General features: G+C 50.1%; 7 protein-coding genes across 7 annotated transcripts; 2 read left to right on the top strand and 5 right to left on the bottom strand.

The window, feature by feature from the left end:
* Positions 1-2,131: 2,131 nt before the first annotated feature.
* Positions 2,132-8,564, bottom strand: SRPRB (SRP receptor subunit beta). Its single transcript, XM_058421913.1, has 7 exons — positions 8,443-8,564; positions 8,246-8,340; positions 7,335-7,412; positions 6,126-6,208; positions 5,491-5,627; positions 4,623-4,677; positions 2,132-3,915 (listed from the first exon to the last, which is right to left on the bottom strand). Exons 1-7 carry the CDS (start codon positions 8,546-8,548, stop codon positions 3,699-3,701), a joined length of 771 nt encoding a protein of 256 aa, XP_058277896.1. The 5' UTR covers positions 8,549-8,564; the 3' UTR covers positions 2,132-3,698.
* Positions 8,565-10,672: 2,108 nt separating this feature from the next.
* TF (transferrin) lies at positions 10,673-23,040 on the bottom strand. The gene is made up of 17 exons (XM_040074346.2): positions 22,686-23,040; positions 20,490-20,653; positions 20,193-20,301; positions 18,829-19,020; positions 18,499-18,634; positions 18,169-18,224; positions 16,950-17,119; positions 16,642-16,828; positions 15,518-15,672; positions 15,316-15,409; positions 14,638-14,667; positions 13,829-13,987; positions 13,049-13,193; positions 12,506-12,570; positions 12,210-12,394; positions 11,314-11,500; positions 10,673-10,912 (listed from the first exon to the last, which is right to left on the bottom strand). The coding sequence occupies exons 1-17, from the start codon at positions 22,726-22,728 to the stop codon at positions 10,875-10,877; spliced, it is 2,115 nt and encodes a 704-aa protein (XP_039930280.2). The 5' UTR covers positions 22,729-23,040; the 3' UTR covers positions 10,673-10,874.
* Positions 23,041-44,541: 21,501 nt separating this feature from the next.
* On the top strand, positions 44,542-51,777 carry LOC120757186 (galactose-3-O-sulfotransferase 2-like). The gene is made up of 4 exons (XM_040074345.1): positions 44,542-44,558; positions 48,574-48,684; positions 49,359-50,277; positions 50,926-51,777. Exons 1-4 carry the CDS (start codon positions 44,542-44,544, stop codon positions 51,775-51,777), a joined length of 1,899 nt encoding a protein of 632 aa, XP_039930279.1.
* Positions 51,778-53,625: 1,848 nt separating this feature from the next.
* Positions 53,626-56,994, bottom strand: LOC120757277 (aquaporin-12-like). Its single transcript, XM_040074497.2, has 3 exons — positions 55,931-56,994; positions 55,392-55,508; positions 53,626-54,502 (listed from the first exon to the last, which is right to left on the bottom strand). Exons 1-3 carry the CDS (start codon positions 56,535-56,537, stop codon positions 54,321-54,323), a joined length of 906 nt encoding a protein of 301 aa, XP_039930431.1. The 5' UTR covers positions 56,538-56,994; the 3' UTR covers positions 53,626-54,320.
* A 4,292-nt stretch (positions 56,995-61,286) lies between these two features.
* On the bottom strand, positions 61,287-103,746 carry PAK2 (p21 (RAC1) activated kinase 2). The gene is made up of 15 exons (XM_040074163.2): positions 103,664-103,746; positions 83,088-83,298; positions 77,457-77,557; positions 76,827-76,977; positions 76,228-76,259; positions 75,768-75,875; positions 74,441-74,573; positions 73,922-73,985; positions 73,433-73,481; positions 71,437-71,549; positions 71,163-71,280; positions 69,191-69,290; positions 66,557-66,753; positions 65,779-65,916; positions 61,287-64,865 (listed from the first exon to the last, which is right to left on the bottom strand). Exons 2-15 carry the CDS (start codon positions 83,272-83,274, stop codon positions 64,779-64,781), a joined length of 1,578 nt encoding a protein of 525 aa, XP_039930097.1. The 5' UTR covers positions 83,275-83,298; positions 103,664-103,746; the 3' UTR covers positions 61,287-64,778.
* Positions 103,747-108,463: 4,717 nt separating this feature from the next.
* Positions 108,464-113,851, bottom strand: PIGX (phosphatidylinositol glycan anchor biosynthesis class X). The gene is made up of 6 exons (XM_040074164.1): positions 113,785-113,851; positions 113,098-113,161; positions 112,546-112,678; positions 111,562-111,775; positions 110,256-110,356; positions 108,464-109,018 (listed from the first exon to the last, which is right to left on the bottom strand). Exons 1-6 carry the CDS (start codon positions 113,849-113,851, stop codon positions 108,875-108,877), a joined length of 723 nt encoding a protein of 240 aa, XP_039930098.1. The 3' UTR covers positions 108,464-108,874.
* Positions 113,852-114,013: 162 nt separating this feature from the next.
* CEP19 (centrosomal protein 19) lies at positions 114,014-116,652 on the top strand. The gene is made up of 3 exons (XM_040074330.1): positions 114,014-114,132; positions 115,457-115,630; positions 115,898-116,652. Exons 1-3 carry the CDS (start codon positions 114,027-114,029, stop codon positions 116,257-116,259), a joined length of 642 nt encoding a protein of 213 aa, XP_039930264.1. The 5' UTR covers positions 114,014-114,026; the 3' UTR covers positions 116,260-116,652.
* Positions 116,653-117,784: the final 1,132 nt, after the last annotated feature.

Genomic DNA, 117,784 nt, shown 5'->3' with positions numbered 1-117,784 from the left:
CTCCCTGACGGGCAGGGTCTCTGGGCAGGGGGCTGCAGGCACGGGAAGGTTTGGACCTGAGGTTCTGATCCCCGACAGGTTCATTGGCACAGATCAATTTCCCTACTTGGTTGCTCGAGCTGGTGCCTCGGAGGAGGGGCCATGAATAAGAAATGCCTGGCAATTAAAAAGTTTCATGCCCCCTCCCTCACACCACAGTCCTGAGCAAGAGCCGAATCAGGGTCCGGTGTCTTTCTCACCCTTCCCTACGTTGCTGTTCTGGTTGTTTCACACCTCTGAGGTGCGTTTTGGTGAGTTCTGTTAATCCACATTGTGAAGGTGTTGTCACAGTACACAACCACAATCTGCTCCAGCATTCTAAAGCAGTATTTTAAGTGTAGCTTTGCCTATTCCATTATTAATGATCTTTACTATTATTATTGATCAGATTGTCAGCTCCAGGTTTCCCTCTGATCCATCTCTGCCTGACACAGCACAGCCTCAGGGTTCACATCAAGTTCAACCCACGGCCTCACAAGTCCAGCTACTTATGTCAAGCACTGAACTACTTTAAAACCCTGTAGTTCTTTCAATGCAGTGGGCTCTGGGCAGGGTACAGTGGGTTTCCAGGGGTTTTATGGGTTGAATGTACTCAGGCCCTGCTGTCCTTATCCCATGGCTTTTCCCTGTGCTCTTAGCGCTGCTGCATCCATGTTCACAGAGGGAGTCGAGGGAAAGGAGAGGAAAGGAGAGGACAGGAGAGGACAGGAGAGGACCTTCCCTGAATTTACTCTGGATCACCAAAGCCTTCACGCAAGAGAGATCTCTCCATGTTATCCCTATTCCTGTTCCACCTCCCCCTGGCAGATTTACCCTGAACACCCACCTAACCTTCCCTAAGTTTCTCCACTTCTTTTGCACCAGGCCAAGCCCCAAGAGGGGCTGTCCTTTCAGCAGGACAAGCCCCAGGAGGGGCCGGTCACAAAGTGCACGAGGCGGCCCAAATGGGGCCAACAGAAGCTCCTGGCCCCAAAGGTGCCTCTGTGCACAGGGAAGCTCACAGCTGGAACACCTGCTTCAGGTATCCTTGGAAATCACCCCTCGGGATGCCGACGTCCGGGCACTGCTCTTTTTGCTTTTCTTTGCCTTTCAGCAATCTCTTGTCCTCTTTCAGGTTTTCCGCTGTCCTGGTTATCACTGTGCTCATCATCCTCCTCCAAAACCATTTGTCTTTTCCAGGGAACAATTCGGAGTACAAGCCATAGGAAAAAACACCGACCAAAAGAGCTTTAGCATAGTGAGAGCCCCAGTCCCTGGGGATGTGTGAACACAGCGGGTTCCTGACTCAGGGTCAGGCAGCTGCAGCAAGAAGGGGCTGAGTTTATCACATCCCACTGTCCTGCCAAAGCCATCCCAGCACAGCCCTGCCGAGCTGCAGCCTCAGGAGCAGCACTCCCGGCCAGCAGAACCACGGGCTGGGAACAAGGTCAGAAGAGCAAAGAACAAAGCACAGAGCTGATTGGGGAATCAAGAAAAACAAGAAAACAACACTCAGACTTTCCAGTTCTGCTCTTTTTCCTCAGCCACGGGGGAAAATCAGCCCTGAATATTTAAATATTTTAAAAATCATGGAGCGAGGCCCAAAAAAAACTCCTGGAGTTCTGCTCTGTGCTCCAGCACAAGCAGCTCCGTGCACAGCCCCAGCTCAGCCGTGGCTGTGCAGCCACTCCCCAGCCTGGGACAGCTGAGGCATCTCATCTCCATCCAGCAAAGCCACAGGGTGCCAAAGCCACCTCCAGGGCAGAGCAGCACTGCTCTGTCACCACAGCCACCACAGCTGGCTGGAGCTTCCTTGTGCACATCACCAAAGTGCCTTTCAATTATGAGTTGTGGGCGTTCTTTTTGCTGTGTGATTATCAATTTCTCAATTAGTTGGACCAAGGAGTAAATATAAAACCAAATAAAACCTAACCCCAAAGCCCTCTGTGTGCAGAAAACAATGGCTTTTGACAGCACAGACCTGGCCACAGAGCTGGAAGGTTGATCCCCAGCACTGTGCTGAGCAGGAGCAGAGCCCCATCCGTGGGGATCTGACACTGTTGGGAAGAGCCAAGGAAAACACACAGACTGAAGCAAGACTTGAGTACAAACATTCAAGCAAAAAAAGAATTTACTTAAGGAATACTTTTAAAAAGAATAACTTAAAACCCACCGTGGCCTCGTGGTACCTTAGGCTGAGGCTGGTGCTTGGCTTGTGTCTTTGCAAGAACAATCACCCAAAGAAACAGCAAGTTTTTGCCCAAAATCACTTCAGCATTATGGATTCGAGGCAGGCAGCCCAAGACCTCTATCTAAAGGAGTTCAAAGCATGACAAACATGTTCCAACAGGACTCTGCCTGCAGGAAACAGAAGAATATAACATGTTTGGTAAATATAACCCTCCCCACCTCCGGCAGGGATGGTTCCCGAGGCTGGAAATGCAAGGATCAGCTTCATTACAGGCACAGGGCTTTGCTGAGGGCTGTTCCTGCTCTTCCCAACACTTGGCAATGCTGCAGGGAGGCAGGAAAAGCCCCAGAGAAGGAAAAGAACACAAGAGATGAGTTGAGCGGTGAAGGAGGCATCAAACCATAGGGGAGAGGGAGCTACAAACTACAAAAAGGGTCTGCCAGGAGCCAGCCACCCCCTCAACCCTAAAACAAGGGATGCCACAAAGGGCAAATGTCACTGCAGTGGGACTCAGCAATGTGCAGAGGAAAATCTCCCATTTCTTTCCCCTCTTCCCTGAGCATCTCTGCCAGGAGGACGAAGCACACACACGTGCTGGCAGCTCCTTGACTTTCCCTCTCACTTTGCCACAAGCGCTCATGAATTAATTACACACAAAGCAAGAGCTTCCTGCAGCCGCTGGAGCAGGAGGCAGCAGGAGACTGCACAACAAACGCCTGGCACGACAGGTCCCAGAGGCAGGTAGGATCTGAAACTCTGCCCACCTCACAGTTTGGTGCCATGAGCCCCTGTAGCTCTGCCACCCTCCTGGCTGTGGGAGGACAGCCTGGAAGGTGAAGCAGAGTAAAGCTCTCAGGACACAGCCCCCAGCTGAAGAAAAACTCCCAGGAGCTGATCGAGAGAGGAAATCACCAGAGCTGGGCCCAGGGATAAAGCAGGGCAGGCAATCTGGTTTGGGCATTTCACCCTCCTCCAGCCCCACGGAAATGGGGCTGCACCAGTTTGGGACGATGGGAAGGCAGACACAAAGAGGAAACCAGCTTTTTACACTCCCTCAATGCCTGCCCAACTTAGGGAGCTTGTGCAGCCCCAAACATAAAGTGGTCAGAGGCTCTGAGAGGCAACAGGGGTGTGATCCACGGCAGGAAACGAGAGGTACACTCCAGGCTCTGAAACTCACCTGCCAGGGCACTCCTTCCTAATTTGCTTGGCAACTACCGAATGAAAAGCCTAAAGATTAAGGAAAAAGAAAAGCCCAGAGGTTCAGCAGCCTACAGGAGGCAAGGGAAGAGGGGAGAGGATAAAAACATTGCAGCATGAAGGGACAGTCAGAGGGAAAATGTCACATTGCTCCCAAGCCCACGAGCGGCAGAGGAAGACACCACAGTGCTGACTTCCAGCTGAAGTTCCTTCTTTTTACATCAAGATGACATCTGAGTGCTCCACACCATCTTTTTCCCTTCAGCCCCTCAGCCCTGTCCATCTCTGTTCAGGCCACCTTCACCAGCCACTTCTCCAGGCCCTCCAAGTCAGCCTCTCCCTCCTCTCCCTTGCTGCCTCGAGCACTGCACTCCACGAACTCCACCTTCATGGGCAGCTGGGAGAAGTCGAAGTCCTTGCCCTTCTTCCCCAGCTGGGCAGGGCTCCCCGTGGCCGAGCCATCCAGGCTGGTGGGGGCTGCAGAGCGTGTCACCCGCAGGGTATTGCTGCAGGGAGAGAAGGGAGAGGTCAGGAACTGAGCACCAGGGGAGCATCACGGCTCTGGGGTGTTTGGGATCCAGCTGTGCCAGCAGCATGCCAGCTACAGCAAGGACACAAGGCCCAGCCCGGGCCTTTGGCCACGATTGGCAGGCACAAGTGCAGCAGCTCCAGGGAGTAGGAGGGGCACTCGAGGAGAGGTGTTCAAACAGGTTTGGTTTTGTAACAAAGGACAGCAGAAGTCAGATGTTGATGATGTCCTTATCCCAATTTGCCCACAGTAAACATGGGAATAACGGTGCCTAACAGGGCACAGTAACTACCTAGAAATCCAACACCCACTCCCAGGGGGCTGGCAAATGCTCAACATCAGAACAAGCAATCCTTATTTTCCTGGAGAATGCGAATATGTGGCAACTAACTCCTCTGCTAAAAACCAGGAGGCTGGGTGCTCAGCCTGGAACAGGCACGGCACAAACAGCCCTCTGCTGGCCAAAGGGGTGACAGACCCAGGGAATCATTTAGCTTGGAAAAGCCCTCTAGGGCCACGGAGTCCAACTGTAAACTCAGCACTGCCAAGCCACAGACTGAACAGACTGTTCCCACTTCCACAGGGAACTCGGACACGGCTCCAGGGAGCTCACTGAGCACTGAGGTAAGACAGAAAGGGCAAGAGGAAAAGCTCAGAGGGATTGATATTCCAGTCCATACTTACAGCTCTTTCTCCAGCTGCTGCTGGATGAGTTTTGCTGATTTTGCCATTGTGACATCTAGAGGGAAAAGAACATGAAATCAGCTCTTTGGCTGTCTGTCAGAATTCAGAACCTGGCTCCTCCCCCTAAAGTAAGGCACTGTGCAGTCACTGGAGTTACCAGGACAAGGACAGCCGTGCCTGCAGTAGGATCAGGGATGCTGGAGCTTTGGGATCACAGGCATGAATGGGAACAACCCAACAGTCTGATACAATGCAGGCAATTAATATCTTCCCGCTGAGCAAGAAGATTCTTCAGAGGACGGGTTTGGTGCACCAGCACTCCCTCCTGTCCTGAGCTTTCCACCGTGGGATGCAGAGCCATGAAGGCCTCCGGCAGCTCCTGAGTTAGTGCAGGAAGTAACTACAAAACCCAGATCTGATACTGCCCCAAAACATCCAACTGCTACACAGGGACCCACACTTTCACTGTACAATCTGTAGAGATCTGATCTTTTCCAGTAGCTGCATATTCAGGCTACTCCAGAGAAAACATGGAACCCTGGCAGCTGAAACATTCGTTTTAACTTTGAAGCTGCAAAGTACGTAGGGACAGCTCATTATGCTCCAGCTGATCCTATTTCCTGAGGAACAGCTCTGCACAAAGCAAGCAGAAATTTTAAAAAAAGCCACACAAAAGCCACCTGCCTTACTTACACCCACCCAAAGAGCTGCAGGCGCTCCTCCAAACACCCCTGCTGAACAGCCGAAGTTTAAACCTAAATTCCAGCCTTATTTTGCTGAAACCCCAACTCCCAAGTTCAGCAGCTGTGGCACAAGCCCTGGCCTGCAGGAGGGGCCAGCCCCAGCCCCAGCCCCAGCCCCAGGGTACCTTGCTTGTTGCAGGCGATGAGCAGCGCGGGCGCGTTCCTGAGCACGGTGCTGTCCACCAGCACCTGGTACAGGAATTCTGCCACATCCTTCACCTCCCGCTGGAAGGCCACGCTGTCCACCACGAACACGATGGCTCTGGGGCAAGAGGGAAGGACAGGTGCTGGGGTTGAAGTTCTGCAATCACCTTCTCCTGCAAGTGTTCCAGCCTGGGCTGAGATTTGCACACCTGGTCTCGGCCAGCCCAAGCGCAGGTTGGCAGCACGAGCTGGCTGAAATACAGCCCCGCGGCCAGCTGCAGCAGGAATTCTTCACCCCAGGATGTCCCACACCCCCAGACCTCCCTGCTGCAGTGGCTTTGCCTCCTGGTGCGCTACAAGCACAGGTAAGTAGGAAATTCACGGTGTGATTTTTGGGATTGTCCTGTGCAGGGTCAGGAGCTGGACTCCACGATCCCTGTGGGTCCCTTCCCACTCAGGATACTCTATGAAGGATAAAGCAAAAATGAACCCCACAGCAGAGCTCTGACTCTCAGGGCACCAGCTGCCCAGCTCACAGCATTCCCAGCACCATCACCTGGTTTATCTCTTTCCAAAGGATCACCCTCTCCTCCCCTGCTGACCCTCTCCACGTTACCTGGCTGCAGCTTTGAATCTCTCCAAGAACTGCAGCCTCAGACTCTCATGGCCTGGAAGGTCGATCAAGGTCACATTGGTGCTCTGGAACACAGGCAAGAAGGAATTAACAACACCTGATCCAGGGGTTCCTGTGGTCACAGACTGAGGAAAACCATCCTGACCCTGGACTTGTGTCCTGGAGGCACAATTCCATCTGCCCCGACACAAGATATAAACCTACAGCCTCACCTACCCCCACACACCAAAGTCTCCCTAAATACACCAAACCCTGCAGGGAATAAGACAAAAATGCCTTTTTTTAACTGAAAGCTGCAAAGGTTTCCCTTCCCAGGAAAGGAAACAGCCAAAGGCAGGAGGTGGGAGAGAACACTCAGCCCGGCAAGGCCACGTCACTGCTCCCAAGATAAGGCTGCAGCAGCCCCTTCCTGCCCACTGCTCTTGGACTGTACTGCAAACCTTGGCTGTGACTAAAAAAAGGATCAAAAGAGCAGCAAACTGCCTTGCAGCCTCACCCCTCCCAAGTACTTGTCTGCTCAATTAAAGAGACACAAAAATGGGAAAAAAAAATTTAAAAAAACCCCATCGTGCACTCCTTTTACCAAGTTTGCAGCCTTATTATCACCGCTGTTAATAATGACTGAGAAGGTGAAGCCACAACACCACCCTCTACTCTCACAATTCACCAGCAGTTCAGGTGCTGCCAGCATTCTGCTCTCCCTGCCACGTGTGCATCCAGCACAAGAAAGAGATTTCCAGAATGAAAGAATTGCCAAAAGCTGAAAATAACCAGCTCTGTGGCAGCCCAGGACCTAAAAATAACAAAATCCTCTCTGAAACCAAATAAAGTGCAGCTGGAGCCTCTGCTTAAAACCTGATAAAGCTTTTAATGTCAGGTTTTCTCGGGAGAAACAGGAATTACTGCCGAGGAAATAAGCCAATGCCACAGAACAGCGAAACCCCCAAACCTCCCTCCTGCTCCAACCCACGGGTGTGGTTTCCAGTCAGAAAAGTTTCACTATTTTACAAGCAAAAGAAAAAGAACCCGTGGAGCCCAGCAGGCTGTGATACATCCCGGTAATTCCCGACTTTGTCAGCATGGCAAAATCCCATCCTGCACTCGGACCAAGCGGGGCCTGAGCAGCACAGAAAGCTCACAGGCTTAGCAGAGGGAGCAGGAAGAGGCTGCAGGCAGGGGCTGTGCACTCACCTTGTCCTGGCTGACCCTGTACACGGCCGAGCTGTCGGTGATGGAGGTCTGCGTGTCGCGGTACCGCCCCGACAGCAGCTGGGGGAACAGGCAGAGCTTCAGAACAAACAGCCTGAGAGGCTCCACGCCCCCAAGGCAGCACCAGTAGCACGTCCAGCCTACTCAGAAACTGAAATGGGCATCAGAGATCTGATCTCGGTTTCCTGCAGGAAATTACTGCTGGGGCTGCTTTCCCCACTTAATTAAAAATGGTCAGCAGGAAAATAAGGATACATTTATATTGTGAATCTCTGCTAAAACAACAAGAGAGTGTGGCTGCAAATCCTTCGGAGATTTCCAGCTGGGGCCACGGTAAGCACGGTGGTGCCCCTCTAATTTTCAGGACAGTAACAGAATATCCAGGGCTGGAAGGGACCCACCAGGATCATCAGCCCAGCTCCCGCCCCTGCACCGATACTCCAACAATCCCACCCTGTGCACCCCCTGGGAGCATTGTCCAAAGGCTCCTGGAGCTCTGGCAGCCTTGGGGCCGTGCCCATTCCCTGGGGAGCCTGGGCAGTGCCCGGCACCCTCTGGGGAAGAATCTTTCCCGGACATCCAAGCTAACTCCCCTGGCACAGCTCCAGCCGTCCCCTGGGGTGCTGTCCCTGGTCCCGGAGAACAGAGATCGGAGCTGCCCCTCGGGAGAAGCTGCAGACTGCGGCGAGGTCAAGTATCCCTAAGCCTTTTACTACAACAAATTCAAACCAAAACGCAATTTCTTTTGACACTCCGTGGTAGACAAAACTCGTCTCCATCCCTCCTTACATCCATAAACCCCAACTTTCAAGTTCCATTAAAAGATTAAAAACCCAACTAAAGGGAACTCCTTCACCTCCGCACAAGAAGCCCCCGCGCCTCTCCCCGCTCACCCGCGCGAAAAGCAGCGTCTTCCCCGCGTCGCAGAGGCCCAGCAGCAGCACGGCCTTGCGGCTGCTCCTCCTGCCCTGCACGAACCGCCAGATCACTGCGGGAGAGAGAAGGATGAGGAGGGGAAGAGGACGCCTGAGCTTGCGGCTGCCGCTCCTCAGCGAGCGGGGCGAGGGAAAGGGAGGTTCCCGCAACTCACGGAAGGTGATTGCCACGGCGATGAGCGCGACGAGCACGGAGAGCACGGCGGGGCCGTGCAGCTCCCGCCGCAGCGCCTCCAGGTGCGGCTCCAGCCCGCCCGCCATGGCCCACACACGTGGCCACGCCACACTTCCGCTTCCGGCCCCGCGGCACGCCGGGAAGGGCGGGGCGCGTGGGCTGATGGGAGCTGTAGTTCTCCCGTGAGGAGCTGGGACGGCTGGGACTCGCTGGGGGAGCCTGGAGAAACATGGAATGGAATTTGGGTTGGAAAAGCTCTCTGACCTCAGCGCTGGCAGGGCCACCACGTAGCCATGTCCCGAAGTGTCACATACACAGGGCTTTTAAATGCCAGGCAGATGTGCCAGAGCTGGACAGGTCGTTCTGGAAAGAAATTTCCATATTTCCAACCTGAACTCGCCCTGGCACAGCTTGAGGCCATTTCTCCTTGTCCTCTCCCTGTTCCCTGGAGCAGAGCCCGACCCCCCCGGCTGCCCCCTTCTGTCCGGGAGTTGTGCAGAGCCACAAGGTTTCCCCTGAGCCCCTTTCCCAGCTCCCTCAGCCTCTCCTGGTGCTCCAGCCCCTTCCCCAGCTCCGTTCCCTTCCCTGGACACGCTCCAGCCCCTGGAGCACTTCCTGAAGTGCTGTGCCCGGAGCTGTCCCCAGGACTGGAGGTGCCTCACAGGTCCCAGCACAGAGGGACAGTCACTGCCCTGGGCCTGCTGGACACACCGTGGCTGGGACAGCCCTGGGGCCATTGGCCTCTTGCCCACCTGGGCACACCTGGGCTCGTGTCCAGCCACTGTCACCAGCACCCCCAGGGCCCTTCCCAGCTTTCCAGCCACTCTGTGCCCAGCCTGGAGCACTCCATGGGGCTGTTGTGTCCCAGGAAGGTCCAGCTGTTTGTACCACGCATCAGGAAGCAGAGGCAGGCCTCCCACAGTGGTGCAGGGTGAGGAGAACCAGGAATACATTGAAACAATACAGGTTCCTAGTGGATATGAGAAGAATGTTCTCCTTCGGGGGCTGCCAGGAGCAGGACAGCCTGCCCAAGGAGGTTATGGAGTTGCCATCATTGGAGGTCGAGCCCTGAGCACCTTGGTTGATCCCTTTCCTTGAGCAGATTGGACTGGAGACTCCCAGAGGTCCCTTCCAGCTTGAGTGATCCTCTGGTGAGGTTCCTTTTATCCCGTGCCTTCTACTTACGGGACAAGGGCTTACACGTGACACAAAATGCAGATGGTGCAGCTTTTTTGGGGGAAAGTTTTCTAACTAGCCATGCTGAGTTGTAGAAACAGCCCGTTAGAGGCACCAATTCTCTTTCTTTGCTAGTTTTGAAGAATGGGTTAAAAACCACCTGTCCAGTGTATTCTTCCTGCATAAATTGAGGGACTACATTTCATCCTTTCCTGTCACACTCTGCATTTCTGCCATCCAGGGGGATTTTCAGCCAGGCTGGCGGACTTCTCACCACGCTTACCATATGCATCCAAAAATCATCAAAATGTTCACTCCCTCAAAGGCAGGAGCTTTGTGCCTCTCAGCAGCTCCTCCATGCCTGCCTTGACAGCAGGATTGGGACACCCTGCATGAGCCCAAGCTGCTCCTCTGGAGCAGAGAGCTTCAGCAGCCCTTTTTGTCTCACCTTGTTATTTTCAGTGTGGCTCAGAATCAGGCAAAACAAACTACATTTTGTTATCAGGTCAGCAACAGACTACCAAAATAACCACATTTCTGAGCAAATCCTAGATTTTTCCGGAAAGGAAGCCTAAGCCTGGACTCCCCATCAATACATGTATGTGCTCCATGAGTCCTGCCTGGTGGAAGGGACTCAGACCCAGCCAGCTGAGATCTGAGACACAGCAGTTTCTGTTCACACCTCCCTTCTTACTCCCACTGTATTATTTTGGTCTTGAGTGGTTTTTATTCCTTCTTCAGCCTTCAGCTTCCCCGACACAAACACTCTCCCTCTTCCTGTGTCCCAACCACGCTGGGGAACCCTCACCTGCCGGGGAGACAATGGGATAATCTGGGCAAAGCAAAAGCACAGAGAGTACAGAGCATCTGTTAAAAGGCTCCAGGGTGTATTCTATCCATTTTGCTTTGGAAATTTCCCTAATCGGCAGCAGTGGATGACAACAGCCATGCTGGTATCTGTCACTGCCCTACAGTGAGAGGCACTGAGGAAGGGATGAGCTTAAGGATCATTTGGAAAAATCTCAGCACACCCGTTTAGATTTGAGATTTTATTTTTCGCTGTTCTGGCAGCAGAGAATTGTAAAGTCTCAAAGAGCTACTTTCAGAGTGATGAGGGAGGGCAGAGAAAGCAGTGAAGGCAGAGGGCCCTCTGCGGGTCAGTGTTCGGTGCTGAGGGCACGAGAGGAGTCATGGCTTGAGGTTTTCTCTCCCACTTTGAGGATCCTTCCCATCTCACTACTTGTCTTCAAGGAAGGTGCACACCTGGAGAAGATCTGGAAAGGGAAAAGACAGGGAGAAGTTCAGATCCTGCTTTTAAACACTTCTGGCCCACCAGCACACACCCAGCCATGCCAACAATGTCACATGGAAAATTTACTGTGTGCCACAAAAGAGGAGCTTTAATCACAAATCCCACACTGACGGATCTGGGGGAGTTCTCTGTGCTGTTTCTCAAAGTCCATATTTTCCAAAGGTGAGGAAAAAACTTTTATTCACATTGCTGCCAGAGCAGCAGATTTCAAGTCTGTTCCCAGTTCACTTAAGGAACTTTGAGAAAAGAATATTGTCATGTTCTTCCTTTAAAGGCATTGGGTGGACAGTTCCAGAAGAAACTGCTCATGCCTGCAAGGTAAGGACTGCAATTCAGGACTTCCTCTGGAGCTGTGCCAGTTACCTGATGGATTGCAGGTGTTGAGGCTGGCAAGTGAAGCATAGTATTTATCTCCAAGGAATTCCTTGTATGACATTCCATCAGGGAGCTTGATCAGGCACTTCGTCCGGTCTTTAAACAGAAGATCCTTGGATTCATATGCAAACATATTGAAATCTTTATTCCTGGTTCCTTTTGGTCCAAACAGCCTCTGAAATAAAAGCACAAAGAGGAGAGATGTGGGAAGCTGGCCTACTTCCTGTTCCTGGTTCTTCACCATCAGCCTGGGGAGCCCCAAGCCAGGCTCCAGAAATTTAGGATTGAACCTTCTGTCTGTGTGCTAAGGGGAGGGATTGCTCACTGGTGGCACCTTTTTTCCCCAATTTTAACATGTCCCTGCGTGCAGAGATGTTACCAGCAGGTCCTGTCACTTAACCATGAGTAGAAGCAAAAGACCCCAAGCGCCTCTCACCAGAACCTGATGGTGGAACTGATATTAATGTTTGCAGGGAGAAACAGAGATGGTTTAGGCTGGTTCTGGTCAGCCCAGTAGCTGCAGGACTGCATGTGTGCAGGGAGGCTGCTGTTGGAGCTGAGCCTGACCCAGCTGTGGCACAGACCAGGCACCACAAAAGAGTTTCTGAAACACCTCAGCAAGAGCAGAGGCCGGAAAGGAGGTGATAAACTCCTGTCACACAAGTCTGGTGTGACAGCAGCAACAGCTGCAACCCCACTGCTACCTAAAGGTGTGTTTGCTAAGGTGGCAGAGGAGAAAGAGCACTTGGGAAGGGATGGAAGAAGGGGGAGGCGAAGGGACAAGGCTGTCACCCCACAGCAGTGAGGTAAAAGTTTCCATCTTACGTTGATGGGGAAAATCAGAGCAACCCCATAATATTTCTTCTGCTCTCAGCACTACAAACCTCTTGGTTCTCCAGTACGTCACGGACTCGCTGTGCTTTCTCAGGACGTGCCATCACAGCGTGGGTAGGGACTTTGGCCAGGTTACATCTGCTGAAGTCCATGACATTTGCCCGCTGCCCATCAGTGCACAGCAACTCAAATTGGTCCATTTTCAGATCTTTGGCCCAGCTTTCTGGATTTTTGCCTTTAAAGAGGATGGGTTTGGAGATTCAGAGACCTTGTGTAGCAGGGGAACATCAGCCTCAACACCACCTAAGCAATCATGTAGATGGGGAAGTCATCCCTGAGCACGTACCATCAGTGTTCTCCTCAACGATGGTATGCTTGATAAAGGCCACATCCCCCTGCTCGACCAGACACCTGGGAAATAAAAAAGGACACCAGTGATGTAAATGCTTGAATCCTGTCCCTGTCCCACAGATTTAACTTAAACTCGAGTCTTATTCTGTACAATTAATCTCCAAGGAGATCCAGGTCTAGGAGCCCTGCCACAAATCTTTTAGACTTATCTGAAACACAGATAAATCCTTTACACTCCTTATTTATGTTAAAAGAGGAGCACTTCTGCCATTGTGGGAGGGCTTGTGCCTCTCCAGGTTTGCCTGGAGGCAACAGGACACGAGTTTTACAGAACGGGGATATTTTGCATCCATTTTCAGAAAGCAAAAAGCACGTGGCATATGTATAGTATTACAGAGATATGTACTTTCAGCGGTGTAACGGAGAAAAAGAGTAGGTCAGCAAATTAGTGTCGACATGAGGCTGTACTTCACCAGTAACCTAGCCTCTGTGACCAGCCCCAGGGCACTGAGGCAGCCTGGGTGTCCCCAGCACGTACCGTAACGCTCCGGTGTATCCGTAGTACTGCTCGTGGCTGCTGGCCACGCACTTCTCCGGAGGGACCCCCCCTGAGCCCTTGCACAGCTGGCAGAGGCGGGAGGTGGGAGGGGAGCCGGGAGCACAGCCCTCGCTGAAGTATTCATCTGGAGGAAGGAATAGGAGAAATTCACTTTTCCTGCCCTGGGCAGTTAGGTTTTATTTTAACAACGCGTTCTCGCCCTGAGTTTGCGTTAGCGCCCACTGCGGAGGTGGAAACGGGCTGGGAGAAGGAGCATGACTTAGCGGGCAGCAAATCACTTTCATCCAGCTTTGACCGTGGAACCTGGGTCCTGTTATCTAATTATCGTTATTGTTGCCCAGAGAAGCTGGGGCTGCCCCTGGATCTCTGGAAGTGTCCAAGGCCAGGTTGGAAGGAGCTTGGAGCAACCTGGTCTAGTGGAAGGTGCCTTGCCCACAGCAAGGGGTGGGATGGGATGGGCTTTAAGTTCCAATTCCACCCAAACCATTCCATGATTCTGTGATTCTGTGATGAAGCAGGGCCTAAGACTCAAGTGCAATAGGCACTCTCTTGGCTTAAAAAGTGGAATGTTTTTCCTGCAAACCATTCCCAGCTCACAGAGAGCTAGCCCAAGCCTCCACAACCTTTATGGGTCTGCAGAGATGCATTTGGCAGCAGTGTCAGAGCTCTTGGGGTAGAAGGGACAGTGGGAAAGGAAGGCAGGAGAATAGAGAAGCCAAGATTCCCAGCTCAAAGAAATGGATTCCAAACTGGACTCACCGAAGTTGCAGTTGCCTGTCCTGTTGTGGATCAGGCCCATGGGGATGTTCCAGCCAGCAGTTCTCCCCACGGCAGTGTGGCACGACTTCTTACCCTGCAGGTTGTTCCAGTTGATATCCCTGTCAGACTTCTTCACAACAGCCACAGCATAGTAGGTTGCTTTCAGAAGATAAAATAGAGAAGAATTGAAGCCTGACCCAAAGATCCCACTGTGATCCCTTAGGAGAGAGCACTGGCTTCCCTTGGAAAAGGGCACCTACAAACAGCACAGAATTACTTTGTGCTTATAAATACTTTGCCAGGCAGCAACAGTGGAAGAGTTTGTAGATGTGATGCATCTGCTTCCACCACACCCCAGGGAAATTATTATACCTGACATTTCCCTGCCCTCAAAAGCTCTGAGGTATATGAGAGGGCTATGAGAAGACAAGACACATGAGAGGATTTCGTAGCCACTCCTGATTTCCTATTCTCTCCTTAGCAAAGGACAAAACCCTCCCCCCATCTCCATTTCCATTTCTAGGAAGAACAATAATGCTGCAGCCCAGACCCTCTTTCTCTGTTCACAGCCCTGCCACTGTTACTGTGTGACAACACCAATCTCTGCCAATACCAAATGCTTCCCCTTGATCTTATTGCAGCCCCTAATTTTCCCTCCAACTGCCAAAGCTATCTCCCAAAATTCTAATATCTGCACTGGACTCTCTTTGGGTGGAGACTGGCCATTTATTCTCCACTCATGACTCATATCTACTTTTCTACTTATATCCCTCTGGACTGTTTTCTGTCCCTCTGTTAGCAGTAATTACCTGGTTCTTCTTTTGATTTGCAGTGATTTTCTGTGGAAGGGGAGAAGAAGAAGATGTAAAGTTAAAGACATCTCAAATCCAAAAGAATCGAGCTCACTAATTTCTGGAGAAATTCTCTTGTAGAAGTGACCACTTCAAGCAATACCTTGTGCATCAGCAAAACAAAGCACAGCCTCCTGCTGCTCCTCTGAGCTAAAACAAGCAGTTTTACTAAGGCTGGTGCTAAAGGACCAGGGTATTCTAATTAAAACAAAGATTTCCTGACTACCCATGCCTGCTCCACCAGGGCTGTTCTGCTTTCCATGGAAAGACAATGCATGCAATGGTGGGCAGAGTTGTCTCACAGTGTGTTAGGTTGGATATCAGGAAAAGCTTCCTTCCCCAGAGGGTGGTGGGGAAGTGACCAGGCTCCCCAGGGAAAGGGCACGACCCCAGGGCTGCCAGAGCTCCAGAAGCCTTTGGACAACGCTCCCTGGCACAGACTGGGATTGTTGAGGTTGTGTATGCAGGCCCATGAGTTGGACTGATGATCCTGGTGGGTCCCTTCCAACCCAGGATATTCTGTGATTTCTGCAGGATGCAGCACTGCAGCTGCTTTCTAAGGTTCCAGAATAAAACCGGCACTTTGGCCCCAGCCCATTCCCCACCACCGGGGCCCTGAGACAGAACTGTGCTTACCCTCATAGCTCTCTGCCACCACTGGCACCAAGCCACACATGCCAGCAGTGTAGACAAAGCCTCCATCTAAGCTGATGGCATCTGCTTCACCTTTCTGCAAGGGAAAGGTGCAGAAATGAGCCAGCGCTTTCCAGAGCTCAGATGGTAAAAGAAGCACCTGAGAAGTTCACAGTGAGAAGAAAAGGGGGAAAAAAAGCTGTACCATGATCTTTGTGATGCATTCCTTGGTGTCCTCTGCCACAACGCACTCCACATCCCCGTTGCTCATCACGCTCCAGACGTCACACTTCTTCTTCTCGTCCCTGCCGATGGCACACCACTGGATCTTGCTGGCCCTGCGGCTGGGGGTCAGGCGATCTGCAAAGGCAGCACAGGGAAAACAGGGATGAGCCCTGCGGAGCCACATCCTGGGTGTGAGGGACTCGGCCACAAACCACCTGTACGCACCAGCCAGCTGCTGCTCAGGGCAAGGAGTCCTTGTTAATTAAGCCCTGAGCTGGAAAGAATGGAAAAGGTGATTCTTGAGCTGAAGTAGGCTCAAAAATCAACTTACAGGTCGGAAAGGGGAATTGCTGCACAACACAAGCCATTCTGGCAGATTTCTGTTAGCTAAAACAGCACAACCACTACACGCCCCTGTGATAACAGTACTTGGAACTGCTGCCTGTATTATGTCCCACATTTCTGCACTCCTCACAACTCCTCTGAGACTAAGACCAGAGTGAGCTCAAAATGACAACCCAGTTATGTTTCTGTAACACAGCACTTGAATTATCTTGTTTGACCCAATTTTAAGTCCATTCACCCCCTTCCATAGATGCCACTTAACAGAAGTGAAGTACTGCTTTAAATTGTACTGGATGAATTCTAAGTGGGTATCAGAGATCATTTGAGGGGTGTTTGACTCTCAGAAAGCTATCAGAAAATGCTTGATGAGTCTAGATGGAAATCAAGGGCATTGTTTCCCTCAAGTGTCTGATCCTGGAGTCCTCCTGAGATGTTCCTTCTTTTTACATCCCAGAAAGGGCTTTTCTAAGCAGCAGTTTTGGCCATGCCCAATCTCTACCACCAGCTGAATAACTGGTGTGGAGCTTCTGTAGATTTTCCATATTTGTCAGTGTGGTGATTTGGGTTTGGATACAACAAACTCCTTTGTTGATGTAAGTGAAGTTTGTGAAGGTTCTGTGATTTCACAGGAAATATTTTGCAGATGATACAGTCTGTATCTGAGAAAATCATGTTCCTTTTGCCTGGCTGTGTTTGCCAATGCCAACTCTTCCACACAGCCCATGCAGAGCTGACCTTGGTGTTTGATGTCCTGCCTACCTTTCTGGAGGCTCTGGACAGCAGTGTAATACTCAAAGCCCAGGTAGAGTTGAGCATCCATCAGTGACGGGATTTGCTTCAGCTGTACTGCAGAGTCTTTGAAGAGCAAGTCTTTGAGGCCTGGGTCCTTCTTGCCAGGTGGCCCAAAGAGGTGGAAGGTGTTGGTTGTGCCCACGCCAAATGTTTCCTGCCGCCAAGGGAAAAATAATCAGCAAATAACCACACCAAAACTCTTGGAAAGCTGGAGAAAGCAATCAAAACCAGAGGTCAGAGGATGTTAGAGGAAGGAAAGGAGAGCTTGGTGATACCTGTGCTTTGGAGAGGAAGTTCCAGATGTCATTGACCTTGCTGTCATCTCGAGCCACAACGGCGTGAGCAGGAACCCTGGCCCAGTGACAGGCCTTGTAGTTGTCCACGGGCTGGCGGGTGCCATCCAGACACAGGAGCTCGTACTCATCCTTCTCAGCTGGGGCATTTTCTGAAGGAAAGGAGGAACCACGAGTTGCATCACCATGAAAACAGACATGAGAAAGGCCGGTTTGGGAAGCTTTGTAATTCATTTACTTCTGCTGAAGCTCTGGGGGGGAATTCTTTGCAGAAGATGGGTTGCAGGCACTCCCCTTGCACAATGGGGTCATCTTGGGCATATGCAGGCAATGCCTTTGGAAGGGAGATCACCATGGCCTCTGCCATAACTAACCCAACAGTACGAGGATTTATGCACTGAGGGATACAAATAGCTCTACAAATCCCATACAGATGGATTGAGCAGGTCAGGACCTGCTCACACCTTCACATGGTATGTGAAGGCCAGTAGGTAACTAATGTCAAGGCTTAAGGCAAAGCCCAGGGCTGAGATCACGAGGTTACAGGAGAATTCAAGTGTGAAGGGACTTTTGAAGATCCCTGGTCAAGGCAGGGACAGAGCAGGATGTTCCAGGTAGATCTTGAAACCCTTCAAGGACGGAGAATGAACAGCTGTTCTGGACAACCTGTCCCAGTACCTCACTGTGCTCAAGGGGAAAGAAATTCCACCTTGTATCCGGTTGCCAGGCTGATCAAGGCCATCCCACAGAGCACCTCCTTGCAGGACAGTTATCCCTGCCCCATGACCACCTTGGTGAGCCTCCACTGAGCTCACTGCAGGCCCTGCATGTGCCAGGCCATCCTTGGTCTCCACAGAGCTAGTGAACTCTTGCTGCAGGCTGAATTCCCTCCAAAATCCTTTCCAGAGGGATAGTGACCTGCTTAACTGCTCACATTACAGCTGGCTCTGAGATATGGCACCAAGCAGGTTTTCCAACTACAAAGAAGAACCTCAGAGAAGAAAAGGTGGATTCACCATAATCCCTTTTCTCAATAACAGGGATGAATCAGTTCACAATGTGCAAAATGTTTTTCAAGAGATGAAAGAAGTGTTTCGGCCTGGAGAGGAATAAAATCTGCACAGTGTAGACAAAATGTAGGATGGTGAAGCAGAGAGGGGTGGGACCAGAAAGAGGAGAAATAAGGGATTTGCAGGTGTACCTTGAACAGTTGTGTGTTTCACAAAAGCCACCTCTCCTTTCCCATCTCTCAGACAGCTGCAGGTGGGAGGAACAGAAGACAAGTTAGAAAAACAGACATTGTTGACTCCCTATCTCCCATTTCAACAAATTATTTTTGGCATAAACTGCAGCCATAGAGGAATGGTCTTCCCCAAAAAAGCTGTGCTGGAAGGGAAGAAACTGTAATGGCAGAGAAGCACTTCAGTCTCCTCAGGACCCCTGATTCCAACACAGCCTTCCTTGGGATAAGAAAAACTTGCATGTGCCAGGGCTAGAACGTTTCCCCAAAGGAAAAACAACTCTCACTCACTGAAAAGCTCCAGAATATCCAGAATAAGGTCCTGTGCGGGACATTTTGGTCTTGGCATCCCCCTTGCACTGACGGTACAGTTTGGGTTCAGTGGTGACACCAGGAACACAGCTGGCAGAGAAGAAATTTGCCACAGCTACGGAGGACAAGAAAGCAATAGTTGGTCAAAAATTCACTTTTAGCAGGACTGGGAAGGGAGGGGATCCACAAGAAATGTCAGTGCCCTGCCAGCTTCCTCCGGACCCCCACAGAAGACTGGGCAACACCCCTTTCACCGTGACACCAGCCCTGGCTTAACTCCCACTCCAATCTCGCCGTGCCCCAGCTCACCTTGCTCGATGGAGCCCGAGTCTTTGCCGTCCCACTCGATGTCCCCGCGGCTGGTGAGTGTCCCGATGGGGATGACCCAGCCAGCCGACCTGCCCAGCCCCGTGTGGCAGGAGGTCTTGCCCCGCAGCTCATTTATTGAGAAGCCTGTTCCTTTCTTCACAACGGCCACGGCGTAGTAGCTGGTAGTGGAGCCTGCAGTGCAGGGGTGAGGAGTAAAGCAATGAGACAAGAGGACTTAGGAACATTTCAAATCCTGCTAAACCCCCGGTTTCAGGGAACAACCTGCTGCACTTCCGAACAATCAGCGAATTTGGTTGGACGCTTGTGGTTTTCTCATTTTCCTTGGGGTTGAGCTAAGGCTGACCATATTTAACTAATGTTGCACATTATAACTTACAGTAAGTGACCTGGAAATGCTGTCACATTCAAGGTGTCATAGCTTTGTAAGGAACTTCAGTGAATCTTTTTGCAAATCTCCACTGGCAAGTCTTTTCTCAAATGCTATTGCCCACAGACACCTTGTGAGACTGAAACTCCACATTTAGTCTTTAGAATCTTACCTAGTCTGTCACATGCTACATATTGATACAATGATTGAGTTTTGGGGGTGGTAGAGACCTCAGCCTTTAAGGTTTAAGATCTTTTTTTTAGCTACCGAGTTGGGAATGACTCTGCCGCGTTGCTTTGATCCTGAACATTGCGTAGAAACAGGCTGAACTCCAGGGAAGAGGTCAAAAGAGATTGGGAGCTTTGGATGTGAGATAGCATCTGTTTGGCACCCAGGAAAAAGATGGGAGAGATGAAGGATGGTACAATGAGTGAATAGGGATGGAGTCATGGATCTCACTCCGATCAGAAGGGATCCTTGCAGAGCCCTTTTAATGCTTCTCCTTTTTTCCTGTGTTTCTTGCCTCGGTGATATCAACTGGGTGTCCCTCCCAACCACTAGTAATGCTGTTGCCTCTCCAATCATTTTTTTCTTGATGACTGTACAGGAAATCACAGAACTTATCTGTGCCTCCCAGCCCTGTGTTTTACCCACAGAGTTCAAGGCCACTGAAAGCAGGAGATCTCTGGGACCAGCACAATTTTTCTGCCATGTTTCAGGAGGACCAGGATTACTGCTCATGGGATCAGAGACCTTCACTGCAGCAAATTACAAGAAATGAGGCACTGGATCCTGTGGCTAGGGGTGATGATTCTGAACTGCTCCCCCCCAAGCCTTCCCCTCTGGGAGCTGGAAACCAGGGACAATATTTTGGACCCCCAACCAAAATATATGTGAACTCTGCATGGAAAGAATGGCCTTTGCACTCTCCGTTTGTTACCACCACTTGCCTTAAAAATATTGCATGGAAATGTACCTTCACTGTGCTCGTAGACCTCAGCAGCGATGGGCTTCAGCTTGTAGGGAGCAAGGCCTGCCTCAAAAATTTGACCTCCATCCAAGCTAATGGCATCTGCTTCGTTATTCTAAACAATAAAGAGATTTCATCAATTAACAAAGAGGAGGAAAAGCGCTTCCCAGAGTCTCTTCCAAATCCTTGTGTACAACAGGGGGATCACAGGTAACAATGAGTGACTGAAACTCCATCTCCAGTTGTAACAGGCTGCTGAAACATCCCAGCAGAGGAATTTGCTGGAGTTTGCTGCCCACTCACCGAAATGGCTTTTATGCAGTCGAGGTACGATGCTTTCTGCAGGCAACTGAAAGCGAAGTTCTCCTGTTGCATGTGGTCCCTCAGGCTATTGCATTTTTTCTCTTCTGCTGAGGATATTGTACACCACCTGACGCTTGGCTTTTGGGGAGCAGCAAAACACAGAGCTGTAGAAAGAACCAGAAATAAATCGTCGCAGAGAGGTAGAAAGGCATTGATTGGAGAGGAACAGCATCTCTGTGAACACAAGGTCAATGGTTCCCTGTGAGCACAAGGTCACTGCTTCCCTGTGGTCATGGCCTTGGGTGATGGCCGAGTGCAGGATCTCCCAAGCCATGCAGGAAGGTCCTTTCTTTCTTTCTTGCCTGCCATGTGCACCATCAGGAACATTTGGGACAATCCAGCAGCCTGGACTCACAGCAATAGGATTGGGAGAACAAATCCACACACTTCAATAGAAATCAAGCTCAAGCCTTTGCAAATTGGAGAGAAAAGTTGGAGCACTGAAGCAGTGCCTGTGCCAATAACCCAGAGGGGGAGCAGCTCTGACCTGGGCAGGCTGTGTGCAGTGCACTGCCACTCTCACCTCCTTGGCAGCTGAGTGATCTGATATACTGAACTGTCTCCATGTCTCACCTGCTCCCCTGCACACCCCATCAGAGATGCCATAGCACCACCACAGTCCTTCCATGAGTCTCCTGAGCAGTAAAGGCAGTTGAATGGCTGCTCTGGGGGACCAGAACAAAGATGCAGAGTCATGTCTCCTCCAGAAACCTGAACCCAGAAATGCTGGAAACCTGCAGTGCAAGGATGTGGCCAGCCTGTGCTGACATTCCACCTTCACTCTGCCCCTTCCTGGCAGGGCTGTGCAGACCAAGAGGCCACTTGCACCCCTCTCTCCCTCCAAACCATCGATAGCACATTTCATCCAAACACCTCCAGATAAACCTGTGTCATTTCCATTTTCTCTTTCATCTCAGAAATAGCCTCTCTGTACTTGATTTCTGAGGCTCCCAGTGGAGGGGCTGAATTTGGCCACAGGGAGAATCCTTAGCCTCAATTCCTACGGCCACCACCTCTTTTTTCATATGTTTTTCAAGTCCATCATAATTTTTCAAGCCTTGGCTACACAAAGCCATGGTCATTGCTTGCTGGCAAGCAAGTGGGGACCTCCTGAAGGAGTCAACCCAGCTGCACTGGTGACACTGGGAAGGTAATGGCAGCCTGAGTGCCCTGGCCACAGTCACAGACCTTTTGGGTGACCTCTTGTCTCTTTCTGTGCAGGGGAGGAAGAGGAGGAACCATTAAAAAAACATCTTTGCATGTTAATATTCAGCAGAGGTGCTGAAGGACTTCCTGGCGCCAGAGGCACACGGAGCACTTCCTACCAGAGGACATAAATCACCACCACACTTCATGGGGGGTCAAAAGAGACCTGCTGCCTACTCCAGGAAGGAGATCTCCCTTTCCCTGTCCAGGCATCAGGCCCTGGCCAGGTGCAGCCAGCAGTCTCTTTGCCATGGCTACCTGCCCGTTGCCTGCCAGAGCTGTGAGCAGAGAAAGAGGAAAGAATGGCTCCAAGCAGAGCCAGCCCTGCAACAGCACAAATTTGGCATGAAATAGGCAAGAGCCTGAGCAAAGTGCAGCTGCAGCAGCAGGACAGAGCAGCGCAGGAGCAGAGTGGGAAGCACACCGCACCTTTTATTATTGAAGCTCTGTTTTATTGTCACTGCCCTCAGGTGTAACACATGTGCAAGCTTGGCAGGTGAGTCTAGCAATAATTTCTTCCCCCTGGCTGAGCCCGTGCTCCTCTCCCAGCACAGCAGTTGGCCGGAGGATGATTTTTCCCTTCACCCCGTGACAGCAGGAGCGCGGACCCTGTCCCAAGCATTCTCCGTGGCGGTGGGAGCGGAGCATCCCTCCTCCTTGCAGGGTGGGCATCGGCATTGTGGGGAGCTGCAACCCTCCCTCCACCCCACGGGCTGGCCAAAGCTGCCGTCCGTAACTCTCAAAAACACCGTCCTCCTCGACACATCCACGGCTGCCAAAGCCAGCACCGCTTCACATCCCGGCTTTTCCTTAGCAGCTGCCGGGATCGGGCGTACGCCGCAGCTCCAAAACAGCCTTGCCTGGGGGAAGCCTGGGGTCCGCCGAGGTTTTGACTTCCTTCCCCAAAGGCTGCTCCCAGCAGACACTTACCCACTATCCCGAAGGACAGCACGGTGAAGAGTGCGAGTTTCATGCTTGAGCAGGGGGTCGGGTGCCGAGGGAGGGGTGCAGCAGCTTTGGTCACAGACCGTCCCCTCCAAGTCTGTGATGGCTCTGGAACCGCTTGCTGCCCCTTTTATAGAGGAACGGCCTTGGCTGTGTTTGCAGAAGCAATGACCTAACACTGTTTGTCCTTCCTTGTTTCTCAATAGCTCCTAAATCGCCCCCCTCCCTGGATCAGCCCATTTTTAGGAAGCCTTTCACTTTGGCACTGAACCCTTCCGCAGGCAGGAGTCAGAGCAGGGCGCAGCGCTTCGCGTTTTACAAGGGGCTTCAGATGGAAAATTCCCTAGTTGTGACATTTGAATTCTCCTGCGGGCTGAAACGCCGCAGGAGGGGCGATTTTCTTTGTGCTGCCCACCCCCTGCCTTGCCCAGAACTAATCTCAGAAAGTCCTGCTGGATCCAGAGCCGAGTTTTGTGTGTCTGCCAGTAACTGCTGCTGAGGTGCCCGTCGCCCCTTGGCTCGCAGCACCGGGTGCCTGCCCGCTCCCTTGCGCGCTCCAGGCAATGGCAGCGGAGTTGAAAGGCAGCAAATGACTGTTATACACGATCTGGGGAAAAAAAAAAAAAAAAAAAAAAAAAAAAAAAAAAAAAAAGCCAACAGCAGTGACCAGACAGTTCCATAAGTGCTCTGCAGACAGAAGGAAGCATCACGCTGCACTTTTGGTAAATTTTTGGGATCAACCTGGGAAGAAATGCCGAGATTATCCAGCCTCCTCCCACTTCCTCTGCGAACCTTCTCCATCCGATTGTGTCACTCCTGGCTGTCCCCCTGAGGCCAGCGGGGCACGGCTTGGTTTATGAAGGGCACCCTCTGTGATGCTGTCCCGGCCTTCACGTCTCCGTCTTTGCTGACAGCTACAGGACCAGCTTCAGCCTTTGACACATGCACACTGAGAATTCCCTGGAGCAAGTCAGCCAGCCCTTGAGCCCAAACAGCATCCCTAGACCACTGCTGGGGCTGGTCCACTCACCATGTCCACCTCACAGAAGCTACAGCTTTGCTGTTGCAAACCCAGCCAGGAGATCCAGCTCCCAGGCTTGCTTTCATGAGCACAAGCCTCCCTTGGAGGGAGGATCTCCTGGATCCCCTGCACAGGTCCTTCACTCTCTACAGCTGGAAGTTGACTGGAAGCACCTGGGTTGGCTCCTGTCCCTTCTCCCAGCAGGCTCAGGGCAAAGTGACCTGCAGGTGGTGCTCAGAGTGGCTTCAGTACAGGTGGGAGCCCAGTGCCAGGGCAGGGATTTGGTTCTACAGAGTGACCCAGGGAGGGTGGAGGCCCTCAGGCAATGATCCTCCACCGTGGCACCGGGAGCCCTCCCTGCCTGTGGCTGAGTGAGAGCACTCCTGGCCACCCTGGTTATTTCAGCATCATCTGTAGCACTTCCTTCAGCATGGCTGGTTCCTGTTTCTCATCCCTTCTTCCCCTGCTTTCCCAGAAGAGCAGAATGTCTTGTGTCCACAGTGTCTCCAAATACACTGCAGCTGGAGGGGGACTGACTTTATCCCACCTCAAGCCTCTCATTTTAAAAGATCTCCCATCCATATTTACTTCAGCAAGCTGTGGCCTTTCAAGGTCTTTTCCACCAAGACAGGTCAATGCCACTGAAATCCATCCCCAGCTTCCTGAGGGTCTCACTGATCCCTGCCTTGCTCATGCAGCCTTAACAGCATCCCCATCCATGGGAGGGAGAGGCACAAGGGCTTGCAGGAGACTGTCCCACGTGGTTCTTCCAGAGCCTTTTGCTGATTTGTTCCAAAATGCCTCTTCTAACAGACATATTGAAAAGCCGTAGCTGGGGCTGAAACAACAAAGTCACCTGGGCACATAAATATTGGTGGAAATCCTTGGACATACTGACTCCACAAGTAGTTACAGCACTGCCCAGATAAAGATACTTTTACCACATGACAGATGAAGGGGAAAGATGCAGAAGAGAGCTTGGAAAACATAAAGGATCCACTCAAATAACAGAAGAGCAGTTGCTGGAAGAGACCAAACTATCTTTGCCTTCTGCACATGGTTCCCAGACCTTTTTCCATAGACAACTCTCAGCTCCTCTCTCCCTTCTCACATTATGCTTGCATCTCAATGCCTTCTCTACCTGCCAAGGGGATGGCTGTGATGTGCTGATGGGATGGGTGGTGTTCCCTTCACATCTCTTTCCCTTGCTCTCCCAGATGGCATCAGGGCAAATCCAGGGGTGAAGGAAGAGGCTTGGATTGCAATACCTCTTGTACTCCAGCAACCTCCTGCATTTCCAGCCACAAGTCATCAGGAACATCACCAGCCACATGCAGAGGTGCTTCTACACCTCATTTTGGTGCTAGCAAATCCCGCCTTTCTCCGTGGAGGATTCCACTCTCCTCCTGGTGTGCATCCCTATGTGGATGCTCCTTTGACAGCTTGGAATCCTATGGCCAAGCCTGCGGAGAAGAAACCCTTCCAACACACAGTTTTCCTTGGAGATACCCCATGGCAGAAGCACAGCAGCCAGGGCTGTGTCTTCTAGGCCCCTGGGCTAAGGGCTCAGGCCTTGATCTCCAAAGGACCCAACAGGTCTCCAAGGTGGCTCTTTCTGAGGAGTATAGCCCACCATGGGAAGCCTTGGAAGGAAAAGGATAAGTGTCCTGGGTGGCCTCCAGCTGCAAAATGCCATTCTTTTTGGAGTCCAGGAGGGATGAACTGGGTGATGCAGTCAATTTTCTCCCCTGAACACCCATCAGACACCTGCTTTGCCAAATTTTGTGTTAGAAAATACACGTTTAGTCACACGGTGAATCCTGCCTCTCACTAAGGACATGTACCTCCTTCTACAGGTTCTGGTCAGATCTTGCTGCCTGGGTGCATGGCTGACCCCATTCCCAAATGCCCCTGTCTGGCTGACTAAGCTGAGATTGAACAGCAAAGGCCAATTTTTAGGAACGCTGGAAATTCTTGTTGCTTTCAAGGTAAGAGCTCCATGTTCTGGCTCATGGGAGCAGGAGCAGCTTTACCAAAAAGGACAGAGCTAAATCAGTGCCCCTCAGACTTTGTCCCAGTTATCCAGAAACACCAGCCCTTCTGTAGCGCACATCTTCATGGAACGACCTGAATTCTCGTCACACATCCCAAGTTCGTTGCATTGCAACACTGCACATCCCGGCCGTTGTGTTTTCCAAAAGAGGATGCTGCTAAAAATTACATGAATGATGAAGAAATACAAATTAACACACCCTCTGCCCAACCATGGGTCATTGGTGATGCATAAACACAGCTGAACCCTGGGGAAAGAACAGTGCCAAGTGAAAGAGAAGGTAAAAATAACACTGTTTATTGCCACATCTCCCTCATTACTGCAAGGCTGTGTGTGAGCCCTGCGGTTTGTGGTTGAGATGGGGCTGTGCTGGAGTTTTGGTTGTGTCCTAAGGAAAGGACATTTGTTGCAGCTGGGATAAGGTTCGAGCTGGCATGGCTGTGTGGGAGAAGGCTTGGCTTTACCACAGAGCTGGCTGCTGCCCAGGGCACAGCTCATCCCAGAGCCAGTGCAGCTCAACGGGGGTGTAGCCGAGCTCCGGCTCTGCGTGGGACTGTGGAAAACACCAAAAAAAAAAGCGGGAAATAGGGAAATCTGCCGTTAAGGCACCATCACAGGTATCTCACCCAACTCTCTGGAGCAGTTATTTCCATAGAGGTGCTCCTGTGGAAGCCTTTGGAGCTAATGTTGGTGTTCCCAAGGGTCACCAGGCTGGCAGTTGTGATGAAAACCCAGCTCACCTTGAGTGACTAAGGAGAAAATGCCCTGAAAATGGAAGAAAAAAACAAATGGGAATCTACTGAACCTCGAGGTGGGGTGGGGTGAAGGAAGAGGGCAAAATATCCACCCACCAGGAGTCTCAGCTTCTCCAGAATTAACTTGTTTCCCTCTAGAAACAGGAATTCCCAGTTTGTGGAGAAGCTGGGGAAGGCTGGAGAAGGCTGGAGAAGGCTGGAGTGTCCCCACGACAAGGATGTCAGCATGGTCAACCATAAAAGCTGGGCTCAAGTTCTTGTCCTGTCCTGGGCCCGCAGGTGAAGACAGGTGAAAGCAGGAAGAGCAGCCTGATGGGAACACACCTTCCCAGATCGCCTTCTGTCAATAGCCAGCGTGGGACAAAGCTGAGACTGGCACTCAAGTGACAAAGGTGCCTATCTCAAGAGATGGGAGACGGTGACCCCGGGTTGTGAATGGATGGGGAGCATCCCTGTGGAGGAGGATTTGGGGAACTGATGGGTGGCAAATTGGACATGAGCTGGCACTGTGCAATTGCAGCCAAGTGTCTGCTGGGCCACATCCAAAGCAGTCAGCAGAACTAGAGAAGGCTCTGGGGAGACCTTAGAGCCCCTTCCAGTGCCTAAAGGGACTCTGATAAAACTGGAGAGGGACTTTGGACAGGGGCATGAAGTGACAAGGCAAAGGGGAATGTCTTCCCACTGGCAGAGGGCAGGGTTAGATGGGATACTGGGAAGGAATTCTTCCCTGTGAGGGAGGTGAGGCCCTGGCACAGGTTGCCCACAGAAGCTGTGGCTGCTCCATCCCTGAAGTGTTCAAGGCCAGGTTGGAAGGGGCTTGGAGCAAACCAGTGAAATGAAAGGTGTCCCTGCCTGTGGCAGGGTGTGGAATGAGACGGTCTTTAACAGTCATTTCAAACCCAAACCATTCTGGGATTCAATATTCAGGTACCCAGGAGGGGCAGGGAGAAGTCAGGGGGTTTCAGCAGAACCCCACCTTTGTAAGGACCTGGGGGAAATCCCCGTCTTCTTGCCTGATGCCAAGCCTCTCCTGGAAGGAGTCACTCATGCCCTGGAGCCCAGGTCATCACGGGGCTTGCAGCAGCTGTAGGCCACTGTGGGAGTGCCAGCTCTGAGAGCATGGCTTTGGCTGACAGTGGACTGGGACCAGCTTGGAATTCCCCATGGCTCCCAAGGCCTGACAGATACCTGGAGAGCTGTGGCTGGCTTTCCAGAAACGGGCTTGCAGGCCATGTTTGGACCTGTGTGTCAATTCTGGGGCCGTGCTCCAACTGCAGAGTCACTGAGTTTAGTTTATTTTTCAGGAAATGCCACAAACAAGTTTCCCCACTTGTGAAGAGAAATATTCGGTGTCAGGTTTTACTGTATTGCAAAATGCTGTTTTCTACCTGGGATGAGCCAAACTGGCCACTGGAGAGCTGGAGCTGATGTTGTTTGAACCAATATTTGCTTCTAAGTGCTGCTTCTAAGTATTGCCTAATTTCTAAACCGCACACAGCAAACAAAGAGCCCTCTGTCCATTTTAAGCCGCTCTTCCCAGCTTGGCGTGCTAAGCCCAGCTGCAGACTGAAGCCTCTTGTCCAGAGTTCCTTACCAGGTCATACCTTTACAGATTTGCATTTTTAGGTTGGAAACTAATGGCAGCTCAACAGCCAGGTGCCAGCAGCTCGACCCTCTGTGCCTTGCATGGCAGCTCTGCAGGACTGTGCCACTGCCCCACATCCTCCCCGCGCACATCCCCCGCTCCAGCAAACACCAGCGGGCCCAGCAGCATGAGGAAACAGGTTTTCTTGACCTCCTTTCCCAAGCAGGCCCTCATTAACTCCCCAGCCCCCTTGCTGCAGTCAGCAGTGGCTTCTGCTCCACCAGCCAGCGATCCATGCAAAACTCACCCTCTCGGACATGCAATTAGTGCCATTCCTCCTAATGAAGGATCTCTGATTGCTTAATTAACCCAAGGGTTAACAGGATTACCAGCAACTCCGTGCAACACCAGGAGCTGTGATATTCCTGAAAGGATTTTGGAAGGGAAGGTGGATGAATTCCTGCTGAAGACACTCTTGCAAAGAGAGCAGCTGGAGCCTGATAATGCTCAGCCCTGCCTCCTGTATATTTCCCAAAGATCTGTGGGAACACTGCTATCTGGGAAAGAAATGGCAGGAGTGCCAGCTGCCCTGTGTGGCCACAGCAGCCTTTGCTCCTCTCCTGCAGGACCCCAGGTCCCACGCCAGGGCATGCATCAGGCAGTTGCACAAGTCTTCTGTCCACAAAGTGGCTGTGTCCAGCTCCCTGGCTCATGCCAGACAGTTTCCACAGAGACATGTCCCCACAGCGAGATGCTGGACCATCTCAGAGATGTGGCTGGCTGAGAACAGGAGAAACAGTGGTTTATTTCCAGAGGGACGGAGCTGTGGCTCTCCTGTGATACCATGCACACATCCAGGGGTGTTCTCCTGCAGTGGCAGAGCCCAGGACATTGGGATGGCGACAGAGGCACGACTGATGGTCAAGGAGACCGTGTAGTGAGAGGGGAGGAAGGGTGCAGGAGCACAGGGTGAACCTGGGGGTGAGCCACTGCTACTCCACCACCATAAGGGAGCAGGGGGAGGACATCACTGAAGCAGGTCCTGGCAGATGCAGCCAGGGGAGCAGCTCTGAGCCTGCTGCAGAGTGATGCAGGGAATTTTGCTGGACCAAGGGTCACTTTGCTATTGACTTTGCTGTGGGCATGGAGCTACAGGTGCAGCAGACAGCAGAGGCCGGCAGCCAAAAGGACACAAAGGACACAAGGGGAGACACCAAGAACTTGGGAACCAGCTTCCCAGAGCAGTGCCAGCAGTACCAGACCTGGGGCTGGAGCACTGTCCTTCTGCTGGAGCAGCCCTCTCTGCTAGATCTGACCCAGGGAGCAGGGACTGAACCTCTTCTCATCCTCTGCAGTCCCCAGGCAGCTCAGCTGGGCTGGCACGGCCACCCACTGCTCTGCCCAAGCACTGGAGCTGCTGGAGAGCTGCTCTGGCCAGAAATGAGATTTGGGCATTAAATGAACGGGAAATGAAGGGTCAGCTCACCAGTGGGTCAAGCTGAACTCTACCACTTGCTGTTCAACCCCTTTCCAGTTAGTTAATTTATGGTAATCATTAATTCCAAGCCCCTGTCCATGCGGGAAGCTTCACAATGGCTAATTTTTAATCTGTCACCACAACTACACTCTGCTACATGTGCCCTGGTTGAAGCCACCTTCCCATTTAAACACTCTTACAGCCAAAGTAATTCCCTGCTGATTAATAGCGGTTGTTTTGAAACCACCAAAAAAATCTGTTGGCCAACATTCCCTTCCACTCTGTAATTTTAAAGCAGCATTAAAAGGGAATTAATGGAAATAACACTTTAGAATAAGAGCAAGGCTTAGTCTTTATTGGAGACCCTTTGAACTCTAGTTAAATTAATTTCCCTTCTGCTCTTGAGATTTTCAAAGGCAGATCTGTCACAAGCCATGCAAACATCTCACCCTTCAGAGGTCAAGAGCTGAGTATGACACCAGTGAGCAAATACTGGCCCCAGGACCTGGGAGGGCATCTCCTCGCTGCCAGCAGTGGCCACCACCACACCACGGGTGAAACACCTGCCCTGCCCAGGGATCTCTGAGGAGCAGGCTTGACCTTTTGCTGCCTCCTCTCACTCCTGAGTGACAGAGGAATTTGTTTCTTGCTCGCTGGTCAAGATGTTCTCATCAAGATAAAATCCGAGGGGAACGGCTCCTCCCATCCTCACTCCCGGGCCACCCGGGGCTGGCACAGCCTTGAGGCACCGCTGGACCCTGGCTCTCAAACAACCTCGTCCTTTCCAGTAATTACTGTTTTGCAATGTGGAAAATAATAAAAAGTCTTGGGACTGTTAAGAGCTCTGGGAGGAGAAGAGAAGGGGGAGCAAAAGACCCAGCTAAGCAGATTTCAAACCCCCTCCTGAGGGCTTTTAGACTCCCCTGGCATTTTTAATCCTCATTGCATTTCCAGCTGCAGGGATAAAGGAGCAGAGAACGTAGGTAGAGATGGGGGGGCGTAAGGACACAGGTCTGGCTGGGGCTGGTCTCAGTGAGGGAACCCTGGGCTGGGGTGGACACCAGGATGCAGCAGCGCCTTCCCAGAGCCCCCCAGCATCATCCACCGGGTCCTTGTCCCCACACTCTGCTCGTGTGGGTGCTGTGGCAATGGAGAATGTGACGGCAAAGCCCAGCTACTGTGTGACATGGCTCTAACAGCTCCTGAAAACTGTTGCAAGAATAAGGAAGGAACCAGAAAAATTCTTGCTTCAGATGCTTTGTTAAGAGTTGCATAAGGTGGAGGGACGTGGCTGCACGCTGTAGGTGTAATCATAAAATCCCAGAGTGGTTGGAAGGGACCTCAAAGCTCATCTAATTGAGCCCTCCTGCCATTGTCAGGGATTGCTTCCAGTATCCCAGGCTGCTCCAAGCCCTGTCCAACCTGGCCTTGGACACTTCCAGGGATGGGGAGTCCAGAACCTCTCACCATTGTTGTTGTACAATGGTGATTGATCAGTAAAGATCAGTTATGTTCTAGGCAAGGTATGGGGAGAAATTACTCCATTCCACTGCAAGTCCCTTTTAATTGCAGTGGGAAAGGAAAATTAACTCCTCTTAGGGAGTCTGCTCACTGCCAGGGATCTCAGCATGGTGTGTCCACAGCCTTGCAGGACTGTTGCTCCCCCTTCACCAGAGGTTCTGCCCTTCCACCTGCACAGCTCTGACCACCAACATCCTCCTCCCACCATCCACCGCAGGCAGCAGGTCCTGCCACACCCCTGCCAGGTGGAACCTGGACAGGCACCGCAGCCAGAGAGTGCCAGAGCCACATGCTGGGGGCAGAGAGAGGGAGCAAGCCTTGGAGAAACACTGGTCAGCTGTGCAAGAGATATCCCTTACCAAAAGGCATCACCTGCTCCTACAACCCCATCCTCCCTCATTTCCAGCCTCACTGGTCCTCCACTAGAATCTTCCAGGAGTCTGTTTGTGCTCAGCCAATCATTCCCTGCCTGAGCAATGCTGGAGGAGCACTGGTCCCCAGCTCCACCACAGCTCTGCCCCTGCCTGGCCATGGTCCTCTTGGTCCTGACCCCAACGCACAGACAGACTCCTCAGCCAGACCTTGGACCTACTTGGTGGTTCCCAGGATGTTTCCAACCCTGCTACTGTCCCCTGGCCTCAGACCTTCCTTGTCACCAACAGATCCCAGGAGATCTGGACTCTGGGCTGAGTCCAGCTGTTTTCCAGGGCCCATCCTGGTCACTTTGGATGGAGACTGTGAGGGACAAGGATCACGCCGGGGTCCCCATTCTTCCTTTAGGAGCAATCAGCCCTTGCAGTACCCTGGCACACAGGCAAGAACACAAAGCTCTCCCCTGGTTAGACCAAAGAATGGGAAACAAGACTCCAGCTCTTAGTAGGGCTTTGATCCCATACCACAATCCATTTCCATCTCACTTTATCCAGGGCAATTGTTTCTTGCACACAGCAGTAAGATTTTTCCACCAAACATTTCTGCTGAGTCCTGGCTCTGACAGGACTCCACAGCCCTGTGCTGACATCAGCACCATCCTCATAAACATGCCATGGAGACATAACACGAACAAACAGCAGGAAGAGCTTTGTGGAGATCCTGTTACAAACAAGATTTTTGTTCCTTTTGCACATTCTCTGAGGTGGGAAATCCCCAGAAAAAGACCAGGCCTTTAGTCAAGGTCATCAGACTTAAGTAATGACAGCAGGCTCCGGGAAAGTTGGAGCCACCAACCTGTGTCTCCTTCCTTGTCTACCATGAGGGATGCCAGCACAGATTTTCAGAGCACAGCAGCAAACAGCTTCCCAGGGGAGAGCTTTACACCAAATGAGACTAATTTCTCATTAGCATAATATTTCCAGTAGCTCTCACAGGCTCTGGCTGTGACAGAGAACTTTCTAAATTAGAGAAGACAAAAGAAGGGAGCAGGTTGCGCTGGCTCAGTCGCTGAAAGATAAATCTGAGCTGCCTCTCTCATGGAGTATCTCATGTTAAAGGGCACAGGTGGTGCCTCAGAGGTTATTCCCACCTTCAGCAAGTCAAGCTGAATTAAAGGATTATCTGCAAGTGGAGCTGTCCTGGTTTTAAGGAGAGACATGGGCACCTGCAGCAGTTTAGGGTTACATCTGCTGTGCTCACAAATGCCAAAGTACAGGCTGCTCAATTGTCCAGCAGCCACAGTGCAGTTTCTCCTGGTCACAGGTGACCGACCAAAAATAAAAGAAAGAGGTGTAAGCAGAAAGGGCACTGGGGGAACACAGAGAATGTGCCATGGCCAGAGTCCTGTGGCAGGGACATTGCCCCCAGCTGGGGCACCTGGAATTTGGGACTGTGGCCAGCTCCTGTTCCAGCTCCTGGCAGCACTCAGGGTCTTGGCTTGAGGGGACACGCCAGGGAACAGTATGCCAACCCAAACCTTGGACAACATGATCTCCTGAAGGATTTCAGTGGGGTGCTGGGTATGCTAAAGTTATTTTCCTGCACCTGCAATCTTCTTGGCTGGGCTGAGAAGGGAACTCCAGCTGTCGAGCACAAGACACAGCCCTGCCCCAGGAATAGCACATACAGCTGGACCCAGGGCTGCTCTTTGAGTTCTAACACACTGCAGCATTCCCAGTTTGGGTTCTCAGTTTGAGGAACTATCACCTTTTCTTTCTTTTTTCTTTAACTCATCCCTTAGTCAGTTCACAGTTGTCAAACTCTCATGTTCATGCCCCTCTTACTCAGAGACTTTGATGGTGAAAGGGAAGGCAGGGGACATCTAGAAGGTTGTGGTCTGTAAGATTAGCTAAGGTTAAGGAGCAATGCAAAGGTGGAGAATGGTTTTATGCACCATCTCCTGGTGTTGGTTGTTCAAAAGAAAATAATTCTCCCAGACTGGCTGAGGAACACCTGGAAAGAGACACCTCCTGCACCAACAGAAGGACAATGGTCCGAAGTTCTCTGAACAGTGATATCCATTCACTGGGGCGCAGGGGCGGTTTTGGAGGGGCACCATGCCCAACCACACATGGAGCACACAGACCAACCCTGCAGAGATGGTCTGCAGACTCTCAGAGGCTGGTGGAAGCCACTGCAGCTACACAGACACCCAGAGAGCTCCTCCAGTCTTTGTGTCCTGCCCTCGTAGCTGTCATTCATCCTAAGACACTTTAAACCACTTGTACGTTTATGGCTTCCCCCTTTTTTCTCTTTCAATGCCAAACAGCCCGAAGTGCTCCAGTCTCCCTCTCCTGGGGCTCAGTTCCTCATCTCCTCACTTCTCCCTAACCTCGACCAGGATTCTCCTTACTCAGAAATTGCCTTTTTGAAGATGGGAACAACCAATGGGAAGAGGAGACAGCTCCTTTTAGGAGGTGGTGTCCCAGCTGATTGTTTGCAACAGTTTCTATTCCATTCTTCTCTTCTCCCCAGCTGAGCTCTGCTGGGGTGAGTATCTTCAGCATAGATCTGGTGACCGGTGCCAGTAGGGGTAATGTGCCCCCCATGCCTGCACACACCTCTTGCTTTGATCCGTACTGTGTGCCATCTGCACTCCACCGGCCTGGTTTTACAGGGAATTAGATGTTTTCCTAAATATCAGCTCTTGCCTCCTTACAGCATCCAAAAAATGCATCAACTCTACCCAGTTCCATGTCTGGTGGGACAGAAGCCCCTCTGAGCAGTCCTGCCGTCTGTCCCAGGTCAGGGTATTGCAGAAGATACAGAAGATAACTGTGAGCAAGAACCATGAGGCAGCAAAGATAGAAATAAAACTTATCCCAGAGAAGCTGTGGCTGCCCCATCCCTGGAAGTGTCCAAGGCAAGGTTGGATGGGGCTTGGAGCAACCTGGGATAGTGCAAGGTGCTCCTGCCCATGGTATGGGGTGAATAGGATGATCTTTAAGGTCTCTTCCAACACCAACCATTCTGTGATTCCATGACAAATGGCCCAGAGGAAGATCATTCCCCTGGCCCATGGCAGAGAAAAGAATCCAAAGCCAAGGCAGTGGAGGTGAGGGGAGCACAAGATGTAATAGGTGATTCCTGGAACAAAGTTCAACCCACCTGGAGCCTAATGAGTCCCATCTGTGCAATCAGCAGCTGCTTGCTCAGCAAACTCTCCTACCCCAGCTTTGCTGCTGCCGCAGCCTCAACAGCATTTTCAGAGAAGGGGATGTTTGAATATCTGCAAAGAACTGGTATTTGGACCACTTATGCAACTGTGGGGTGTGGGGTGGGGGATGTACCTTCACACACAACCCCAGTGCACTTCATCCCCCTCACTAACCCACAGCATATCAGGCACTCCATCCCCACCTTCTTCTGCTCCTCGGCTTTCTGCAGGACTCCGTTTGGTTCCTGTGGGGCAAACGTGCCCTCAGACCACAGGGAAAGAGATCTCTCCAGGCCAAAGAGCCAGGTGAGAAGGAACATCACAGGAGACAGGGCGGGAAGAAGGAAGGAAGGAAGGCAGGAAGGCAGGAAGGCAGGAAGGAAGGAAGGAAGGAAGGAAGGCAGCCACAGGCCTGGTGCAGGGGCAGAGTGTGTGTGGGTAAACATGTGGGAAGGAAACGAGCAGATTGTGCTCTTCCTCACAACATCCCCCTCAATCTGCTCTTCCCCTCCTGCCCCAGAGCCCTACATGGTGCACCCACTCTGCCCCTGAGGCCACTCCTCTCAGTCCCCAGTGCCTGTCATGACTCTGATGAGTCACAGCTCTCCTCACACATAGACTCTGGACCCAAATCTGTCCCTCTGAACCTCCGACCCTCTACTGCCAGCAAGAAATGGCAGCGGCAGCCTTGGCCCGGCACGTAGTGCTGTTTGCACAGCCCTTGCTCAAACACAATGGCCAGAGCTGGCTCTGCAGCCCCCCCAGCAGTGCCACGACCTCCCTCCACCCGTGGCAGGATCACAGTGGGGCACTGTGCACCTCCACCTCAGCTTAGGCACCCGCGGGAGTTCGCTGTGGCCACGGGGCCAGGCTGCCCCTGAGGCTCGTCACTCCTCAGCTAACCCACAGTGGGGTATCTCACAGGGCACTGACACCCCAGCAAGGTCGATTACTGGGGTTGGATATGGTAATCAAACATAAACAATGGTTTGTAGTTAATTAATTAACCATATGGCTCATGGTTTAATTAACCGTAAACAATGACAGTATCATACAGCGGGGCTCAGTTGGTCTTGGAAAAGATGAGAGTGACTTGGCCAGTGTCCAAGCCCTGGATACCCTCTGTGTCAACATGGTCCTGAAGGCAAGAAGGGATGGGAATTTATGGTTTATGGACAGCCTCGATGCCAGGAGAACCAGGCAGGGAGCTTGGGAGCCTCAGCAGGAGCCTGACCTGCAGCTGCTGCTTGAGCAAACACTCCTCATTGACACCTTGAGCCATGAACTCCCCGAGAGCAGCCACCATCACATGAAAAAGCCTCAAAAGTTAATAAATAATTAAATAGATAAATAAATATATTGATCCATCAGCAGGTCAACAAAGGACCCACTCCCCTTGTAGGAGAGCTTCAAGTCCCGTGCTGCTGGAGAAAGGAGGACTGGCCACACTTTTGGGTTCATCATGTGTGCAATGGAGTGTTTGTAGGAACAGAGCATCAGCTTTTCATTCATAGTTGAGAGTGTCACACACTCACCTGTGGGAGCCCCAGGCACCAGACCACGAAGCTGGTGGAACCAGCACAACTCAGACCTGAAAGGCTTCCTGTGAGGATTTGACTTAAGATTCCTTCCTTCTTGGGATGAAGGTGGTGGTGGTAAAGGAGGTAGGCCACAAAAGACCTGGAAAAGCACAGGTGTAAAGCGAGGCTGTCTGTGACCTTTATCCCCTTTGCAGGTTTCCAAGGCCCAAAGATTAATTTTCTTGCCCTTCAAACATGTCAAGATTCCTCTATTGCAACCGAGGATAAGGAACACAAATCTCATGGGCTTTTTTTCCCACAAAAAGTAACTCTGAGCAGGAAATACTTTCTTGTGCCTGTTCCCTGGGCAGATACCTGGATTTCCATGCTACTTTGATGACCCCTGCAGGGACAAGCAGTAACGGTCTTGAGTTTTAATTCCTTCCTTACCTAGAAGTGTGTGGTGCGGTCATGGGCACTGCCTGAGGCTCTTGCTGGGCTTGAAAGGAGTCATCTGTTCCCAGAGGTGTTCAGGTGTTGGGAAGAGCTTGGGATGGAAGTAAGGCTGCTCTCTAAGGAAGGAGCTGGGTGTTCTGGCAGGAGTTTGGCCTTTTGTCCCCTGGCATCTCTAGGAGGGAGCCCCTGTGTGTGTTTGGGGTGGTCTGGGGGCTCAGATGGGCGCTGGGGCGGGAAGGAGGATGGAGCTGCCTGCTCCTGTGCCTGCCCAGGACTGGCCTCGCAGCACCCACAGCCGCTGTGCAGGGACTGGGAGAGTCCGGGCTGAGGAAAGCTGCCTGTGGCCTCCTGCCAGGCGGGAGGGCTCCCCGGGCTGCCGTGGGCCCGGGTAAAAGGCTCCCTCTGCACCGAGGGCTTGTGGAGCTCAGCACAAGCGGCTCCAGCCGAACTCGAGGCGCTGCAGCGGCCGGGAGCCCTCAGGGCCGCCGCTGCCCGGGCCGCTCCGGCTGCCAGGCCCTGGCTGCTGCCAGCACGCTCCAGGGGCAGCATTGCGGGTGATTTCTGCTGCAGACTGGCCCCGGCTGCTGCCAGAAGAGGCTCGGGTGGGAGGAACGAAGGGCCTGGCTGCCCGGCTCTCCTGGGGGCTGCTCTCGCCGGCTGTCCGGGCAGGGGCCGCGGGCGGTGCCGACAGCGCCGCGTCCGGGTGTGCGCGGCGGGGAGATGATGGTTCAAAGAGATCCCCGTTTGGTCTGAACCTCCTTGTGCGTGGAGGATGAACTGTGGAGCCCAGTAAAGAGAAGGGAAAGTGCCGATAAGGGTCCCGGTTGTGCCCTGGGCTTTCCTGCATGCGCTGGCCCAAAGGGCCCGTGGTGCCTCTGCCCACCAAAGGTACAGGGAGAGCTGTGAGGGCTTTGTTTGAGAGGCAGCAGCGTCCAGGGACAGCTGGTGCTAAAGCCCCAGCACTGCCAAGTCCACCACTAACCCACATCCCCAGGCGCCACATCCACACAACTTTTAAATCCCTCCAGGGGTGGGAACTGCACCACTTCCTTGGGCAGGCTGTGCCAGTTCTAGACCACCTTTTCTGTGAAGAATTTTTCTCTGATATCCAACCTGAACCTCCCCTGGGACAACTTGAGGCTGTTTCCTCTCATCCTGTCCCTTCTTCCTTGAAAGCAGAGCCTGACCCCCACCTGGCTGCGCATTCCTATCAGTGAGTTGTGGAGAGAGAGGTCTCCCCTGAGTCGCTTTTTCTCCAGGCTGAGCTCCCCCAGCTCCCTCAGCCACTCCTGGTGCTCCAGACCCTTCTGCAGCTCCATTCCCTTCCCTGGACACGCTCCAGCGCCTCACCGTCTGTCTTGTAGTGATGGGAGCAACTGTTCAGTGCACATATGGAGATGCTGAACTTTCCTAGAAACCATAAAATCTCTCCTAGATTTCACTGTTTTGTTGGGGTTTTTTCTGCCAGGTGAGGCATCACATTTATCTGGACATCCTGTCAAGCTTTCCATAAATAGGAGGTGGCATCAGCCAGTGAGGTCCCCGCCCTGTTTGCCTGCTGATGTGTTTCAAAAGGCATTTGCTCTGTAAACACCTGCTCCACCCAGTTTCCCTGGATCAATACAGCTTTTCTCTCCAGGCTTCGCCTGAAAACCATTTCCACTATTTTGCTGTGGGCACCAAGCACTGGGTGAGGCAAAGCTGGGCCTGGACCCAACACTTACCACTTCCCAATCCTAGGGGTCAGATCCAGCACACGGCGCCCGCTGGCCATGGAGACATCCTTGGCCATCCCTAGGTGAAACACAGCTTCCCTGGCTCCAGCAGCCTCCTTTCCCACTCAGTTCAGCACTTGTGGACCCACCTGCACTGCTGGGTCCAGCCCTGGGCTCCCCAGTACAAGAGAGATGCAGTGGCTACAGCCAGTCCAGTGCAAGGCCGTGAAGGTGGTGAGAGTCTGAAGCATCCTTCATGTGAGGAGCAGCTGAGAGAGCTGGAGCTGCTCATCCCAGAGCAGAGTAGTCTTGGAGGGACTTTGTAGATGTCTATAGACAGCTGGTGGGAGGGAATGAAGGCAGGAAACCAGGCTGTTCTCAACAGTGTCCTGTGACAGGACAGGAGGCAGTGGGAGCAAATTAACAGAGTTAAATTCACCCGTGGGAGCTGCCCCACAGAATGCCAGAGTGGGTGAGGCTGGAAGGGGACACAGCGGTCACCTGGTGCCAGCTCCCTGCTCCATCCCCAGCAGGGCCATCCCAGAGCCCATGGCACAGATTGTGTGCAGACAGCTCTGCAATATCCCCAGTGAGCTGGACTCCACAGCCTCTCTGGGATCTGCTCAGGGCTCGGTCACTGCCCAGGAAAGCTCTTCCTCATGTGCAGGTGGAACTCCCTGGGGTCAGTTCCTGCCCGTGGCTCTGGTGCCGTTGCTGGGCCCTGCTCAGAGCCCTCCCTGCACACAGGGACCCCCAGGGCTGAGGCCCCTCTCAGCTGGGGCTCCTCTCCAGGCTGAGCAGCCCCAGCTCCCCCAGCCTTTCCTGGGCAGGGAGATGCTCCAGGCCCTTCAGCATTTTTGTCATCCTTTATTGGACCCATTTTGGGTGCTCCAGGTCTCTCTTGTTCTGAACAGCCCAAAACTGGACAAAATATGACAAGGGGAGGCTTGTCCCACCTCTGTTGAGGAGAGCCCATGGCACCTGGTGATTGGGATGCCCACTTCTTTCTTCTTCTGCAGACGGACCAGCAATTCCTCCCAGTAACATGTAACCTGATGTCTTTGATGAAGACAACATGGATAGTCTCAGGAATGGCTCCGATCCTGGATCCTACAAGGTCCCGAGGGATCTAGTCCAATGTCAGTCACTCTAAAATACAGATGTTTTCAGCATCCAAGTGCTGAAAGTGCTGCAGCCTCCAGACGCTTCAAGGCAAAGCTCAGGTTTGTGAGGGATCACTTAATCTCCTGGAGGTCTCTGGCAAACAAAACCAACAGAAAAGAAAGAGCAAAGCCTGTTCTCCAGGTGAGCAGAGATGTGTTTGGCTGTTCAGAGGCTTCTGATAAGGTGGCTGAGATTAAAGAACAAATAAAAGTGCGATTAGGGCCAAAGTCCCAACTGCAGCCAAAACCATACAGCCAGAGCAACAGCGCACTCCTTGCCTAAAGCCAGACTTATTCAGCTGTTCCTCAGCCTTCCCAGCCAAGAAGAGCTCTGCCTGGTGCTGGCACAGCCTCTGCCTTGTCTCTGGGACAAAGGTCCTCAGGACAGTGAGGTCCCACACAGCCCAGCAGCCACAGCACCAGTCCTGCACTCAGCTCCCACCACACTTTGCTTCCAAATTTCCAGCTGGATGCATTTTCTCCCTGAGCATCCTTTCAGACAACTGGTATCGATGGGGCATGGCCTGCAGGGCAGGCTCAGTGTCCAGGAGAGCTGCTGGAGTTAATGGGCATGCCTTGCTCCCTCTGCCTAAGTGTAAAATTAACTAAAAATCAATTTAGGTGGGTACTGATGGAGCACGGCTGCCCAGCGGCAGAAGGGGAGGCCCACGGGCTGACAGATTGGAGAACGACTGGGAGAGCAAACTTGCACACTGCTGATAAGGCAGAGTGCTGGATACCCCGGAGAGAGTCATCCAGAAATTATCATGGGTCAGTCCAGGAACAGGTCTGCCTGGAAACTGGTCCGAAAAGCAAACAGAAAAGCTGCACAAAGGGTTTGCTGGCAGTGAGGGGATAGCTCGTCCCTCTCTCAAGCTTCTCTCCATTGGGAGTTTTGGGGGGAATAACTGCAGACCCAGGAAACCAGAGTGTCCCAGAGCTCAGCTTCCCCAGTCTGTCCCTGCATCTGGGACTGCCAGCTGGCTCCTGCTGGGAATGCACACACAGTCCTCATGTTTTTTCATCCCCCTTTAAGACACAGCAAGCTCCCGGCTGCCAGGGTTCAGATGACAAACGTGACCACGTGTTGGCAGAAAATGATGGAGATAAATCCTCGTTTAAGCAAAGTGCACATGCAAACACACAAACACAACTTAAATATAAGGAGAAAAATTAAAGAATTAAATGCGGGGAAAAAAAGCATCCCTAAGCAATGTGAGCAGGGTCCTTGTGGTCATCCGCAGAGAGGAATGGAAGCCAGTCCCACATCAGGCATTAAATCCCTGACTTATCCCACTGGCAACAACCTCCTTCCACATCTTCAGACTCTGCAGGGGGCAAAGGGACAAGTGTGGAGCCAGGAGACTCTGGGCTCAGGCACCTGCACTCCCACTGTGGATGCAGCCAGTGCTTACCCTGGTACTGCCCTGTGGAATGGCTCCTTGTCCCCTTGTACCAGCCAGGGCTCTTGGGACTCTGCCCCACCATCACAGCACTGCCAAGAGATCTTCCAGGCCCCTCTCACATGAGCTCATGAGTAGCACTTGGACTCTAGGACCTCCCCAGCATAATTTTAACCCTGAATATGACTTTTCTGTATCGCTTCAGTTCACCTGATCCAGCTAATGGGTTCACTTAAGCAGCATTGACTCCTACTTTCTGAGGTTTTTGTTTATTTTGCAGATGTCCTGCTTTGACTTCAGAAGCAAAGCGCCATTTCCAGCAGGAGCTCCATCACTCTTCACCCTCTGCTAAGGAAACCTCTGCGGGCCACTCCAGACACAGGAAATTCCCAGCTATTGCCCCAGTTGGCAAAGCCCTACAGCAGTTTCATCTTCCCCAGGACCCCAGACTGTGCTCCTAACAAAGACACCTCCCTGGCTGCCTGCACCCTCCAGGCTGCAGCTGCCTCCCTTTGCCAGCACACACAAGGATGTCGGACTCCTCCTCAGCCAAGGAATTTTCCCGGGGAGCAACAGTGGTTTTTCTCCTGCTCCCCACTTCTGCAGCACTTTCCTGCCATGCAAGCTCTCTCAGGAGAACAAAGAAGCTCTCTGAGGAGAACAGAGCTCCCCTGCTCCTGCCTGGGAGGTCCTCGCTGGCTGTCACCTTTGCCGGGAGCCCTGCTGTGCCGCCCACCTGCAGGCGGCTGCTCACACCTCGGGGCTCAGCAGGGAGTGTTGTTGACGGCAAACACAATCTGCCTTCAGCAGGCCCAAACAAAAACCCACACACAGCTCTCTGCTGGGTTGTTCTTGTGCTGGTGTGCTCCACATCCAGCAGAAAAAGGAGTAAGGTGAGGATGAAGGGAGGCAGATGGCTGGCTGAGGTCACAGTGGGGTTCAAGCCCTTGCAAAACCCAGGGCTCTCCCTCACATCACCCGTTGCTCTGGCAATTGGTCCAGCCCAGGGTTGGGAATCCAGGTCACAGGTCTGTTCTCCTCCTCCTCCCTGGAGGGGCAATCACATTGCCAGGTCTCCTTTCCTCTTCACCAGAGAGGCACCTTCCCTTGTGCTCGTCTCCACCTCCACCCCGGGTACAAATACGCCAGAGGTGGCTGCTCTCCAGGTGCAGCTTGTCCAGCAATCCTGGTAAAACCCACCAGCAGCTCCTCTGCTCCATGGACAGGCCAAGCAGGGAAGCCATTGCATGAGAGTGGCAAGGTCCTGAGGGCCCTGGGGCCATGTCCCTGCTCATCATCTTGCACGGGGACAGGAAGGGACCAGAGTCTTTGGGGTCCCTCAGCTGCCTTCTGCTGAGGTCAGCAGTGGATGAGCAGCCCCCTAAGGAGGTGCCCAATCCCTCCCACAAGGGCACCTTTGCTTCTCAAGAGACACAACTGCAGAAGATACATTTACCTGGCCATGTCCTGACCCCCACTCCAGCATCTAGGGGAGGGAAGAAACCACCAGGTGTAATCTCAGAGGAATGACATCCCCACCGACGCCTCGGACACTGTGACCAGGTCACAGTCCAGGACAGCCTCTGTAGGACGCAGGTGTGAGGCTGCAAAAGGATCCCAAGAGAGCTGCTGAGATCCCTCAGATGCAGCCTCTAGCACAGGAGGCACACAGGCAGTGGAGAGCACACACCGTGCTTCCCATCACCACGTTCCTGCAGGCACAGACAACTTTGCCTTTTGAGTTTTTCCTCCACAGGTGCCTCAGGTTGTGCCCAAGAAGAGGCTGCAGAGAGGAATAGAGGATATCTTGAGCAGGATTACATATGGAAGCTGGACCTCCATGAGGCCACCACAGACTAACAAGTTTGTCCTTAAGCAAACAAGCAAGCTGAGCAGCGGCAAATCCCACCAGTGACCATCAAGCAAGAGGAAACAACCAAAGAGGAGCGAGATCAAGCCCATCTGGACACCCTCATGTTGATGAGCCTCTCGATGCTCCCAAGCAAAAGTGCCCCATGCCCTGCAGCAATAGGATGTTCCCTGGAGATCCTGCATGGGGGATGCTCACAGAGCCCTCAGCCATCCACCCCAAGCAGGCTTACCCATGGAGCATGGCTGTGCAGAGGGAAGCAGAGGGGAGCAGAGAGGAGAAGCCCTGACCCTCAGCCCCTGCACCAGAGAGGATTTGATCCCTGCATGCTCTTGCGTGGCTCTCAGGCAGCCCCAGATTCCCAGGGAAGCTGCCAGCCCAGGCAGAGAGCTGGAGCCCAGGATGGGTGGAGAACACGAGAGCCCCACAGCAAACTTGTGGTTTTGATGAGGTGGATGGGGAGAGGCAGCGCCTGCCCGTGCCAGGGAGAGGAGAAAGCTGGCAACAGAGAAGGAGGGAGCTGGGCCCCTCTGTCCCTCCAGAGACAATGTCCAGGCTGGAAGTGACTAATCCACCCTTTATGCACTTCCTGAGCCCCGTGGGCACGGGCCAAGGGAAAGCACACATGGCCAGGGTCTCACCTCCAGGGCCAGCAGGCACATGGGCCACCTGGTCCTGCAGACTGTGTGTGACACAGCTTGAGCCCCTGGGCCTCGTGTCCCACGTCCCAGCCACCCTCTCCACCTCCACACCGCCCCGGGATTCTGTGCCCAAACAGGAGAAGCACCCGGCCCCTGCCAATCTGCCGGAGCCCCCAGTCACTCGAGGGCGTGGCTGATGCTGTGCAGGATGCTGGGATGAGCCTTGAAAGGGAAGGATGTGGCCAGAGGACCTCCATCCTGGAGGGCAGTCTCCCTGTCCTCCTTTGAGTTGTCTTACGTTGCCCACCAGCCAGCAAGAAGCAGACCCAGTGACCAGTTTCCCGCTGGTGCTGGAAGCCAGCTGACTTCCCGGCAGGGCTGTCCTGCCAGGGCCATCCTGGCACAGCACAGTCCCAGCATGAGAGGTGGATGACTTTGCTTCCCTCATCACATTCCCTGCTCCAAACACCATTTAACACATGGATGCCTTCCATGTGCCATCCTCAGACCGGCCCCCCTTGCTCCCCAAGCCAGCGAAGGAGGGAGCTGGTGACTCCACACCCCCAGCCCAGCATGGATGGAGCCGAGGTGTGTTGGAGAGGACAAGGTCCCTGCCATGCAGGGGGGACCCAGCCATCCCAGGCTCTCAGCAGCACCGACCTGGGGACATCGGGATTACCAAGAGCTCAGCGATCACAACCACCTCTGCCCTCGGCTTCGTCAAGAGGCAAAATCAGGGCACGAGGAAGGAGAAGAGAGGGTCAAAGTGGAACTCCAACAGCCATGGGCGAAACCAAGGAGCGAGGCAGGGACACTGGCACGGGTGGACAGGCTGCCCAAGGCGCCGTGTGACGTGGCAGGGGTGAAGGTGCCAGTCACCCTGTCAGAGGCTGGGCACTCCCTGGGGCAGGCGCAGGGCACTGGTGGGAAGGTCTGACGGGATCTCCGTCCCAGTGCCCCCCCCAGGGAGGGGCCTCTGGCCACAGCACACAATCCAGGCTCGGGGTGTTTGCTTTCCAGTCTCCCAGGCGGATGATAACCACCCGCTCCCCAGCCAAGGCTCCAGCTCACCATGCTGAAATTCAGAAGGTATTTGGTCACGTAAGTGGAATATTTTTATCTATTTATTTAACTAAAATACCGTTTCCCTAAGTAAAATTCTCTTTCCATCCTACCCAGAGGTGTTGTCCCTGCGGATCCCTCTGTGTTGGGAAACAGTTGAGGTGGTGATGGGAATGGGCAGGGCAGATGTTCCTGCTCCACATCAGTGCAGGGCAGTCTGGGGTGATGGGGATTTTCCCTTCTGGTGACGCTCCAAGGGTGGCTGGAAAACAGCGTCTTTTGTGAGGCTGTCGCCGCCAAGGAAGGAGAATGGCACAGACCTTGGCAGGGCAATAGGGTGCTGGTCCCTCCTGCAGCGTCCCAGCTGAGGGATCACCAGAGGAGCAGGTGTGGAGCAGAAATGTGTCTCTGTGCAAGTTTTTCACATGGCAGGCCCTGGGGTGAGGTGCCCTCTTCCCCAGCCTCTGGTTTGGACAGGAGGGATGAGGGAAGGGCAAGGAACTTCCTTGATTGGAGCAGAGATCCTTGGCTGGGGGAGAGCTGCAGGCTGAGAGGGCTCGGGGTAATTCCCAACCCAGCTGCCAGGTGCAGGGTGGGCACAGACACAGGCAGGCAGTGCCACTGTGCCCTTGCTGTGCCACCTGAGCATCCTGCTGTCCATTTTGCCCAATTTCTCATTTGCTGCCAAAAGAATGGCTCCAGTGGCTGGTCATAGGGAGCAGGCTGGTGGCTGGCGTAGGTATTGTGTACATTAATTCCTTGTGCAACTCCGCTCGCTGCCTGGAGGATATCTGGGCACAGCAAAACAACCAAATCTTTTTCTGCCACTCACCCGCCTGGTGAGCTCAGCCTCAGCACCTCCCGCAGCACCCACAGCTGGCTGGAACCCTGAGGGCCCGGAAACTTCCAGCCACAGACCCATCCTGGCTGGGGCTTTTGTTTCTGTGTTGGACAGGGAAGGGGCACGGCTCAGAGGGAAGCTCTGCTTGGAGCAGGGGGGGAATAACGGAGGGGAAATCTGCAGTCCTGCTGAGAACAAGTGGCACCTTCTCCCTGCTGGGGCTGGCGCTGAGACAGCTGGAGCACCATCCCTTGCAAAGACTTGACCATCAGTTCAGGTTTGGATTAAATTCCTCGAGCCAGCATAGGGGGATCCAGCTGCTCTGGCTCTTCCACTGAGCCCTTGCAGCCAAAGGCATCTTTGGGGTGCTGCATGCAGCTCTGCACCCTGGTTGTCACTTCTGGAGGTGACAGCACGCAGGCTCTGGTCTGAGGGGCTCCTCAGCTGTAGCCTGCCTGCAGATGGAGGCATCTCCAAAGACTCTGCAGGAGCTGGGCTCTTGCAGCCCAATCTACCCTACAAGCGCAGCCTGGACACCTCCCAGGTGCTCTGGTGTCAGGTGTTTAGAAATTTTGGAGGTTTTTTGTGTCCAGTTCCATCTTGCCAACCTGCTCCAGCCTCCAAGACCAGGGCTGCACCATGTGCCATTTAATGGATGCTTTGCTGCCTTCAGTGCAACTTCTTGGCATCTTCAGTGCAAATCTGAGCACGGCCGCTTTCTCAGCTCACCCTCCTTGATGTCCATGTATCCCATGGGAGCCAGCCTGGAGGAGGGAAGGAAGGCTCTGGCTTTGTGCCAGCCTGGCCAGCCCCAGCACATGTCAGCCCAACACGTGCTGTGTGCTCTCAGCTGGGCGCTCCACCGACACAACAGCCGCCTCAAAAGAGCCAAAGGACCTGGATCTTTCTCCGATTCTCACTGGCAGAAAGTTTAGGACCTCTGTGGAAGCAAGCCCAGAATTATACCTACATCAAATACAGATATGGGAGTGGCAGAGGCTGCTGCCCCCAGCTCTGCCTGGGGGGAGGTGTTCAAGTGTTCCATCATTCTGCCTTCATCACTGTGTGCTCCTGCAGACCGCCCAAGAGTTTGTGTGTAGCACTAAATATCCAGTGCAGCTCTTCATTCCATTCTTGCTGCTGGTGTTACCATGGTCAGCCAGACAAAATCATGATCAGCCTTGCCTGGAGTGATGGGAGAGCTGGATCGAGTCTCCAACCAGATCCAGAGGAATCACTTCATCCTGGAGCAGCTCCTCTCTCACTGCCTTCTCCTTCTGTGGTCTCTCTGATCTTCCACATGGAGCTATTTCAACAAACCTTTCCTCACACCAGCTCTGGGGCAGCCTCGGGTCTCTGCTTCAGCCCTCCCCCTTTAGAACCTCTTGGCATTTTAAGCTCTGTTTAAGCATTTGGCATTTTCTGCTCCATTGTTTGTCACATCTGTTTGGCTCTCCTCGTGCTCGTGGCACGGCCAGGCAGTGACCCACACGTGCATTTGTCACCTCCTGTCCCATCCAAGCGTGGACACCTCCAGGATGCCATCGGGGCTGGGGAGGCTGTGATGCTGATGGGCACTAATTACGTGCAGTAATGACACCTTCTGAACCCTCAGTAGCACTGCCACGGCCCAAGACCTCCCAGCCTTTCCAGTCCTGAGTACTCTAGGCACTAAAATCCTCCTGGGAGGAGCTGAGAGCTTCAGCTCAGTGAAGGGACATTGCTGGGAGCAGGGCAGAACCGTGTCCACGAGTGTCCAGCCACTGCAAGCAGTGCTGTCATTATCAAACTACTACTTAATCACGACAGCTGATGATTTTCCTGGAACAAATCCAGTTTCTCAACAGCAAACCTAAATTCCTGACCTGTGCCAGTGGGATGCACGTGACCCCTTCGGACAGCCCACGTTTGTGTCACCGCTGCCTCACCAAGCCAGTTCTGCTCCCACGTGTCACAGGACTGCCCAGAGCAGGAGATAAAGCACCATGGAGATGAAGAAGCTCTGGGACAAGCAGGTCTGTGCAGTCCCTGTCCCACTGTCTTGGTCCAAAGCTGACCACTGCAGGAAGCCAGAAATGCCAACAAAACCAGGGTGGCTGTTGGAATGCAGCTTCCAAGCAGGCTCTGCCCAAATTTCTGCTTTCATTAATTCCTCCCATTTAGATCCTTGCTGCCTGTGGCCCTCTCTCCCTCCCTGGGGCTGGCAGTCTGGACTTCCCCCACAGCAGAGGCCAGTCCTGGAGGGTTTAACCAGATCCTCAGTACAAATCATCTCCTGTTATGCAACAGTGAGCTCTTTGGGGGAAAACCAGCAGAATAATGGAATCATTCAGGTTGCAAAAGCCCTCTAAGATCATCGAGTCCAATCTTTCCCCCAACACTGCCAAGGCCACCACTAACCCATGATTCCAAGTGTCACATCTCCTAGGACTGGACAACCCTTCTGTGAAAAGATAAAATACAAACAAATCCTTTTTTCCAGGAAATTCAGCCCCTCGACCGTGCCACTGAAGATTAAGGCTACAATCAAGCTCCACCAGGGTTTGCAGCAAGCCCTACAAACAGAAGGAGCCCAGTGGCAGCATCTCCATGGCCTTAACGTCACCATACACAACCCAAACCCTGACAGCACAATTGTGATGGCCTGAAGAAATCACACTGCTGTTGTAGACGTGGCTGAAATCAGACTAAAACCCAGGCCCTCCATGGTGACATCACATCTGCAGCCACAGCTGGAGCCTGTGCAGATGGCAGTCCAACAGCAGAGAGTGGGGAGAGCAGGGATAAAAAGAGTTTTCCTGTCCATGTTGATAAAGACAGGATCCCGATCCTTCTTGGCCGGGCAGGGCAGGGAGCACACAGGCAGTGCCCTGTTCCTGCTGCCTGGGGGGAGCTCAGGCTGCTCCAGGAAGGCGTCCCTCAGCAGCCAAGGGACTCGGTGGTTATCACTGTTTGCTTTTCAGCCCAATATCTGTGGCCCATCTGGAAATTTCCATGAGGCTGCGCTGCTGGGGCACAGCCTCGGAGGTTCCTCGGTTATCGCTGCCTCTGAATCATTTCCGCCCCTGAAAACGTGACCTTACCTTAAATAAAGATAAAAAATAAAAGAGCCTCGAGGCGCCTTTCCTGCCTGCCTCAAGCACATCACGGGTCTTGGCTTTTTCTCCCCACGAATGGTCTCAAATGTCTGTTTCCTCACAGGAAGCTCAGCGCAATCTACAGGTGCCAGCCAAGTCGGCTCTGGATCTCCTTCAGCCTCCTCATCCTCCTCCTGGTCACACTTCAGGTTGTGGAGAAGCTGCAGCCTCCTGGGTAGGTCCTGAGCAGAATTATAAACCTGCACCTCGTCCTCCAGCCTTCTGCTGGCCACTGAGGTGGGCTCAGAATTGCCCCCCCCGAAAACCACCCAGCAGGGTCTTCCTTAGACAGGGAAGGAAATCCAGGTGAGAGAGCCCCTCTGGGGGTCCCACGTCTCACCCCTCTGCCCTGGCCAGAGCTGAGCCCACCCTGGGGTCACACAAGGCTGCTTTGGGCTTTGTCCAGGCTCTCCACAAAACCCTACAGCCCTTGAGCCCAGTCCTCCCAGTCTGGGGTTATCTGCAATCGTTCCTCCAGCTTCTCCAGACCACCAGCTCTTCTCTCTCCTTGCCTCCTCTTGCTCTGCCCCTTCCACCATCCTGTCATGCTCCAGCAAGACAGAGACACTGCCACATCCCTGCTGACCTGTCCTTCTCTTCTTCATAGAATCATTAACATTGTAAAGAACCTCCAAGATGATCAAGCCCAAGTTCTTGCACGCACTCCTATCCTCCAGGGCAGCAGTGAAGCCCCTACACCCACCGGCAATGACACCCACCCCAAGAAAAGAGGGAAACATGTTTTAGGGTGACTTTGGGTGGCCAGGGGGTTCATTGGGCTGGAGAGGAGCTGCCTCTGCTCTGTCCTCCTATCTCCAGCAGCTGAGCGTTGTGTCCTCCCCATCACAGGAGCTGCCAGTGTGAGCAGGAGCGTGGCCTGCAGCAGAGCACGGGCCACGGGCTGGGCTCTGCCCTCCACAGCCCGAACCTGCTGTGGGAGGATGATTCCCCTCAGGGACAGAGGGGAGCCGAGCCAGCCCCCGATTCGGCTGAGGATGTTCTCAGGATGCATCTGTACTTCAGACAGGAGTCCCCTCTGGAAAGCAGCCAGGAGGAGCGCTGGATGCAGCAGCCAGAGGAGAGCAGCGGGAAGGTGAAAGCCCATGTGTCACCCACGGAGCCGAAACCCCAGCTTCCTGGCCTGGAAAAAGCAGCCAGAGAAAGTCCTTCTCCAAGCCCTCTTGGGACGGTCGCCACAGTTTTGGCAGAAGCTGTCACCAGCAAGTTCATCGTCCTAGCAAACAGGCTGAGCGCAGAGGAGGAGAGGGGAATGTCCCCACCTGGAATGGCGCAGGTGGAGGCACAGAGCCAGACTCAGCCTCAGGCTGTGCGTTCTCCCCAGCCTGAGTGGGGCACCTCATTTACACAGCCCATCCCAAACTCAGCCCAACCTCTGCAGGCAGAGGATTCTTACAAAACAGACCTGGAGACAGGATTTTTCCCGAGCTGGACAGAAGCCTTTGAGGTCAAGGAGTTACCAGCTGTAGAAGGTCAGCAGGCCAGAGGGGTCATCCCTCAAGGGAAGACGTGCAAGCCCAAGACTGACATTGTTTTCCTGAAAGTCCACAAGAGCGCCAGCAGCACCGTCATGAACGTCCTGTTCCGTTTCGGGGAGACGCACAACCTCACCTTCGCCTTCCCCCGCGGCGGGGGCTTCCAGCTCTACTACCCACACCACTTCCTGGCCAGGTTCGTGCAGGGCTTCTCTCCGCGGAGCCCCCGGCGCTTCAACATCCTCTGCCACCACATGCGGTTCCTGCAGCCGGAGGTACGGGCGGGGAGGGGCACAGGGGCTCATGGGGCACAAGGAGGGGCACCTGGCGAGCACATGAACTCTGCAGGGGTGAACTAAAGCCAGCCAGGATTGCCCACGGTACCTGGCATGCTGTTGGCATCTCCTGAGAGCTTCAGTGAGCAGGTTTGATGAAGCCCTGAGCTGTGAGCCACGGCAAAGCGGGAGACAGCGTCTGTAGCAGTCAGCAAGTCTCATCTCTTTTATGTCTGGTGGGCCCTGGGACATGTCCTGCTCCCTGGACAGGCCCAGGGGGGACCAACAGGCAGAGGAGAACATCCAGAGTGCATCAGCTCAGGTCAGCAGTGCCCAGCAACCCCCCCTCTGAATGCCACCTGAGGACAGGTGGACATGGGGAAAGGGAAGGAGACGGGCAGTACCTCCATCCCAACCCAGCCACGCAGCTGTGGCAGCCCACTGTGGAGAGCTCTGCTCACTGCTCTCCCCGTGTGACTCTTCCGGAGCTCCCACAGCTCCTTTGACGAGCTGCACCCTGAAATCCTGAAATCCTCCCCAGCACCCCCCATCTCCATCCCCAGCAGGTGCCTCTGCCCCCCAGCACTGTGAGCGAGCGGGTCCCTTCTTCCGAGCCCACCTTCACACCCTCCTTTTTCTCCTCGGCAGGTGCAGAAGGTGGTGCCCAGCTCCGCCGTGTACTTCTCCATCCTGAGGAACCCCGTGCAGCTGATGGAGTCCTCCTTCGTGTACTACAAGGGCGCGTCGGCCTTCTCGCGCGTCCGCAGCCTGGAGGAGTTCCTCAGCCAGCCCTACCGCTACTACAACCCGGCCAGCGGCGACCGCCACTACGCCAGGAACCTCATCACCTTCGATTTCGGCTTCAACCCCGACGGAGACGTGTCCCCCGGGAGGGTGCAGCTCATGCTGAAGGCCATCGAGGCGTCCTTCGACTTCCTGCTCATCTCCGAGTACTTCGACGAGTCCATGGTGCTGCTGAAGGAGATGCTGTGCTGGGACCTGGACAGCGTCGTCTCCTTCCCGCTCAACAGCCGGGACAGCAGCACCAGGTCCGCGCTCCCGGACTCCGCCGTGGAGAAGCTCAAGGCCTGGAACAGGCTGGACTGGGAGATCTACAGCCACTTTAACAGGACCTTCTGGGAAAGGATCGACCGGGACATCGGCCGGGAGCGCATGCGGCGGGAGGTGAAGGCGCTGCGGGCGCGGCAGGCGGAGCTGGCGCGGACCTGCCTGCAGGGCACGGGCAGCGTGGGCCCCAAGGACATCAAGGACTCCTCGCTGCTGCCGCTGCAGCACGGCGGGGCCAGGATCCTGGGCTACAACCTCAAGCAGGGCTTGGATCAGGAGCTGGAGCGGACCTGCCGGCGGCTGGTGACGCCGGAGCTGCAGTACAGCAGCCTCCTCTACAAGAAGCAATTCCCCCCGCCGCCCCCCGAGACCCCCGCTGCCTCCCGGCAGGAGCCAGCCCCGCGGCACCGGCTGGAGACCACCCGACACTGAGCCCCCCCCGGGCATCCTTCTGCATCCGCCCTCGCCGGGCACAGCGGGGCTCAGCGCTCCCGCCCGGGGCTGCCCCGCTCCCCTCCGTCCCTGCGCCGCTGAGCGCAGGCTCCGGGCGCCGCCGCGGGCAGGACGGGCTGCAGCGGGGCTCCCGGGGGCTGGACGGGATTTATCCAGAGGGAAATCCTCCCAGTTAGCACCGGGCTCCAGCGGCCGGGAGCAGATCCAGGAGGGCAGCCCAAATCCTCAGCCTCGCACCAGAGACTGCAACAGAACGGGGCCAAGCTGTAAATCAGAGCTGCGGGGTTTGGTTTACAGCTTGGGAACGAGTCTGTCTGTCTGTGCAGCTCTCCCCTGCCGTGCTGGAAAAGCAGCCTCTTAATTAAAGATAACAAAAGCATTGTCACTCCTTAAATTCCCCTTAATTGCATCAGTCTGCCCAGTAGACGACCTCCCCAAAAGCCCACCTCAAACATTTGAATATGTCCAGAAAGGAAAAAACAAACAAACAAACAAGACACCCCCCCACCAAAATAAAGAAACAAACAAACAAAAATGGAAAAAAAGGGGGAAAAAAAACCGGGAAAAGGTGACCCCCAGGATTATTTTGTGCTGACTCTGTGGTTACAGGTTGCCTTTGGATGCTGCATTTATAGGATCAGCGTCCTACTCTGCAGTGTCAGACTCCAGTTCCATCCCTGTGTGACATCTCATGAGCCTCTCTGCAGCCAGACATCCCAACCCACTGCCCCGGGCTGCCACGGGAATATCCTCTGCCCGGGGAAAGATCCCGCAGGAATGGCTTGTGGAGGGCAACTCAGCCTGACTTTTCTCAACCTGCACTTCTCCTTGAATCAAAAGCAGAGCCGGTAAAACGTCTGGGACAAACAGAGGCCCCATCTCTGGCTTTTCAGCACGATTTCCAAACTAAAAGAGGTCCTGAAAAAATTGCCCGGGGGGATCTGAGCATCCCGGGCTCTCCCTGGGGAAGCCACGAAGAGCCTCAAAGGTTTCAGTTTCCACCCAAAAGTCTCCTGCTGAGTTTAACCGGGAAAAAAAAAAAAAAAAGCCAGATTGTGCTCCCAATGCCCTTCCCAGGGTGGTGCCAAGCGTCCAGCCAGGCACAAGGGCAGGGCACCGTTTGGGGATCTTGCTCCATGGCTTTGGGGTGCTGTGTGTTCATAAAGTTTCCTCTCTGGGCCTCATCCGTGTGTGGCTGTGTTGGTCGCCGCCCTCACTCGTCGTGTTGGGATGTGGGGTGGGCTCGTGGTTTGAGGTCTGGGGCTCCTGGGGGCCTGCAGGTAATCCCAGAGGGCAATCCCAGAGGAAACCAACTGGGATGGGCACCCCAGAGGCCACGCAGCAGCCTGGGGTTGTCTCCCCGTGGACACAGCAGAGTGGAGGGAGGAGCAGGGCTGGACCAAACTGGGTACCAAACCTGCAGCTGACACCTGCACCCCAGGTTTTAACTGGGTGCCACTTGCTTATTCTCTGTTTGCACCTCAGGAAATAGGAGCAGGTGATTCCTGTCAGGAGCTGTGATCCAGGGCAGAGACACTGGAACAGCCAGAGCCCCACAATCTCCCTGTGCTGCTCCCTGAGGAGTGCCCTGGCCCCAGCACAGCCCGGGGGGATCCCCATTTCCCAGCAGGTGTTTCCCCCTTTTCCAGAGCAGGCAGGGCAGAGGTGGTTTGGGCATCACAGTGACTCCCATTTTCAGGGATGTCTCCCAGCAGGGCTCCCAGGAATGACATCACTCACCCAAATGCCAACCACAGCATTTTATTTATTTTTTTTTTTTTTCCCCCCCCACAAACTGTCGTTTTATAGTTAGGAGTATTTCACATAGACATGGAGCAGAGTCCAGGGATGCACTTTCTCAACCACAGCAGCTGTCTGGATCTCTCTTTTTCTTTTTTTTTTCCTAACCACAGACCCTTTGGGCACCGTTTCTTGATTACAGCACCAAAACCCAGGCTAAGCACATCCCCAGAGGAGCCAGTGAACTCTCTTCTTGGAGCATTTTTAATTCCTCTCCAAGGCTTGCCAGATTCAGCCTGTGCAATTCAAGGACTTCAGATCAAGTTTAGCTCAAAACCCACCAATTTTTAACGAGTATCCATTAATAACTCAAAAGATCAAAGCTTGTTTCCTCCCCATCCCAAGTGTCCAAGGCAGTTACTGGCCAATATTTTGTTTTATACGGCTGCAAGAGACCCAGTGGGGTTATTTCAGTCACTGCACGATGCAATAACCCCGGCTTGCTCAAGCCTGCCCATGGAATGGTCCCAGCTTTCTGTAAGATTCCTGCCAATGCAAGACAACCAGCAATTTATGCAGAAGTGTTTTCTCTCTGAGGCAGCAGCTCGGGCTTGAAACATTTCGGGCTCTCCAGAGAGGCTTTCAAAGCAATTCCCAAAGGAGCTCGGGGGCTCAGGCATCCTGCAAGGATTCCTTTGTGATGCTTTAAGGACTGAACGAGCAGCAAAATCCTCCACAGTGGGAAGCCCTTTCCCAGGAAAAGGGCTGCCAGGACCCTGGGCTCAGGCACGGGGCTCTGAGTTGCTCTTCCCCGCTTTCCTCTTCCTCTGTGGTTTGTCACCCTCCACCTGCACTGCCACCTTTGCCTTGGGCACCTTGTATTTGCTCTTCTGGCCGTAGAGGAGGTTTCTCTGGAAGAGGCGTGGGATGTTGCCCTGGAACAGCAGGAGGGCAGCGAGCATCCCTGGAATGAGAGCACAGATCCCTTCCGAGCGCTGTGTCAGGCATCTCCGCCCTCCCCACAGCTCAGCAGCGGTTCTGGATCCTTGTCACAACCTCCACCGTGACCGAAAGGCAGCTCAGCACCACTGGCATCCCCACCAAGAGCTGAGGGACCCTCGCTGTGCTGCTTTAAGGAGAATTTAACCACTGTGCCATTAACATGATAAACAAGGCTTGTTTTGACCCATAAACCACCCCAGTGGCTTTCTGGCTGAGGATCATTAAGGCTGGAAAATCCCCTGAGCCCACGGAGTCCATCCATTCCCTCAGTGGAGCTCCCCGCTGGTCGTGACCCGAGTGTCACATCCACACGGCTTTTAAATCCCTGCAGGGGTGGTGTCTCCACCACTGCCTTCAGCAGTGTGCCAGTGCCTGACCACCCTTCAGGGAAAAGATTTTCCCAAAACCCAACCTAAACTTCCCCTGGGCTACTCGAAGCTGTTCCCTCTTGTCCCACCACTGTTATCTGGGAGCAGAGCCCAACCCTCCCCTGGTTCCACCCTCCAGTCAGGGACTTGTCTCCACTCCCAGCACACGTCCAGCTCCCCATGACCACCCTGGAGCTGAGGACAACCTCAAAGCATAGCTCAGCCTGCCACTGCCCTAAAACACCTTCGCTAACCCTCCCCCAGACTTCGGCTTCAGGGAGATCTCTGCCCTTGTACCGTGCAGAAGTCGGATTTTAAAAAGTTGCATAGCAAAGAGATGACTCCAGAGACAACGAGGCAGGATGAAAAATGACACTTGCCACGGGCAACCTCAAGTTCAGCCCTTTGCCAGAACAGTCCCTGTTACACCGAGCACTTCTGCCTTGCCCCCATGCCAGCTCCTGCCCCCTGGGAAGATCTCACCTGCGAGGGGCCCCAGCCAGTAGACCTGGATGTAGTCCCAGAAGCTGCTCCCCGAGCAGTGGAAGGTGGTGGCTGTGGCCAGGGCAGGGTTGAAGAAGGCCCCCGTGAACGGTCCGGCTGTGTGGGAAGAGAAACGTGGCCAAGAGTCCCACTGCACCCTTTGGAACAGTGACACAGGGCTGTGACCCCTCCTGCCTGCCTTCCTGGACTGGGGAAATCCCACCCTGAACTTTGTGGGAAGCAGAAAAGCTCAGTGCAGGACCGAGGGATTGCAGCAGGGGACGTTCCAGGGAAGTGATCCCAGTCTTGGGCTGCGGCTGTGAGCTGACATTCACCTGCAGCACAGGTACCCCAAACCGCCATCTTCATCCCAAAACGAATATTCCCCAAAATAACAGAAAACAAACACCTTGGTAGTCGTTACCTTGTTAACCCCTACCTCTCCAGTCCTGGAAGATGAAGAACAGGGGGCTCTTCCTCCCCCAGGAACGAGGCACTTTTCCAAAGGGCTCAGAAAAAGAAGCTCCAGTGCTGCTCACCTGCGTGGGTCAGGAAGGTGACGGTCGCTGCCAGCGCGGGGACGCGGTACAGGGGGTGACTCTGTCGCACCTTGAGCAGGACGAGGTGGAACAGGAAGGAGCAGGAGCCTTCCACCAAGGCGGCGTGGGGCGGCGAGGCGCGGATGGAGGAGCTGCACTCGGGCGCGATCAGGTTCTGGATGAAGTGGAGCTGCGTCAGCTCCCAGGACCAGCAGAGCCGGGTGAGAGCCCGGCCCGTCCCTGCGCCCGCAGCCTGGGCCAGCAGCTTGGCCGCCGTCACCGCCAGGCTGGACTTGAGGAGCAGGAACTCCTGGAGACACACGGTGGGGTTGGCGGACGCTCCGTCAAAAGAGGCGCCGTGGACGGCGGAGAGGAGGAAGAGCAGGGTCAGCACCACGTCCGGGCCAAAGCCGCCAGCCCAGGGCCCGATCTCCATCAGCATCCGCAGCTCCAGGCAGCTCGCGCACAACTGGAGCGAGCCGGCAAATTCCCTGGCGAGGCAGCCGCGTGTCCCGGGGGGCAGGAGCCTCTTGGAAAGCCACCTGAGCAGCTGGCACACCCCAGCTACCAGGAGGAGAAAAGCAATGGAGACATTCAAGCCATTCATGGTGACAGCTGTGCTGGGGGCAGTCTGGGAAGGAGCAGAGGAAGCTCCCTTTATAAAGCCAAGCAAAAGCAAACGTGGCACAGCCCGACAGGCCTGGGAAAGGCCACACGTGCGGCCCCCACGGGGCAATGCCAGCGCCACACGGAGCGGCCGCCAAGTTGTTTGTCCCAGCAAATCCCGGCGTTATCTCCACCAGGCACTGAGCCCCCAGCCCCAGCATTCACACCTGAGAGCCCACAGCAGCTCCCCAGAGCTGACAGCTCTTCCAGAAGCAACAAAAGACTTCATTTTCTTCACGGGCTCCAACGCCTGTGGATGCCCCATCCCTGGAAGTGTCCGAGGCCGGGTTGGACGGGGCTGGGAACAACCTGGGGTAGTGGAAGGTGTCCATGGAGGGGGTGGAAAAAAATGGGTTTAAGGCACCTTCCAACCCAAGCCATTCTGGGATTCCATGGCAAACAACACGTCCTCTGGGTCATTTCCCTGACCTGCAGCAGCAGAACCCACAGCTGCCATCCCTACATCCCTCCAGCACCCCCAGGGCAGGCAGTGCTGGCGGGTAACCCAGCTCCTCCCCCTGCCCTGTCACACACAAAGAGCCAACAGCTTCGATTTGGGCCATTTTATTTCCTCCTGTGTCATTTATAGAAGAAATTACCAGCACCCCCAGGTGTGAAGCACACTTGAGCGGGGCTGAGGCTCCTCATACAGCTCAAGGTGGCTCCAGCAGTGCAGCCCAAGCCATGAAAAGCAGGAGCAGGATGCTTCCAATGCATTGGAGCCTCTCCCTCCACAGCCTTTGACAGCAGAGAAGAAACACAGCGTTGTGGGGATGCTTGTGAAGGCCACAGCTCAGCATCTCCCCCTGCACCACCTCCTTTCATCTCCCTTCCCCACTCCTTTCCATCCCCAAGTGCCCACCCAGCAGTGGTTTTGGGAAGGGTCCCTGGGATCCCTGCTCACAGCCCTTGCTTTGGAGACCATGGGAAGCCTGGGCAAGGAGAGGGAACCACGCTGCCAGCCACCATCATCCAAGCCCTCCTCTCCTTCCCCCCAAAACTGCGCTGCTTTTGGTCAGAACTTCCCCCAGTTTAACTCTTTTCACCCCAATTCACCCTCCAGATGACAGGGCAAGCACCCATCTTTCACCTCAAACAAACGACTTTGCTTGAATAACGGAAGATGAAATATTCTTTAAGAGTCTCATAAATTAGTCATTTTGTCCTCAAGAAAATTGACCTCTGGCAGCAACAAAGTGCTGGTCAAAGCTACTCACCACCACAGAACCAGCCATAAAATACCTAACATCACAGTCCAACTCAATTCTTTCCACCTCCCCTCCTCCTGTGCTTCTTAGGAGTAGAGAAACCAGTAGAGTTTTCTCTTTAGAAACAAAAACTCACAAGAACCCAGCGATCCAGCCCAAATCCAGCCCCTGGAAGAAAACCACCAGATTTTGGGACACAGACTGGTAAAACTGGGAAAGAAATTCCAACAGCTTCTCCTTCCTCCAGAAATGGATTTTCCCCTTCTTCTCCATCGCTGTAAGAGTTCAGCTTTAGGAAATAAACATTCCAAGGTTTAAAAACTTATTTTCTACCCATTGCTCGTAATTCCGCCCAAGGCACATCCAGCAGTTGTGGGACATTTAACCCAGGCTGGAGAGAGGAGCTGGGAGCTGTTGATTCCAAGGATAACTACGGGATCAAACAAGGCCAGGGGCTCAGTCCCTCATTTGTGTTAGTGCTGACAGCAGACAGCTTTGTGGGGCTGCTCCTCTAGGAACAAAACTATCTAAAAATTCCAATATTCCCACCGAAACCCCCTTTTCTGTAGCTGGAACATCAGTGTCTTTCTAAACCAAACTTGCTTTCAGGGCTTATGATGCAGATATTTAAGTGGGGGGGTTTTGCCACAGGACAAGCTGGCACTTTTGCAGAGTTCAGCAAAATAAAACACTCCCCAAAACACTGAAAGGTGACAAGAGCTGAGCAGAGCCACCCAGGCTCCCTCACTATTTTCACCCTCAAAGAGGAAACAGCTACACTGAAAAAAAAAAAATGTTATCAGGTTATTTAAGGGAAGTTTCACTGGGCAGGGGGTGGATTAGAGCTTTCCAGGAGCAGCCACATGTTCCCAGCTGCTGTGATATGGAAAGCTGGGGCAGGTTTGCCTTCATGGTCAGGCAGGGAAAAGGGCTCCAGGGGATCCAAGAGTTAATTGTGCTTTGTGAAAAGACCCGAATCCTTAGAATAAGCATTCACTGAGAGGAAAAAATAACCAAGATGGCTCATCCTCGGCTCTAGAAACCTCAAGGCATTCCAGAAGACATTTGTCCTGAGGAAGGTCAGCCCTGCACATGCCGTGGGCGTGTCTCCCCTCCAGACCATCCTGAGGAGCTGCCCCGAGTCCCACCAGTGTCCCCATAGGTGATCCACAGTTGTACCAAGCTGGACTCGCTGCTCCTGAACCCTCCAGGAAACACCAGGAGCCTGTGCATTGAGACATCCACACTTTGAGACGTATCCATGCCTTGACACAGCCCATCTGCTCTTCCCTCCTCTGCACTGACTCAACACAGCTCCAAAGCAGAAGTCTGGGGGCCTGAAAGAGAATGAGCAACCCCTAACTTCCCACTGGGAAAATCCCATCAAAAAACCCAAACCATCGGTCCCTACGGGCTGTTTCAACACTCAGGTCAACGGGGATTTGAAATCCTGATGGATTTGATTTGATGACCTGACCTTAAAGGTCTTTCCCAGCCTTACTGATTCCATGATTTTAAGTGATGATGTGCTGCAGGACATTCCTTGGCTGTGTTGGCACTGCCCTGCTCCCTCCTGGCAGGCTGCAGGTCGAGAAGTCACAGAAAGTCATGGTTCTCACTAAGGGGGTATTTCCCACCCTCAAGGAAAAGAAATCCTTCCTTAGGCCGGATTCAAAGCAGGGAAAACAGCTCTTAGAAGAACCTGCTTCCTCCACGCATCTGCAGACCAACAACCGGAGTTTGTTGCAAACTTTCATGTTTGCTTTCTCACATGACAGAGGACAGCTGTTTTTATTAAAAATAATCCTGAGAGCAAAACGCGAGTTCTATTAAAAAAAGATGGGAAATGCAGCTGTACAAATCCCTGTGAGCAGGGATCTGTGGACAGCACCGTGCTCCAGCACAGGAGCCACGGGAACTGCACTGAAACCCGACAATGCTCTTCAGGCACCGCCACGAGAACGCTGCTAATGAGGATCCTCACTTTTCACCCACCCTGGTTTTAGCCAGCGTGCTGCTGGTGCAGTCCAAACAGCTGTGCTCAGCTTTGCAGTAACTCACTGCAGCTGAACAGCAGCCCTGAAAGTGAGAAACTGCTGCCCCAAATTTACTGCCTTCAAGAACTACGTTTTAAACAGCCAATCTTGAAGAAGCTGACCCCAAAAAATGGGCTGCTCTTGGGTTTAGCCTCAGGCAGGTACGTGCAAGGGATGAGCAAGTTCACACAAGACTCAGGAGGATTTACCAAGAACCTACAACTTTCAGCCACATGAGCCAAAATCAGGCAAAGCCCTGGTGTCCTTCAGGTATCAAAATCCTGACAGTCCTGAGTTCCACTAAGCACCTCCTCCTCCTGTCCGCTTTTCCCCCAGAAATTAAATGCCAAATCACTTAAATGCAGTGTTAGAGAACACCAGTTTAAATGCACAAAGAGCTGATCGTATACAAAGTCCGAGATACTACAACAAATTGATAACCCTGAAGAGACAGGCTCTGAGCAAACCAACATTGTCACGTCTGGGTGCAGCAGCTGCTGGACGTGAGTGGTTTCTTATCTCCCTTTGTAGGAGCAGAGCTTGTACAGCATTAAAGAAAGGGGAAGAGCCCATTTCCCAGTAACACACGGGAAGCACAGGACATGCCAAGTCCTCACCGTTCCCCACCGAGGCAGGAACTTCACCCAGAGCCAAGTGACCCCGACTCAACCCCAAAGCAAATCCCTCCTTGTCCTTGGCTGGACTGGCAGTCCAACATCCCACAGCCTTTTTGTAGGTCCAGGGGAAAACAAAAGTGTTTCTCTGCAGCCTTGGAGGCCCAGGGGCACCATGGATCTCATCCCAAGTGCTCCAAGAGCTGTCAGCACTCAGTGCCCTCGCTCCCACGGTCCAATGCTGATCAGTGGAGACGGAGCAAACCCAGCAGGCAGCAGGACAGCTCAACTCCCGTGGATCCTGTGCCGTAACGTTTATAAGCAGGACACTGGATGGTACCCATGGCTGGGAACAGCTCCTGAACCATCACCAGAGGTTACCGCCCATCAGTCCCACCCCAGCACCGGCAAACAGAAGGGGGAAGATGCAGCTGGGACGGGCCAGGCTGGCTTTTGCTTTGCTCACGTCACGTGGAGGGCGAGGGATCTCTTCCACAGAGGGTGAAAAGGGTGTTTTGGAGCCGCTCTCCTCCCATCAGCGAGCCAGAGTTTTTCTGGGAGGCACTGCCATCCACCAGCAGCACACGGCAGCATGGAAAGCTTGTGGTGATCCCAAGGCTGGTACTGACACCGAGGAGCAATAAAACTTCAAAAGAAACAGGCTGGTATAGCATAAAATTATACCCACCACCATTAAAGCACTCATAAGAATCTTGGATACAAATACATGCTGTTAATCTCAGTAAAACACCGACACATGAACTCTTTCAGATACTCTTGTCTTCAAAGGTATAAACTCAGGACAGGGAAAAGGGGGGAAAAAAACCCCAAAGGTTTTTTAAAAGTTTATTTCTAGCCCTGAAAGAACAGTTATTAAACAAAGTCAACAAATACAGTAGTTAATATTGCAGTAACAATTAAATAACATAATGGGATTAAATTACACAAAAGGCAACATTAACATCTGAAGACAGTTAAAAAAATAAAAAGAAAGCTTGCACCTACTTCCATTCCCATCAACAGCATAAGGAACAGAGGGAAAAACAGGACAGAGAGATTTATTGACTCAATTCCAGCTGGAGAGACCCTTAATCACATTTTTGCTCCCTCCCCAGCCCCTCTGACAACGGGACCCATCTGCTGTAGCCAAACTTTTGCACCTCCCCGCGCAGAGAGCCAGGGGGGAAGGCTCCAATTAGTCTCATTAACACTTTAGGCAGGGCAAAGTGCTCATTCCCATGGTTGTTTTTAATGAGAACTCTGGTCTGTTCTTGGATAACAACACCCCAGGAATCTCACGCTCCCTGCACGCTCGCACCTCAGCCACAAGCTGCCCAACTGACACCTCACAGGGATCACACACACACCTGATCCCCACTCAGGATCATGGGTGGGCACCCAAGGGGGACGCAGGGGATCCCCACACTTGGATGCACCTCGTCCCTTCCCATCATTTCCTCCAGCTCTGGCTGGTCCCCACCTGCCCCAGTCCACAGCAGAGCTCACAGCCCTGCACTCACTCAAGGGCTCCGCTTCCACCAGGGATAACCCAAGCCTTGGAGCTCCTCATCCTGCAGACACCCTCAGCAAAGCGATGCCCGACCCTGCAGATGCCAAAGCATGGCACGAAAACCTTCCCCTGGCTCTCTCCTCTCCTGCCAGCCCCACGTCTGATCCCCATGGAAACCTCACCACAGCGTGGGGCCAGGGAGATGCTGGCACTTCCCAGCCTCGGAGCTGAGCACCGTCCCAGGTCACACACACAGTCTGGGAACTCGGGATTGGGCCAGGTTTTGTGCAGTAGGATGGCTGAACCTTCAGAAACCGTCTCCTAAGCAGGCTAAATTGGACAAATTTTGCAACGTGTGATTTAAACCGTTCTCATTCACCAATAAAAGGGAACTAATAAGTTAAAATTACTTATGACTTCTTGTTTTCTATTTAAAAAAGCTAAATTTATCTAGATTGTGCCATTAAAAAAAAAAAAAAAAAAAAAAAAAAAAAAAATAAAACCAAAAAAAAAAACCAAAAAAAAAAAAAAAAAGAAAGAAAAGAAAGCAAGAAAAGCTCCCAGTTTAACTCTGGCACAAGGAGTTTCACCAAGTCCATTGCCAGCAATGGACAAAGAGGGAACCACTGGTACAACAGGTTTTTTCCTCAGCCAAGCCTCCTCACTGCTCCATTTGACCAGGGAGCCAGGACACACTCAAACCAGGGTGATTACAGTGTCCACAGCTCATAATAATTTTTTTCCCAGGCAAATGCACTTGGATTTCCTTACCTGGCATGAGACACTTCTTTGAATTTAAAGTTTAAAGCCGTAATTGTTCTCACAAACAGGGAGATTTATCCCTGTGAGGAGCAGTTAATTAACCCAACACAGATTTTAACTAGCATGCAGGAGCAGAACACAAGCTGACCCTGTCCAACAAAGCCCCCTGCTGGCCCCACACGGCCCCCAGGAGCTGTGAGACCCCAGCCCTGCTCCCCTCCACCATCCCCCCAAACTGCCTCTGCCGTCCCGCCCAGCCGCTCTCACCTGGAACTTTTTGTCATACCTTGGCTACCAGTCCCCAGAATGTCAGAGGTACTGAAATTCTCTGAAAATGCCTTCTATCCCCTGCCAGCAATGTTTGGAGAGGTGTGCAAAAATTGTTATTCAGGGTCCTCTGTCCACAGGCAACCACAGCTCTGTCTGTCCCAGGCCGTGCCCCGCTGGGAATGCAATGCAATCCCACTAAAGCCATGGTTGTTCTTTCACAGACTCATTTGGCACATTGGTACTGCTTGGCTCTTCCTTAAACACTCGGGGAGGTTGAAATGCATCGACTGTGGCGTTAGAAGGGGCTCAGGCTCTGCTAAACTCACCCCTGGCAGCACCCCAAGAGCTGGACCGCTCGGGCTGCCGCTGTCCTTCAGAAGGAGGCACTTTTTGTTGCGTTGAAGGGTTGGCTGCAGCCATCCGGGCCAGCACAGCGTCCTTGGTGACAAGGATCAGAGCGACACCAGCCAGTCCAACAGGCCCCACAATGGTCTGACAGCACTGCTTCCCCTCTGCTTCATCTCACAACTTTGGCATCTCCAGGTGTTCATCATCATCATCATCTGTTCAGATCACGTTTCCAAAATCCTGCATCGTCAGTGTCCTCAGATCTGGTTATTTGTTCTTCTGGTTTCATTAGTACAAATGGAGCACATACAAAACTGGGAAAAAATAGCTCTAATACTTTAAACTCTGACAACTCCGTAGGTTGATGCATTATTTGCTTGGCGGGGGGGGGAGGAAGGGGGGAAATTACAACATATACAAAAATGTATTTGATACAAAGAAGGGAAATGTAAAATAAAAAAAGTCAAAGGCACCAGCATAACTTCCAAAGCCCAAGTCAGAGCACAGATACATGTTTGTGAACCACCCACTGCACCAAGCACATTATCCCTCAAGCTTCTGGCCAGCAAGTCTAACAGGGAAAAAAGAGCAGACAGGAAGACAGCTGGAGTTTTTTCTTGCCCTGACTAGAACTGATCATTTGATCATAAATAAAGTATCTGACCCCAACCTACACATCTATAACCCACATCCAAAGACTTGACCGATCATTACGGTTCTACAAAGAGGCCACATTTTTGATTAAAAAAAACGTCCACAGAGCACAGGCATGAGAAACAGCTGAATACTTCTCTTCCCCCTCTCTCTCTGTCTCCTCATTCATCTCAAAAAGCGAAAACCATCTCCATACGTTATGATTCCTTAAGTAACCGAGTTGTTGATTCTCCAGTACAGCGACAGCTAATCCGAAAAAAGAAACGAGGGGCAAGATGTACCTTCACGTTCACCACACCTGCCGTGAATCTGGTCACTGGGAGCTTCCCATAGGGATTGCAGCAGAGGGGAGGAAGAGGAGAGGCAAAGAGATCAGCAGGTAAAATTAGTACTGCTCTCTGAAAGCTTGAATCTGTCATTCAAGTATTGAAAGTACCCAGCGGGTACAACGGGAGCTGTTACAGCGAAGTCGTTAAAACCCCTTAAAGCCCCGGGCACAGCAAGTGGTATTTCTGGGCTGTCTGGGAAACAAAAATCAGAATTAAAAAAACCCCACAAAGGCCAGTAATTCAGCCCTCAATTCCTTCTGGACCCCAGACAGGGATCTCTAGAGTCGCCACAATGTATTTTGGGTGTCTTCTGGATGAGAGTTTCTTCCCTTTTGCAGATGTTTCCCACCCCCACAAAAACCCCTTCCCTCCCCCCCGAAGTGTAACAATTTCATATATTATAAAGATTTGTAAAATACAAACAAAAAAGGAAGAAGGCTGTGGCAGGATGTTAGCGGTTACTCTTCATCGCTTCTTTGGCTGCCAGGATCAGTGGCGTCAAGCTGGACAGAGGTTTGGCCAGTTTCAAGAAGGGATGCTGCCAGGAAGACAGAAACACAAGGAATCAGTGAAAGAGACACTTTTAAAGGTTTGACTTCCAGCAGGATTCATGTTTCCATGGAGCTAGGCAGCGATGACTCTGCATTTTAACTGCTGACTTGTTTCAAGTGTTTCTCTGGATGGTTGCAAGGATAAAACGATCCCAAGCTAGCTGGGATCCCACTGCTTTGCCCAGTGGAGTTTCTCATGGAATATCTCACTGTTTTTGCAAAAGGTGTGTATTGAAACTGCACTTGCAACAAGGAAAACAAAGATCTAAACAAGAAATAATCGGAGCAGCAGCTGGATTTACTGGGAAAGCCTCTACACCATCTGCCTCAGAGCTACTCCTTGCTCTGCCCAGGAATGGCATCAGTGATTCTCTCACTCCTTCACACAATGCTGCCTACGAGCAGATCTCATTTAACAAACCAGCTTTTTTGCAGTGCACAGGAAGTATTTAAAATCAGAAGTAAAAGGAGGAATAGCGGCACGGTGGCAAGGACACTGCTCCAGCTGCTCAGCCTGCAGGGCAGAACCTAAGGGCAGAAAGAAAACTTTTCTTTTCAAGGCCTGAACACTGATGTCAGACCAGCAGATTATTTTATCAGGAGTTCTGAGGGGGACATTTGCAAGTGGAAGTATGAAAAGCACTGCAAATGCTATCAGTGGCCACGTTCTGAAGGGAGCTCCTGAACTGCTGGACGCTTTGGCAGTGGCAGAGTGAAATCACAGATTACGATGGAATAACTTTGGAGTGTATTATAAATCTTTCCTACCAACTGCTCCCACTACAGTTCCCAGGAGAAAACACACACACAAAATACAGAAAGGGTGCCAGTCCATGGTGTGGTCCATCACAGCCTGACCTGACTCTGGACCTCGCACTGTGAGAAGAAGCTGAGTCTCACCTGTAGCAATTCTTTGGCTGATCCTCTTTTCTCCACGTCCATCTCCAAACATCGGTTCAAGAAATCCCGGAATATTGGGGACAGTTTCTCGGGGTTCTGGAGTTCTGGTGTGCCATTAGTTGCTATCAAATATAAAGCCTGTAAAATAAAGAGTAAGGTATAACCAAACCCAAGCTTTAAACGACACCAAACTGACCTGCCTCAGATGAGAGGGCTCTGCAGCCCACCTCTCCTTCAGAGATTAGAACTGTAAAAATGCCACGTGTGTAGGCAGTCATGACCTATTCTTGCTAGTAGCAAATAAATGTTCAAGATGTTTTGGCAGCCTTAGCAAAGAAAGGATTAGTTTGTGACACGGCAGCACTTTCCATAATATCTTGGGTTTACTTTCCCTAAACTATCGCAGAGGCCTGAGGTCAAAGTGCTGTGTTTCAGTTACAGGCAGGCAAATCTTCTAAGTACCATCACAGAATCCTAGACTGGTTTAGGTTGAAATGGACCTTAAAGCCCATCTTGTTCCACCCCCTGCCTTGAGCTTCAACTAGACCAGGTTATTCCAAACCCCGTCCAGCCTGGCCTTGGACGCTTCCAGGGATGGGGAGTCAGGGTAAGGCTGACTGCAAATTCAAGACGGCTTTCTTCCTCTGGAGGAACTTTCTCGCACTGCTGAAGCTTGTTGGCTTTTTCATTTCATTTTCTTTTTAATGCAGATGCAGTCAATGAACAATTACTGACAGCGGGGTGAACACCCAGTTCCATCAACAGCAGGGCTTCTTACCCTCAGGGGGTTCTCGTTGAGGTACGGGGGCTCTCCTTCCACCATCTCAATAGCCATGATGCCCAGGGACCAGATGTCCACTTTGGGGCCGTAGGCTTTCCGTGTGACCACCTCGGGAGCCATCCAGTACGGAGTTCCCACCATGGTGCTGCGCTTGCTCTGCTCGGGGGTGATCTGGGCACAGAACCCAAAGTCGGCTGCAGGACAACAGAAGTTTAAGAGGTTAAACTGGTGCACCCCAAGAAGTGGCTTTCCCAGAAGACTTCTCTATTGCTACACATACATTTCATCGAGAGGGGATTGGGGGCAGTTTCTTCTTTCCTCCCCCACTACGTTCTCCGTATTAAAAAAGCCAACGTGCAATGAAAATACAAATCCTGAAGGTGGTTAAGCAGGGCAGAATTCCATGGAGTGAAGACAAGGCTTTTGTCCCCTGGAAGCAAGAATTACCCTGTAGAAGAATGGTGTTTTGCCCAGTCCTTCCTTCAAGAGTTCTAGAAATCTAACAGCCAAAATAAGCGATCAGGCAGAACACAGGCGGAGTGTTCTGCATGCCGTGTGTTACACAGCCTGACTCAGAAGAAATCCATCCACAATCCATGGCTTCTGCCCTGCCAAACAGATTGTACTTGTGCAGCTACCGAGGTCAACATTTCACAGCACTCTGGCCATCTATACAGGTACTACAGCCGACAGACACGGAAACAAGGCTCCAGGGAAGTGCAGTGCTACCCCAGTCAGCAGCAGGAACCTGGACAAACAAACCTCTCCACAAGGTAACTACCAAAGAGAACAACCACACTCAAGAAAACAAGAAAAGTCACCTATTCCTATAGCCTTCAGGTGCAGCAGCAATGCATGTCCCATCATGTTACTTTATCCAGCTGCAGCACTCCCACTTCCCAGGCATGTAAAGCATCAATAAGAACACAGTTAAGGCAGGAGACAGATATTACTTTATCATTGACACTAAGTTAGAGAAAGAGAGAGAGAGAAGGAGAGAAGAGAGAGAGAAATTTAAATTCCAGGGTGATTTTGGAAGCGTCATGCCAAGCAGAGCTAAGAAAAAGCCAAGTCATGGAAGTGCCAACATGTACCAAGACCATTTAACATAGAACTACCCCACCCTGCCAGGCAAAATGCTGACTTAAAAAACCCCAAACCTGTAGGAGTCACCAAGTTACTCCTGCACTTTTTGGCCTCATCAAGGCGCCAGAGCCACCTCCCAGCGTGGCCTATTTCCATGACCAGCCCAGGGAAGCAGCTGCAGTGAGTTCTCCTGACTTCCCAGCCAGGCCTCAGCACCAGCCACCAGCACAGAGGAAGATGACAGGCAGGAATCCAGTTTCACCAGCAGCATGTGTAGCTGCAGTGGTGACAGAAGGGGAAGAGTTCACAAAGGAGGTGCAGCTTCTCCCACCCTAGACTTTTGCTAAAGCAATATAATCACACAGTCCCAGAAGAGTTTGCTCAGCACTGATTACACCACCTCCCCTTCATACAGGGAATTTTTGCAGCTAACTCCCATCTTCTCCTGTGTCTCCTTCCTCCTCATCCTCCCCCGATCTGCTGGCATGATGATTTTGACTCAGCTGCTCTGTCCTTTGGCCACTTTGCTTCGACACCTCTTTTGCAATTTTGATCCTTCTCCAGCTAACTCTTCTCAGCCACATCCTCTGCTGTAACTGCCCACTTCTCTTGAGCCTCTGAATCCACGGTTTGTGCACAGACACATCACATCCTTAAAAAAAATTCCCTAGGCCAGCTAGCAGTGCATCCAGCAACGCTGATATGCAAATCAGGTTGCTCATAATCTTTCTCCACACTCCATCTCGTATATAAAATGAGACTGCAAACCATCTAGAATAGGGATATTGCTAAGACACATTTCCATGGCACTTCAAATTCCTACTAAAACCCCTTTCTGCTTCACACCTTTTTGCCTTAACTCTTTGATTGTTTTATGTTTTGTACATTCCTACACACAAGAAAGGCAGATACTGCACCTCTTTCTCAACAGTCCTGACAGCTACCAGTGTTTTCACATCATTTCTGTTTACACACACCAGAAAAGGATTCACTGTACAAGCCCATGCATGCATAACCATTACCCCAAAGCAAGTAGTTTGTGTTGTTAACACAAACAAAAAAAGTGTTACACTTCCAGTCCAAGAAAAGGTACAGGGTTAAGGCTAGACTGCAATAAATGGTCAATAAGCCTCAATTTTCTTGTTAGTGGCCTTTTCATGAATGGGGCAGAGCACTGATATCAACTCCTAGCATCCTAACAAAGCCACTGCAGTTTGCTGCAACTTTGCTCTTGCAATCATTCCCGTTTTGCTTCACTGTCTGTGCCAGCTACTTCCTATTCACCAACGTATTCATGGGGCCACAGGTTTGCTTCAACATCCTTCTGGGCCAACATGTTCACAGCCCCGGTCTGAGGGCTCTCAAGAGTATCAGCACCTGCTGTCTGATACATATTTGATAACAGAATTGATTTCTATTACTCATAGTCAATAAAAACCACCTCAAATTCCCCTGCCAATTTTCCTTTTACCGATGTACACGCTCCGAGTCAGAGATTTCTGGAAAAGGGAAAACAGAACACGAAAACAATTGTCTGCTACTCACTTAATTTAACTGATCCATCCATTCCTAACAGCACATTGTCACTCTTAATGTCCCTGTGGATGACCTGGTTGGCATGGAGGAACTCAAGAGCTTGCAAGCACTGGACAGAAGAGAAAAAAAAACAACATTCAGCATTCAGAAACAGAACTGCTGCATGTGAACACAAATTCAAAGTCACGTTCACACCCTCAGGCAGCTCTGAGCCCAAGAACAGAAAGGTATTATTGAAAATAACCAGCAGAGGAAGCTCTTGGGCTAAAAAATACACTCCGGATTTCAGGAGGTCAAGAATCATTTCAGCGTGGAATCTCCCTATCCTAACAAATGCATCCTTTAAACTCCCCATCACCCACGATTGCTCTCAGAAACCCTTGATGTTAATTTCGGTACATCCCACAGACTCTGCAGTGGATCCATAAAGGATTAAGTGAGAGCTTTTCAGGCTGAGGTCTCACCAAGAAGAACTGGTGAGGCTTCATGTCCAACACCCACACAACTTCTACAGTGAAGGCTGTAAAACATCTTCATTCTGAAAGGAACTAATACTGGTTTGCATTGTTTTCAGATCAAAACCTTTCACACTAAGTTTCTGCCCAAAACCATAATGAAATTTACTTTTGTTATTTGAGAATAAAAGGCAAAAGAACAAAAGCCAGATTTTTCTCTTTCCATCTAAGCAGAACATTTGCCATTTGCAGCTTGGCACAGATGTCCCCATTAAGTTTCCTTTTTTATCTTGGTTTGCTTTAGCAAAGTGACACTGATTTGCAAAACTAAATGTATCTAAAACACTGGGCAGCAGAGTTTTGATGAAGTACAATAGTTCAGTGCTTGGTTTCTGCCTCAGGAAAGTTCATTACTGTCACAGCAAATAGCTACTCTTTTGGTTCTTGCTTCCAGTTCTGGTTTCTCTGGAAACCATTCCCTGTCCATACACGTTACTGTGCAAGTTTGCCTTCCCTCCCCTCCCTCGGGTGAGTCACACAAACACTCGTCATGCTGATGGAGTCAGATGGGCTTTTTAAAAGCCTCCCTTTCTCCTGCACAGCAGATAACAGAATTCTCCTCCTGCCATGATAAAATCAAGCCTGAGCTGGATACTGGCACTTGCTCAGAGCAGAAACCACTGATAAGCTGTGATATCAGCTGCTTTTAACACTTTCATTTGAAATCTTACTGCAAGCTCGAAGTTATTCCAACTACAACCTTCTGAAACGTTATTTTCCTGAGAAATCCATAAAGAAAGCTCAACTGGCACAGAACTACAGATGTCACACACTCTGGGAATGACTGAAGGGGGAAAGGGATAGTCTGCATTCCGTTCATCTTTATTTTAGTGTAGGTTCCTTAACCTACTCCTGTTTCAGCAGATCCACTTCCAAACTGTGAGCAAACACCGTTCCCCTTCTTCCTTCTGGAAAACACTTCAAAGCTTTCAGGAGTTTTTTGTTTTTCTTTTTGTTTTTTTTTTTCTCTTTTCCATATTACCCGTACATGAATATGCAGATTTTTTTTCTTCGTGCCTCAGAATTTTCTTTGTTAGTCCAAGTTTAAAAAGCCATTCCTTCCAGCTGCTTAACTTCTCTATTGCTCCTCCCTGAATTTTATTCATATTATTCTGTTAATAATAGTCCACATTAGTCATATCTTTCTGTTAACACTGTCAGCAGGATGAGGCACCCCAGGTACCAAAACCCACAGCCTTTATTTGCTCCATCACCACACATTCTCAAACACCCACCTCAAAAACCACTGCAGCTCTTTTGTGTTACAACTTGCAACGCACCAGTTTTCGGAATTAACCTAATTTTGTTATTTTCTGCAATTTTAATATTGATTTCTCCTCATGGTACCATTCTTTCTTTACTCAACAGCTTCAGCAGCAATTGTGGCAATTAGTGCCTGAGCATGCCACAGAAATTAGGGGAATAGGGAGCACCTTCATTCCTCAACCCAGCCCCTCCTCACTCACCTCTCTACAGACAGCGGCAATCTGTGCTTCATCCATACACGTCTCTGTGACCACATCTGTTAGAGAGCCTCCAGCCAGGTATTCCATCACCACAAACAATTCATCCCCTACGAGGTAACTGCAAAGAGAAAACCAAAAGCATGTCCCTGTGCCATCAGGGTGACAGTACAGACAGCCTCATCTGCTCCCGAGACCCTCAGGCAGAGCAAGAGCAGGTCTGTGCAAGGGATAAATAACCCTTGGGATGTGGAATCAGCCAGCTGGCTGCATTTACCTGTCCAGGAAGTTGACTATGTTGGGGTTCTTTAGCTCCTTCATTACCAAGATCTCATTAATTATCAGCTCCTTCTTGGGCTGTTTCTGCAAATTGATCTGTTTAATAGCCACCTGAACAGGGCAAAATAAAACAGCAATCTCAAACCTCAGTACCCAAACCTTTCAGTCACTCTTAATACAGTGAAAAGGCAGAAGGAATCCTGTAGGCAAGATAAAGGAGTTTAGAACAGTTTATGGCTGGCAAGTTGCTTTTTATCAGCATACAACTTAAAAGAATCCAGCTTGATCAGCACTCAACTTGCATCCATGGCCAACATCATCCTCTTGCAGCTGACACGATCCACAAACAGTAAGAGAGGCCAGACCAGACAGCAAAAGGCATTCAGGAGACAGAAATATATCCACTCAAATCCTTATCAATAGACCTGAAGCAGAAGAGAATCCTGAAGCAACTCTGAGAGAAAATCTGAGCCTTCCAATGCAAGGTGAGGCAATTTGTTGCTCTTTATTCTGACCAAACTGTTGTTTGGGTATAAGGAATGCTGGGGGGCAGAAGGAATTCCTCTCAAAGCCATTAACTCAATGAACTATCCAAGAGGAAAAAGGGAAGATAAAGTCCCACCTCATCCACGGAGGTGGTAAGGACAAGTACTACAGAGTTTACAATGGAGAAGAATCATCCCAGCTCTGTTAACTCCAACACTCTGAGGAGGCAGTTTGGGGTTCTGCAAGACAACCTGGATGAACTCCAAAACCAAACTCAAGAACCAACATAATCCTGTAGAAATCACTGTTATTATATTGCCAAGGACATTAACAGAAGAAATTCTCGTCATTCTGCAGCACAGAGTGACAAAATAACTGTGATTGGAGGTGGAGCAGGTTGCTGAGGGTTTTGTGGGAGTCTGGAATGGAGACACTTCAATGAGCAGATATTCCACAACCCCTCTTGAGCTCCTGTGCCATGCCCAATCATCCATTTTCCAGAGGGGAAAAAAATTCTAATACCTAATTTGATTTCCCTTATGGTAATTTTTGCTGTTCCCTCCTGTCCTGTCACTGTGTAGCTCAAAGAGGAGTGCTTCTCTTACTGATGAACAAACCTCACTCTACCCTCAGGCACTAAGCAGAGGAAAGCCAAGCACTGCATGAAGGCTGCATGCCATCAACTGCCTGGCAAAGTGCAGAGCAGGTCAAGGAAAGGGCCTGGACCCCAAAATTCACTCTGCAATCAGTAAGAGGACATGAAATACTGCAGTGTGTAGAGAGCAAATGAAGAGACCCTGAGATGATGGCAAGGCTCGTGTTTAATGAAGATGTAGTGCTCCACTGCAGGACTACTGAATGTGATTAGTGCTGAAAGGGCATTTACTTATCAGTGACCTAAAGAATGCCTAATTTAAAGGGAAATTAGGAAAGAAATAAAAGCATTAAAAGAAAATTAAGGAAATCTGAAGTTAAACAGAGACAAGTAATTCCTAAAATCTGAGTCCCAGAAGCCCTCTGGCTTGTCTCCCAGGATATTGCCACTGGATGACAAACATCCAGAGCATTGCTGATGCCACCAATTTCACTGGAAAAACCAAGGGATAAAAGCAAAGAGAAGGATATGGAGAAGACATTCTGACTGCAAAGGGGCATCACATGAGACAAGCTGCTTCCCTAGAGACAGACACAGCCAAGTGTGCAAAGACTAAACAAAATTTTATTTCTGAAAACGTAAGACAACAATGCCTGCAATTCCTGAAGGATTAACTGTTTTCCAAACTCACTTCTGGAACACCTCACTCCCTCTGCTTTTCTCAGGAAGGACCAATCTCTGTTTTTTGCTCTCATCATCTGATTACTACAGAACAAGGCACACTGTTACAACTGACTGACAAACAGATCTCAGAAGTGATAGCAGCGAAGGGAACGACTGAAGGAAAACACTCAAATCATTCTGGCCACATAGAGAAGAACATTTAAACAAAAAATGAACACGGGAATCTTACCTCCTGCCCTGTTGCCACATCAATAGCTGTGAAAACTGTACCTGAAGCCCTGTGAAGAGAAAGAAAAATGTTAGAGCAAGTTGCATCTCCCTGTTTAACAAACACACACGTGAACAGCCAAGTCACAAAGACAAAACTGTTTCAGTTTTCAATTCAAAATTTCCACCACTGTACGATGCCTTCACTGTTTATTTACTTCACTGTTTGCTGCCCAGAGAGGTCATGGCTGCCTCATCCCTGGAAGTGTTCAAGGCCAGGGTTTGGAGCAACCTGGGATAGTGGAAGGTGTCCCTGCCCATGGCAGGGAGTGGGACCTTAAGGGATGGGTTCTAAGGTCCCTTCCTACCCTAACTAGGGCGGGATTCTGTGATTTATCACTGCTGAATGCAGCCAACATCTCTGCCTGCACAGTGGGTGGTGTGAGGCAGAGAACAGCACCCTGCTGCTGACACTGGCCCACTGGGAATAAAAGTCAGGCTCAATACTTACCCCTGCCCGATTTTTTCATATCTGGTGTATTTTTTCTTGGGATCTCCTATGCTTACAATAGTGCCTGAAAGGAAAAAAAAAAAAAAAAAACCACAATCAAAAAATCAGTCCAATCCCACTGCCCCCCAGGGCCAAGACAGGCCCAAGAGTGGGTCAGCTCAAGTAGCAAAGCTGGTGCACCAAGACCAAAGCTGCAGGGGAACATGAACCCAGTGCAAAAAAATCATCATCATAATGGTTACGGAACACGCAACAGCAGAAACTATTCTGTGTTACTATGGTTTGATTGAAGTTCAGTTGTGACACTGTGATGTGCACGTATGATACAACCCCCAAATCTGTTCCATCCCTGTTTTCCACCCCACAGCGTTCCAAACCACCCGAGGCAGTGCAGCACTCTCAGCTGCTGCTGGACACAAAGCTACCCAAGCACTGCACACAAAGCAAGGGTGAGGGCAGAACTGTCACATTCCTCCCTCGGCCCTAAAGCCTTTGTTGATCCAAAAGGAAGGCACCTACGTAGTTTTTCCATGATGTCTTCATCTGACATCTTGGTTTTCTTTTTCTGCTTGTCCCCAGCTTTGGAGGCGCTGTCGGCGCAGGTGTCACCGGCCGGCGCAGGGATGGGGTCAATGACAGAGCGGGTGTAAATCTGTAAGGGAGACCAGAGACCTGAGCACTGCTCTGCCGTCACTGACCTTCAGCTGAAACCCACCACAGCTCTGCAAGGATCCCCAAGCACCGTTTTACAACGGGTATGAGGCAGAAGTTAGACCTGACACACATGCAAGCTCCATAAAAACAAGGTGCTGGCAACATTACTGACCTCTGAAAGAGATCCAGGCACCTCCTGGACAGAGAGGATGCTAGGAGATTCCACAGTGGGTTTCTCAGTTTTTTATCTGCTTATTCTTTATAACCCATACTAGTTAACAGAGCAGAAACCACTATTTAATAGTGAGATCAACTTCTACTAAGATCTGAAGGAAAAAGATGCTTGATTGCCATGAAAAGAAGGATAAGACTCCCAAGTATTTCCCAGCTGTCCCCATTTTAAGGTTTTTTTTAAAGGGATTTAATTTCTTGGAGCTTTATTTAATTTCCTCCTGAGCTGTTCACAGATATACACAGCTACTCCAGAAATATCCAGCTGTGGACTTCTCACCTACTTTATGTCTAAATCCCAAGAGCGGGGAATTATAAAGCAACATCTCTGGACAAATAAACGTAATTCACATTTGCACTCCTGGAAAAAGTGGGAAAGAGGGAGGCCAAATGCACACCTCCCACAGCCAAAAGAAGGAGCTGGAGTAAGTGGGATCCCTGGGACACCATTACCAAGCTGTGTAGATGAGGGCTACCCTAAAACTCAATGAACAACTTTGTGAGTGAAATAAGCTTTCAAATCTAAAATTTGCATTGGTTGGGGTTGAGGTGGTGTACTTGAACCCAACCAAATAAATGAAAGCAAATACATTACACCTGTATCACCGTGCTGTGCAAAGTTACACAAACGGCCTACAGGTTTTATTTAGGAATAAGAATCCTCCTGCTCCTCACAAGGATAAGCATAATGGATATCTTCAACACAAGCTGACAAAGAAATCAACAATGTTCAATTATCTGAGAGCTCTTTTCCAACCTAAGTGACCCTATGATTCTATTAACTACAGGACTTCTAATCTGACTGATCATCAGAAATCAGCTATTTTCTGAGCGAATTCAAAAAACAGAACGTTTCTCTGAAAACTTACAGCAGCTAATTGCCCAAATAAAACAGTTCCCTACAAAGGAGTAGTTCTGCAATGCTGAGAAATGCAGGTCTGTCAGTTTTACAGCTGCTCACCGATTTTGTGTGATCTGGCCGGGGAGCGATCACAGGAGGAGGAGTCTCTTCATCATCCTCATCATCATCTGCCACAGCTGTTGATGGTTCTGAGCCTTTGGCATTGGTCTACGTTTTTACCAAAGTTTAAAAGAGACAGATAAACAAATTGTCTCTCCCACAGTACTCAAGACTTCACATTAAGAGACAATAATTCCTACCCATACCAAAAGAAAATAACTTAAACCACTAAGTCTATCCTTTAGTTATAACATTTTATTACGAGACTCAAACACTGTTGCTGCAGTGAAGTACGTGATTCACCACCCAAATTTATGTCTCTATTCCACAAAAAAATTCGTAATTTTTATACTTTTAATCTTTACACAGTTTAATACTTCAAGATTAAGGATATAACAAGTCCAGAAGACCTGAACTTGTATGCACCACAGAATAGCCAAATAATAGTAAAAACACTCACCGTTGGTGTTCCTGAAGGGAAACCATCTTTTTCTAAACAAGACAAAAAGCAGAATAAATAAAACTATCAGAAAAAAAAAGTAATAAAAAGTGAACTTTGTCGAGTACAGGGTAAGAATATTACAAAGCCTTATCACCAAGCTACTTTCAGAAAGAATTTGGAAGAAAAGTGGGTAAAACTGCACTTGTTTGTGGGACAGTCCTTCTCTCAGCCCCCATCTACGAGTCACAAATTATTCTGCATCGCTGATGTCACCAGCTGGTGACATCAAGTTCAGAGACAGCTGTGAGGAGCAAGGCCTCCAGCACAAAACCAGTTCATCCCAGTCCCAGAGCCCCAGCTTGATAAACACAGCCCATTCAAGCTCATTTTGGCTGCTATTCTGAATGATCCAGTTCCTTTTCTTCCCCTCTCCACTTAAAACAGGAAATTAACTGGACAACGCCAGTTTCCAGTAAATTTTAAATCAATCTCTGTACATTTGTGCCTCATTGAAACGCACCCTGATTTTAGCACTTGAACCTGATCTATCATTCTGGCAGAGAGGAAGACTGTGCCCCAAATACCCAACTCCAGTGTCTTGCACACTTGGCTCTCACCTGGAGCAGAAAAACTCAGGTATTTCTGTTTTGCTGTGTCTTTTGAGTCGTAGAATTTCAGCACATCTAGTACCGCCTGGGGGTTTTTCTTCTGTTCTAGCTTGGTGATATTTGAGGTCTGAAGTAACCGAGCCCATTGTTCTGGCATTCCCTGAAAAAAATAGGGGATTTTAAGAATCCTTTTTGTATTTTAAAGGTTTTTAAAAAGCAAAACAAATTTCTTCCCTCTATAAAAGCATAACATGCACAGCTTTAAGCACACGAGGGAGTAGGATGGGGAGCCAAAGGTGGAAACATGGATCACAGGACACAACTCTTCCAGGTGTGCTGGGCCAGACGTGAGGAGTGGGAACACAAAAACACTCAACAGACCCGGTGTTACCCACTAAAGCAAGCAAACTGCAGAGGGTTTGTCAGGGAGAGCTCTCCCAGGCAATACAAAGCATCAGATGTGACACTGGCACTGCAGAAGCACTAACAGGTCACAGTGTGCTGTACAAACACACAGGAAAAACAGTTCTTTGGTAGAAACAAAGACTAACTCGCACTTTATTCTAAAGCTCTGCCTTGGCTTCCCTGCAGCACTGACCCGTGGTGTTTGCTGAGCTGCTCCAAGGCAGGAATACTCACAGTGAACTCTCCAGTAACAGCATCAAAGCCAACATGGATGGTATGTTCAAAATCTGACGGCGGGGAGATTTCTGGCCTTTCCTTTTCCTTCTTCTTGCTTCCTGAAAAAGATTCAAAGATCTCAAAGTCAGAAAGAAATCCTTCCCTGTGAGGGTGGGCAGGCCCTGGCACAGGGTGCCCAGAGAAGCTGTGGCTGCCCTTGGATCCCTGGAAGTGTCCAAGGCCAGGTTGGAGGGGGCTTGGAGCAACCTGGGAGAGTGGAAGGTGTCTCTGTCCATGGCAGGGGGTGGGACTGGATGGACTTTAAGGTCCCTTCCAGTCCAAACCATGATGGGATTCTGTGATTCCAAGAACCTTGTTCCATTCAAATAATTTATACTATGGCAGCAGAGATTATGAGCACCAGGGCGCTCTGTTGAGCACATGAAATCTAAACATATTAAATGTTTACAATGCAAAAAAGGACATTTTAATATAGATTAAGAACAGCAGAAAAGACAACTTCAGTTCAACCTCAAGTTCACCCTAAAGACACTTGAAACTCAGTTGCCTCACTGCTTCAATTCCAGGTAATTAATGCAAACTAGGACTTCCTGTGATGAAGATAAGAGTTTATAGCCTCAGAGCAATTACCTAATTTAAATTAAAAGAGAGGTGGGAAAGCATAATAAGCCCCAGAAGCAGGAATAAATAATTAGAAGGACCACGTGCACAATCCAACCTAGATTCAATTGAATTTATAAGATATTTTCCAACACCTGGGGCTTCGCATTTTTGTTTGTTTGTTTTGGGAGTTTTTAGGGGGCGGTTCGGGGTTTGGGTTTTTTTTTTTTTAATTTTACTTTTCCGTTTTGTTTTTAAATTCACCTTAAAAGTCCTCTTGTTTCGGCACGGAAAAAAAGCAGGTAAAGCAGCACCCCCTTCATTGCTACACAGCCAGCAAAGATGGTGCTGCTGAGAGGCAGGAATGCGAGTGAAATCCCCTCACGCTGGCGGGAAGGGAAGGGAAGGACGGGGAGCGAGGACAATGCTCCCGAACGAAAAGCCATGTGGGCTGCCTCCAGCTGAACAATGCCGTGGAAAGACACGGCTCTTATAAACAGGATATCTTTAATATGGCTGCACGGGGCAGAGCCAAAAAAGCAAGCGGGCCGTCAGGCGTTTCATTTACAGCACGGGGGAAACTCGCTGCGGTGAAAACCGAGGAAAGCGCCACTTCTGCCCCGTTTCTTGCAGTGTGGAAGTAAGGGGGAACGTATATTTACATAGATAGATATAAAAGTTGTATTCCTCAGGAAGGCTCCTGTTTGGCAGCACTTGACGTGCAGTGAGAACAGGAGCTGGTGCTCAAGCCCACCAGCATGAGCTGGGTAAATAAACCTACTCCTTCCAAAAAGACACGGATCCCAGGAGTAGGCAAAGCAAGGAGCCGAAAGGCCATTGCTCTGCCCACAGGAACAGCAGAGCAGCACTTCAAACAAACAGCCCCAGGCAGAGGCAAGCCCGGTGAGTCATGTGCTGGCAGGACATCCTCAGCCGGAGAACAAGGCCACGGTGAGGCCACGCTGCCTCCCGGCCCCTGGCCCGGGATTGAAACGAGAATCCCTTCGGGGCAGGGCAATGCTCCTTCCAAACTGCACACGGTGCTCTTTCCACGGACACGGGTGAGCCCCGAGGAGCAAAGGCTGTCAGGAGAACGTGAGAAGGTAGCACAGCACACCGAGAGAGACTCCGGCCCTCTGAGGGTGCTGAAGGTGGCAGGGCTGGGTGCTGGCAGCTCAGAGATCTGTGTCTGGAGCAGGTTCTGCCTTAGCCCTTCAATCCTGCACAAATGGGTGTTTTACCATTTTATTATTGCTCACGGGACCCAGAATTTGGCTCTGCAGAGACAGCAGCACAGTGCCCCTGTTCCCAAGAGGGGAAGACACACAGGCCCTTTGGAAGGATTTGGTGAGCTGGAGAAAGGCTCTGTCAGATTAAGGCACACAGGCCCTTTGGAAGGATTTGGTGAGCTGGAGAAAGGCTCTGTCAGATTAAGGCACACAGGCCCTTTGGAAGGATTTGGTGAGCTGGAGAAAGGCTCTGTCAGATTAAGGCACACAGGCCCTTTGGAAGGATTTGGTGAGCTGGAGAAAGGCTCTGCCAGATTAAGGCACACAGGCCCTTTGGAAGGATTTGGTGAGCTGGAGAAAGGCTCTGTCAGATTAAGGCACACAGGCCCTTTGGAAGGATTTGGTGAGCTGGAGAAAGGCTCTGCCAGTTTAAGACACACAGGCCCTTTGGAAGGATTTGGTGAGCTGGAGAAAGGCTCTGTCAGATTAAGGCACACAGGCCCTTTGGAAGGATTTGGTGAGCTGGAGAAAGGCTCTGTCAGATTAAGAAGGTGCCTCAAATACAGCCGGACTCTTCCCCAAGTGAAGCCACGGGCACTCAGCAAGGTGTCAGCGCCCGTACTTCCCAGGGCAAGCCCGTCCCCAGGCTGCCCTCGCTTCCCACCAGTCAAATTCCATACACAAGACAAGAAACACAGCTGTTCCCCAACAGCTGGAGGTAGGAGGCAGCTGACTCCAGATGTGCACCTGGAGTTGCTGAGCTCCAGCTGAAACCACACAGAAATGTGCCCCCGAGCACGTGACATGCAGGATCTGGGTGATGCCCTCAGCACCTCCTTCAATACTTTCTGCACAGAGACAAACATTTCTGGTTTTAGGGGACTATTTTAAAGCTTTCCAAAACCACACAGAGGCTCCTTTGACTTCAGAAGTCAGGCCAAGAAAATTCATGGCAATAAAGTACTCTAGTAAGAAGATGACTATCACTTCATTTATCCTAAACAATGGAACCAGGGGGAAAAAACCTTCCAGGACTGCTGATTAAATAATCCCTTCAAACCCTTATGATTATTTCAGCACAGAACTAGCTCAGACTTGGGACAGAAACTGCGTAATTGCTAAACTTCTTCATCTGCAAGTCCCCCAAAGCACAAGAACCTCCCAAGAGAGGATCCAGGAGCAGATGAGGCTGGCCAGGAGCGACCTTGCAAAATCATATGGATAGAGATGTGCAGACAAAGCCAAACAACATTCCTGGGTGATGGCAAGGATTTTTTCATTTTCTGAAAAGGAAAACCGAGCTTTTTTGTAGTGATTTGTTAACTTATGTGCTGCCTGGAGACATTTTTCCCATGACAAAATTTCTACCCCAGGTTGACTGATTATTTTGCATTTAGTCCCAATGTTTGGGTTTTTTTTTTTTAATCTGAGCAGGAAGTCGGTATTTCTGCAAAGCTTCCCAGCAGCTGAATTTAAAGAAAAGAAGGATTTAAATGGGCATTTCTGGGGAGGGTGCGTCCCAGCCATGCTAATGAACAAAACAACTAACATCTGACTATTGTGTGAGTGCCAGAAAGACACTGTGCCCACTTCTGTTCTGCTTACATTCAACAGCCAGTTTTGCAGACTTGAGGGCCAAAATTTCTTCTTTGGATATTTATATTAGCCTTGCTGCAGGTCATGCAACAGACAAGTTTCTTCCAAATTAAAAAAACACAACTTTCAGATAGTTTCTGTAAGTTGGGTAATTCAATTTTCCATTTTTCCTAATATCTTGCCATGCAGGAAAGCCTGCTTTTTTTCAGGAGGACATTACTTGAATTACTTTTTAACATCTAGAAAACACAAAATGACACTCATTTCCTCTATTCCTCTAAAATGTACTTTTCTCAGCAGAAATTCATTCTCCTATTTTCAGTTTGCAACACCAAGTATCAGCAGGTAGATGCTAAATAAATATGCAGACTAATTTCCCTAAATTTGGTATTTGTCAGTATCTAGAGTGGTCTGAATAATCTTCAAAGGACTCCAAAGCATCTTGAGATGAGCCAATACAACTATAGATAATTCTTCAACCATCTCCCCATTCCAGCAACGAACAAACCCAACATTAAAATGAAAAGAGAAAATGTCCACAGAGAAAAAAGGTGTCATGGAATGTCACAAAGCTCTCCAGCTATACTTGCACCCAGTTGCATTCATAATTCATTTGTTACTAATTCAGAGCAAGGAAAACTTTCCTTCACGTGAGGTTTATGCTCTATTTCATTACATTCTACTTCATCTGTAAAAGGGCTCAAATTGTCTCATCAACCACCAATGCAACAGCATAAAGACAAGTGCAATCGCAGCTCCTAAAATGCTCTCCTTGCCTGCAGAAGGACAGATTTGATCCTTCCACGAGATTTCCTTGCAAACTCACTGTGACAAATCCTGGATATTTCCTTGTGGGACCAACAACAACACAGTAAAACACCCATTTGTGCAGGATTGAGGGGCTAAGGAAGAACCTGCTCCAGACACAGAGCACTGTCCTGAGCTGCCAGCACCCAGCCCTGCCACCTTCAGCACCCAAATTCAGCACCCCAAGGGCTGGAGTCTCTCTTGTAGTGGCTTCTCATGTTCTCCTGACAGACTTTGCCCTTTGGGGCTCACCCATGTCAGTAGGAAGACCACCACTATTTACAGCTGTAAGCCCAGCCACAGACAGGCTATTTTACAATATAAATGACCTTGTGAAATAACTATTCTGCTTCCAAAAGCTACCCTGGCCAAATCCTTCCATCCTCCAAAAAAAGGAAACACACCTACTACTGTTGAGAGCAGAAAGCCAGATCTCGGGAACAGAGGGCAACCTCTCTCTCTGGGTTTGATCTGCAGGGAGAGGCACAGCTGCAGGGCTGCTCATACAGCTGAGAGAGAGTGAAAACCAGCCCTGGGAAAAACACTCAGCCAAGAGAATAATCAACCAGAGGAGCAGAATCTCTTCAAACAGCTAAACCTGTGTCAGCATGACTGAACCAGTCCTGCCCAGCACAGCAGCAGCGAGGCACACGGAGCCAAGAGCACTGAAGGCATCAAGAGCAGCAGGGTCCTCTCCAAGGCGCATATTAAAAGTGATGTTAACCAGTAGATTAATAAAAAGCTTGGGAGATTCAGGTCAGGCTTAAGTCCCTGTGCAGTTTTACCATCTCAGATGTTAGGAGGTGTTCTTCTATCTATGCACTGTTTTGTTGTACATGGACACATATTCTGGAGAGCCAGGATAAAGGGCTCCACGGCTGTACATGCACTGCCCATACAGAAAAAGAGGACAAACAACACACAAATACGGTCTAGTACTCATAATAGTAATTTTTTTATCAGAAATTATCTTTTTCACAGCAACCCAGGTTTATCTCCACTAGTAATCAATCCTAACAGTGCAGTTCCACAGACAAAAATACTTAAGTTCTCTGAGTTTTCCTTCTTGCAATTGCACCTTCACCACTATTTCTCTACTGACTTTTTTTCACCTCAAGGTGCCACATAAATTATCATCAACAGGAAGCAACTTTCCAAAACAGCTGGGTGCCCAGTTTGAACCAGAAACCCGCACCTAAGTAACATGACCCCCAGGAATGCCAGACATCGATTAGGGTTGTTTGGAAATGCTTTACTCCAAGCTGGGCAGCACACAGGGGGTGGTTTTCCAATCCCCTACACTTGCACAGGCTGGACTCTGACATCTAAAGCACTACCAATACTTACAAGGAGAGTGGAGGAATACAAGTAGGAGTGGAAAAAGGAGGCAGCTTACCTTTTTCATTGCTATAGAAGATGGAGATGATTTTATGCCTGGGTTTCCTCTCTTCTGGGACAGAGGGCAGGGGTTTAAAGCTGTTGTTGGTCGCCAACTGGTCTTTGACCCCTGCACTGAAGATAGCACTGCTCATCCGGACGGGAGGGGCAGGGGGCTTGTCTTCCAGTTCTCCGTTGTCAGACATGGTTCTCAATAGCTAGGGGAAGCCCTGGAAGAGAAAAAAACGTGATTTGAACACAGGAAAAGAGCATGGAGTACACAAATGTACCATTCCTTCTGCTGGCAGAGGGGAAGGAGGCGTGAATTCAACTCTGAGGAACGCAGACACTGACGCCTCCACCAAAGGAAGCAAATCCCTTCCTCATTCCCACTTCTGGGCCACCCATTCATTTGTGCCAGCAGCAGCATTTGTGGGATGGAGCGACAAACATTTCCAGTGATAAAAGTAAACCAGACCAAATGAGCAATTCCCAGATCTGGTTCTCTGTTCACACAAAGGGCCTAAGTACAACATCCTTTGGGGGTAGCTCTAGTCCAAAAAGCTTCATGCTCTAGTACCAAACAGCTTTAAATGCCTTAGATGCTTTCTTTACTGTCATTTATCAGACAAGACCTCGGGGACAAAGGAACAGCTTATGTTTGTAAGCCGTAATTCAGCACACTATCCACATTAAGCCACACTGAAAACATCTCTACCCAAATCACACAGCCTACATTAAAGAGCTCAGCACCAAGATCCACAGGATGCACTCCACTTCTGAATGACGCTTGCACTGCTTCCCCACTTGGTGCCAAACTTTCTCCACTTGCAGAAAATAACATATAGTATCACCACAATCCTCTGAATCCTCAACAAAAACATGAGCAAAAACACGGGCAAACAGCTGCTACAGCTACAACCACAGCACGATATAACATCTACGTGACACACACCCCATTCAAAAAGATCACTGCTAGCATTTCCTCCCTCCTTGTAGTGTTTTGGAGATTTTTTTCTGACCACCAGGAAAGAGGCAGCCTCCCTGCTACAGAGTAAAGAGCATGGAGAAAGATGTACAGAAAATACTTGTCAATGAGAGGTAACAAACAGTAACAATTCCTTTGTTTGCTCAAATGACAAGCTACCTCTTTGGAACAGGAGCCAGCACATCTTTGTGTTGACCTCCTCCTCTCACAGCAGTTTGAGAGGGAAATGGGAATTTCATTGGGAAATGAATGGCCTCCTGGTGCCCACCAGCTTCCCATCACACCTCAAGGCATGACACACGTGATCAGTGTCATTCACAAGAGCCACGACAAGGCAGTGCCATCCTCTCTCAATTCCTGTGCTCCCAACAACATAACACCTGCACCCTGCCCAGCAGCAGAACTACAACAACACGGACTGCCGTTCCTTGGCATTTCACAGCATGGGTGAATGCTGCCAAATCCCAGCTCTAGAGGGACACAAGTCAGGCCAGCAGCCTGGATCTCCAGGTTTATGTTGTGAAGCTCAAAGAGATTGACATTAATTATCCCTATAAATGACCATGAAAGAACGTAATTTCTGTAAAGTATCATCAGAGGCACAAGCAGCACAATGTTCTGGCACAGCAGTAGAAAGTGGACATGAGCTGGTTGCTCTGTGACTTGGAGGCCAGGAGGAAGAGCGCTGCAAGCTGTGCAGCACCCAGCCCTGCCCTGGAGCCCCTCTCAGATGATGGAATTGTAAACAGACCTGCCACCTGAACGTGGCTGCAGGGATGCAGTTGTGAATCAGGCAGTGAGTCCCAACACTCTTCCAAATCCATGTACTGATTGCTCTTTCAGATCTTGCAAGTTATCTGCAAGATTGTCTTTTTTTCCACTGTAATATGAGTGACAAAAATTAACTATCCTGCAACCCAATAGGAGGCCTGAGCAGCTAACCCACAGGGATTTTAATTCCAAATGCTTCCCTTACAAGACATTGCAGCAAGGACATGCCACCCATTTGAGATGTATAAAATAATGTATTTGCTCTATAAACATAAATGTACAACAGATCCACCAAATCAAACGGATATATACATGTATATATTCCTATACATATACAGATATATTTAAGTCAGGTTTGGAGTGATGATAGTACAGGGGACCATAATCTATGTCCCTTCTGTTAATCAAACCTCAGAAAAGAGGTGGATATAGGGTCCTTAGGGATCCAAACAGGGACAGGAAAAACAAAAAATGTCTTCTTTGCAACAAACGCAATCAGACAGCCAAATAAACCATAGCAGGTAAATAAGTGCATCACATAACCTGAATGGCAAAACAGTACACTGGGCAAAGAAAACAACATCATGAGTGCCCTTTTGTATTTTTCTAAAGCAAACCCTATTACTTCCTCCATCTGTGCAGTTTTTCTGAGCTGTCTGGTAAGAGCAAGAGCAGGATCTAAGGATAAACCACCCACCTGCATCTGAAACTAGACAAGAACAGATTTGGCCCTTCAAACCCACAGTGACTCCCCACACACTCCCTTGGAGAGGTCAGTCACTAAATTAACAACACTGTCACATGGTGTTCAGGCTACAAATTAAAAAAAACTAATAACCTCACACCAAAAAAAACCAACCAACTGCACTTCCGCTGATATAATTTTAAAATAAATTTCTCACTCTAGTAAAAATCCTTCATTTTCAGTGACACAAGCAGCTCATCACATACTTAGTCTTCATCCAAAACATACTATTCCTTAGAGCTCAAGAGAAGAGACTGTGAAGTAACAAGTAGGAAGGATATGGAAATCCAAATCTATTTCAGGAGAAAATCAGGGCTTCAAGGAACTGGTGTAAAACAGATACTGGTGCAGAGCATCTGAGCTGCAGCTCTGATCAGCTGCTGACTGTTCCAAGTGTTCACAGAGATCTTTGACCTCGTTCCAAGTACAGCCCAGGAGCTCCACAGCAGGAAAACAACCTGTGTGGCTGGTGGAGCAAACTGGAGTGACAGAAAGGGCTCAGCTTCTCACCTGGAGGACTGGCTCCAGCACCAAAACCCTCCCAGTTTACTACATTTGTGGTCTAGGAAAACCTCAGCTTGAAGGAAAAAATTTAGCTGTGATTTATTTAACAAGACACGGTAGAATTTCTGAGCAGCTGTTTCAAAGATCATTGATAAAATAAAGTGCTGAATTCAAACCTAGTTTGTACAAAGGCCCATTTCAAAGCATGGGCAGCTTTGAATTCATCATTTAAATAAATGACAACAGATCCACTCAGGCCAAGTACGTCACGAAGCACAGTTCCGATCCTTCAGTCATCATTGGAAGTGAAAAATCAATCATTCTGTCCAGGTTCAAATCCAAACAGCTCTTTCTTCTGCACTCAGCTGAAGAAGAGAGCACTTCCCCTCACCTTTACTCCCTATGTTCATCATGCAAGGAAAGTTTCCAGGGTGTCAGGAAGTATTTGGAAATGGCTACAGAGGTTTGGCATTATGGGCAATGACTGGAGCAGGGATTTAAAAAAATAAAAAAAACTATTTTAAAAGTAGAGTGCAAATAGCCCCCAAAGCTCTGCCTCTGCTCTCCCAGCCCTTAAAGAGGAGAAGGAGCCTGCTCAGATCACAGCAGCCAGACGGAATCATTCCTGCACCATCACCCACATGCCTGCCCTGCTGATTCATTCCTTGTGCAGGGAACTGTAAAGATGTGGGGAATTTTTCCCCCAGTGCCTGCCAGGAGCCTGTAACCCAGCAAAGAGGATGTCAGGTTTGTATTCCTCTGACACAATCAGACAAGGCAAGTGATGGTGGGTCTTCAGCTTGGCTGAAAGACATTTACTGAAATAGTTAACCTGAGTTTGAGCAGCCTCACAAAAGTATGCTAAAGGTAACACATGGAGGAGGGATTCACTTTCATCTTTGCCAGTGAAGGAAATACCAGTAATAATAATGTATTCAAACACATCAGCAGCTCCCCCACAATCGCTACTCACACTACATTTAACACAAGAACTAGAAAGCAATGGATTGAACCACAGAGTGGAGCTGAGAAGCTGCAAATAACACTTAACTACAGCCTTCACACAGGTTCAGTCCCACCACAGGACACAACTGCAGCCCATTACACTTCCAAAAAGACAGACACACAAAGAGCTAAAAGCTTTTCTCCCCACGGTTCTGCTGCTTAACCCACAAAATATTCACAGGTGTCAGTGCTGGTGACCACAGGGCTCTGATTCTCAGTTCTCATCCCCAGTACATGACACTCCTCCCTCCTTTTGACAAAGGCTTCTTGCCCTGCACTGGGGCAGTGAAAGTTAAGCGCTCTCTCCATCCTAAGCAGCCAAAGAACAAATGTGCTCTTCTGCAGAGGCAGCAGCAAGTGTCCAGCAGGGTTTGGGTGCCCTAAATGCCTCACCACCAACGCTTGGAGAGCTGGAATCAGGTTCCTCACAACTGCAACTCCTATCTCCCATCAAATCATTTCGCTTGGAAATGATCTCTCCGATCACTGAGCCCAACAGTTAACTGAGCACCATTAACCTTTCCACCTTTGCCCAGAGAGGCTGAGGTGAGACACACACAGGGAGCTCCTGGTGCAGTTTAACCCACCTTCTGTCCCTCCCAGGCCCTGGAGGGACCTGCCCGCCACGTTCACATGCGCCAAGTTTCATTTTTACAATCTACATCCTGCTGCTCACTGTCTTTCCCCTTTTGGGGATGGAAAGGGCCCGAAAACCCACGGTCACGGCCAGGTCACAGGAGAGAGACAGCCGTTCGTGTGTCTGATCCTGGTGGGAAAGCACCCAGAGAAACGTAACGCTGCCAGTGAGTAAAGGCTGAGGCGAGGATTGGGCAGCGCTTTCAGAAAGCTGACAAACACACGCTGCTGCAGCACGTCAGTCTGAATGCTTTGGCTTTGACTTGCCCTCTTTTGTTGTTTGTCCCCCCCCAGTTCCCCTTGTGCGAGCATAAAGCTGGGCTGCTTCCTGAAGGACTTCCTAAGCGCGGCTCCCTCGTGATAGGGATGGAGCCTGACACGCACTCCCATCCCAGCTGAAGCTCTGCGCTGCTGTGCTGCTCCCCTGATTCTAGAAAAGGACAAATGTTTTTCTTCTCAAACTCGCTGGCAGACAAGGAAAGGAAATAAAAGGAAAAAAAGGAATAAAAGGATGGAAGGAAATAAAACAGAAGTTAATCATTCTGCTATCTGCTATAGCTCACATTTTCCCTGGAGCACTTGCATTTGAGCAGATTCAGTTTTAAATCCGGATTACGGCGCAAAGCCCTGAGCAGGGGCAGGAGGATGGCAGCGTGTGCCAAACCAAACAGCTGGTGTACCAAGTTCTCACATCACGATGACCTGAATTTGTCTGCCTAAGAGGTTCAAATTAATATATTTGAGCAGACTAGGCTGCACCTGTATTTCACTGCCTGGGATGCAATGCAAAACTACATCGGGCTACAGCTTGGAAAAAGAAACCAAAACAAAACACATCCAGATCAGAGCTGCTTGATAACATGTCCCTAAATTCCTGCTGCTGGCACACAATACTGTGCTTTACACTGCCACTGAGCTCTGAGGAGCCAGAGTTTAATCAGTGAAACACATCAAATAAATCTGTCACAGGAGCCTCAGAGAGCTGCCAACTGAGCTCAGCTCTTCACTGCAGGTAAATATTACTCAGCTGATTTACTATCGGCAGCACAACACAGAAGGAGCAGCACAAACATCACATTTAAGTACATTTGACAGGGCTGACCTAAAAAGAGGAGTAACAAGCTTGAGGTTAGCAAGGCATTAAGAAACAACCACTTTGCTTTTGATGTGTCACTACAGTTGCAGGACACTTTTGGGACAGCACCTGAATTACAAAACACTTGGGCCATGCACACAGCCTGAAGGCAGCACAGCAAAATTGTCTGTGGCCTGAGAGAAGGAACTGAAGAAAAGAGAACAGGCCAGAAATGAAAGAAGGGCTGCTGGTGGGTGTCCCTGCAGAGGACACCAGGGTTGAGAAGAGCGAGTTACCACTGCAGCATCTCCAGGCAGCAGCTTCACCACTTCCTGGAGGGCCTTATGGGGCCACTGGCAACACTTGTCACTGCATCTGAGACAGCCACAGCCAGAGCAGAGGAAAAGAGCAAAGGAGATGTCCGGGAAACAAATCTCCAAGGCAGAAGGTGTCACGTGAAAAAGAGCATGGAGCCAGTGAGAACAATACAAGAGCTAGTGTGTGATGCTCCAAGGAAAGACTGGTGTGACAAGGCAGATTTGAGACAGTCATGTCCCACTCATGCTTTATTTTATAAAAATCTCTGCTGAAAATGCCTGGAGACTCATTCCCACTGCCCCCAGGCCACCAGCGGTTTTGGTAGTTTGCTTAAACACCGCCTCCTAATACCTGAAAATCACCATACTGGAAGAGATGAGACTCAATGCTTCATTTTTCTGGAAAAGTTACGCCGTTTTAAAGTGGAGATTGGAGGGCTGCTTACTTTATCAGGTATTCAATTTTCTTAGATCAAACAGATTCTGGAGTCCAAAAAAAGAATGAAAAGCCTCCAAGGGTATTCTTCTTTTCTCCCTGCCCCCCTCTTTTTTTTTTTTTTTTTTTTTTTTTTGAAAGGCTCCTGTTGAGCAATAGATTTCCTGTGATTAGCTCACTTAGTGCTGATTATAGCTCACTTCCTCCCAGGGATTAGCAGAAAGCAGCTTTCTGACAAGTTTTTATTCAGATGGTGCTACCTAGCCACAGCTTCCTGCCCCATCACTAACAGCCTCTTAGTTCAGCAGCTCAACAGCTTGAAATTATTTCACTGCTGCAGAAAAATTCACAAAACCAGCACATCTCAGACTGTCCTCTCCACGAAAAACAAAACAAGTCTTTTGGGATGTCTAGCTTTCCAACTTGAAGCATTTGGATCCACGGGATTTATTTAATCAGATCCAAAAAGGAGTTTTCTGGAACAGAACGAGACTACCTTCAGAGACTGAAAATACTTATCTCATCATTTCAACCGAGAAAACCGTGCAAAAAAAAAAAAACGGCGGAGGCAGACAAAGAATTGCTTTCTTGCAGACTTGGCAAACGTAGCCCCAGATCTTGTGCCTGCCAAGAGAGGACTCGTGCAAAAGCACGGACAAGAGTAACTGTGATAGTGGCCAGGAAGAGCCAGCGGGATAATCTGTTCCACCTGCGGATGCTCCAACGCAACACGCGGCGCTCGGAGCCATCCCTCCTCTGGAAAAGCAGGTACCAACCTCCATGGCATGTGCTGGAACCTCTTCCTCCAGCTTTAGGGGGTCTCAGAAAAGAGGATTTGGTCAAAGCCAAACCACACACCCGCGAAAAACAAGTTATTTTTGTTTAGTTTTCCTTTACGGGGAGCGCAGAGGAACCTACACTAACCTAAAATACTCTGATCCCCTAACTTACAACAGAAAAACGATGCAGTTGAGAGAAGAGCTGGAAAAAAAAACCAAAACAGAAATAAAAACTATCTGAGCCAAACCAATTTGTCATTAAGATTTACAAAGGGACACAGTAACCAAACCAAAGCCACCAAGTTTATAAAAGAGGTCAGGTCCCTCCTTGCCATCTTCACTTTACTGCTACAGGTGGCAAAGGAAACACGTAATATTCCCACTCTTAACGAGGGTGGTGGAGAACCTCTGCCTGATTTGGCAAAATCCAACTGGATGACACACAGAACGTATCCAGCTAAATTCTTTGCAGTTTGTCTTTTTCCAACCCATTAATTTCCTTACGATTTTCGCTGAGTCACGCAAATAGAAGGGAAACATAGCACAAATAACCGCCGTTTAATTGCCAAGTGATAAAGAGATTGGGGGGGAAAAAGAAGATAATCACGGTTGAGTGCAAGGAATTTAAAAAGCAGAGAAGAAATTATCTTTAGCACAGAAGAAGGAATAGCCAAAACTGTAATAGATGTGCTTACCATGAAGCGAGTTACACAAGACAAATATGCTATTGAGGGGAATTTGAAAGGGTTCCTAAGGCTTCCTAAAGGAAAATATTCTTCAAACCCATTGCCAAAGTCCATTACAACCTGGAGCAATTACTGACTCCATAAGGCACTGAGCAGATGTGCAAAGTCTTGCACTGAAAATGAGCAACCGGGCTGCAAAAATGTTGTTTTTGAACTCAAAAGGGGTCTTTTGAGGAAGATCATGACTGAAAAAAATCAACAGGGAAAACGTGAGTAGGCCCAGACTACTGCCAAGATGGGCAAGAGTCCTGATAAAAGCCCATTAGTAACAGCAAATTTAAGCAAATTAACGATATTTGGCTCACTGAATACTGGGGCCACCTGTAAGCCGTGATTCATCTTCACTTTGTCCCTTGAACCCTGCAGAGCACTCAACACCCACCCAAGTCATCACTTCTGCTTCATGAAATAAATGTGGCTCCGCTGAACTGCGGTGGCATTTTACCACCAGCAAACCAGGAACCGCTTCTCTGCTTTCTGGCCTCTGAAAGACCTCAGCCACCACAGGTGACAGTACCAGATGGGCCTCAGAAATGACTTCCCAACTGCCTTGATTTCCCGTTTCCCCTAAATTTGCCAAGAAAACTCATTTTAGTCGGCAGCTGATGACAGCAGCACACAGCAACGAGCCAAGAGAGATGAGCTGATGGACGCAAAATCCCATTCCCGCCTTTCTCTGAGGCAGCCCTTGCAGGAACACAGAGGTCTAAGGAGCCTGGTGGAGGAGGAATGAAATCAAGAGGGATCCAAGGGATCCATTCCCACCCTCTGCCGCAGGGCTGGGGAGTTGCCGCCTACCCACCAAATCCAGGCCACGCTCCGTTTTATCCAGCCCGCAGCCAGAGTTTTCCTTCAAGGAACCACTGTGCAAAGATGCATAACGATAACACGTGCTCCAAGGTGTTTGAACCGGCCTGTTCAGCGCTGAACAAGGAAATTATCTTTCTTGTGCCGACTGAAAATCCTGAGTCAACGAAAGGCAGACAAGGCAGCCGGCGGCGGGCGCAGCGCATGCAAATCCATGAGTCGGGGCGTTTGTGCTTACTCATATTTCACCACCTAGCAGACACTCTTCAGCCTTTATTTTTATAGCTGAGGTTTTCTAAAGATCAAAGGAGAATGGGGAAAAGGGCAAGCACGGAAAGTTTACAAGAAAATTAAAAAAAAAAAAAAAAAAAAAAAGAGTCTGCATCTCATTGTTGAGATTCTCTCTTAATTAAAGCTGACATTTACGGGCAGGGAGGGACCACACATTCCAGAGCAAAAGTTATTTGACTAAAGGCTGTCGAGGCACCTGTACAGCCTGGTGCATTTCTGTGTTAATAACAGCATTCCCAGCTCTGTAACCTGCAGATTCACCATGCACCAGAGCTCTAAAAGCCTCAGGGCTGCTGGCAAGGTGCAGAAAGGTCACCAGCAACCCCAACACAGAATAAAAGCACTTTTTAAAACGTTTTTTTTAACTGCCAGAAATATTATTGGGCAATGGTGAGACAAGGCCACGGCTTCCTCATCCAGATTTAGAGGTAGTTGGAAAAAGAAGAGGTAACACAAAGTGTGTATGAGGGTGGCAAAACAAAAAAGAACCCAAGGTTAATGGATCTGGCATTCCCTCATTATACTGGTAGAGCTGTCAAATGTCAGCTAAGGGAAAAAGGAATCACAGGGGAGAAGGTAAAGGGGAAAGATGAAATGTCTCCCTCCAGAAGAGCTCTCTCTTTTCATGGGCACCCAGAAGAGAGCTCTTTGTTTCTCTCTAGTGGCTGCCCAAGGCTTGCTCCAACCACAGTAACCAGTGGATAGCGGGAGCTTCAGCTCAGCAGAGCAGTCCTGGGGCCAAACCCTGGATTCTTCTTACAGGAGTGCCAACCTGCCACAAAATGCCACCAGGGGAAATCCCAGGGGACACCAGACAGCTGCTGACCAGACAATCACAGCCCCTGGGAAAGGTTCACCAGATTGCTGAAACCCCGGCGTGACACAAGCTGAAGATGCTTCCTTTCTCATACCCACACTGGACACAAATCCAGCAGAGAGAGTAAAGGCTTCAAGAAATCAAATGCAGGAGCTGTAAATACCAAAAGCACTTGAGCATGGCAAAAACAACCCCCCACCCCCAGAGATGGCTTTGGTGGACACAGCTCGTTTCCCAAGCATATTCCAGCAGCACCACACAGAAACTAGAGACCATTTCTCCTGGGAGAGCTATATCCCATTTGTGTCACAGCAGACTACATTGACTTCTTCACACATGGAAACTTCTACAGGAACTGGGCTCCCTGCAGCATCCCGCTTCTGCACCAGGAAGTTCACTGCTGATAGCTGGGAAAGCTCCTTGGGGAAGGAACCTTAAAGCTCACCTCATTCCTCCCCCAACATGGGCAGGAACACCTGCCACTATCACAGGCTGCTCCATGCTCCAAGCCCTGTCCAACCCAGCCTTGGACACTTCCAGGGATGGGGCAGCCACAGCTTCCCTGGGCAGCCCGTGCCAGGGCCTCCCCAGCTTCTTCCTTCCCAATATCCCACCTAAATCTCTCCTCTTTTATTCTAAAACCATTCCCCGCTGTACTACAGCAACGTGCCTGTGTAAAAAGTCTCTCCCTGTTTTTTATAATCCCCCTTTGGACACTGGAAGGTTTTTCCTGAAGCCTTCTCTTCTCCAGGGTGGAGACTCCCAGCTCTCTGAGCATGTGTTCATGGCAGAGAAGCTCCAGCTCCCGGAGCGTCTCCCAGTCTCCTCGGGATTTACCTGAACAGGTCCCCATTTCTTCTGCTGAGGACTCCAGAGCAGGATGCAACATTCCCAGTGGGATCTTTTAATTAAATGAGAATGCAACATGCTCAGGAAGGGTCACCCCAACATTTCCCTGCCAACAGCAGGTCAGGATGAAACCAGATCTTAGTAAAATACTCGCAGAGCTCAGTGGCGAAACCTCGCTCACACTTCTGCCACAGCATCTGCACACGTGTTTCAGGACAGTCACATCTTCCTTACACTGATGAGGTTTGAAGGTTTATAGATTTTACACAAGGACACAACCCCTTATTTTGTTTTTTCCTGGCATATTTAGGTCTATTAGGAGAGGTGAAATACCTACACGAGGTATATAACCCATTCTGCAGCCAGGGCACCCCAGGCAACCCCTTCCCCATTATTTCAAGACAAAATAAACAGTAACACAAGTACAAAGCACAGCTGCCACAAATTCAAGTTATCCTGAATACTCAGATACAATTCTGAACACTAGACCTGGATTCCTCAACAGAAAAACAAAATACTGCAATGATGTTTTCCTTAAAAAAAGGGGGGTAATGAGCAAGGCAGAGGTGCTCTGGAAATCACTCACTGCAGTTCACACTCCAGTACTCCTGTTGTGACACTGCCAGAGTTTTCCTTGTGTGCTCTTCCAGATTTTCTACTTTAAAATTACTTGCAGACATACAAGCAACGCATTCACTTACAGCTTAATGCAGCAAATTCCCTGAAATTTGGGGTAATGTTCTTGTATGCCTTTCAGGGAGTCACAGCATTCATTTGGACACTGGAAATAACAATTTTTACTTAAAATATTGGCTGCCAGAATGAGTTTTTAAACTAACTTTCTGATTTTTCTTTTTTGACTCATTCCTAGTAAAGCTACCTCTCTCACTCTTCTTGCCCATAAACAGGTTTTTATCTAAAGTGCCAAAGAAAACAATTCCAAACCAACTAGAACTGGTACACAGGTGACAAATCAAAACATATTAAACAGCCAAAAAAAGCACGAAACTGTATCATAATTCAAAATATAGAAATAATTCTTATGCTGATGTGGAAATTGATTTTTGCCAAGCCTACAGGACAAGTACAGGAGCCAGTAAGTAAGGAAAAAATATGAAAAGCCCCAACACTTGTATTAATATGACTACCCCATACACTGCTTACAATTTGTAAATCAAATGTATGATAAAAATTCCCTAAACATACATATTTAAATAAATGTACAATGCTTTATACGCCAGTTGTGAGTGGTTAAACAAATGAATTTTCAAAGTGATTTAATACATCCCAATAGTAATAAACTTCGAGGGAGTTACTATCCATGGGTATTTATATAGGATGCAGCAGCATCACAGCCACAGAAATTGCTTTTACAGCTCAAGAATGAAATACTTTTTTAAAAAATAAAAATACCAAATGAAGGACACAGTTACCAACTGAATAGACAGAAGGCCTGTGAAAACTACAGCCAGGCAGGATAACCAGTAACCCCGGGAATCTGAAGAGCTTCCAAAGGAAGCTGTCAAGTTAAAATAATATTGAAGCAGCTGACAAAACATAACATTGCACTTAGAAAGCTGCAAAAGACTTGGAAAAAATCTACTTACACTGTTGTACGAACTCTGAGTTTAACACATGAGCAGAGGTAACTGTGCCTGTTCACTGAACAATGAATGGCATCCCTATAGGCAGAATTAGAAAATTTCAGGGAAATATGACAGAGCAGGAGTAAAGCTCCATAAAATGCATTGCATTTACACTCCAAAGGATGCAGTTCCCAGACCTTGTTCTACCTTATTATCTTGCCCCCATAACAGCCGTGCAATTACAAAGAAGATGAAGATGTGAGGGTGAGACCTCCAAGACCAATGTCTGACATCTCCAAAATACAATGACAACATGAAGGTGCCTGTCCATGTCACCTTCACACACAGAGACCACCCCAATTCCAAATTAAAGCTCTTTATTTTAACAGAAATAAAAGAGACAGCACTTATCTGAGAGGTCTAATTCCACCGCAAGGGATGCATGATGATAATTATGGAAAAACATTAGGCATGGCTCGTGCTGTGCCATCAGCACAAGAACTGAAGACAAACCACAGCACTGCCTTCACCTCCAGCCTCACTGAGCCCTCATCACAGGAGGGTGAGGGGAGCCAGCACCAAAAATCCACTTCTTCAGCCAGAAAAATACAAAGAGCAGCCCAAGCAAATCCTGGGCCACATCCCACCTCCAAAAACCCATTTAACAGAGTCCTCCCACTAAGCTGGTATCCATCTCAGTGAAACTGCAATCACCACATTGGGCAACCCACATCACTCAGCACAATTTGATGCCTTCCAAATCTTCCTCTTTTTAATTCACAATACCAATAGCTGCTACCAGCAAAGGTGAACATAGAAAAAAAAAAGGGCATAAAATATTTTTGCTGCAACAAATGAGCATGGAAGGCTTTCATGTGTTCGCAAAGGCTTTTTGTGTTTATGAAAATCCAAAGGCATAGTTTTAATTAAAAAAAAAAAGAAATTATTCTCTTCATAAATTTTATTGCAGCTATGGAAGAAGGCCATACCTTTAGAAGTGGTCAGCTTTCCAAGAGCTTGTCATCGAAAGGAAAATTTTCTCAGGTCCTTTCAATTGTTAAGAAAACAGGAAGCAAATTTCAGTAAGCCATTTCAATAGAGTAAAACAGAGATAAAGATCTCTTTTAAACTCGACAGCAAAGACAGAGCCCACAGAATATCAGTGTGAGCAGCCCCTTGCCACCAGGGGCCCATCATCCATTGTCACCCAGCTGTGGCTGCCCCTGGATCCCTGGCAGTGTCCAAGGCCAGGCTGCACAGGGCTTGGAGCAGCCTGGGACGGTGGGAGGGGTCCCTGCCCATGGCAGGGCTGGGACTGGACGGGCTTTCAGGTCTCTTCCAACCTAAACCATCCTGGGATTCTACAACCAGGGATGTGTGAGAGCAGAGGAAGCGAGCGAGAAACCAAAAGAAAGCACTGATGGCATCCTCATCTCATTTAGGACATTAAAAACATGACCAAGAGAAAGGGACAATCAAGACCCCAAGTGCTGAGGATTACTGACGAGTTATTTGACAGAACCTTTCAGGGCTGGGCAGCAAAAGCTGCTTCAGTAGCACAGGATACATGGTCACTCTTGTTAAGCAGAGCAGCATGGAATATGTCACATCTACTTCAAATCTTGACCAAGATCCTCGAAACAAAGATTTCTCCAGTTCAGATGTGTTTAAATTTAGAAAGCTGGCATCCTGCTCTGGTCCAGGGGCTTTGGAAGTGCTGAGGAAGTAAAGTGCATCCACCATCAGTCTCTTAGCCAAGTACATGTGGACAAAAAAGCACTGCCAAAGACTTACAGCCAAAGATCCTCAATCCCAGAGCAAGAAAAATCTCCAAGAAGCTCTGCCCAAAGAGCTACAAGATAAAACTCAGTGCCAACCATGTGTCTGACAAGTATCTCTTAGCAGCAATGAGGGAATTTAAAAAAAAAAAAAAAAAAGTAATTTAAATCCTGATGGTGTTCATAAAAATTTTGTTTTGCAAGAGTAACAGTCATCACTTCCATGAATTAAACCAAATTAAAAATCATTTCACCTCAGTATTTTCACTTATCCTTCATTCTTTCAGTTTATTCCGTAACTCTTCTTTCTATTTTTTTTAAGACACTATATTATATGAGATGCTCCAAGTTCTAGTCAGATTGATATGGATGTATAGGTTCACCAGAATTCTTAACTTCTTCCACAGCAAAACTCCATCCAGGTTTAGCACAACTGAGTACATTTCCTTGTGCTGCAAAAAGACTTTCCAGCATGCACACAAAAAGCCAAGGAGAATGAGAATTATGCCTCTCAGAAGTAAAATATTTTACAATGGAATAATTGCTAATGAACAAGGAAATAAAAGACATCACAACCACACATTAAAACACACAGCCCTGCTTGCAAAGAAACCACCCAAACCAGCTCTACTGAACTATCCTGAATTTTTATTCTTCATTTCCAGCAGCTACCTGGGAAAATAATCAACATCTGAAAATCTCGGCACCAATTTCCTCTAAATATATATATATATAAAATCCCTGTAAATAGGCCCAAAAGGGCTGAAAAGAAAAGGCAGCAGTCACAAAAGCAATGAGTCCTCAGCCAACACATACTTTGGTTACTGCGAAATAGCGAATCCCAAAAATCAGAAGGAGGTACTTGCCTGAACTTCCTGGCTGCAGCAGTCAAGGCTCTCTTTACCACAAAGAATTACTTCCTAAGCTTGGGCACTGGTATCAAAGAGCCTTAACATGTTGGCATCAGATTAAAATTAACCGTTCTTGTTGCTAAACAGCTTTGAAAATGCCAGACTTCACTCTTCTCTTTGCGTTTTCCACTAAGGGGCAGAAGCAGAAAATATTTCAGACTTGGTGGTAATGCCCCAGCTCTGACAAATCAAAGATTTCACATGATTTATTTTTCATAGTAGTGACAGCTAGCACTTCACACATTGAAAATAAAAGGCTGCTTCAAAGCCCAAAATCATTTAACGACATCAGAGACCCATTTGCTACACCGCAGAAAACGACGGCAGCATTTTGAGAGATTTCATTTTTGTCGGTCCGAAGCAGCGTTCCCAAAAGCTCGGCGAACACGTGAAAAAGGCAGGAGGAGCAAAAAGCCAGACACGATCCCAGGCTGTTCCAAACCATTAGTGTCAGATCACTCAGCAACATTCCGCAGCCAAGCTGAACATCAGGGATTCCTTTTCCAGCAGTCAATTCCCCGACGCGAATCCCCACGTGCACGGATGCACAGAGGGACTTTGGGATCACTGGAATAACTGGTTTGGGCCCGGGGGAGGGCAAAACCCAAACGGTGGCTGCTGCCACTTGCCCAGGTGGCCCCAAGTAACAACTTCACGGTCACGTATGTTTGTCAGAATGAATGCCAGCAGGTGGATTTAATGCCGCGGTAAAATCTCAAGCACTCCGTTTATTTAACACGAGCATAAAACACCAAGTTCACCTTTTAAGTAAGGGTTTTGAATTTTAAAAGTTGCTCGCTTTCAAACATTAACGTAACTCACTAAACAACTGGTTATTTTTCACCGTAAAGCAGATAATTCACTAGCTGAAGCCCCTGCCAGTGAGCTATTTCCACAAGAATCTGCCCAGCCAGGTCCTGCCTGGAGCCCAAATCCCCAGATGCCTTTAAACAGCTTTTTGCTGTAGACAGGTTTAGGGGAAAGATACCGTCATTCTTCCAGGTTCTCACTTTACTGGAAACCTTTCCAAAAGGAAATGGGTTAAATATTCAAAGGTGACTTTAAAAATCATCTTCCAGAAGCAGCTTTTTCTTTTTCTTGTCCAGGAGATACCTCTGCTAGCTAAAGCAGTTCTAAAATGACTGTAAATGAAAAACTGATGCAACACAGAACAGAAAACTTCCCACTCCTAAAATAAACCCCACACTACTGATAACTCTGATTTTACTCGCTAAAGAAGCTGTGAGAAAGCTGACAGTGGGTACACACCGAGTCAAACATCCAGCACCTAAACAGGAAGCAGAAAACTTCGGGGGGGGGAAAAAAAAAGTAGAAGTTGAACTGGAAAAACTGTTCAGTGTATTTCCATTCCTTACTACACCTGCCAGCTGCCCTCACTCTGATTCACATTAAATCCCTCTCTTAACGCTGAACACCACTTAAATCACACTCACTGCTGCCCCAATATGTTGGCTCCTTCCTACAGCTGCTTCTGGGTTCAATCAAACTACAGAATTAAAAATAATTAAACCTGTCTTATCAAAGTTACTCCTTTCAAGATATATTTGCTAATTAGCTGAGAGAACAGACCCGACCTAAGACTGAAATATCACTCAGCTTTGGGCTACACCAACACCAGTGCTGGGGTCAGATCTTTTGGGAAACAATGACCTATAGATTATACAAAGCCCCCAGTATTCCTATGAGTATTAAAAATACTGTATTTCCCTAGTAAAATGTATTCATTCAAACAATTTTAAGCACCAATACATCATTAGCGGCTGAAAGTGAAGATTTTTTTAAAAGCATTTTCAAATTCACAAAGAGAAATTAGATATATCCATCTGAGAATTTCAAAATTCACTTGTTTTGCCTGAAGGGAGGGAGCTGCCTCATCAATTTTTGGAGCATTTCAATGTACTGTAACCGTTAGAGAGCATGAGGAATTCCTACTATGAATTCACAGTGATCTAAACTGATCTAAATTTATCTCAACAGAAAAACTGAAACTCGGTTTTAAGTCATCTTCTTAACACTTACATCCCTGCCTGCCAGGTGAGACATCTTCAAAGCCTGGTTAATCCCCATTTCCAGCTGAGAAAATAGAAAGAACCTGAGAAAACATTAAGAATGATCCCCTTAAAAAACCGGCAAGTCAGGCAGAGAATTAGGACCAAAACCAGCATTTCCAGCTCTCAGCGACACACACTGCCCACTACATCAGTCAAAATACAAACACTGAAGTGTGTATTTTCCCTTGAAAGGAAACTACTTTAACAGCTTCAGGTAAAATCATGCTCTGAGCTCTCACAAACCTTCAACAGTGAAGAAATGCTTGAATTAAACTCTGAGCTCCATTTGCACTTCATACCTGGTGGGTCACTAGGAGATTTCTTCTCACCCGAAAACATCTACTACCTCTTACCACCTGCAGGTAAACGCAAATAAGAGCTTTCAAAAGTCTTTTCAAGCTCAAGACAGAGGAAAGCACAGCACGGTAAGAATCCTGAACCTGTACTGTCTCCTTGCTAAATGAGGCAGTGCCCTGCCCAAGGGTTCCTCGTCCTTTGCCCCCAGGTGAGCGCTCTGGACTCTTCTCTTCCCCACCTACTCCTGAGAGCTGGCAGGAGATGCTGCCTCCTCCATGGCACCTTCCCGGTCAAGCTGCCCTTGCTCAAGAGGCAGAACCAATCCAGCTCGGCGTTAATTGGACTTTATCCTCCCTTGGAGCCACCCTGGCAGCTCAGCCTGGCACTCCGCTGACCGCTTATCTCTGGGAAGGCAAGAGCCAACCTCGGCAGTGGCAACGTCCAAGGCACCTGCAAAGGTTCAGTCCCTGGCACTGCCACAGGTACAAAAACCTCTGGGAGAGGACACCGTGCCCTCCAAGCCCGGGGCCAGACACATTTCATTCGGGTTTAGGAGGGAGTGCCTGCATGGGAACTGAAAATGGAGCATGGTACAGCCTTGCTGAATCAATCCGAGCCCGAAGGAGCGCCCTTGCTTTGTCCACGTTTCCAGGAAAAGAAGGGAAAGCTCCCCAGCCACCTTACTTCTGCCTTTTCCCAGCTGCCAGCAGGATGAACGTAATCCACGGTGCCTGGCCGCTCATGTCCCTTCCCTATCACCATGCCTCTGCTTTCATCTCCCCATGGATGCCTTGGAGGCTTCCACCTCCCCATGGATGCCTTGGAGGCTCAGCCGTCTCCCCAGGCTGTGTCCCGGTGTGGGAGCCAGGACTTGGAGCTCTGCTGGTGCTGTCCCTGGGCCGGGCCGTCCGGAGCAGCCTCTGTGACTCGGGGTTGTTTGCAGAACAAAGAGCTGCTTCACAGACACGTCAGTAACTGTGTGTGTTGTGAGGAACGAGAAAATACTGGCACAAACCTCAGAGCACAGGAACGTCCCCATGCACAAAACGGATAAAAGGGGGGGAAAACCCAAACAAAACCAACCCAAGACAGATGTGAGGGCTCCGAAGCAGAAGTATCTTACTAATAACCCACAGACCGAGACTGGGGTCCCTACGGCTTTTCTTGTCACAAGAACAAAACCTGCAGCATCAACCGATACCTTTAATTCAGAAGTTATTTCGAAACCAAAGGTGCTTGAATAACTTCCCCCTTTTAAACACAACCAAAACGTTGACGAACAACAACTCAAGCACACCTGGGATTTTAAAATGGTATTAATTTAAAATGTGCCCAAGGTTGGAGCTGCCTTACGTGGTTGAAGCATCCACCCACCTACCCCAGCATCCAGCCCAGGGAGGGAGCAGGAGCAGGTGCCTCCGGGAACAAACTCCCACTGTCAGCCAAAGGTCCAAGCTGTATCCCAGCACAAATTTCATCCCAGTAAATCAGCCTCTGACAAGCAGCCGCCCTGCAGAGCACAAGCCTCAGATGCACTGAATATGCTGCATGGTGATAAAAAGTGCAAAATATACAGACAGAGCCAATATTCCACAGTTAACAGCCTGATACTTTTGTTTTAACAACCACCTCTGTACAAAGATGAGCCAAATTCCACATGCAACTTTGCACAGAAAATCCAAGTTATTCCCCCTCAAGCATTTCTGCAATATCCAACCAGTGAACTTTAGAGTGAGGTTTTCCGTGCCTCTAAAATACATTACCTAGAGCATTTGGTTTAAAGTGCTCCTGCTATCTCAAACATTCTACTCAAAAAAAACGTAAAACAACAACTTTGCAATTTTGTATTTCTATTTCCTTCTATTTTATTTCAGTCTGTAATGACCAACCAGTTCCCTGGTAATAGAAGCTTTAACCTGCCTCCACAATATCCCCGTAAGTTTAATTACTTTTGTCTCTAAAATGAACGAGCTGAAGCACAAAGTCACTAATCCCTGGGTTTTTTGGGAGATACCACCCCAGGACTCATGTTATGAGGACACTCCAACTGCAAAGCAAATCCCAGACTCTCTAGAGCAGGTAATGTTTTTTTTGAAGTATTAAAAATTTAAAAAAAAAAAAAAAGAAAAAGGCAAAACCAGAGAAAGACAAATGATAAAAACTTCACAGTATACCAAGTTTGAATTGCACCTAACAGCGCTATTACTGCAGAACCTCCAAAGCGATGTTTATATTACATATCCAGACACCACTGGCCGTAGGGCAGCGTGTGAACTGGTTTATTTTGGCTACAGCAAAGCACAGCCTTGCTCCTCGAAAGCAGCTGATGAACTCTCTGCTCCCAAATCAGCCTTTGGGCAGTTGCCACATGGACCAGGCTAGACCCAACTTTTCTCTCCTCGCTCCCCACTGCCATTAACCTACTAAGAGTACATTTAAATCAGATATTAGCAAGAAATTGTTCTCTGTGAGGGTGGTGAGGCCCTGGCACAGGTTCCCAGAGAAGCTGCGGTTGCCCCTGGATCCCTGGAAGTGTCCAAGGCCAGGCTGGGCAGGGCTTGGAGCAACCTGAGATAGCGGAAGGTGTCGCTGCCCATGGCAGGGGGGTGGGACTGGATGGGCTTTAAAGTCTCTTCCAACACCAACCATCCCGCATTTCTGCGATTCTACCCCATCCTGCTTGGCTTTGGCGGGATGAACACAAAAAGCAGCCACAGAAACAAGGCAGAAACACAGAGAGCTGTAATAGCAGGTGGGTGCGGGGCGCATGGAGCGGCAGCTTTTCGCAGGCACGGAAAGCCGTGGGCCGCGAACAGCCGGGGCCAGCGGGGCTGTGACAGCCCGCGGCGCCCGGAGCGCGGCTCCCCCGCGGTAACTCCTGACAGCGCCCATCGCGGCCGCGGTGCCCGGGCTCTGCCCCGCTGCCCGGGGACCGCAGCGCCCGGCGCGGCGCTCCCGAGAACGGGGGCCGAGGCGGGGCCCGCCGGGGCCCGCAGGAAGCGGGGCCGAGCGGCGGGGCCGCGGCCGGGGCCCGCAGGAAGCGGGGTCGGGCCGGAGGGAGCGCGGGGAGAGCGGGGAGAGGAGCGAGGGGCGATCCACGCCCCGGGCGCGCCCGCCGCAGGCCTGGCACGGCCGGGGCCGCACAAAGAGCGGGGGGCGCGGCCGGCAGGTGTGAGCGGACTCACCGGGTGGGGCGGCGCCGCCGCCTCGGCGGACGGACGGAAGGACGGACGGAGCGGGGCTGAGCGGCGGCGGCGGGACCGGGACCCGGCGGGGCGGCGGCGGCGGGGCCGGAGGGGAAGCGGAACCGCCGCGCGTGGCCACAGCCCGCGGGGGCGGGGGCGGGGCGGAGCATTGCCGCGGGGACACCGCCCGCCGTGCGCCGGAAGATGCGTCACCGCGGGGCATGACGGGAGTTGTAGTTCGCTCTTGCTGATGGGGAATGTCTTTTATACCTGTAAACTATATCTACCATTTATGGTTGTTTATTTAATTATATATTTTAATATACAAAATATATTCTGTTTATCTCGGCCAGATCTAGAGAAAAATAAAAGATCCTGATATTATTTTAAAATTAATTATATATATTATATACATAAGTAATGTATATATTACATGTTCTATAATAAATGCTGTGTATATCATATATATTATGTGATATAAAATGATATATTGTATCTATAAAAGAAATCTATTTAATCTATTTAATGTATATACATATATATGTATATGATATGCTATATTATATATAGTATATATATTATTTTTAAAATTAATGCTATGCATAATATATTACATACAATAAATAACATTTACAACAATAAGTTGTAACATTTATTATATAATACATAGAAAAATATATTCTAAACAGCATCTATTATATGCAATTTATATTGTTTTATTATATATGTTTTATATAAAAAATTATATGCATAACATTTCTCTTTTTCTAGGGTGTTTGGATGTCTTCTTTTTCTCTGGCTCTGGACAATAACCAGGTGCAGAGGGTAAAGTCCACCACCCTAAAAAATCCAGCATCAAATCCAGCATGTATCTAAACTGGCTCTCCTCCACCCTTGCTTCCGTCTTGTGGTGCTTAAATTAGAATTTATTTCCTCAGTGCTTTTTTTTTTTTTTCTTTTTTTGTGAGGAGAACCGGCTTGACCCCACACGAGGTTTCCTGCTGTGTCTGAGTGTCTCCTCCAGGTCTGTCCTGGCTCAGGGAGGTGAACCCCACCCTTCCCCAGGAGTGTGGAGGTACCAGAACAGCCCGGGGCTTCATGGAATCACGGGATATCCCAGGCTGGAAGGGACCTTAAAGCTCATCCCGTTCCCTGCCATGGGCAGGGACACCTTCCACCAGCACAGGTTGCTCCAAGGCCTGTCCAACCTGGATTTGGACACTTCCAGGGATGGAGCAGCTTCTCTGGGCACGCTGTTCGCGTTCCTCCTCCTCTGTGCTCGGCTCTCTCTTCCTTTTGCACTGGAAGGGGCTCATTTTGTATCTCCTGTATGGATAGAGCTGAGAACACGTTAACCCTCCTCGCACCGAGCCCTGGGTCCTCCTCAGAGCCCGCCTGGCGCAGGGGTCACGTCACTGGTGACAGCAGCAGGACACCGAGCAGCTCTCTGTGCCGTTCCCAGTGGCACAAGGCCCCGGCTGGACGCGCAGCTTCCAAGAAATCCAGTAGGAACACAGCCGGGAAAGGAGCATATGTGCCCTCAAGGCTCCTCCCCCAAAATTCCTGTCGTCCATTTAACCTTCCGTATGACTTCTCCAAGCTTGCACCTGCCCTGGGGGCTGGATCTCAGCTCCTCTGTCTGCCCAGGGTTGAAGCAACGTTGATTTTCCTTTCGGGAGGAGCAGGACACGCACCAGGCAGCTCCTCTTCCACAGCTCTCGGGGGAAAGGATCCACAGGCGCCTCAATCCCCCATGCAGGTCCAGGCACCTCCGAATTTCCAGCTTGTGGGTTCCAGCCAGCAGCTGTTGGCTGTCTGCTCCCTCACTCTGCACAGAACCTCTGCAGAGCCACAGAGCACTTGTCCCTGCAGATGTGCCCATTTCCCAGGAATGGCATTCCCGAGTGACCCCGCCTGCTGCTGAGGAGGCTGCGCTCCGATCCCCTGCGGGCACAGCCAGCCTTTCACTTCTCCTTCCACGTTTGCTGTTTTCCCTTTCTGACTCAACTCAGCCACTGCTAACTCACCTCTGCAACACCCCTGGAGAAGCCACAACAGGTTTTTGGCTTCATCCTTCCCTCGGCTTTGCTCCTCATCCCTCCTCACCTCTCCGTGCTGCCGCGGCCTCGTATCCCCAACCCCTCTCAGCTCCAGCTCCATTTGCAGAATCCTGACTTCCCTCCCATCCTTCTGTCTCCCTCCCTAGGCACAGCTTTTTAAATAAACTAGGAGGGGGTTTTGTACATATATATATATATATTTATACCCATTTCTTTGTGATTCAGAAAGCCTTAATTCCCAACATGGCCTTTAACGCCCCATCCCCTTTTCTTTCCTTACTCTGATTCAGTCCTTACACATATTAAGGATGGGGATGTTTGTGCCCAACCCTTGTGGTGGTGTTTTTTTGCCAAGAACTCCAGATCACCTCATTCCTGCCTCCAAAACTGCCAAAATTTTAACTCAGGCCTTACATCTCCTCTGATATCTGTGATCACTCTGGGGCTGGCACTTAAATCCTCCTGCATGGCACACCTGCTAAATTCTGTGTCAGCTTAGTGACAGCAGTTTCTGCTCCCAGAGAGAGATTCACTGGCAAATACCTTTGTAATTAACACTGCTATGGTTATCAGACTTATTTACAGCTTGCAAGGAAAGATGTATCTGTTATGTTTATAATACAAGTGCCATGGATTTAAAACCAGCAAATATTTGCCACAACAAAAAAACACCCCTTCAAAGCTCTAGCATTCCTCTCATATTTTACATTAATCAGAATCAATTACTTAGGTTCAGTTGGAAAGGTGATTGATGGTAAGCTGGATATATACTTTATTTCCATATTTTTTCCACCTTCAATATTTTTTCTCCTTTGCCCAGAGGACATTCCCATTCCCTTTCCCTAGGTTTTGTCAGGGAGATCGATTCAGCTGAGGGATTCAACCTGTGATTTTCAACTGGTGTTAAAAAACAGGCAATGAAGTCCCGTCCCTCAGCTCTGGCAATCTGGGATGTTGCCATTCCAAGGGTCAGGCTACAACACGGAGTTACCTGCGTAAGGCAGAGCACAGGAACAAACATAGCTCTGGGAATTAAACATCCCGCTTGGAGACAAGTGATACAGCGCTGGTCCCAGCGCTGGCAAGGCTGAGCAGCCTAAATCTCAGATTGTTTCCAACCTGCCGCGGAAATAGTCACAGGGAATTCGCTCTGTTGAATTCCAGCAGGAGAAAGATGCCCAAGGGACCCCGAGGCTACAGCCGGACATCGCTGAAAGGCTGCACACTGAGCCCTGGAAAGGGATTTTTATTCACCCACCTCACACACACACACTTACCCGGATTACCCGCTTTGACTAATTTACTCGAGGTTTATCGGGAATAAAATCTTCTTTCTCCACACGGGGTTTACCGTGGGCTCCCAATGCCACCTACTGACAACTGGAGAGAGCAGCGGAGCTCTGCCGCTCCTGAGCCTCTCTCGGCTTTTCCATTAGGTAATTTCCTCTCCATTTCCTTCTATTTACCAACTGTCCTGGAGACTGAATGTAGATCTTCTAAATATTTGCTTCTGGTCACTATCCTGTCCCTCACTTTCTTCTTCCAAGGGTCTCCTTGCACTCATGAAATAGGGCGAAATTTCTTCAGATTTTCTAAACTCTTTCAATTCTGACCAATTGTTCAGCCTGGAGAAAAGGAGGAACCTCTCTCTCCACAACTCCCTGACAGGAGGTGAAGCCAGGTGAGGGTTGGGCTCTTCTCCCAGGAGACAAGGGACAGGACAAGAGGAAACAGCCTCAAACTGTGCCAGGGGAGGTTCAGGTTGGAAACTGGGAAAGGTTCTTCTTGGGAAGGGTTGTCCAGCCCTGGCAGAGCTGCCCAGGGCAGTGGTGGAGTCCCCATCCCTGGAGGGATTTAACAGATATGTGGATGCATGTCAGAGTCCAGGGCATTCCTTTGGTTGCCCTGGACTGTCAGAGACCTGGGCAGAGGGGTCTGGGACCCTGGACAGGTGGGTTTGGGACACTGGCTTTGATCCCAGTCCAATAGAAAGACTTCCTACACTGCAAGATGAATTACAGGCCACAAGAGTGTGAAAGATACTAGTTTAGCTTGTCACAGGGTGAAAAACAGTGGTTTTGGGTTTTTGGTATGGAAGTAGATGGGAGCAAGATGGAGGATTTTGGGCGCTGTCTCTTGCTTCTTCTTTCTTCTTCCTTCACTCCATTTTCTGCAGTGCCGGTGGCACAAAGTAATTTAAGGGGATTGGGTCAGAGTAGAGATGACCTGTTTAGTATAAGTGATAGGTATTGGCAAATAATGATAAAGAGTATGTAACAATTAGTGTAAGAGACAGCGACAGCCCAGTGAGGGAGGAGTCGTCAGATGCCCGAGCAGCTGCACAGATCTTGGCTGGGCACTGAAAAAATTATAAGTAGCAATAAACAAAGCGCGCAGCCTTGAAAATCAGAACCTGAAGACTCCATCTCTTTCTTGCGTCCAGCTCAGGGCTTTGCAGAAGGCAAAGGACTCTAAAACCACTTGAATCTCGGGACAAAAATCCGAGAGATGTGGCTTCTGGGGACATGGATTAGGAGTGGCGTTGGCAGTGCTGGGGGAATGGTTGGACTCAATGATCTTAGAAGGCTTTTCCAACCTTAATGAGTATTCTGTGATTCTAATCTGGCCAAGAGCAGCCAATCCCTCAGAGTTATTAGGATGGGAGAGATTACTGACGTGTCCCAGGTAAGCACAGAATGCCTCTTCACAAATCCATACATAACCCATCTGCACCACAAGCTTAAAATTCAGATATTTTAATGACTCAATAATGCTTTTCATACCCTTAATAACCAATCCCTGAGTCAAGAAATACAAACACCTCTGCGAGAGGCAGCACTGTGTTGGAAGCAGGCTCTGGGCCAGGAGGAGGGAGTAGGAGCCCCAAATCCACTCCTGGCTGCTGCCTCATTGCCCACAGCAGTGCTTTCAGCTTTTTGAGGCTTTTTCCTACTCTCCATCTGCTCTGGATATTGACAACACACCCACAATGTCTTCTGGGCCATGGAAGGCATTTGCAAGCACAAAGGAGCAAAGGAACCCTGGCAGCCCTAAGATATAAATAACAGTAGAGTAGGCTCCACTGGGGAATCCAGTGTAATATCCAGTTAGTTTTGCTGGATGGAGGTCAGACATTCCATATTTCCTCAGGTCACTGTGGGAAGTGTCCGTACTTGCAGGCAGCAGCGAGGATCAGGCCAGAGCAGAGCCCTGTGGTGAGCAGGGTCAGGGCACACACCAGGGAATTGTGCTCCCTGAGCCCCACAGGAACCCTCAGCATCGATTCCTCATGTGCCTACAAAGAAAAAGAAAGACATAACACGCATTTGACCAGATGGTTCTTTTTAACTGCAAACAAGAGGATTAGGAAGCAGACCCTGATTTAATTAGCCCTTGGCTGAAGCTTCTTCTGAGATTCAATATCAGAACCAGGATGGGACATCCCCTTTAATTCACAGCCACAGCTGCACTGCACAGCTCAGGAAATGGATCTGCTCCTACTCCAGCCACTGAGGGTACGAACAGAATGCTGCAGGGAAAGCAGCTCCCAAGGTGAGCTCAAATCACTAAGGAGACAGATTGCTCCAAAGGGAACAACCATTCGGTTTTTCATGGATACAGGAAGCTGCAAAATGTTTATGGACAAGAGCTACAGATGTCCCAGCGTTCTGCAGGTCTCTTGAATATAGGAAGGCACATGTGTTACAACAACATCAGATTTTATTGTATAAATTAGTCTAATTTCTGAATCTACACTACTGTGGCACTTTTGAACATCAAGGACCACACTAAAGATCCAGCTTCCCTTGGTTTTGAACAAAATAAGAGACTTCATCTTTTCCTAAACACTTACTCAACCAGGTAACAACCAAGCAAATAAAAGTTGGCATTTTTTAGGATGCTAGTCCTTAAATCTTTGCAGTTTTACCATTACTTTAGTTAGATCATCTTCCACCTTGCTATTCCTCTGAAGCACCAAGGAGTGTACCTTGAATGGCTCTGTCAATCTCTTCTGGAATTGGCCAAGCATCCACTGGCATGCTAACTAGACAAGTGGAAAATTTCTTTTCTAGGATTATATAGAAATGCATAGGATATTTAAATCTGATGCATTGGCTAAAGCCACCCAGACATTTGTTTTGCTTGACTAACTAGAAAATTTGCACTACTAAAAGCAAGCAAATTACTAAAAGCAAGCAAAAAAGCATAACATTGTAAAGACTTTAAAGATGTAAAGACTTTTCTCAATTTGACCAGTGCCAATTATATCCTAGAATTCCAAGTAAACTAGTAAGGGGGAAAAAAGATCAGGAGAGCAGCCATGCTAAAGGGCCAGAAGAGCACAGAGTCACTGTAAACACACCAGAAGGGCAGGATGATCCCAGTTAAAAGCCAGTTAGAAAGGAAGAAAGGAGTCTGACAAAGGGGGAACCATCCAGCTAGTCTTTTAATCATTAAATTCCTGTGCTATGAAAGGCGTTAATCATAGAAAAAGGCAGCAGTTGTTAAAAACAACCAGAGGGTGAACTCACAGGTCTGTGTTTTGTGCTGTGCCACTGACAGGGACTGGTGGTGTCAGATGAGCAGGGAGCGTCCACTTCAGCAGGTTCCCAGCACTCTGCAGTCAGGTGACCTAGGGAAGGCATTCCAGCATCACCAGGAGCCAGGCGGGATAAGAAATCTGCCCTGCAGGTTTTTTTCCAAATAAGGGATCTTTTCCCCCACAACAGCTTGACAGAATCCTGGGAGCCAAGTGGCGAAACATCTCTGCATGGTCAATGTGACGCCAGACAGCCCTTGCTGTGACATTTACAACTCTTCCCTTTCTGACACAGCAGGTACCCAAGAAGGAATTTAATCTGTGTGGTATCTTGACCCTTCTGTCCTCAACATGGCAAAGAATTCCTGGTTAGCCTGCAGACCCCTCCACTTTAGCCATGTAGTTAGAATTTTCCCCAAAATAAATAAGGCCATTTCTCTTCTTGGCCTCCTGTCAGCAAATAAAATATCTCCCTTCCAATACTTTAAATCCTTTCCCATTAATCATTAATAATAAATGTTTTCCTGCTCATCACTAGTAAATGTGTCAGGAACCCAGATTTAACACCCCTTTTCAAGTGACCAGGTAGTCCTGCCTGTCCCTATGCTTATCCCAAAAAATCATTGCTCAAAGGATGCACAAGTAAAGAAAAAGGAGTTGAAAATCATTAGTCTGCTTGACTTGGCAGGAATGATATTGTGAAGGAACACAAAACTTGTAACAGAAATACAGGATTTCATTGTTCACATAACCTGAAATATTAATTGTAGTGGGTACCAGGTTCTTGTTTCATCAGTGTTTGAGACTCCAACCATTCCAAGCTTCTGGCACAGTTTCCTACATTCCCCCTTTATATAAGGGGAATGCAGCAACAGAGTGTTAGAAGCCATCTGAGTATTTTGATTACTCTAAAGAGGTGACAGTGGCTACTAAACACACCCTGCACAGCTCCAGCTGCCAAGGGAAAAGCAGTCAGAGCAGGGGATCGTGACAAACACGGATCCTGACAACTGCCAGGCCCTGCTGGGAATGTGACAAACACGGATCGTGACAACTGCCACGTCTTCCAGCTGGAAGAGCCCAAGCAGCACAGGGGTACAACGGCAGCAGCACAGCACAGAGCAGCCTCTGACAACCCCCTGCCTTTGGCCAGGCAGCAGAACTCAGCAAGGAAGACAACGAGGTCTTTATCAGGGCCACGCCTGCTGCTGATGTTCATTCAGCTACCAAGAGCTCCACCTCAGACACAACCGGATTGCAAGCTGGGGATTGCCCAAGAGCATCAATGAGAATCTCACTGTGGCAGCAGCAGAGCAGCACCTCTGGGCTCTCCAGAAGAACCGAGGCTTCCCCCGTCCCCTCGGCCGGCCGGTGGTACCGCGCGTGCACGGGCACGGCAGCGCGGAAACAGCGGGGACAGCGCGCGTCCGGCTCCAGGAACAGCAGCAGGAGAAGATCCCTGGCCAAGTACTCGGGAGCCTCCACATCGATGACATCAGGAAATAACACTGCCTGCAAGCAGGGAGAGATACGGGTGTGGTTGTGACGGAAACCGAAAACCGTTTCACTCATTCTAACACCGAGCTTGATTTTGTGGTCAGGATGGTCAAGTTGGGAATTCCGGCCTTAAGCTGTTCCAAAATACCTTTTCAAGACTTCTTCAATGAGTGACTCCCACGTGTGAAAAGTGCACGGTGTCACTGTGCCTACAGCCAGACCTGTGAGGTGTCAGCTCAGTGACGGGTGTCAGCGAGGCCAGCCCTGCACCTCAGGCATGCCAAGGGCAGGAGCTGCACACAGCCTCTGCATTCATGTTTCAGACAAATTAAGCACCTAAGCAGATAACAGCCACAGCCTTTGCACATCTCTCTAATGGGAAGCAAAGACTGGAAAGCAGCACAGAAAGCTGGGATGAGAAGGAAACTGGGAAGCTGCTCGGTCCAAACACACAGCATGTGACTTAGAGCTCACCAGCACCTCTTTGGGGGGTTTCCTTCCATCTTCTGAACCTGAGGCCCTTTTACCAGAGGTGCTCAGCTGGGGCTAAGAGAGGAGCAGCAGCTCCTTGGTACATCACCTGTGTGTGAGAACATCAGCAGCACAGGGACAGGGACTGCTGAGCAAGCTGAGTTACAAGGAGACACCAGGAAGGTTCTCTTGTTTGGCACCTTCTCCCAGGAATTCATCACCTTGGTTCCAGGAGCCAGATAATGACCAGACATTACAAGTCCCTGAGCCCTTATCTGACTCACTGCCAGATCTCCTGGCCTGGGGGCCATTACCTTTGTTAGATTGTGCTGCTGCAGCGTTGTCAGCTCATAGGGATCCACGTAGATTCCCGGCGGCAGACGCATTTGTGCTGCCACTGCACATCCTCCTGCATCCTCCCCGAGCTCTACCTTCACCAGCAGATCCCTTCAGACAGCAACAGGAGCAAAAAATTTACACTCACACTTCAAAACTAGGCACGAGACCCCTGAGAGACATTTCCCAGATGAGATGAGAGGCAGCTCTCATACCATGTGCAAATAATTCTGATCACACTTCCCTGTCCAACCTTCTCCACCTCAACTCCGCATCCACAGCCAAAACGAAGTTTCACTTCTTTGCTAATGTCTCAGAACCACCAATGGCCTCTACAGAAGTTTAGAAAGGGGCCTCCTATTTTCCCTCCACTACAGCTTGTTAATCCCTTGATCCTGTTAATTCCTGACAGATGCCCAGGGATAACAGCCCAGGGAGCTGATACAAGTGCACATGTAAAGAAGGGAAGCTTCTTCCAACAGAAATTCGCATGACAGGTTATGCTGATGGAGGGCAGGGTGAGGACTCACCTGTGAAACCCCTCTTTCAGGAGCTCCTGTGTGACAGTGGTGTCCCGACAGGCTGCCTGCACATCTAAGGTGACACAGAGCCAACAGTGTAAGAGCACGGTGATCACAGGGGCTGGCAACTCCAGCAAGTGAAGTTTTACAACTCATGAACACCTCATCTGCAAACCCTCTCCCAGAAGAAGGGAAGCAGTATTTGACTGTGATCAAAGAGCAGAAGATGTTTGTTGGATCACTGGCTAAGCCATACTTCCCAAAGCCAGAGTCACAGGATGGTTTGAGTTGGAAAACACCTTAAAGCCCACCTTGTTCCAACCTGTGCTTTGGGTAGGGACACCTTCCTCAAGACCAGGATGCTCCAGGTCTGTCCTTGAACACTGCCAGCCACAGCTTCTCTGGGCAACCTGTGCCGGAGCCTCAGCACCCTCACAGGGAAGAATTCCGCCCCAATATCCCATCTAACCCTGCCCTCTGGCAGTGGGAAGCCATTCCCCCTTGCCCAGTCACTCCATCCCTTGTCCACAGTCCCTCTCCAGCCCTCTCGGAGCCCCGTTAGTCACTGGGAGGGGCTGTAAGGTCTCCCTGAAACCTTCTCCAGGCGGAACACCCCCAGCTCTCCCAGCCCGCGTCCGGAGCAGATGGGCCGGGCCCCGCCATCCTCTCCCGGCGCGGTTCCCCGCGGGCACTCACGGAGGGCGCAGAGCAGCGCGCCCAGCCCGGCCCCGACCCGCACCACAGCCCGCCGCCCGCACGCCATGGCGGCCCGCTCCTCACGGCAGCGCGCGGGCTGTCCTCAACGCCGTCTGACCGCGCGGGCCCAGCCCGCCCCTTGCTCCACCGCTGTGTGTCCCTCAGGCATTAGTGAGGGCAGCCTAAAGGGGACCTTCGGCGGAGGGGGCCTTTACTGGGTGCTCGGCGACGCCGGCGGAGCCATGGCAACCGCCCAGGGAGGCGGGGCCGGCCCGGGGGAGGAGCAACAGGGGGAGGAGGAGGAGGTGGAGGAAGAAGAGGAAGAAGAAGCTTTCTGCGCCGTCCGAGGTGAGGGGACAGGCCGAGAGTGTAAGGGAGACAGGGAGCTCCTGGAGCGGGGCCCGCAGAGGCTGCGGAGACGCTGAAGGGCCTGGAGCATCGCCCTGCCCAGGAAAGGCTGGGGGAGCTGGGGCTGCTCAGCCTGGAGAGGAGCCCCAGCTGAGAGGGGCCTCAGCCCTGGGGGTCCCTGTGTGCAGGGAGGGCTCTGAGCAGAGCCCAGCAATGGCACCAGAGCCACGGGCAGGAACTGACCCCAGGGAATTCCACCTGCACATGAGGAAGAGCTTTCCTGGGCAGTGACCGAGCCCTGAACAGATCCCAGAGAGGCTGTGGAGTCCAGCTCACTGGGGATATTGCAGAGCTGTCTGCACACAATCTGTGCCATGGGCTCTGGGATGGCCCTGCTGGGGATGGAGCAGGGAGCTGGCACCAGGTGACCGCTGTGGTCCTTTCCAACCTGCCCCGTTCTGGTCAGGGACCATTCTGGTTGTTCCAGCCGGAGGGACCAACCCTGCCCTGCCCCGCTGCCCTTCGTGCTGGGAGTTCGAGCCTCGGCCGCGCCCCCCGCGGCAGAGGAGCGGCTCTGAACGGCCCCGGGCGCTGGCACAGCCCTGACCCGCTCCCGGCTGTGCTGTCGAAGCGCTGGAAGCCGCGGGTCACGCCGGCACCGAAGGGCTCAGCCCGGGTTACCAGGAGAGCCAAGCGCTCTTTCCCGCACATCCGAAGAGCTGCTCACGTTTGTGTTTCTCATGTTCGTAGAATCCCGGAATGGTTTGGGTTGGAGGGACCTTAAAGCTTCTCTTGTTCCACCCTCTGCCGTGGGCAGGGGCACCTGCCGCTGCACCACGTTCCTCCAAATCCTGTCCTACTGGCACTGGAAATTTTCACTGTTAAAGACATTACTGCCTGTTTGAATTCTTTCCTATGTGATACTTTACAAGGGAGGAAGTGCTTCCAATTCTGCCTCAATGTAGCTTTTCTACATTAAAGTGATTTTTCTTGATGTGGAGAAATGTATTGATTTTTTGGGGGGTAAAAGATGTTACTTTGCCTTACTGCAGTCTGTAGGGCAGTTGGAGATCACCTTCCCGTTTGACATATTTTCACTGATTTAAAACCAGAATAAAAGTACCACTGAGCCTGGGAAACAGGATCTGTAACAGGCTGGGATTTTTAAGTCCACTCTAATGTCATCATTCATTTCCCTGGGCTTTAGGGCCCCTCCTGACCCAAGCCAATCTGGGATCCTGTGATTTTGCTGAACTCTACTCCTGACAGAAAGACCAGCCCTGAGAGACTCTCCCTCTTGCTCTCCTTTGTCCCTGTTCTCCAGGGAGCGTTGCTGAGGGCTCTGATGGAGCCGCAGCTGGTGCTGCCATGACTTTCATTGCTCAGAAGTGCGGGATCTGCTTCCGGCCCCCATCCATCATCCTCATCTACAGAGACAGCAGCCAGGACAAGACTCGCCAGCGCATCATGCCCGTCAGGAATTTCTCCAAGTTCTCAGGTGAGGGGTGTTCATTCCTGTCTGGCCTCCTCCAGAGAGGAACCCATTGGCAGCAGCGTTGTTGGTAACCACTGAGCATCCTCCCAGCAGCAGGCAGGGAGGGGCTGTGCTGGGCTTCTCTGAGGAACCCAAAGCTACATCTTAACCTGAGCAGTGGCTCTCTGAGCCTGGAGGGTTTGGAGAGACCCCTGGGGAAGGTTTGGGGGGAGATGTGTGTGCGGGCAGAGGTTTGCAGCAGCTGCAGGTGCCTGTGTTGGCTCTCCCCAGACTGCAGCAGGGCTGCTGAGCAGCTGAAGAACAACCCTCGGCACAAGGCCTACCTGGAAGGGGTCTCGCAGCGCCAGCTCCAGAAGCTCTACAGCTTGCTGAGAGGTCACCTGGAGGGACAGAGCCTGGCTGAAAGCTTGGAAAAGTTTCGGCAGGAAGAGACAATTGACCCGGAGGAGGATATGAACAAACTGGATGACAAGGAATTGGCCAAAAGGAAGAGCATCATGGATGAGCTCTTTGAAAAGAACAGGAAGAAGAAGGATGACCCCGACTTCGTTTACAACGTTGAGGTGGATTTCCCACTGGATGAGCAGCTGGAGTCCTGTACTTGGGACATAGAGTCGGATGAAGAAGTCTGATTCCAGGCAAAGATGGGCACTTGAGAGACAAACCTCAGCAGGCCAGCAAGAGAGAACAGTGTCATCATACGTGTTCTCCTCCACGTTGGCTCAGGAGAGCCAACAGCAATCCCGGGCTTAAGTGAGCTTTGTATAAGCCAGACTTGATTAAGTGGAAACTGGGTAGCTGAAATTGTTGGCTGGTTTTAGTCTTTTCCTACATAAAAGAATTTTAAATTATTTAATCTTTCAGTTTTTTACCTTTCAGTCAGCTTTGGCTGAAAATGAAGCATTAAAAATTCATGTCCTGAAGACACTGTTAAAGCTGTACTGTACAAATAGGGTGATTATTACTGCCGACTGGGAAGTTAAATATGTATCAGTCATTCTGGATAAATCAACTCTGCACTGAGAGTATTACTCTCACATTTCCCTAGCAATGCTTAAATCTCCAGGTTTAGCTTACACAAAAGTAAGTCCTTACATGTAAGAGAAGGAATATCTTGAAAATGAATTAGTCTTGGAAGTACTTTTGAAAACACAGTGATTTCAAACTGCTGCAGTGGCATGGTTGGATCCTTGCACTCCTGAATAATGCTTCCTCATAAGTGCTCAGTTCTGGGAGAATGTGTTTAAAATAACCAAAAACCAGAGTGGTAGAAGGTCAAAGGCTGGGGGTGGTTCTAGAGTAAGGCAAACTCATCCTACTGAAGGTTTTAATCCAGCTGTCTGCCTTGGCTGGTCTCTACTAGATCAGTCCTGCTCTTGTGTAAGAACTGGAGGACTAAGATTAGGATTCTTTGGGAAAATTTACAACTCCAAAAGCTTCCTGGGTTTTGGCTTCCTGAAGCCTGGGGGTGAGATGGGTCTTCATCCCAAATTGAGGGGCCTCAACAAGCTGCTGCCTGACATTAAGAAGAGTGGCTGGAGGAGTAGCTGGAAGAGCTCCCCTACACCCCAAAACAAGAGTTGCTGCTGTGAAAAACATGGAACAAGTGTCACTTAAACCACAGTGCTCAACTTTCACTGTGGGAAGGCCATGGAGAGGAGGAGGAAGGAGCTAATGCTTGGCCAAGGGGTCTTCAGTCAGCAGAGAAATGAAAGCTGAGGCCTCACTTGCCAAAATTAAAAAAATGTAAAGGCTGACTCAGCTCTCCCAGAACCGGAAAGGGTGTGCAGGGGTCTGGCACAGGCTTTGCCTCAAGAATTGCAACAATTGCAACATAACACAGAAGGATCTCCCACTTGGGAGGGAGAGGGCCCCTCTCCCTCCACTCGCAGTCTGCCCTCAGCTTCGTCCTGGCCGGGCTCAGAGGACGTGGCCAGCCCCAGGCACGGCTCCTCTCCAATGAGGGCTGTGTGAGGCCAAATGAGTGCCTGGATCGTGGGGTTCCTGCTGGCCCATTCCTGCAGCCCAGACCTTCAGCATGGAGCCGTAGTGGGCTTCCCAGTTTGGCATCCTCTGTGAACTTGCCAGGAAGGCACTTCACAGCCAGCTTTAGATCATGCATTTAGACATGAAATGGATCCCAAAAAAGTCCCCTCA

Source organism: Hirundo rustica, chromosome 10 (assembly GCF_015227805.2).
Source record: "Hirundo rustica isolate bHirRus1 chromosome 10, bHirRus1.pri.v3, whole genome shotgun sequence".
Lineage (NCBI taxonomy): Eukaryota > Metazoa > Chordata > Aves > Passeriformes > Hirundinidae > Hirundo > Hirundo rustica.
The sequence above is the reverse complement of the archived record's forward strand: the minus strand, read 5'-3'. Positions and strand labels throughout refer to the sequence as shown.

What these genes read in the sequence shown, in the direction of transcription:
- SRPRB (XM_058421913.1), bottom strand. Translation starts at nt 8,548, where the DNA reads ATGGCGGGCGGGCTGGAGCCGCACCTGGAGGCGCTGCGGCGGGAGCTG. An exon ending in AGATTCAAAGCTGCAGCCAG is followed by an intron (nt 5,628 to 6,125) that starts GTAACGTGGAGA and finishes CTCTTGCCCCAG; the next exon opens with AGCCATCGTGTTCGTGGTGG. An exon ending in CAGCAGCTGGAGAAAGAGCT is followed by an intron (nt 3,916 to 4,622) that starts GTAAGTATGGAC and finishes CTCTCCCTGCAG; the next exon opens with CAATACCCTGCGGGTGACAC.
- TF (XM_040074346.2), bottom strand. Translation starts at nt 22,728, where the DNA reads ATGAAACTCGCACTCTTCACCGTGCTGTCCTTCGGGATAGTGG. An exon ending in GAAACACACAACTGTTCAAG is followed by an intron (nt 17,120 to 18,168) that starts GTACACCTGCAA and finishes CCTTTCCTTCAG; the next exon opens with AAAATGCCCCAGCTGAGAAG. An exon ending in GACAGGCAACTGCAACTTCG is followed by an intron (nt 13,194 to 13,828) that starts GTGAGTCCAGTT and finishes TCCTTCCTCCAG; the next exon opens with ATGAATACTTCAGCGAGGGC.
- LOC120757186 (XM_040074345.1), top strand. An exon ending in GAGAAGCTGCAGCCTCCTGG is followed by an intron (nt 48,685 to 49,358) that starts GTAGGTCCTGAG and finishes TCCCCATCACAG; the next exon opens with GAGCTGCCAGTGTGAGCAGG. An exon ending in TGCGGTTCCTGCAGCCGGAG is followed by an intron (nt 50,278 to 50,925) that starts GTACGGGCGGGG and finishes TCTCCTCGGCAG; the next exon opens with GTGCAGAAGGTGGTGCCCAG.
- LOC120757277 (XM_040074497.2), bottom strand. Translation starts at nt 56,537, where the DNA reads ATGAATGGCTTGAATGTCTCCATTGCTTTTCTCCTCCTGGTAGCTGGG. An exon ending in CACCTTCCTGACCCACGCAG is followed by an intron (nt 55,509 to 55,930) that starts GTGAGCAGCACT and finishes CTTCCCACACAG; the next exon opens with CCGGACCGTTCACGGGGGCC. An exon ending in CTGGCTGGGGCCCCTCGCAG is followed by an intron (nt 54,503 to 55,391) that starts GTGAGATCTTCC and finishes CTCTCATTCCAG; the next exon opens with GGATGCTCGCTGCCCTCCTG.
- PAK2 (XM_040074163.2), bottom strand. Translation starts at nt 83,274, where the DNA reads ATGTCTGACAACGGAGAACTGGAAGACAAGCCCCCTGCCCCTCCCGTC. An exon ending in TTGCCGCTGTCTGTAGAGAG is followed by an intron (nt 69,291 to 71,162) that starts GTGAGTGAGGAG and finishes TCTTCTGTCCAG; the next exon opens with TGCTTGCAAGCTCTTGAGTT. An exon ending in GGATGGATCAGTTAAATTAA is followed by an intron (nt 66,754 to 69,190) that starts GTGAGTAGCAGA and finishes GTTGTCCTGCAG; the next exon opens with CCGACTTTGGGTTCTGTGCC.
- PIGX (XM_040074164.1), bottom strand. Translation starts at nt 113,851, where the DNA reads ATGGCGTGCGGGCGGCGGGCTGTGGTGCGGGTCGGGGCCGGGCTGGGC. An exon ending in CTGAAAGAGGGGTTTCACAG is followed by an intron (nt 112,679 to 113,097) that starts GTGAGTCCTCAC and finishes TGCTGTCTGAAG; the next exon opens with GGATCTGCTGGTGAAGGTAG. An exon ending in GCTGCTCTGCTGCTGCCACA is followed by an intron (nt 110,357 to 111,561) that starts GTGAGATTCTCA and finishes TGCCTTCCCTAG; the next exon opens with GTCACCTGACTGCAGAGTGC.
- CEP19 (XM_040074330.1), top strand. Translation starts at nt 114,027, where the DNA reads ATGGCAACCGCCCAGGGAGGCGGGGCCGGCCCGGGGGAGGAGCAACAG. An exon ending in AGCTTTCTGCGCCGTCCGAG is followed by an intron (nt 114,133 to 115,456) that starts GTGAGGGGACAG and finishes CCTGTTCTCCAG; the next exon opens with GGAGCGTTGCTGAGGGCTCT. An exon ending in GAATTTCTCCAAGTTCTCAG is followed by an intron (nt 115,631 to 115,897) that starts GTGAGGGGTGTT and finishes GGCTCTCCCCAG; the next exon opens with ACTGCAGCAGGGCTGCTGAG.